This window comes from Myripristis murdjan, chromosome 16 (genome assembly GCF_902150065.1).
Source record: "Myripristis murdjan chromosome 16, fMyrMur1.1, whole genome shotgun sequence".
Classification (NCBI taxonomy): domain Eukaryota; kingdom Metazoa; phylum Chordata; class Actinopteri; order Holocentriformes; family Holocentridae; genus Myripristis; species Myripristis murdjan.
The window spans coordinates 22,760,941-22,885,000 of record NC_043995.1 but is presented as its reverse complement, the minus strand read 5'-3'; the positions used below and the strand labels follow the sequence as shown (position 1 = coordinate 22,885,000).

Sequence of the window (124,060 nt, the reverse complement as noted above, 5' to 3'; positions counted from 1 at the left end):
GAATGCGGACAAGTGATCTCATGATGATGTTTTGTGTTTTCACCACAGAATCAACATTTCAAACATTAAACTCTCTGTCCCTCTCTGCTCCCTTGCTGCAACCGCCTGGCTCTCCAGGCCCAGGAGCATTCAGTGGTCCAGGATCAATGACACTTTACCTGAGAGGGCGGAGACTTCCGGCCCCACCCTCCAGATATCCCGTCTCAGCCAATCGCACAACGGGACGTACCTGTGCCAGGCGCAGAACAACTACGGCCGTGCCGCCGACCACTACACCCTATTGGTCTACGGTGAGTAACCATGGCCACGGCTGTGTCTTTAAACTTTTATTGAAATAATTTGTTCACGAAGTATTCCCAGTGTGGGGCAAATATGAACTTTGGGCTTTGTCTTGTTTTGTTTGTACCACTTAACAATAAGACTGCCCTTATAAAGGGTTTATGAGTTGCTTATAATTAGCTCAATAATTAGGTTCAATATGAGAGCAGGCTCAGTGTGAGAGAAGTTTTATTGTAAAATGGTACCAGGAAGCTAAGCCACTAGGAACAACTGAGCTTTAATAGAACAGCTGCAGTACAGCAGTAACTTCTTGCCAAATAGTGAGCCGTCATCAATGTGTGTTGTTTGTTTGTGATGCATAAAGTGTTCACAACCTAATTAATAACCTAATTATAAGCCATTCATAAGCCCTTTTATAAGTCTTGTTGTAAAGTGTTACTTGTTGTAAAGTGGCACTTTTTTTGTTGTTGTTTTACATTTCCTTTTTCTAGTCCTAGCATCGGGTGCAATTAGTGCGTTTTTTTCCTGAGCATTTTCATGTTCAATTGTTCTTTTGTTTAAACAACTTCTGTTCCTCTGTGTTTGAGTTGATGATTGTTTTTTGAGAAAACTTTTTTATATTTTCATTGATCCATTTTCCTCACGTCTCTCTCTAGTCGCAGCATCCTGGTCGGCAGCGGGCAATAGACCCAGTAAATCCAAATGCTTGTTTCATCCTGTCTTTCAGCCTTATTTGTTTTCTTGATTTGGTACACAGCAGGAACCCTCTGCTAAACCTCCTGTGTTATTGATTCAACAGAGCTATTGATTCCACAGGAAGAAATGCCGTGCCCGTGTGCTAGTCACCAACATCATTATTCTGACTAACTGTTGCGAAGAGCCAATTCATCATGTCCTCTGATGACCTATAATCCTCTCCCCTCGCTCCTCTCGCTCATTCAGGGAAACTTAAATGTCCGCGTAAAATAAATAAATGTACAGGGTTTTTTTTTTCTCATGGCATTTATGATGAGACACATTGATATGTTACCGGGTATGTTCACACAGGTCCAAGGACAAACGGACTTCACATATTTCCCACCGTGCGGAGACTGCAGTACATAATATCAGGGAGTAGATTAATTGAACTCAGGCTTCATATGGGCTGCTCTCGCTCAAAGAGAATTGCTGATGATGATTCTGTTGGTTCTCTGCGCTGGAATGATGTTTTCCTCTGAATTTCACATTGTTAAATCTGGCAAAAAAACAAAACAAAACAAAACAAAGCAAAGCAAAAAAACAAAACAAAAAAAAAAACAGTGGAGCAGATGCCACATTTAAAATTAAGCAGAATCCACCAGTTGCATGAGCACAGAGGTAGCAGAAGGCAGAGGAAGATGTAGGTTAGGTTAGGTTTTTTGTTATTAGGATGTTACAAGTGTTCCAAGATGGTGCACCCAGATGCACTGCCTCTCGCTGGCTAAATTCTTAATGAAGGTTGACCCAGATATGTACACTGTTGCTGACGATGGTGATGTTTGCAGCTCGCTGCCATCCGCTGAAAATCTTGTAAACTCACCTTTCTGAAAGAGAGAACACCGGGCCAGCATACTCATTGATGGCAATGTACATTAAAAAATAAGCTTAACCCCTATAAAGCCATTTGTATCATATATAATACACATTTTCATTTCCGTTTTTCGTTTTCAGTTTAATCAATACTTGACCAAAATACTGTTGTATACCATTGAACACTTCCCCTGTTCACCCTGGACCATACCATTGGCATTTCAAGTACACATCATATATCATACACGAGAAAGGCCGTGTAATAACATATTTTTTGATTTTTTTTTTAATATATTTTGTTATAGGACTAAATAAAGGGTTCAGTTTCAAAAAATTTGAATTTTCTGCCAATTCTTTCATAGTTCAAGCTCTATAGGGTTAAGATGGTTTCCAAAGGGAGTTTATGCGTCTTCATTAATCACACATCATTAATTATTAATCTGTAGACCATAGGACCACCTGTAATCCACACTTAATCTGCACATAAATGAATGATTAAAAGTTTATCTTCAGTCAAAATAGAAGTTTTGAGGTTTTAATATTACAGCATCAAAGCTTAATTGCATCAAAGCTTAATTGCAAAGCATCAGAGACTTGACAGTTTTGAATCCTATGCATTTGCGCTTTGGCCCCAATTGTTAGTCAGCCAGTATGCCCTCTGGACTGCTCCACCCCCTGCTGGTTGCTCCTGTCACTGCACCCAAACACACCTGGAGATCAGAGGCAAGAGGAGGTGTAGAGGGATGAGAGGCGAGATAACTTACGTAGCATTCTTGGCCTACCTTTGGTTAGCACCCCCTCATCCATCCATCACACTCACACTCACACGCAGGCACACAGTGTTGTACAAGCACATCTAGCATCAAACGGCACACACATAATGGCAGCTTTCCACAGTGAGAAAGAAAGGAGGCATCAAGGGTGGCAACAGTGTGGCAAGATGAAAGGTGACATCCCCACCCACCTCTCTCTTTCTCTCTCCCTCCCTCCCTCTCCTCCCGCTCTCTCCTAGAAGGTTAGACATGTCTGGCTTTGATGTGCACTGCCACCTCTGTAGAAAAACGTCGTCTTTCTGCCTCCTCCTCATCTCCCCTTTGCTTCCTCCCTCGCTATTTTTTTTTTTTCATCTGTCCTTCTCATTTGTTTTCCTCCATGTCATTTTTTTTTTTTTTGCCTGCGTTTCATCATTTATCTTCTTTATTTCATGCTGTTGCTCTGCACTGGTCATTAATTTGTTTCATCTCGCTCGCTTCTTATCCACTCTGATTGAGAAAAAGGTACAGTACGTTTTTTTTTAAATAGAGGCGCTTGCCTCCACCAAAACCCATAAAAGACTTGAAAATTCACATAACTACTGAAAGCCAAGCTCCAGCTCTTCGGCTCTGCGCCAGGGATTTCCAGCTATCAGCCTCTGAAATCCCTCTGCTGTAGCTCTGTATCACTGATGGTGTGCTGTACTTCAAAACTATGTACTCCTTAATGGGCAGATTGTTTTAAACCTTTTCTCAAAGCGCTTTAATTATACTGTTAGTCCAGTTGATCCAGCAATCTAATTAATCTGTAGACTGTATGGCTAAAGCATGCACTTGATTGTTACTGTAACTCACAACTGAAAATTCTGATATGTTGTAGAAAATTGCCAATTAAACTGCATTCAGGCTATAATCCTTAATGTGTGTGCATTTGTACATGCAGTATAACTATAGCAAGCTTTATTTACTAGGCATTTCTATCAATCACAAATAAATGGGTTATTGCTGAACTGCTCATTTGCGATTGAAGTAATTGAAATAAATCGGCTTGCAGAGCTTATGGGACATAGTGGTGATGACTAAATTTTTTGAATGATATGTATGTATTTGTGAAAGGAGTGCTCGACGTTTCCATGCATGCTCACAAACATGAGTATTTTGTGAGAAAAATGTATTAAGGTGACTCATAACTCTTAACGATAGTCCAAGGCGAGGTTTCTTTTCTTGCCAGTAGTCACATTGTAAGAGTAGGCGGCGTAATTTTTATTTTATTTTTTTCTTTCCTTTTTTTTTTTTTTTTTTTTTCAAATGCTGGATCTCATTTTGGAACAAAGCTCCGCACTTATTCCCAAAGACTTCGGTGATGGAAAAGGATACAGTCTCATCCCGCTCTGGCTTCTCTCTTTATCCGATATTTTTACAGCGGCTCTGTTTCAAGTGTGCATGGATTTTGCCATTTTATTCTCTGTGAGCACTTTTTTTTATTTCCATTTTATCCAGTCAGTCACAGTTATTCTCTGAACTTCTCTGCAGCCCCCCCTCCCCACCCCCCATCTCTCACGACTAATTTTCTGCCTCTTTCTGTCATCCACATTATGTTCTGTTCTCCTTCACCCAGCCCTCCTCACTCTCCCTCTTCTCGCTCCTTTCCCTTAACCTTCTTTTCTGCCGCCTGTCCTCGCCTGTTTTCCTCCTTCTGTCCACTAACCTCCTCTCACACTTCTCCTTCGTTCTGCTCCTCTCACACTCCTCCCTCCCCCCCCCCCCTCCCTTCACTTATTTTCCGTCTATTTTCACCTTGCCACTAGACCCAAGATCAGGGAACAGAGGGCAACTCTGTTCTTGGTTCTGCCGCAGTTCAGCTTCTTACTCAGGGGAGGCTTAGCTGCCCGAGAACAAGGTGTGAAGAGGAAGGAGGGGAGTAGAATGAGAAAAAGGGATGGATGGATGGATGGAAGGAAGAAGAGAGGGATGGAGGGATGAAGAAAGACAGAGACAAGGGGGACGGTGGAGGTCGAAGGCAGGTTAGCATTTACCGCGGCCTGTCAGATAAACGGCACGTCAGATTAGTTGCCTCCCAGGCCTCCCAGAGGGAATCCCAGGATGCAATGAGGGGGTAGGGGGGGGCATGTTGGGGGCAAAGAGGGAGGGCTGGAGGAAGTGGGCTGAAAGGGATGAGTCAGCGAAAAAGAAACCATCTTATGGCAGGTGCAGGAAAAACTACCAGCAAACTCCTCTTCTCCCCCGCTTCCCTGCCTCTCGCTCCCTTGCTCCAGGTCAGCCTTCTCTCTGCGAGAGTTATCTGCCATCAGGGTTCGCACACCGGCCACAAAATTAGGTGAAAGTGGCTGCCAATTTGTCGCAGGTGCTTTAGGCGCTGTCAGTTTATGAAGGGGGGGCTGGCAAAGAGTGAGAGTAAGAGGCAGGAAGCACTCTGGGGAGGCCAGGCCTCGACGAAGACGTGACACATCGGACTCAGGCTTTATTCTGCTGTCCACATGTGTGTGTGCATGTATTCCCCTGTGTGTGTGTGAGAGTGTGTGAGTGTGAGTGCGTATGTGTGTGTCGTTTGTAAGTAGGGGAGTTGCGAATTGAAAGAATGACTGATTGTGTTTTAGTTTGTGTGTGTGTGTGTGTGTGTGTGTGTGTGTGTGTGTGTGTACACGTGCAGGCGTAGGTGCACACATCCGCAATTCAATATAACAGAGTTAATTCTCTTCCAACTTTGAGAATATCACTGATGATATAAATATGAGAAATTGTTTTGTGGTGAGCTGCGGAACAAACACACAAGTGAAAATACACACACACATACACACAATCACACCTGGTATCTGCAGAATGGAGAGAGGACGTGGCCTTGGTTGGTTGCTTCATCTCAGTTGCCACCATTGTTAAAGAGGAATTGGATTTTGTGTGTATATGTGTATGTGTGTGTATCTGTATGTGTGTGTGTGTGTGTGTGTGTGTCGCTGGGAGGAGAATGTTGCTGATTGTCTGGTGAAAGCCCGGAGGGCTCGCTTATGTAATTGAACTGAGCTGCTGCACTCAGATGAATCGCCAAGCCAATAAAACCCATTAGAATTGAATTGCATGAGAGAGTGTGGGAGATGGAGAGAGAGAGGAAAAAACGGAGAGGGAGGGTGAATTAGAGATGTAGAGATAGGGGAAATAAGAAATGTTTAAGTGTTTGCATGCATGTAAATACAGGTATATGCATGTGTGTGTGCAGCACCGCAGAACAGCAACACAGAGGAGGTGCGGTAGTCGAGAGAGAGAGAGAGAGAGAGGCTTATAAATAGTTTTAATGAAAGACGTGTGGATGGCAGAGGGGAGTGGTGGAAGGATGGATGGATGGGTAGACAGTGAGCGCTGTACTAGGTGACCAGAGAGATTAGAGTGTGCCTGCCTGGCTGTTGTAATGAGCCGTTAGGATAATTGGAATGAAAAACATAGACCTTCCCTTAATGAAGTGAGACTTGGGAAAGAAGCATAGATTGAGAATGAAAGTGGAAAGAGGCTGGGGATGGGAGGTGGTGGTGGTGGTGGTGGTGGGAAGGAAGGGGGGGGGGGGTACAGAGACAGATAATGACAAGTCAAACTTGTTAAACTCATCCTCAGCGCCGTTTTTTCCTTTAGCGCCTGACTTCACACCGAGTGAATCCTCCCTGTCTTCACCCCCGTTAGTGTTGACCTTGCGGCTTGGTCAGTGGACCTCAACGTACCGGTCATCCGCCGCTCCTCTGATTGACAGTCGCAGCCACCGGCTCCCCGGGTGAGGCCGCGCAAGCAGGAGCTGAACATGAAAGAATAAACGCGGCTCGTCCGAGACGGTGGCGCGGTATCCTCAGGCGCGCGTCTGCTGGAATGAGATACGAGGGGAGACGTCATTATCGCAAGCCGCACTACATCCGTCCCTGGAAATAACATGGGCTGAGCGGCTGATTGGCAGCCATATAGTGTTAATGAATAACAATATGATGTGGGAAAAAAGGGGGCGATATCAGCCAAGAGAGCGACAGCTGTACGGCATTCTCCTTAATTAAGCTGAAGAGAGGGAGAGAGCTGCCGAGGAACGAAACCGGAGACAGGCGGCCAAATGAAAGAACATGAGCGGAGAGAGTTTAGTTGAAAAGAGAGAGGAGGTTGAGAGCAGGAGATGTTGATGGGGAGATAGAGAAAATAGGAAATGGAAAATAGTGGTTATTTTTAGGTCATTCCTGATGGTCAAGAGAAATAAATCAGTGTCGAGTTAATAAGTGCCCCGGCACCGGCCATTAATCCCCATCCAACAAGTGAGGACCACAGGCGCACCTGTGCATCCCCCACACACAGTTACACACAAACACACACACACATGCACACGCTACAGTAGCAAAGCACACATGCACCTGCACTTGGTTTCTGTTTTCTGTAATTCCCCACACACACACACAGGGTCAAAGAACATCCACACTCGCACACACGCACATGTCAGGATGTCCATCAGAGTGTGTGCGTGTAAGGGCGCTGTCTCTCTCTCTCTCTCTCTCCCTCTCTCCTCCATCACTCTCTCTTGCCCTTTAGCCTCTCTCTCTGTTGAAAACATGCAGTCGACACCTCTCTCGTCGCGCGGAGGCTGTCTGTTGCTCCCTCTCTTTTCCACAAAGTACAGCACCCATCACGTTTATTTCATCGCAGAGAGAAGAAGAGCAAGGTTGGGCATGAGGAAAAAAAAAAGGAGGCGTTGGGGTGAGGGGTAGTGGGAGGGGGGCTGTAAGGGTTGTGCTGACATAAGAGGAGTGCAGAAAGAGATTGATGATCTCAGGGCCAGTGGGAGAAAGGGGAGAAGAGACAGAGGAATACTTACCAATAAATTACTCCTGAGCAGAAAGGGCAGTGAGGGAGAGAGAGCGAGCGAGAACGAGAGAGACAGGGAGAGAGAGAGAGCACATGCACAGAACTGCATGTATATTCCTTGTGGTGCAGATGAGGTGTGTGTGTGTCTCGAAGCATTGAGTACACACACACACTGCCTCGGCATGTTGCGGTTTTACACAGATCGTTTGATGAAGTGCCATGTTAATCACTGTGAAAGTGCTGATGCGCGCATGCACACACACACACACACACACTCCCACTACTCCTCCTGGTCCCTCTTAGCTCTTGTCTCCCATTATTTTTGTCTTTAGCAGCAATATGAACTTGTCCCTTTTTCTACCTCCTCTGCCTACCATTGTGTCTCATCCGTTGATTCAGAGAATGTGTCAAGATCCAAGCTATTGTTCGGCATTGAATGAGACAGTCCCTGCGTGGCACAGCTCCATTGGGAATGCATCTGTCACAGACAATGTCTCTGTCTCCCTTGCCATTGTACCATAGAAAATGTGTCAGTGTTAGAGAATGCGTTCCCATATATTCCTGTTGCCTTGTAGATGAATGTCTGTCTGCCAGGTATAATTCTCTTTAGCCTCTGCTCTAAAGCATGTCTTTCCCTTTGTAAACATCTCTTTTAACCCCCTCGGTTGGTATAGAGCTTTGCCGGAGAACGCCATTTGTCCACGTCCTTATCGCGTGTCGGAGGTCGAGATCGATTCCGTTCTGGCCACAGCCGACCTGGGAAAATAATTAGTAACATTTGTCTCCGGAATTGAAACGGAATCAGCCGCGATTCCTGATCAATGTTGATGTGAATCAGCTCTTTCCTCCAGTCCTTATGTCTTATGGTTCCATCTGAAAACTTATTGGAAGAGACAAATTAAAAGTTTTGCCCCTTTGAAACACTCAACCAGTGATTATTGAGCAAGATGCTAAAGCAGAGAAGTCACATACCATAATTCAGCTTTACAGTCTTTTGTTGTTGTTGTTGTTTTTTTTATTTGTGTCATAAACTTTATTATTAAATTATTAAATAAAGAGATACAAATATTTACAGATGTAAAGATAACCTATATCCAGCAGGATTAACACTGAAGGAAAACCAACAGAGAAGCATCAAACAAAAATAAATAAAGTATAAGTTTAAAAAAAACAAAAACAGTAGAAAGTAGAAAACATTAACATTATGCACTACTAATTTTCCAACCATCTGTTAGATTTAACTGATTTACCAAGATGCTCTTTGGCTTCTGGTCTTTCACTGTAAACACAGAGGGATATCCAATCCAATCCAATCCAATCCACTTTATTTATATAGCACAATTTTAACAAACACATGGTTTTCCAAAGTGCTGCACAACAAGATAAAACACCACAAGATAACACAATAGAAGCAGAATAAAAAGGTAAAATACGCAACAGGATAACATGATCAAATAAAATAAAATAAAATAATAATAATAATAATAATAATAATAATAATAATAATAATAATAATAATAATAAAAAATATATAAAATAAAATAATACAATTATAATTTAAATAGAATAAAATAATTTAAAATGCACTGCCCGCACAGCATAAAAAGAAAAAAATGTACACATAAAATCAAAAATCATAAAATCAAAAATCCTACATGGTATCAAAAGCTAAAGAAAAGAAGTGGGTTTTAAGAAGGGTTTTAAAATGACATAGTGAGGAAAAAGCTTGTTCCCCTCTGAGCTTTAACCTCGCTTTAGGCACTGTCAGGACTCAGGGCTCCTTTTAGGTTTTTCTGTTTGCCACACTGGCAGAACCCTCTGGGGAACCAAGTGGAACCTGTTTCTAATAGGACACTTCTCCGAGGGTAGTTCATCAGGGTTCTTGAGGTACCGTTTGTATCTAGCACAGTCTGCAGCCTCTTGGGGTGCGTCAAGACACCAAGACATTTCTAAACTGTCTGTTCCTCAAGGAGCTTCAGATTATTTGGGAGATGGAGGATTGCTCTTGCTACTGCTACACTGCTTCTGTCACAGAGTCAGAGACAGTTTTGGGACTTTGATAAAGTGTCATCAGCACGAAGACAAGTAGGAGTGAGCTATTGATCATGGTCAGTTTCTACACCGTATAAAACCCTAACCCCTCGGTCTATACGGGCAGGGATGCATTTTATTGCCTGTAAAAGGAGTAAAGTAAAAGGAATCACATCTATAAAATAAGCAAGATAATAGAGGACTGACACATCTACCTCCTCATTGTTTCCCTCGTGGAAAGAATGGACCCAGAGACTAATGTCATGGCGCTTGCTGTTTTCACCTTGCCATTTTTCTACTAATCACAGGGTAAAGCTAAAGATCTGTGTGTTACTCAACCTTCTCTGCATGGAGCATGTATCGCATGTAACATATACCATATAACATGTAACATATAACATCTTGCCAGAAATCCTACAGAAGCTAATGTTTGCTGTAGATAATAGTATTTGTGTTTGCACTGTGTGTGTTATCCCCTTCCTTGTCTGTCTGTAGATAATGTGTCAGTCACTACCACGGCCCCTCCCCCTCTTACCACCACACCAGTCACCTCCCATCCCGCCACCCCAACCCTCCCAATATTCAGCGTGGCCCCGGACGCCAAAGGTAAGGTATTCACACCCCTGTTTAGCTCCCCTCCATCCCACTGCTCACGCTTCCCTCCTCTCCCTCTGTGCCACCCTGCTTACGCTCCCCTGCTCGTCTGATTGGCTCTCAGGTGGCCTTCTCTGACACACACACACACACACACACACACACTTTCACCTTTTTCTGCTATATCCTTCCTTTGCCCTGCATCTATGTGGGTGTACGTGTTTGCACACTTGGGTATGCACCATGCGCTGCGACTCACCCTCTGTATCTATCTTTCTCTCTCTCACTCTCTCTCTGTTTTTCTTATCAATGGTTGTCTGATGCTCCCCGCACACATTGCCCACTCAGCATTTGTCTATGTGTGTGTGTGTGTGTGTTTGTGTGTGTGGAGTCTGTGGTGGCCCCCGGTGCTGGTGGACATGTTTGTACTGTTAATGACTTTAAACCAGGGTGGGAGGTGGGGATAAGGGACAAGCTGACTGACACAGGCCCCTAGAGGGCTGAGAGGAGGCCAATCAGACATATTCACACACACACACACACACACACACACATGCACGCTCGGAGCAGTGGCACAGAGCTGAGCAGCTTTTCAGTTTCCTGCCGTGTGACACTCATCTGGGAGAACATGGTTAGACAACCACCTGGATTTCGTACTGTCTCTCTCTTCCCTTCTCTCTGCAGAAATGTTTTTATATATCTGGGCATGTAAGAGTAGAAACATCCATTCTCTGGCTTCTATGCCTTTTTCTCACACACACACACACACACATTCACACACGGGCTCAGTTGGTACATCTCTCTCTGCATACCCTCAGTTCTGTCTCCTCTCTGGCTCTGCGAGGGGAGAGATGAAACAAAGGGAGCAGGGGCATTGTTCTTCCTCTTCTGATGTCTCTGGCAGTTGGAGCTTGTTCACCTGCTGGGTGTGTGTGTGGAAATGTCAAAAAGAGGCACAGGAAGAAGCATGGCTTGGAAATTCTGGTGAACTATTAGTCAGTGTTGACGCATCGTTGGAAAGGGGCGCTTCGGTGATAAGATGCACTTTTTTTTTTTTTTTTTTGTCTTGAGCTGTCAGTCATTTCTCATGAAGCTTTGGGGTTCGGTGTGTCAACAGCAGCGTGGTGTGAGAGAGACAAAGACAGAAGGTAGAGCGCTTCATTTTTCATTGACCATGAAGCATCGCACCGGCCCGGCTATTCAGTCACAGCGCACTCTTGAATCACAGGTCTCCCGGGTTTTCACAGGCGCACCGAGATTCACAGACATCGTTCTCACTGAGGCGGGCGTACGGACTCAGGAAATAGATGCACACGCACACATCGGCATGGGCAAAGACACGAAAGATGCACTTTGTCAATCCCTGCTCCTCTTTTTCTCCTCCTGCTCCATCATTCTCCATCAGTTTTTGCCGCAGTCAAGACACATTTATTCAGCAAAATCAACTAAACAACAAAAATGCATGTTCAGTCAGGCAGATTGAGGCCCCCTTATAAATGGGAGGAACCAGTGAGCCTGGGACAGCCGCCCCCTCTGCTCCACTACTCGATAATTCAACACAATCAAGCCACACATCAACCCCCACATGACAGCAAACTTGTGTGCACACCAAACTGTGCTGTGAAGCTGGCATCCCACACATGAATGCAATAACAACATACCGATCACGCTTTAATTCAACGGCTGCCACAATTTGAATGCATATCCAGTCCAGAAAAAAATGTGATGGAATCTAAATAGTAGCTACCTACATCCAAAGTAGGGCTGTCACGATATCAGATTTTCACTTCACGATTATCGTGGGCAAAAAATGATATTATCATGATATCAACAAAAATTTAAATAATAGTGGTAAAATCAATGAAATTAATCTTTAACTTTATTTAGGTGTTTTTTCTTTATTTTGGCAGATGAACTGCACTCAAAATGAATCCAAAAACTGTAATTACACTCAATAACTTCTAGTTAAAAGGTAACCAGATGAACTGATAAACAGATCAAGGTGCAACATCTGCTATAACTACAATATTGACGGAAATAAAATCATTTGTGGATAGCAGGGGACACAGAAGTTGTGTACAACTTGGAATAATCCAATGTCTACTGAACAATCCCTGGCATAATTTTCTTTTTCCTGTCTCTGCCTATGGAAGATCTTTATGAAGCAACTCACTCTCTCTGCTGTGGCAGAATCTTCAGGGTGATGAAGAGAACAGGTTCGTTGTATTCCCCCCTTTAGCCGACACTTTAGTTCGGCCTTTTTTTGCAAACCGGCGTGTCGTCAAACTTTTCCCCTTCCACTTTCTGGAACCCAAAAAACTCCCACACCGGCGAGTTCACTCTTTTAGGGTTATTATATAATGTGTCGACATGTTTACATTAAACTCGTCACGGCGCGCTCATTACCTGGGAGCCACGCTGGCTAGGTGCCGGTGTAGGCAGAGGGTCAGTGTTTGTGTGTGAGGAGGAAGGGGGAGGAGTTGGGGTGCTACAGGAGGGAGACGAAGCAGAGCGGCAGATGTAAAACACACACTGTGTTCAAGTGGCACTGGATAATTTACACAATATTATCATATGCACTTTTTCAACACGATATTGATATTTCATTTTTTATTCCTATGATTATCATCAACACCGGTATACCGCCCTAATCCAAAGGCCCAGCGGTCATGATGATTTCACACCACCTCTTGATTTTTTGGAAAGCGATACCAGTAATGCTCCAATCTAGCGCGCTCTACACTTTTTATTGCTACAAAAACCAGACAGAGAAACACAGAAATAAAGGCTTTTTAGCTTGTAAAACTCCTGCGAGCCAAATTGACTCCGAGTGGCGAGACCCTGCTCAGGGGGTGCTGAGGTGAAAGCAACAACATTACAAACAGGCCACAGTGCCCTGCTGGTGCTGGTTGTGCTCTGAGTCTGACCTTTTAGATTTTGCCACATTCAAGACATATAAACAAACTTTATTCAACATAGTCAACTAAACAACAAAAATGCACCTTCAGTCAGGTAGATCGGGCCCCCTTGTGAAGCCGCAGCCGCCCCCTCTGCCCCCCCTGCTCGATAATTCACCTTCAAGTGTCATTTGGTCACTGTCCCTACTTGACATTGTATTGGCTAATGTTAAGTTGTCTTTTATATTCATTAATAATCATGGCAGTTATCATGTCCCTGTTATGTTAGTCTTTGAACACATCTTCCAAGAAAGTGTTGCTATTTCTCATCTTCCTTGTTTTTGCTGTATTTGTAATTTGTCCTGACAGTCATGTTAGTTAAAAGCACGGGTGTAGGTAAAGCTGACATGACCGGATTCTTACTACAATGATTTCATACAACAAAATGCCAGAATTCAACTTGTCATTTTTTTTGTTTTCTTACTTTTTTTTTTTAATCTCTTTTTGCTCATCTTTTGTTAAGGTGTTTGATTTCATTTCTCAAGGCTACATTATTCTGGGTGTAAACACGCGCAAAGTTTTCCTCATTCAAAATGCATTGTGCTCTTGACAGGCGCTTGGCTGGAGTGGCTTTTTAGAAGCTGACATACTTATTTCTCTATGCACTCTCCCCGCTGCCTTTTTCTCACCCGTTCTGTCTGTCTATCTGGGGTGATGATGGGTGATAATGTAAGTTGGATGGAAGACATTGACTTCTCTTTTCTCCCGTCTCTTTGTGCTCGCTCCCATGCTGAAGTTTTAATGCGTCCCCGTCCTCTGTCTTTCATCTCTTTTTCCTCAAAATCTCTCCCACTTCTCACTCTGGTTCACTCGTTTTATTCATTTTCTCCTTTTGTCTCTCTTTTTCTTTTTGCCTTTGTCTCTCTCTCTCTCTCACCCTGCATTCCTCACTATCTGCTCCCTCCTACCCCCCTCCACACACACACACACACACACACTCATACTTGTGCAGAAATGTTAGCACAGACATTGTTCTCACTGAGGCACTCATACAAGCTCAGGAAATACATGCGCGAGCACGCACCGACATGGGCACAAGATGCACTTTCTTTCTTCCTTGGTCGTCAATCCCGGCTCCTCTTTTTTTTTTTTCTCCTCCTTTTCTTCTCCTGCGCCATCACTCTCTCTTTCTCTGCCTGTCTCTCCCGATCTCCAAGTGTTAGCACTATATTAATGATTCATGTTTTAATTCCACTCTGTCAAGGTCCTGGAGCTGGGTCGATAGCTCCGGGTCCTTGCGTCCTATAGATCCCAGTATCAGCTCTCGCCATGGAGTCCACTGCTGTCTGTTATTATTTTAGTGCTCAAGTCCAGACTCTGGACCAGCTTATATAACACAGCCTACCTTAACTCTTACCTTTATAATGCTGGGAATTAATATTTTATCAGTATCATGATATGAGACCAGATATCATATTGGATTTTGGATAATGTAATATTGTGATATGGTAAAAGTGTCATCTTTTCCTGCTTTTAAAGACTACATTACAGTAGAAGGATGCACTGTGTTAGCTGTTCTGTTATTTTCCTCTGCCTGTTTGGACGTATCCACATTGTTTTCGATTTATCATAAATCTCTAGTGTGTGAATTTCTCATGAAAGCACCAGTAGACATCCCTGCAGTATCATCAAAATATAGATATCAAGGTGTTTGGTCAAACATATCATGATATTTGATTTTGTTCATATGACTCAATGCTATGCTTTTCCTTCCATTTCTTTTCTCTTTTTCTGCATCCCTGCAGTCACATTCGCCTGCTTTTCCTGTTGACAGCGCTGATTTTTCTGGCACAGTTACATGCACTCACATATGCATGAGGACGCACACACACACACACACAGAGTCTTTGTGATGTACTTGTCTTGTTAACATTAATGTATATTTATGAATATTGCCATTAAAGGTGCACGAGGCAAAAATGCGAAAGTTCGATTGAAGCCAGGATCATTCAGACTCAGCTGAAAAACACAAACTTGGCCTCGGCAAACCTCTGACGCTACAGAACCATGGTTGGTGCCATGGATTTTTCCAAAAAACCTTCCACAGACCTCAGTCAGATAAAGGATAAATCAGTCGAGCAGACAAGACCTACAGGGCATACTACCAAGGATATGTCAGATAACAGAAAGTGAATAAGTACACAGTTTTACAGTCAGTGGTGATGGGTGCCTGCACAACCATGTACAGCCACACAGTCGTCTAATGTTAACACGATCAAGCCACACATCAACCCCCCACATGACAGCAAACTTGTGTGCACACCATACTGGAGCTGGCGTCCCACACATGAATGCAATAACAACATACCGATCACGCTTTAATTCAATGGCTGGCACAATTTGAATCCATATCCAGTCCAGAAAAAATGTGATGGAATCTAAATAGTAGCTACCTACATCCAAATGAAGTGAGCAAATTAGCCAGCAAACTAAAACTAGACAGGGCAAACGTGTCACTAATTCAGCTGCCGATTGGCCCAGCGGTCATGACGATTTCACGCCACCTCTTGATAATAATAGTATAATAATAAAACTTCATTTGTATAGCACCTTTCATACAAGAATTGCAGCTCAAAGTGCTTCACAATAAAAAGAAGGCCATTTGAAAACATTAGATAAAACATTAAAAACAACACAGGGTGGAATTAAAAAGAAAAGGCTAAAAACAATTTGATTTTGCGGAAACTGTTACCTATAATACTCAAATCTAGCGTGCTTTACACTTTTTATTGCTACAAAAGCCAGACAGAGAAACACAGAAATAAAGGCTTTTTAGCTTGTAAAACTCCTGTGAGCCAAATTGACTCCGAGTGGCGAGACCCTGCTCAGGGGGTGCTGAGGTGAAATCAACAACATTACAAACAGGCCACAGTGCCCTGCTGGTGCTGGTTGTGCTCTGAGTCTGACCTTTTAGATTTTGCCACATTCAAGACATATAAACAAACTTTATTCAACATAGTCAACTAAACCACAAAAATGCACGTTCAGTCAGGTAGATCGGGCCCCCCTGCTCGATAATTCACCTTCAAGTGTCATTTGGTCCCTACTTGACATTGTATTGGCTAATGTTAAATTGTCTTTTATATTCATTAATAATCATGGCAGTTACTATGTTACTGTTATGTTAGTCTTAGGAATACATCTTCCAAGAAAGTGTTGCTATTCTGTCATCTTCCTTGTTTTTGCTGTATTTGTAATTTGTCCTGACAGTCCTGACATGACCGGTTTCTTACCAAGACGATTTCGTACTAAAAGAAAAATGTCAGAATTCAACTTGCCGTTTTTCTATTTTCTCCTCTTTGTATCTCTCTTTGCTCATCTTTTGTTAAGGTGTTTGATTTCATTTCTCAAGGCTACATTATTCGGGGTGTAAACACGCGCAAAGTTTTCCTCATTCAAAATGCATTGTGCTCTTGACAGGCGCTTGGCTGGAGTGGCTTTTTAGAAGCTGACATACTTATTTCTCGATGCACTCTCCCCGCTGCCTTTTTCTCACCCGTTCTGTCTGTCTATCTGGGGTGATGATGGGTGATAATGTAAGTTGGATGGAAGACACTGACTTCTCCTTCTCTCCCGTCTCTTTGTGCTCGCTCCCATGCTGAAGTTTTGATGCGTCCCCTTTCTCCATCTTTCATCTCTCTTTTTCCTCAAAATCTGCCTTTGGTCCTCAAAATTCCCACTTTGGTTCGCTCGTTGTATTCATTTTTCTCCTTTAGTTTTTCTGCTTCTTTTTGCCTTTGTCTCTCTCTCTCTCCCTCTGCATTCCTCACTATCCCCTCCTTCCCACGGCACACACACATACACATGCACACACATTCGCACGCATGTTCACACACTTCCTCTCTGTCTCCGTCTCTTTCTCAGATCCTGGTGCAGTGGTCGAGACCCACAGCGCAGTGCCATACGCAGTGATAGGGGGTGTTCTGGCGCTGCTGGTTTTCACCGTCATCTGCGTCCTCATCATTACCATCTGGTGCTCCGTCCGACAGAAAGGTAACACACACACACACACACACACACACACACAACCGAATTAGACACACAACTTTCCTCAGCAGCAAGGTGCACATCTACGCATTAAAAGTAATGTGCATCTCATCACATTTTTCACACGGGGCTCACTCTCATTTCTCTCCGCTTTATCGCATAACACATGGCAGAGAGATCACTGGAAACAAGTTAGACATCCAGATTCTCAGAAAATAATCTTTTATGCCGAGGTGTAAAATTGTCAGCGCAGAGCAGGCAGGACGGGATGCTCCTCTCCAGCCAGACGCTGCCCGTGATGGACGACCTTGGCCGGGGCGGGAGGAAGAGATAGGGCGGGGTGGGAAATTTAGGCGTGGTCTCCGTGTTTTATGACTCTATACGTTAGTGTATCAAGGCTCATCCATTAAAAAGAAGACAACCCACGTTCCCTATCTTTCTAAGTGCCCCAGTGCTGGCAGCCTTCAACTCGGTGCCACGGCTGCCAAGAGACGAGCCAGGAAGCCCGTAGCAAGCAGGGGGGGTGGCCGCAGCGAACCATTACTCACACACTTGTCTGGCCACGGGGTAACTATGGCTAGACAAGCCGTCAATCAACGTTCAATATGGCTTGACCGCCAATCAGCATGGAGACAGGACCATTACAACCAATCAGCGCAGAGACAGGGCCATTAGGCGCTCTGTGTTCGGCCCGGCTTGGCTGCCAGCGGCACGCCAGTCAGTCTTTTGCGGCGGGAAAAGAATGAGAGTGTCACTCACCCCCGCGGCGGAGGCACACACCAGCGGGAGGACGATTCGAGCGGTTCACGCTCCCCGTAACCCGCACTGCGACGATTCATTAATCATACGGAGCCGTGGGGTGCTGAAATGTGTTTGATAGGTTTTCTGAGTGACACAAACGTGCCATTGTTCTGTTGTACCTAACCTTCCCTCCACCCTTTTCTGTCAATCTCCTCTCTCTCTCTGTCTTTCACTCTCTATTATCTCCTATGACCCGCCTCCTCCTCCTCCTCCTCCTCTGCCTCTTCCTCGTCTCATGCCCTTCATTCCACCGGTAGGCTCATACCGTACCCGAGAGCCTATTCTTGCTTGGTATTGACCTAATACTCAATGAACTAATTAATTAATCAATCACAGGTATGGTACTCAATAATTTAAGTGCTGATTGGTTTGATAATGCTGCATGGCGCTGCAATTATTATGACGCTTTGCCAGCTAACCTGCCCTCCCCGATCTCCGTTCTCGCTCTCTCTTTCTTTTGCTCTCTCTCTTCGCCTCTCTCTTTTTTCTCTCTTTCTCTCTCTCTCTCTCTCCACCCAGGTTCCTATCTTACCCATGAGGCCAGTGGGTTGGACGAGCACGGCGAGGTGCAGGAGGCCTTCCTCAACGGGAACGACGCCAGCCAGGGCAAGAAGGAGTACCTACTGTAGCCCTTTTCCTCTCTTCTCCCCTTCTCTCCTGACCTCCTCCCTTTTACCCCTCCTCTCCTTGATTCTTACACTCACACACACACACACACTCTCTCTCACAGACACACACACACACACATGCACACACACATACACCTACACACGCAACACGCCATAACAGGCGGCCTTCTGAAAACGACTGTATACAGATACTGCACACAGCCAGTCCATCCTGCTCCATTCCACTCCACTCCATATTGTTCACACACACACACACACAAACACACACACTCAGAGACAGACTGAGAGAAAGAGAGCCTATAGACCCACCAGCCATTAACGACTGTGCCATATACTATAGGTCGGAGAAACGAGGGAAAATGGAGAGCAAGAGAGAGAGCGAGGGAGGCAGCAGGAGAGGGTGAGGTGAATGCAGACGGAGACAAAAAAAAGAAATGATACCACAATTATTTTGATCGAGAGGGAAGCGGAGAGCGCAAAGCGAGCCGGCACTCTGCCGTGTGCGGCCACCAAAATGGAGAGGGAATTAGAGGCAGATGACTGCTGTAATTCCATGCCTGAAGAAAACCATCCATTTCGAAAAGATCAATCTCTAACTGGCAAAGAGGGAGCGCTGGGCGAGGAAGAGGGGGAGGCGGGCATCGGAGGGGCAGGCATTTGCTCTTGAGCGCTCAATGCAAGAAAATTGCAATACTTAAATTTGCCAAAGCATCTTGCCCACGGAGCGCAACTCATATATAATTCCTCAACAACACTGCAGCATGCGAGCCCAGAGTCTCTGGAAGTGTTCATACTTCATGAGCGGGCTCACTGTCCTCAGTATTCGGGCTTGTCATGCCCGTTGTTGGCTCGCCAATAGTCAATGACAAAATCGGCTATTAGTCCTTTTTTTTTTTTCTCTGTGCAAAAGTGCAGAAAAGTTGGATCCCGTTTCCTTTAATAGGCTCTCCATCTCTTGTGTGCTCCTCCCTCTCCACTCACCTGTTCTCCGTCCTCTCCCTTTTTTCCCTTCTCTCACTCTTTCCCTCCGTCTGTCCCCCTCTATCGCTCCTCCTTTGTTGGCTCCTCATAATAAAAGGATTAGTGCTGGGCTGCCTTCCCGACAAAGAAGAAAGGAATATGACTTGCTAAGGCATTAAAGAAAAGCTTAATTATTTTAGAATGTCATTAAGAGGATAAAAAGGTTTAAAAGTCTTAAAAAGAAGGGAACGGGGAGTGATAGCAAAAGGAGTGAATGAGAAACTGAAATGGATGGATTTTTTTTTTTTTCCTGAATGCTACCATACATATGCAGATACATACACGCATCCATACGTACAGTAAACACATCGACACAAGTATACATATCTCTGAATTCCTTATTTGTATAAAAAAGAGATCAGCAACATAAATTAAATGAAACTTTTAAGAAATAAGAAAACAGTTTACTATTGAAACGCATTATGAAGCAACTATACTAACACAGAATATTAGCCTAGAGGTGCAAAGCCGAACAAACTACTGTCCAGTGATCTTTAAAGAAAAAAATAGAAAAGAATAAAAAAAAATTCATTTGTCTTTATGAGAACCAGAGGTCTTATTGTTTTTTTATTAATTATTATTATTATTTGAACAATTATTATTGTTGTTACTGTTATTATTATTGCCGTTGTTATTATTATAATTGTAAATGTTAAAGAACTGTACACTTCCCATGGTTTGTTTTTGGTTCTATACTGTAGAGAAATTGCTGTCTTTTTTCACTCTTTTCCTCTTACCTTTCCTCTCTCTCTCTCGCTCTCTCTCTCCCTGTCTTTCTCTCTCTTCGTCTCCTGTGCCTAGTCTCCTGTCTTTCGCTCCTGTTTATTTTAGAGTCCATGTGTCACTGTTGATATACAGTATAGCTAACTATTTCTTTATAGGGGAAAGATACAAAGCACGACAAAATAAAAAAGAATCCAAAAATAACGTTTGCGGGATCAGCCTGGTTTTTCAGTGTGTTTACTGTGTAATTAGCGGGACCTGTTTTTGAAATACCCTGAAAAGGAGAACAGGAGATCATATGATTGGATCAACGGGGAATAGTGCGAGTTATAGGTGGGAAGATGGAAATGAAGGCAGCTGAGCTAGTTAAAACTGGCAGCTCATTGAGAATAAAGAGAATAAACAAAACAGAAGGTTCTGTGGCAGCGCTAATGAATCATAAGAACAGATAGCGGGGAAAGAAAGGGTGACAGCAGGGTTGAGTCAGATGCACACAGAAAAATATGACTCCGCTATTAACTTCTACACAATCAATACCCGATTCTGTCGAGAAGCACTCAACATGTCCATCTGTGTGCAGGGCTGGATTTGAAAGCTGCCGGAGGTCGCTGGGTGATAGATCGATGTGTTTGTCTTCCATCGATGGCAAGGCTCCACGGTCGGCTGTCATAAAGACAGATTGTCAAACGGCAATCAAAGTAATGGACTTGCCAGGCATGAGTTGACGCTCTGGGCAACAAACAATCAACCCGCACGCACACAAGCCGAGGCCAGGCATATCTTCAGTTTATGATGACGCAACGGTAGCTTAGCTAGCTGGTACTATCGAATACTGTCCGTTTATATATAACTCTGTAAGACAGGCCTATATGCCCTTCAAACCAAGGTGGCACCTGTTGTTTTCCTGCGAGACTCACCGCACTGAGGCAGCTTGCATTGGTTGGCTGGTTGTTATGTCCGTTTCACCTCACAGTTGTCAGGAAAACTCCTCAACTGTCAAAGTGTATGAAAAGTTAATGGCCAAAACTTTTTTTTTTTTTTTTTTTTTTTTTTTTTATTTGAAGCGGATGCTGTATGTTGTCCATGGCAAAAGATTTCAGTCACCTTCAATTTCGCAGAGCTCACTGGTGTGTAGATGCTGCACTGTTGCTGCTGGCTGTGGCTCATCCGGAGCAACTTCGTCCATAACAATGATGCAATTCTGGCGCCAGACCTGATGACACTGGGACCTACACTGTGATCATTGAGGGTGATTATCAAATCAATAGACATAACCAAAAATGAGATTGGAACAAGCCAGACAACAGTCCGTTGTGTTTCTCCCCGTCACAGTTAATAACATGCAGCGTTTGTACCGTAATCCCACCAGTAACGACAGCGAGACATCCATGAATAACTCACAGCGCTTCTCCGATGTTAGTTTCACCGATTAACGTTCTGGAACGGGTTCACATTACAGAGTTCTCTGTTTACGACCATTTATGACGGCCATATTTCATTGCTATGACTTGCAGTAAACATCCCATCCCATTCAAACTCTAGCTCTCTCTATCTCTGCTGGCTACGTGGTGGATTTGATACAATGCTATCCATCCTCGAAGCTAACCCCAGTTACCCGTATTGGGTGGAATGATGACCGCAGCTTGCCTTCTATTTTCTCGGTGGTGTGACCTCACCGAGGCACGGAGGCGTGTACGCAGTGGCGGCACCTGCACTGGGCATTGATTGAGGTGGTTGTGTGTGTCAAGGCTAAGCATAATCAGGAAGCACAGAGCTTTCAGGCAGACAGAACGACTGAACGGCAATCAAACCAGAGAAACGACAACCTGTTTTTTTTCTATGTGTGTGTGTGTGTGTGTGTGTGTGTGTGTTTCTTTACCAGATTTCTCCATCAATAATGTGTTCCATTCAGGGAGTTTGTTTTTAGTGATGACAGAGGAAGGCAGAGTCTTGTGCATTTTTGTGTACCGCATAGAGGAGACAGTGAGCAGGAAAAGACGGAGAGAATGAATAAATAAATGAAAAATAGACCACACAAAGTATAAAAGGAGACAGGAAATGATCGATATACACAAAGAGAGAATGGATGAAAAAAAAATCAAATATATATCCCAAGAGGAAGGGAAGAAGTAGAGAAAGAGCAGGCCCGTGATCAAGAGATGCACAGAGAGGAGATGGAAGGCATGTTTGCTGTCATGCCCATGTTGCAGGCAGCAAGGGATGGATTTATATTTTTCTCCACCAGTGATTTCTTACACCACCACAGTTCGAGATGAACAATCTAATTAGTGTGAGCAGCACCCTTTTTATTAGAGAGAGCATCACATTGTATTTACAAGTTTAATCAAAACACCCATGAAGATTGTGTCATAACCAGGTTAATTATGTTTTCCCCACAATGCCTGGTCCTCTCTGGACCAATATGTTATTACTGCATGTTTAATTAAATGGCGTCACTCATAGATCTACATTACTGGATGGCGGGCTTAGCGGAGACTTAAAACAGGCTTAAAATAAGACCCGTAGGAAGAGCAGTCAAAGAAAACAGACATCTGTGATCAGAAAAGTAGTCATCAACTGGAGACTTAATTTTCTCACTGACATTTGGTGTGGGACTTGATAATTAACTGGCCTTTTCATTTTGAGCGATTCATAATGTCTGTGCAAGAGGTTGCTAAAAAAAAAAAAAAAAAAGCCAACAGCAAACTGGAATACACTATATTTATTCTCCGGTGGTGTACAGTCCATTTCTTATTAGTACAAGCCATTAGTTATGTGACCACAAAATAAACACACATGCTGTAGGCCTATTTTGCTCCAGGAAAATTATTTAACTGCTTCTAGAAGGTGGTGAATGTTTGCAATGATGAGATGAGCAGCCCAGATTCCTCACTATGTCATGAAATCAAACTCCTGGGCACACTTTGGCTTTGAAGGAGCGTTTGGCTGAGCACCAGGGAGCCACTTGCACTGCTTCACACAAAGCCTTACGAACAGCTTTGCCTCTGGAGGTGGTTACCGCAGGTGGAAGGTGGGGAAGGGAAACAGGGAAGGATGCCTGTTCCCCTCCCGCTTGTTTCTTAGCAGGGGTGAAAAGGAGTGGGGGCACAAGGCTGTACAGCTGGGAAAGGAACGTGGCAACCGAATACGCCCAGATGGGAGGCCTGGTGCTTGGGGTGAACAGCAGAAGGGCGTGGGTGATGTGGAGCGGCAGACACAGGAGAACTAGCAGGGAGAGCGACAGAGCCAGGGAACGGACCTGGGATGGATCACGTTTAGGGGTTTCTGAGAGACCAAAGGGGGACTGCCGGGGCTTCATACACAACAGGTCCAGGTAGATGGCTAGCAGTCCAAGCAAAGGAAGCAGGAATACTGTCACTCCATGGACGTAGACCAGGAACTGAGGACTAAGAACTGTGTCGGGGGCACACACTCCCCAGTGGCTGCCGTGAATCTCGGCATAGGTGAAGTTGTGCATGTCCTCCACGTAAAACTTGGACAGGAAGCCTCCATAAGGGAGGTACTTCCCAATAACCAAGAGATCCTGGGGGTACTTGGAGTGCGGGGACGTAGGGGGAGAGGAGGTCGTCCAGTTGCCGTCTAGCCCTAGGCCAGCTGTGCTCCCATCTTGGCCGGTGCCATCGCTGCCCCAGTGGTGCAGGACATCTGAGCCGATGAACTGGCCGAAGGAGGACAGGATAGAGCCCACCCAGCACAGCAGGATCACACATAGAGCCCGCTGACGGGTCACCGCTGAGGTGTACCTGGCACCCACAAGTCACATGGATTTGTACATACCTTAGTGAGGCTTGTTTAGAACGACAGTTTCAAAGGAAGAAAGAATCACGTTAGCAGCTTTATTACTACATCCTCAGCCAAATCCACCATACCCCCTGCCACTTCACAGACCAGAGTGCCTATTTGCAAAGATCCCACACCTCTACTATTATTACTCTTAATGGGGAAAAAACACTCGCAAAGATATCCTGTTTGACTCAGTAATGATCTCTTACCCACCACAGATTTACAAATTGGCTCACCTTACCTCTGCCAGGGAAATGGGCTTGCTTTCATGTCAATATTAAGTTGTGACATCCTGTAGTGATCCTAACCCTGCTGCCAGTATCTACATGTAGTAAGTGGGTTCATTAATCGACCATAGGAAAATGGACCTGCAACTGAATGAAAAGTACATAGAAACCCCATCTTGCTTGCACAGGCTGATTAATTTGCTGGTACGAAGCGATTGAAGTCCACTACAATATTCATAAAAGTTAGCGCAGCTTTCCATGATCAATAAAGACATCCGAAAAACATGTAGACCTGAGACCTCAATTACTTCCATTCAGTGAAAGGTTTGATTTGTTACCTACTCTCAATGCACTCCATGCCAGGGCCTATTAATATTTACTCGTTTCCTTGTCTCACCTGGCAGCATAAGCAAACTCCACATGAAAACATCATCATTACTGAGCACACCTGTGTATTATGAAATAGCCTCATAGACCTTGTACTAACAGCCTGTTTTGACATAAATATAATCCATATCGCTGTACCACTGCAGAGAATATTACATCTCTGCTGGGTTTTTTTTTTTTCTTCTGCGTTTACTGTTTTTTTTTTTTGTTTGTTTTGTTTTGTTTTTGTGCTGAAAGCAAGCTTAATAATGTTGCTAGACTCTACTTTTCCCACTGACCTCCAGTGCAGTCTATTGACAAGTGTAATTTGTGTCACTGCTTTTGGAAAGACTTGTTGAATTTCTTGCATGTGACTATTTTATGGAGCTCAACTATGGAAAATAAAACTCATCCAGCCCCATCCTACTGGAGTGCCAGGAGACAGGGAAGATTCCAGCAGACGGGAAACCTCATTAAATTGCACAAACTATCCGAGTGATTGATTGCGCTTTATTTTGTATTTTAATTTGTTCTGTAATATACAATAATTGTAAGTCACAGCATGTAATACTCCATGTATATCTATGTCAAACCCCTAGAAAAATGAATATATGATTTTTACTATTACAGTTTTAATATTTAACTGTTGCTTTTAGGCTTTCACCCTCACAGAGGAGTTGTTTACTCACTGCCCCCTTACTGCTTGTACATATTCAGTACTGTCCTTGACTCACCTGCTTGCCAAGTGATGCTGCAGGTGGGCGTCCAGGGTCAGCAGCAGTAACAGGCACATGGTAAACTGCCTGACCAGCAGGGGGCAACACACCAGCGTGATACATGTGTACAGACACTGGGGGGATCGCAGGTTGAGGAGCACAGACACGGGAACCCCCACTGCACCCCCCAAAGCCCCCGCCCAGCCCAGACAGAGCCGGAGGCAGGACGAGACACTCCCGCCGTAGGGTCTTGCACCCTGAGGCCCCTCCTGGACATCCACCGCTGCGCCGCCGCCGCTGCCAGCCATACACAACCTCACACTCACCACAATTACAGAGACACAGACGATACACTGGCACAGGGAGTAGAGCCACGTGAATTCCATATCTGTGGGTGAGATAGAGGCAGAGAGCAGATTTAAATATGACTCCACGTGTCATTACTGTTAATGGTATGAAAGAGAAGAAAACGACAGAAAGAATAGAGGTGCCCTTGCGAGCGCTGCCACATTCACTTGCACTCTTGCCACCCTGCTCTGCGTTCCCTATTGCTCTTTCAGCATGGATTGCCCCTGCAACTCAACTCGCGTTGTCAAAGGCATGGTCAGACATAGTGAAAGACAGAGAACAGAGGGAATACAAATCAGATCGGAGTGACAAAGGTGGAGGAAATATTTGAGGTTAAACATGGGGGAGTAGGTCAGAATAGTAAAACAGTGGGTGAGAGAGGACAGATATGGTAGGATCGAGAATTTAAAGCAAGATTGTGCTAGAGGCAGGGAGAAGCGCCGGAGAGAGTCAGGGAGAGAGTGTTAGATATTTTGATAGGTATTGGAGAGCTGTAAACGTGCCTGGAGAGTGAAAAGGTCAGGCCAGACCGGACCTGACAGAGCTCCTCTACCGAGGATGTGAGCGCCATGCAAACACACAGAAACAGGCACCAAGCTGGGTGGCAACATACTGTCAACACTCACTTTCTCCCCGCGCTTTCTGCCCTTTGTTTTGCTTCTTGTTTCTCCCTCTGGCCCATCCACCCACATTAAGACACACATACCCCTCGAAAAACAAATCCGCCTACAACGCGTAAAAACACGAACACACACACACAGGCGCGCTCCCACACACGTTGTTTCCAGCAAATGCATTCAACAGTGATTGGCAGGTAATTTTATTGAATTGTCAAACAATAGCCTCACATAAAGCATAGTGAAATAGCAGATTTTCAGCTGCAATATGCCACCTGTCCATTCCGCATAATTAGTTTGACCTTTTCCGAACATTCAGTGTTAGTCGTCAGTTTTCCATAATAATCATGACTGGCTGGAATAACCTCTTTATACCACTTCATAATCACTTTACACAGTTGTCCCCTGTCTCGCCACTTGAAGGGCCTTAGCCAAATTGATTTACTGAGGTAATTAATGGAGTTTAATCCACCTTGCGTGGATTTTCAATTCGAATTGATGGCTGGTCACTCTCAGTGTAATTAATTACCTTAGTTAATCAATTAGGCACTTGGAAACAACATTCAAGATATAGGTGCAAACCTTTCGGCATGGTCAGAGCTTTTCAGAGAGTTGAAGTCTCGGTGGATGTCAAGGATGCTGGCATCACGTCAAAGGAGCAGATTAGGATGAAAAGGTACAGTTACCTGTTGTGAAGCCCAGCGATGACACAGATAGTTTATACAAAGCTGTCTAATCTATCCTCTGTATGTCTTCCCTGTTTTTTTTCTTCCCTCCAGGATCTCTATCTTGCTCTCTCACCTCTGTCTGTGCCCACTGACAAAGCAAACTCTGATTCATAAACCTCTGCTTATCCACCTACCTGCTATCTCCCTCTCCTTTCTCTGCAAACATATCAATTGTGTCAATGTTGGAGCATGGCTGCCCTTTCCATCTGAGATGTGCAAAGGGCAACATCACCCCTGTCCGCCAGGGAAATATGTAAATACAGCATACACACATGGACATATGTGAGTGTGAATGCACATACACACATAAACACACACACACACACATACACAGAGAGAGAGAGAGAGAGAGAGAGAGAGAGAGAGAGAGAGAGAGAGAGTTCATTTTCTTCTTCCTAAGGTTTCTTTCTTATTTGGATTTTTTTCCTCTAATTCCTCCAATTTTCTCATAATTAGAGACAGACAAAGGGAAGTGAGAGGTGACTCAGAACTCTGGAGGCAATGTGCTTTTTGATAATGAGTTGGATGTGAAGAAGATGAACACAGATAATGGAGCAATGGGATACGGTCTTATCTAGAGGCATTGTTCCATGATAAAAAAAAAAAAATATGCGGACTGTATCTGCACACAGGGAATGCAAGCCTTGAAGAGAGAATGTACCTTTAAACATCACGCTATTCCTGTGATCCTAGATGGTCCATTCCATAATAGATAACACCCCTGCAAAGGCAGAGATCATATAAGGTTCTGGTGACACAAGAGACAAAGCCTGGAGCTACTCTGCTGAGTTGGAAACTGAGTTTGTGTGCTCAGAATATTTACTTGAGTTTTTACATGCAAATGAGCTTTATTGTACTGTAGGGATGACAGTTATGGACTGGAAAATCTGCCCATATTTTCAACAAATCACCCTTGGCACTTTTACTCTGTCCACAAAATCAGTCTACCATTGTCTGCCAATGGTGCTGAACATCAGGCAGGGGCACACATACGCTCAAATCTATTGAGGGGACACAAATTCACACACATATGTGCACAATGTAAATCAGGAACAGATTAGGAAAGTTAATCAGTAATTGGACAATAGCTGCATTGTAATTTGGCGGTGCAAACTTAATTGTGTAAAGGACTAAAACCATGAGCGTCGTTGAACACCAATCACACAATTATGAAAATAATGAATCAATCAATATCCTTCCATGTTGTGTTCCCTCAGTTTGAATGGGCTCAACACCACCAGCCCCAGAAATTCTGTCAAGATGTCATTGTTTCTTGTGTAGTATGACTCTAAATGTGGCACTGAGCTGGTGAGAGAAGCATCCAGTAATAAAAAAGTGGGACATTCCTGAGCCAGTTTTTATGAAGTTCCATAGTAATGGATATAAATTGGTGAAAGTTGTGACTCCTCCCATATGACATTCCAATCTGAGAAATGAGATAATCATTTCCATAGTAATACCTAACATTACCTAAGATGTTTTTTTGTTCGTCTGCTTAATTTTGAATGTAAGTATGCAGTGAGCAAAGTGGTGGGACTGGGAAACCTCACTGAACTGGCACTTGCACCCAGCTGAGTAGGGGATGGCATTGAAGGGGGGAAGAGGGGCCTTCCCTGCATTCAGTTCAAGATGATTAGTGTGCTCCGGTGCCGAGTGTACCTTTGATTTGGGACAGCTGAGTGAGAGACTAGGCCCAGGAGTCACATTGCTGAAGCATAACAGCCTGGAGCCATGGAAAGCCTTTTGTCCATCCAGTCGTATCCTTTCACTGAGCTCCCAGTCTTCACAGGTGCATTATTAATCTGTTTTTTTTTTTTTTTTACAATGTAGATTCCTGCCTAGCTCACAAAGAAAGACTGAGGTTTTCCACTGTGATCTAATATGAATAACTGTATTTTATTTAGTGTATCTTGAGGGTGAAACGTGGGGTGCAGACTCCGAAGTGTGCATTGGATTAAGTGTAACAAGAAACATTAATGCTTCCTTCCTTTATTACATCTGGACATTTCTCTGTTTTGTGTTTGTTTGCTACTAATATGCTGTATGTTGTTTTGTAGACTCTCAAACCATGTTGAATGCCAACCACTGTTTTTTCTCCTTAACAAAATACACTGATACTTATGCATCTTTATTTACCCTGATAGTATGCCTTCTGTTTTGTTGTTTATTTATGGGGTTTATGTGGGAGCCTTGGGTGGGTGAGCAGGGGGGGTGTGCATTAATTTGCCTTTATTGTATGTGTAAAATTTCTTGGAGTGGTGCAGCAGTTTTATCTCCATTAGTTATATGGTGGCAAAGCTATTGAAAATAATGTGTAATTGTGTTATGAAAGTCCCATAGACCCAATCTAAAAAACTTAAAAGGTCAAAGTGTTACGGTGGATGTTAAGAAAAATGTCAGAGTAGGTCTGGGATGTCTGATATACAAGGCACTGAAGATACTGGGCATCTGTTAAGTAATGCATATTCTTTATGGGGAACGGGGATAAAAGTACATTTTGAATATTTTATGGGGGATGTAACCAAAAGTTCAATATAAAAGTAACTATTCTGCTCTCTATGTACCTTTACCGATAAGGAAGGCATATTTAAAAGCAGAATGAATGAATGAATGAATGAATGAATGAATGAATAAATAAATAAATAAATAAAGCAGAAAACATCACAACACTGTTGAAGTGAGCCTGTTTTGATAGACATGGTTCACATGGTTATTTTCATTTAAAGTAAAATTTTGGTCTGAATAAGTGGGATGGTAAACGTGTATGTTTGAGCCCTCATCGCTTATATTAAGAGAAAATGTTTTCATGAACCTCTCTGCCAGTCTCTTCTCAGACTTCCTAACAATCTCAAAAGTGTGTGTGCTTCTCGTCCTGCCATGAGCGGCATCGACTTAAAACACAGCTCGGTGATCTCGCGTGAAGTAACGAGATTCGCCCGTTTTAACACGGGTCGGAAACCCCGTTCCACCCTCTTCCCTTCGCTGTCCACAAGCAAGGTAAATGGATAGCTCCCGTTTCTCAATCCCTTTTATACAAAATAGGGCAAAATCGCCATCACTCACTCTCGAAACTTAACCGGGCAGACTATTACACACATATAGACAAGTTCGAGTGCTTTCCTCGAGTGTAAATACACGTACAGTAGCTTTAGAAGTGTTTTTGAATCGGGTGTTGCTCACTCTCTGGATCTATCAGTAATGGCTGCCCCCATGCTGCCGCGTTGAGGCCTGCTAGCGTGCGGGTTAGCCGTCCGTGTTTAACAGCCCATTTGAGATATTAGTCGTGTATTTTTACATCACGTAATGTCATTTATAAGCAGTTGTGCTCCAGTCTAATGTTAATGTCCAGTGTTGTTGACGCGGTAGTCTCTCATACAGGTCTTATAATGCGTTAGCATAGCGCCTAGCTTCCGACTTAGCGTGTTAAAAATGCCGGGCTGAAACCGTGTTACCTACAGCTTCTGCATTTGTAAGCTGTAATAAAAACAATTGGCGAAGTAGTTAGACTGCTATTAAGTCCTTTCATGGTCAGTCACGTTGAATCGGGTGTATGAAGTCGAGCCGTCATCTCCACTAATGGCTGAATAAGAGCTCCAGACTCAAAAGTGCTGCCACAGTCTCCATCCATCCAGCTACGAAAGTATTACGAGATTTCGCCAGAATCGCAATCATTGAGATGTAACTCATGACCGATTTTCCCCCAGATCAATCAAGTATCTCAATAATGTAGCTGACACATTGATACTGACAGTAGCATCATGTTGCCTGCCCGTGTTCTCTGCAGATGCCAGGTGTCACAGTGAAAGACGTCAATCAGCAGGAGTTTGTCCGTGCCCTGGCAGCCTTCCTGAAGAAGTGAGTAGCAATCAGTAGCTTTACCACCTTGGTGTTATGTTTTAGTTTTTTTTTTTTTTAATCTGTATTGTAGTATCCAGTAAAACACAGTACAGCTGGGCTATGTGTGATTGTGTGGCAGACTCAGTTTTCAGTGGATTATCAATATTATTAATTCTTTAAAGAAACAGATTAATGTCTAACTAGGGGTTTGCGAAGGACAACACTTACAAAATTACAAAGTAGATCACACCGATACATCTCTTTCCTTTACCCAGGTCAGGAAAGCTGAAGGTGCCAGATTGGGTGGACCTTGTAAAGCTGGCCAAGCACAAGGAGCTGGCCCCCAGTGATGAGAACTGGTTCTACATCAGAGCTGGTAGGTCAAAACCTCTCCCCGCCCAGGGATTTCACTGGTTATGAAGGTTTGAGAAGTGCATTTAAAGCAGGGAAAGTGAGAGTTAAAGCAGGGACTGTGATAACTCCCCTTTCTGGTGAAGTTAAAAACAAGGGTTGAATTGCAGAGAGATCTGGATTTCATCTTAATTCACTTATTCTGTTTCTTGATTTTCATCTGGTGTCTCCAGTCAGATGTGTAGTAGAAACAATACTGTTTACCCTTTTTAAAGATTTTGAGCAAAAAAACTAAAACTAGGAAAGAACAAGAAATTGTTGGAAGTACACTGACTTGTAGTTTCACTGATTTGTTAGAATGGGCCGAATTTGCTTTTACAGTGGCTCTTGGAATGACTTAGTCATTTTAAGGAACACGTCTTAGCCTGCACAAAGACTTGACATTTTAGGTATTTAGTCAAAACTCCTACTACATAAAGTGAGTAAAGGTTATAAAAGCTTACGTTTTAGATTTCAGAAAATGCAAGCAGCATACAGTAAAGGGTGTATCAGAGCTGGGGCACTAATTTTGGCAGTATTCCTGCAACCACAGAATGATAATTTAAACTATTTATTTGGAAGCAAATTATGTAAGAGCAAAGCAGGAATAAAGGATTTTTGTGTTATTGCAGTAGAACAGCGTTTGATGGAGAGATGGAGACACAAGGTGCTTGATAAAGAATTTAACCTTGGAGGAATATGAGGTGAATTTGTTTTCAGCAGAGGCTAATACCTTGCCAAGCTCAGTTTTAACAATGCAGTTCAGTGTGAACTGTTAACAGGTTTAGCTCATCAGAACTGAGGAAGCTGCTCAGATGAGATCTGATACCCACATCAAGTATGGCTGCATTTGACCAACTACAAGTCAATATATTCAGTGTTAACCGTTGCTTTAACCAAGCAAATTGACAACATGTTGAGTTTGATGGTGTAGTTGTAGTGCTGCTCTTTCCCAGGGCTCTAAAGTGTAAACATTTTGCTCACATGTGAGTTAAAACATTTGTGTGCAAACTGGAAAATTGCTCCATGCAAAGGTGTGGATTAGGAATTGGATATTACTATGCAGAAACATTTACAGTTCTTTGAGAATGCTGCATGCTGAATTAAAATTCAAAGTATGCAGCACGCTGGTCAATGCTCCAGACACAGTTTGCAATAACATGCTCTCTCCCTGAGACGTGTTACAGTTCTGCACTGATGCTAGAACGAAATGGATTCGCTCTCATTTTGAGAAATCTAACATTAACATTAATGCTTGGGTCCACGATCAGTCAACTGATGTCCTAATAGAAGCAGACCGCCGTTTCAGGACCTGCTATTCCCACATAAAGCTCTACAGGACTGACAAGACGCTGTGTAACAAAGTGGAGCTCAGAATTTTGATGACCTGCAAAATGTGCAGGGCGCAGTTACATCTAGCAGGGAATTCATCATTTGTGACGGGTTGTCCCCTACTGAAAAGCAACAATAATAGCAACCGTGGCAAATCCGTGAAACGCTCAATGCAGAGATGTTAAAAAAGTGTCTCCACCGCAGAAAACCTAAGGAGAATCGGAGCAGTGGACAGTGCGCTCAGAGGGCTTGATGACCATTTTACAAAAGCTGCTGCACCAAAGTCATTATTTGCATATATATGCACATATGTACATTCTTTGTGCACTCCTAATTTAATTTTTTAGAGAAATAAAGAGGCAACAGTACAAAATGTCAAGTTGGGAGGTAGAATGGAGGGGGTAACAGTCATAACATAAGGTAAAACAAACAGAACAAACAAAGGTGCAGTAGTATGTCTTAGAGGGGGAGAAAGTTCAAGTGAGAGGGTCAATGAGCCTAAAGATACAGGTGTGATGAGGGGGAGTGGATAGACAGAGATAGAGGGACCCAGCAAAGCTCCAGGGAGCGAAGCCAAGACACCAGAGATGACAGTAGCAAGGGTGGGGTAATACAAAGTGTATTGGTAAAATGGTATGAAGCTTGGTGTGATTTGTGGCTGGGCCTGACTTTGGCAGCCCCCAGACCCTGGGGAGGGAACCTGCCAGCTGCAGGATCCAGCCTAGTTAGGTGTGCTCTGATGTGCACCTTACTTGTAACTTTAAAACACATGTGCTCCATGGGGGAAAAAAAATGTTAGTGTAGAGCCCTGCTGTGTACAGCTTTTGTTTAGCTGCAGTGATGCAACCTGGGAGCTCAGTGCCTTTCCTCATAGAGACTTATGGGAGAGTAAGGGACCTCCCATTCATTTCCTTTGTCAAGATTTTTAAAGTGGTCACAAGCCCATTTATCTCACCAGCAGTGCTCCCTCCATTTGTCATGTTGGGAACAAATTCAGAATGTAACATTACTACAATGGCAGTTAAGTCACCTGAAATTATCTCTTCTGCCCCCTCAGCATCCACAGTCCGCCACCTGTACCTTCGTGGGGGTGCCGGTGTGGGCTCCATGACCAAGATCTATGGAGGTCGTAAGAGGAACGGCGTGTGCCCTGCCCACTTCAGCGTAGGATCCAAGAACGTGGCCCGCAAGGTGCTGCAGGCTCTTGAGCTGCTCAAGATGGTGGAGAAGGATCCCAACGGGTGAGTTCAGTACACACCCCTTGTATTTCTAAGCACCTCTTACTGCTAAGTAACCACTGAAACCTGTTTGAATGGATAAAACGATGGTAATCTGTTTAAAAAAAAAAAAAAGATGATGGATTTTCTTCCTGAAGAAAAAATCGAAGAATGAAGTACAAGCTCTTACTGTTGCTATTCTTGTACAGCTGTGCTTGTTCGCCAACTCAAATCAATAGCAGGGCTGACAGTTTTAACATGTATCCATATGACAAACTGGAAGACCACTTGCTGCATTAATGCTATGCCAGGCACTTCAGAATCTGTCTTGCTGGTCCTTTGTGTGATAGTGGGTAACTGAGACCTTTTTTTAAATTCATGATCAATACTTTACTGAGAGAGCCTTTGTAATAAAGATTTAATGAGTCTGTAGGTCTGCAAGTGGCCTAATTCATTGACAGAGTTTTTGTTCAGTGCAAGTGGGCATAAAAATGGAATTTCTTTTTGAATTGGCCTTTGTTTGAATGTTGATGACGGTGGGTAGTTTTTGCTGATGTGTAGGAATGGAGAATTGATCAGTGGCTTATCCTGATAGTAATATTGTGATCAATGGGGCGTATAAAAGTAGTTATTGAAGATTTGGTCATTTTGTGTATTGATTTTTGACCAGGTTGTGCAGGTTGATGTTATGTTGCCACATTTCCATGTCTTGATCTTTGTCTTTTCTCTTCCTTTCAGTGGTCGCCGACTAACTGCCCAGGGAACCAGAGACTTGGACAGAATTGCTGGCCAGGTGAGAAACTCATTCCGTCTTTGCCAGCTAGTCATTGTTGAAGTAGCTGCAGTCTGTGCTTAGGCTTAGTGGTTATTGACACTCTTGAACCGCACGCAATCCCGCTTGCTGACAATTGAAAGCCACCAGACCCTTCTCTCCCGTGTCTCCGGTTCAGTTGTTCCCAGTCTTCTTACTGTCTCAATAACACAAATACAAAAGATAGTGGACTTACCCCCTGTGCTTGAAACAGTAGCATAGTAGTGTTTCTGCAGAGCCAAAGGATCTGCTGCTGCCTGCTCTGTTCCTGTGCTACAACTCAAATGTTTCATTGTTAGGCTTGCCAGCTGTTGAATGTCTGTCAAATCCCAGCCTCATGCTGGCCAGGCAAAGGTTTTCTTTGCCTGTGTGTGATACACTCTGCCATTTTTTTTTCCTATCTGAAGTGCAGAACCACTCAAGGTGGTGCCCCAAAGCACAATTCATCAGAAATATCATCCTTGTGCTTTGATGCAATACCTTGTCTGTTAGGGGAGTACACAGACCCAGCGTCGCTTTAGCATACAAGCCTTTGAAAACAGTTGTCCTTGGGCAAGTTTTCTTGTAGTAAACTGCCCATGGAGACCAAGTGACTTGTCTGTGTGTGGGACTCTGCTGGAATTGTCTGTTCACCTTCACTAAGAAATAAATGGCAGTTGTGCCTTGTCAAAAATCAGGAGAAAGGCAGCAGCGGTGTGATAATCCAAGGGTAAAGGGGGTAAACACGAGGAGGGAATTTCATGGTTGGCAAGCGCGCCGTATGGCACCAGTTTTCTCCTTGTTTACCCATGCTAATGAGCAGTATGCAGATGAGCAGACCTGGGCCCAGCCCCGCCTGCATGCTGCATAAAGCTGGCAACAAGCACGTTCGCCTGGCGCCCCTACCTTCTCCCAGTCCCCCTTGTGTGTTGTAGTTTCTGATGGCTTTTTAAGAAATTGATGCTTTTTCCCTTGCAAGCAAGGTGCCTGCCATGTGCTGTCAGTAGAGAAAGCGTGTGGTGTTTTTTTGGCAGTGAAAACAATTTCTCCTCCAAGCTGTTAGCATTGTGATTCCATCAGGATGTTAGCTCTCAACTTTGGAGTGTCTCACCCTAACTACACCAGAGACTTTTCAATACTTCTGATTTAATTGTTTCTTTTTCCCCACAGGTTGCAGCTGCAAACAAGAAATCTGTGTAATAAATCTTTTTTGAAGAAAGTCAAATCCGTGTGCTCTTTTTTTGTCTTTGTAACCTCATTTTGTGTGGAGAATCAAGATGAACCTGACAAGATTGCTAATGTTATGCTCACCTTGTCTCACTAAGAAATTGCTTGAGTGGGTTAGGGTTAGGAATCTTTGTTGGGCTCAGATTTCATTTGGCTTTGACCAAGCTGTTTAGCTAAATTGGCAAGAGGGGGAAATGGAAAGTAGAATGAGGTACTTGACCTGAAATTCTTTTCTAATAGAAGTGAAATGTCTGGGAACCAGGCCTGATATAGAAAAAGGAAGCTGGTGGTAGGAGTCATCTTAGGTGATTTGTCTGGTTTCAGTGTTGTTGACCTTAAAGGGCACATAGTGACCATTTGTAGTTATTCTGTTTCATCTTAAGGTCCTCTCAGCCTGCATACACGGCTGGTCCTCATATCTATTCAACACTGGCTCGTCACAGTGTGCAGTTGCATAAAGAAGTACCTTGAAAAAGCTTCCCAGGAGCTGTTCATCAGTGAGCCAGTTTAGCTACTCATTCATCAGCAGGCAGCTCCCCACAGCCCATGATACCTTTTCTCCCTGCTGCACTATTTCTCTTTTGTTCCGCTGGCAGTGCGTGCATATATTGCGCGTAAATAGTCCGTATTAATCTTGATACCTTGACAACACTCTGAAAAAATAGTTCATGTAAAGAGGGCAGATGATTATGCTTCTATGAGCGACTCACAGAGTGGACACTTCCCTCATTGGTTTGGGATGATGTCATGATTTAGCCCTTTGAGCCAGGGCCACAGTGCCACCTAGAGACTTGTATAGCCAACAACAAGATATTAAATCAACTTTACATGTTCATAGCCTGGGTCCAGTACAGTCGATCATATTTTAAAGTGTCAGTGAGCAAGATAGAATCGGCATGATCATCTTTGGGGAGGTAGAGTAACACGATAAGTCCCATGTGGTCATGGAAGAGTTTATGTCAGTGGGTTCATTGTGGTATATTTTAGGAAGGCCCTTAAGCCCACATGAAGTTTGATTTTTCTTTTAACACATTTGGGCAGACTCAAAAGTGAGGCATTATTTGAAGGGTAAATATAAAATTCCAAAATATAACAATACAGTAACTTGCACGATTTAAATGACCTTAGGCCTGCATTGTTTTATGTAATGCCGTCCCTCTGCTCTTAAGTTTCCTTTTTAAGAAAATTTATGTGCATATTTGGCTGCTCAAAGTTGGATCTTCAACAGAGGACGTCATTGATTTAATATTGTGGTTCTTCGCAGCTCCTGCAGAGGGTGCCAAAGCCTATAGAATCTATCATGCCTATATATCATAGGCCCCTGAGAAAATGTCCAGTGCCTCTAAGGAAAAATGACAAAATAATGACAACACTAGCACTTTTCAAGCCGAGAACACCAGGTGATTTATAAGGAATAATGAAAGTGTCAAAATACTAATGCAAACGGGGACTATACAGAGTGAAAAGCGACTTGACACTGGAACTAAGCTCTCCTAAGATGAAATGTTTACAAGCCTAGCTGCTCATTTTTCTGATGGCTGGTGATGTTGGGTTTTCCAGAATAGACTACTGAGAAAATACTTAATATACTACATGCTGTGGGTTAGAGTCCCTTTGTTGCACACATCTGTAAATGCACAATTTTAAAAAAGGGAAAATCTATAGCTATTTATCCATTCCCCATTTTCAGTCTTCTTTTTGGACCAGTAGAGCTTTATACATAGACTTTTTTTTTTTTAATCCTCGGCTAGTCTATAGCCTTAGGGTAGAAAACCATTTACAAGCAAAACCAAATGAGACCAAAAAAATGTTTGCACTGCAGTGCTCATGTATCTGTGTCCCTTTTGAGATAATACAGATTGCTTTGATATTGTTAACTCAATTCATGTCCAGATTTGGAGAGCAACAGCCAGAAGGCTTTGTTTGCTGACAGATACACAGCCTGTTGTGCACACTGTGTGTGTGTGAGGGAGTGTGCAAGCTTGCTTATTTCGTCCTGTATTTGCAAGATATCGCATGTGTGTGTGTGTGTTGTAGATCCCTGGCCGGTGAGCCTGCTGTGTTTGCCAGTCTCATCCACTGTTTCTGCGCCTGTGTACAGTGCACACAAAGCAGTGTGTGTTCCATCCTACTGTGCACAAGGCCATCTCATCTTTTTTATATGTCAGTCATCATCTAAACCCTCTCTCCATCAATTATTCCACACATCTCTCAGGAAATATTAATCTCTAGTCTTTTCATACACCCCCTCATTCTCTCTCACTCATCCACTCCATCTCTCTCTCTCTATCCTACCCCTGCCCACTCCCTCCTTTTTTCATTTGGAGACCAGCTGTTCCTGAACACCTGAACCCATCTTCCCTCCCTTCCCGGCCCATCCCTCTCTCCCTCCCTCCCTCTCTCTCTCTCTCCCTCCTGCTCCTTCTTTTTCTCTACCCTGTAATTTGGAGGAGAGAGAGAAGGATAAACATGTCCTTGAGTGATCTGGAGAAATGTGTGGAATGCACAAGAGGAGGTCTGCCGTGTTTGTTCACTTGCTACCGTTGTGTGTGTGTGTGTGTGTGTGCGCTCATGTATGTGTGCCTTTATTCGCCCATGCTTAGTGATGGTGTGAGTGTGCAGTGTCTTTTTTTTTTTTTCCAGGCAATTTCAGTTTCAGTCAATCAACTTGTTTGTGCACCGGTGTGACATTGTGTACAATGTAATTATCAGCAGGCTCCACTAAAGCAATTGCTCCAGTGGAACAATTACCACATTAACAAATGCACATCCAAGCGGTTTGTCTTTTCTATTGTGTGCGATGTGTGTGTGTGTGAGTGTGGAGGTGGCCGCGCCTACTCCCTCTCCCTCTCTTTGGCAGCTTGGCTTGATCACACCGAGAATGGATGCAGACCTGCCTCTCACCTCCTCAGGGCTGGAAACAGCAGATAACGAAGAAATGTCTCCGCTGCACAAGTCTCTCCAAAATAGAACTGGTATCAGGAGAGCTTCTCCATACACCACACACACACACACACACACACAAACACACAGACAACCCCTCATGGCCTGTGGCACCTTCCTTCAGAAGACTTATCTCAGAAGTTTCCCAGCATTCCCGAGCTCAGGTGTATTGAGTCGAGGGAGGTTTTCCTGGGAAGCTGACACACACACCCGAGCGAATACTCCGTGGCTTAGCCAGGATAAAATCAGCTCTCCTTGTCACACATCACAATACGTTTCTCATAAACCTCACCGCCCGTGCTACACATGAAGGACATAATCTTTAGTTTATTTCTTTCAACCTGCCGTCCCTGCCAGTCAAATGCCTCAATAATCCAGCTCAACGTTTGGGTATGTGTGTTATAATATCAAGTCTTTTGTGCTGTCAGGGACAACTTTCAATTCAAGTCAAGACTTTACTGGTCTGTGAAGGGGAATTTGAATGCAGACAGTCAGAAGAATACAGGTAACGCTGGAAAGTAAAAATACATTCAAAAAGGAGGCACTAAAAACCGAACCAAATAGCTGGATCAGTAAAATAACAGTAAGAATGAAAAAAGACCCATAAGATCGTTACAAATAGTATTAAAATAATGCAGCAGTGACATCATTTGTGCTAATTCAGCATCTCAATAGCTGCGCAAATGAAGGAAGCACCCAGTCTTCTTGGCTTACAGGGGAGGACCTTATATCAACATCCAGAGGATAGCAACTCAAACTCCCTCTAGTTTGAACCGGTTTGGACAGTCCAGGATGGCACATGCCTTCTTTGGCACATTCACCCTTATTGTAAATGTAAGAGCTGGCCACACTGGTAAGGCTGGCAAGGCTTTTCTGATAGGCCAGTCAGATAACAATAGAAAAGGTCAAGTCTGATTTAATAAAAGCTCTATAAAACAGAGTCATCATGTTATTACACACATTTAAGTCCAAGGAGAGCCTCCTGTTACCTTATTTTGATGCATTTGCTGTTAGAACAGGTTGTCGGGGCGGGGCTTAAGACTCAAAATGCCATTTTTAGTTGATCAGACATGAATTCTTTTGAATTTATTGTTTAACAGGTGAATATTCAGGCAAGGAAAATTAGCTAACAAGTTGAAAAAGTGTTTTTTCATTTTATTTGGACCTCAAAAGAATGACCTTTTCCAGAGAAAAAACTGCTGTTGTACCTTTTTACATTTGGCTGGAAGCACAGCTTGTTATCAGTGACTGTCCCCAGGTACCTGCAAGTGACCGCTAGTTCGATTTGTGCTCGCTCCGTGAGAAGTACTGTAAATCCATCAGGGAGGGGGAAAGTGTAATGTAAGTCAGTAGCTAAATCAACAAACGCGGCGGAAAGGCCAGTTGCAGCGTGTTTATGCTGTGTGCTGGGGTCAGCCCAGGCCTGGAAGAGTGTGTTTACAGAAATTAGCGTGGGGCACAAAGGTCAGAGTGTTGTTTTAGTAGACAGATGAGCCTTACAAGTGTTGGGAAGTGAGAAAACTCCTACGCCACAGGACGCTTGGTTTAGACCCTTATCTGTCCCGATGGGTCTGTACCAGCTGATTGATGGATGGGTTTGGTGAGTGTGTGTGCGTGTGTGTTTGTGGAGCAGGAAGAAGTTTGACCTTTGTTTATCAGTTCTATGTTTTAGGATCTTGTGTGTGTGTGTGTGTGTGTGTGCGCTGTCAGTTCTAATCTGTCATCCTGTGTTTGGCCTGAGAGCAGGTGGTGTGAACTCGCAGTGTGCCACTCAGCCAGCCCGGCACCACAAAACCCTGCGGTACTGCAACACAGCAGGTGCGTGAGATTGCATGTGTGCGTAGAGGGAGCACCAATCATGTGTCACTGAGTCTTGGACCTTTGTGAGCTGTGTGTGTGTGTGTGTGTGTGTGTGTATTTCCTTTGCTCGAGAGTCTGAATCCCCCCACCTGTCACTGAGGGTGGGGTGCAGAGGGAGGATGACAGGGCACAGAACAGATGCTGTCCACAAAAGCCAGCAGAACTGACTGACTTGCACAGTGTGTCTGCTTTGTTTGCGTGTGTGTGTGTGTGTGTGTGTGCGTGCACGCGGACTCAGCTCAGAGCTTTCAAGTCATTCATACTTTGATGCCGCGACCCTGTGCTTTCTTCAGCAGAGAACAAGAGGGTGACATAGGGAGACAGATACTGGAGTGACAACAACTGGCTGTGGAGATAGTCGACACAGTGACAGTCAGAGAGATAGGAGGAAGCGTGTGTGTAGTTTGGTGCTTTATCATCTCTCTCTGTCTGTCTCTCACTCTGTCTCCCCATATGTCTGCGTATGAGTGTGTGTGTGTGTGTGTGTTCTTCCCTCTATGTGATTGTGGAAGGGGTAAAAAAAAAACCCCAGAAGAGATGCCAGCCACAGGACTCAGAGCCTGACTGAACCTTGTGTCTGAACTCCCTCGACACGTCTTGCAGCCTCACCTCACCTCCCCGTCCCAAAACCCAAAAAGCCCGCGCAGCCTTCTGAAGTCTGCAGCCCTGACCTGCTTCCTTCCTGCTTTTCACCGAAATAAGTAGGAGGAATTTCAGGGAGTAGCTAGAAAAACACCGGGTGTATGCATGAGAAAGCGTTTGGAAAGATCTTCAGGTTATTACACTGTGATTGGTGCAGCAAAACTTTCACACACACGTGGCCTTTAGTCTGCAACTATTCCCGGCAGGAAAAGTCAAGACATTATACCGTGCAAGACCTCTTGCACAATGTAGTGTGATCCTTCCTGTCAGCTACTGTTTTACTGCTATTAAGCTACGGCATTACTAATATAATTTTTAAGTAGAATCAAATGTGGATGTAAGATATCACAAAATGCAATTCATGGACTGCCATGATATTTAGTAAGTGCATTCATACACCCCAAAGGAAAATTCATCTTGATTATGATGACCTCACGATCTTGTCTTGGCCGCCTCTCTCAGGCCAAATATTTGACGAGTGCACAACAACAACAAATGTAACGGACAGCTTGCCAAGGAATTTTCAGGACGTGAACTTGCTTGCCACGAAATGAACCCTATTGATTTTAGTGTCACCGCTGCTGTTCCTCCACTACCGCCCTAAGAACAAAATACTAAATTTTTGATATTTTAGAGTCCATTGTGTGCATGAAATGTGGTACATTCGTGCTACCCCAGACAGTGAACCCTGTCAACTTTGGTTGGTGCATGACCCTTCATTTAGAGCCACCCGCAGGCCAAAATGTACAAAATCATCCTACTAGCACTAGTGCCCCGCCTTGCATCAAGACAGCAGGGCACCAGCGGAGGGAAGCCCACGCTTTTTTTCACTCTGTCTCACTTTGGTGAGTTTAGTGGAGAGCCTGGGTTGAGCATGATAAATATCTCTCTGTCTTCTCACAGTCGTCCTTCCCTCCCTCCTTTCTCCGCTCTATTCTTGTCTCTTTCTCCACCTACCCCTCCTCCAGTCCAAACAGTCCCTGAGACTCGCACTTCACTTATCACTCTGACACTTGAAGGGGGTGGCCGAGGGGGGAGGATAGGGGAAGGCCCCCTTTCCTCCACTCCAGCTTCTTACTGTACTTTACTGTTCATTCTCTCTTCTCTTTCTATCTGTTTCTCCTCATATTACTCCTCTGTCTTTTCAGTCCTTATCAGGGAAAAATACCCGTACTACTGTACTGTTATGACTTTTGGTCATTTGTTTGTGTTATTCCTGCATTAATATCTCCATCTGTGTGTGTGTGTGTGTGTGTGTGTTTGTGTGTGACGAGATCACTGTTGCTGTTGGCTGATTGGTTACACACCAGCCACACACACACGCACCCCCACACACACACATACACCTATTTCTGTTTCAGTATCTACAGAGAACAAACTAGATAGAGAGAATATAAATGTATTTCCTTAATTTGTACTTTATGTTGTTTTAGTTATTAGAATTTGTGAATGTATAGTTAGATTCCCGATCCACACTCCATTCCAGTCGGTGGCGATAATGCAAACATTTGCAAATCTCCAAAAGTTTTACAAGCCAAAGTTTTCTTATAGCACCAAAAAAAGAGGTTAAAAAAGCTTGTTGCTGGCTATGTAACATTTTTGCTGTATATGTTTTTTTTTCCACTTCCTTTCCAACTGTCTTTTTCTCTGATCACAACCTGATAGTGTCTCTGCGACCAGCAGGTTGTGGTCAGCGAAAACAACTTTTCGCACAGAACTGGAACTAAGATATACAGCAAAGTGTTGCAAAGCTCGCCGCAAAGCCTCTTTTTCAGTGGCGCCATAAGACAACTGATGTTTTTTTAAGCTTTAATTGTAATCATTTTTCTCCTGATTTTCATTTGTGACTTAAGTTAAAGTCTCGTCTTCTCTTTTCATCGGGGACGTTTAGGCTTGGGGTTAGATGACTTTGTTTGTTGTTTTAAGTAATGCTCATCTCCAAAGCTTGAAAAAGTAAAATTGCAACATTTAAATTGTGATTATTGTTTCGGCCGGCCAGTCCAAGCTGCTGTGCCCAGGTTGTCCCTAGACGAGACATAGCAAAAAAAAAAGCCCCTTCCTCCATGATTTCTGCAAGTCCCTTCACTTCTTAAAACCATATCAAACATCGATTTAATGAAAGGATTCCTTTTTTGTAGGAGAAGTTAAATTGATGTTTGCATGGAGACTTGCACGTATAATCAAAGAACACAGAGATGTAACTGGCAAATCCCAAAGTCATTATGATAGTAATGGTTGCACTGATGAGTAAACAGCCAATAAATGGGAAGTGATTGGGTTTTAAGTTTGCCTGTGTTAATAGAGAAACGTGACTTAGAAACGTCGTTTCCGCGGACACCTCCAGTGGGACTGCACACACACACAGACACACACACGTGCATGCACATTGACGAAGCTAATCCTGAATTTGGATTGGGTAATTGGACATTTTACAACAAACAGTTGCTCTTCTTCACTTGAAGCGAGGAAGTGACGTGACAAATATGATCGAGATATGGTTGTTTACATTAGCTCGCAGAGTATATATATTATGTTAATGGTGCACTATGCAAAAGACAGGTTGCAAAATATATATTTATCAGTGACGATGAGGATCATGCACCATCAAATCCCATGCTTCAGTAATTAGCATAATGTGCCATCAGAAAATATGCAAACGTGGTGTTAATAATGCCATGCTACAGTGTGAACATCTGAGAGATTAATAGAGTGATCGTCCTCTGTGTGTGTCTGTGTGTGCACGTGCGTGTGTGCATGTGTGTGTGTGTGTGTGCGTGTGTGTTGCAGAGGTTAGGGAGCTCATTTCAGGCCGCTGTAGGGCTATTGTGCCTTTGTTCCTCCTTCTCCACTCGTCTCTCTCACACAGTGACCTTCTTGACCCCAACTAATGTCTTTTCTCTTCCCCCTCCCCTCCGCACGGATTCCAACATACCCCAACTTCACTCTCGTCCCTCTGTCTTTCCCCCCGGCCCCTCCTCTCTCTCCTTTTTTTTCTCTCTCTCTCTCTCCCCTCACACCTTTCCCTCTGTCGTCCTCGCTCCCTCCTCTCTCTCCGTCCTTCACCTTTCCTTCACCACCTTTTTTCCTTTGGCCTATTTCGCCATTTCTCTCTTTTACCGCTTCTGTATTTCTCTGTTTTTCTTTCCTCGCCCAGCCTCCCACTGTCTTTTATTTCCCCCCGTCTTGACTTGTTTCAATCAGACAATGGTTTACAGAATATTTGTCCTTGGGCCCAGGAAATCTTCGCTCTGCCAGTGTGCTCCCATTTATGTATCTTACTTCCCTAAACATAGATAACCCTGCCTATCTCTCACTCTTGTCAATGGACTGCTGTTCTGGTTTTGGCTTGTGTCTGCGTGCTCGTGTGTGTGTGTGTGTGTGTGAAAGAGAGAGCCTGGGAGAAAGTGTCAGAGAGAAATTCCTATAAATTGGCCGTGTGAATGTGTGCATGCAAACAGAGTGTGACAGGGAGGTGAGGTCATGTTAGCCTAAATCATATTATCCGGTGAGCCGCTTTCAAAGCTTCCTTTCCTCTCCTCTTTACCCTCAGTTCTGCATCAAGACATTCACTGAGAAACTCCTCTCCACGCTTCCTCCACCATGAAGAAATGTTTCCTCCGATGCAAATGTGTTTTTCACCAGCCTTTTATCTGCTGAACATTGATCCTACCACATTTATGTTGTTTTTTTTTTTTATGACACAAATAAACTTGTGATGTTCCAAGTGTCGCATAAAATACCTTCTTGTTTATTGCAGAAGGTGCACGGCGCCTCGAGTCTTGATTAGGCGCCGTTTGGGACCCAGCGAGATCATGACTGCCGGGCATGAAAGAGACCAAACGCAGCATTTGATCGCTGACACCAATCACGGCGCCCGCACCTTTTCCTCCGCAAAAAAACCCAGGCAAACCGCCGGGATCCGTCTTCCAAGAGCGCATTTAATTTGACTGTCCTGTCTTGCTGTGGCAGAGGTTTGGTACAACATTAGGCTAGCATTATGCGCTAGCCTCAGGGCCTGCCGAGCGGAGGCAGGGAGCAAAGCACAGGGCCACGCTTCCATGCCTCCTGATAGAGAAATTGTTCTCCAGCTTGCTCTTTCTTTTTTTTTCTCCTTTTCTCCTCATTTTATTTCACTTTCTCATTTTATGTTCATCTCTCTCTCTCTTTCTCTTCCTCTCTTTCTCTCTGCCTCTCTCTCTCTCCCCCTTTACAGCTAAGGCCAATGCCAGCCACCGCATTTTCACCATCTAGCACCAGGACACAGGAATCTCATGAATAGCAATGTACCGAAATGGCAGCTCCCCAGACAGAAGGAGAGAGAGTGTGTGTGTGTGTGTGTGTGTGTGAGTGTGAGTACATGAACATTCTTGTATTCATAAAGTGTGTGCATGTGTGAGCAAAGGCGTACCCTTGAATGTATGTTTAGATCAGTATTCCCAAATGTCAGCCCTCCAACAAATCAAGCCATTTCCCGTCCCTTGATATATTTTTTATAAAACAGTTGCAAGGTTGTTAATGTTCACTATTGTAACCGATCCAGTCTGAGAAAGTTTTAGCATTCCAGCGATGAAGAAGATGCCCAAGTTGTTTTACTCTGGCTATTAAATCATTTTGTAATATTGGGTGTCACTTTTTTTCAAATGGAAGATATCTCATTTTGAAAAGTGACTCCCACCAGCACCTCTCATCTTCACCTAATGAAACAATATGGCGAGTGTCCTCCTTCTATTTCGCAGAAATCACTCAGACAAAAAGTCAGTCAGAGGGATGTCCTGTCTCACTGTCTGCAGTGTTACACACACTCATTTATCAGCCAGGGTCTGTCTGCCTTTTCAAACCAGCTGCTGAGGTTCGAGGTCTGGCCACAGAGCAGTTTAATTACATCAAATCTGTCCAGCCATTTAAACTATGAGTGTGTGCTTTTTGTGTGTTTGTTTGGGTGTGTGTGTGTGTGCATACTGTTCACCTTTTGTGTTTGTGTCTGAGTTGTTGTGCCTTATTTTGAGAGAAATGTGCTGTTTCTGAGTTGCATTTTTGAGTGCAATCTACATATATTGCAATCTACATACATTTTCGGGTAGATTAATCCACCTGAGCTCCACCATTTGTTTTCTTGTTTTCTCTTCCTCATTTTTTTCTCTGTCTCCTCACTTATGCCCCTTTTCCACTGCATCTTACTGGCTCACTTGGAACCCTGATGGTGGGGAGATGGTGCCAAAAAAAGTACCAGGCACTATCCCCAACTTTTGACCAGAGGATGATCAAAAAGGTCAAGAGTCAAATCAAGACAAGCCGGTGCCATGCAGTGGAAAATGGGTATAACATTCACTCTCCTCTCTATGTGCTTCTGTCTAGCGCTGCTTACTAAATTTTTTCCCTTGGCCACCCTCCTAACCCCAATCCCCCCCACACACCCCATCTCACATCCAACCACCCACCCATTTTCCTTTTTCTCTCTCTCTACTCAGCTGGTGGGCCAGCCAGGAGGCAGAGCGTGTGTTTGAGGAGCGTAATCTGCTCTTTCACTCCTTCCCATTTCCATTTCAATCCCCCGTTCACAGCTGGAACCAAGGCGCTCTGCATGCAGATGAGCAAAGAGTTGACTCTCTAGAAAAAAACAGTGGCAGACAAGAGATGGGCAGGAGATGAGGAGGAGGAGGAAGAGGAGGAGCAGCAAGAGGAGAGGGGCGGCGAAGGTGAGATGAATGAAAGATTTTGTGATGAATCACAGCAACGGTTTTTGACAGAGGGAATTCATTCGGCTTAGCTTCGTTATGATTCAACCTTACACAGGTTCACAGTGAAATATCAAGCTTTTTCTCGGGTCAAGGCACTTCCCAAACAAGTAAAAACAAATCGGCACAGAAGAAACCACAGTCCAATAATTCAACAGCAGGTCATGCTGCCGCCGGCGTAAAACAAGACAATACAAAACAAAACAGAGGAAACATTGTGTGACATTACAGAATTAGATCAGAATTGTATTTTTGCCTTGTGACAACAACAATAATGGTGTATGTGACTATTTTATCAAAATGAAATCACAGAACTCAACATTAATCAACAAGAATTATGATGTGCATGGAAGTACAGAGTGGCTATAAAGTATCTACTAGAATTAAACATATTTTGCAGACCATGGAGGTTATTATTAATGCTGCTCTCTTTGAAATTCAAGCTGTTTTCAGGCTACAAAACTTTCAATGTGACATTTTTTGGTGTTCTTATAGCGCAGATGGCATTAAAGAAACCTCTAAGAGCTCAAAATGTTGTAAGGAAGATGGAGGACATTAGTTGAAAGCATCTCCAAGCACTGCGAGGGTTTGAAACGTTTCACATGACTCCCTCTGAATAATTATGATTCAGCTTGGAGGGCTGATTCACTGCCTCCACAGCCGAATCAATGAAGAGGGATTCAGTTTCATATGCTTCCCGTCCCACACGATACGACACAATATGATCAGAGTCGATCTCTGTGCGCCGATGCTCACGGTCGAGAGCTTTGTCACCCTTTGCGTCCTGCCAGTGATGATTAAAGACCACGAGGTCATCACCAAGCGCATGACTTACAACAGCCCGGCCGGTGCTGATGACATCAGAGTTCTGGCAAGTGAAAGACGGGGAGTCACACTGGAGCGGTGACTGCTGAATAGGGAGGTTTGTGGTGGGCTGACAGAACACAGAGGGCTTTCTGGCTGTCATACAATCTGTCAGCAGCATCCACTAGGCGGGGGGCAGACACGAACACACTCACATACACACTAATTGATGTTATTGTTGTGGGACGGGGCCCCTAATACATTATGCTCGAGTGCCACGCAGCCGGGCACTCTCGAGTTTCAGTCGAACCCCATTTGTAGCAAAAACCCATCTGCTGCCAATTGATTACAATAACAGATATTGATTTGAATGGGCAAGCTCAGAGGCGCAAGTAATTCACTCACAAAGAGGCAACGAGGTGTGACCAAATACGCTGACCACTTAATCTGGCTGTTTAATCATTTATGCCACTGCCCCCTCCTTCGGTGACCATGTGCTCCACAAATGGTTTGTCCATGCGTTCCCTTTCCTGTGTGAAGGAAATAAAATGTGATTAAAAGTTGTGTGCCTCCCTTTCTCGCTCTCTCTCTCTCAACCTCTCCCTTCACACACGGGTGGCACCTCTTGCTCCGCCACACCAGCGTGATAAACGGCGCTGCCACCCATCTCGTTCCCCTTGGCGGCCCGCTACAGAGACGCATTAAATCTCCTCATGCCGCGCGGTCTGCCCGGCCTAACGGGGGCAAGCTAGACAAACTGTGCGGTCGGCCAGAGGGGGCCACCGTCTCACAGTGCTCACTGCTGGTTTTATTGATGGCCGCCTACTCTCTCTCCCTCTCTGCCTCTCCCTTTCCTCTTCTTCCTCTCTCTCGCCATCCACCGCCCTGAGCCGATTTGCTGCAGTCTCCAACACACCAGTCATCTCCCTCGCTTCCCTTCCCATCTATCACTTTCTTTTTGATCCTCGTCCATTTGCAGTGCTCGCCCCCACCCCCATCTCTCGTTCCCTCTGCTGATCATTTACCCATCTAAGCCGCCCACACTCTCTCTTTTCCCTCCGCTCTCCCTCCTTCTTCCGCCCCACCACCAGCAGCCACCCACTGCTCTCTTTTTCTAGCCCATCTCTCTTATTTTTTGGGCAACCCACCCCTCCTCCTCCCTTCCCTCCCTCCCTCCTTCCCTCCCCATGCCTCCCTGTGGATTCACAGAGGACTGTATTGATGCCAGCACTTGGTCATTGTGCGTGAGCGTGTGTCATGGTTCTTCAGCCCCCACTGCATAGTCATTGTGGCTATAATGCCATAATTACCCCCCATTAAGAGCGAGAGAGGGAGAGAGAGAGGTGAGTAAACAGAAAGAGAGCGCGGGAGGATGGTAGACACGTGGTGGGGGTGGTGGTGGGGCCTCAGTTAGATGAGAGATGAGAGATGGAGAAACAGGAGGGAGAGGATGTTGGGGCCTGACAGAGAGAGGGAGGGAAAGAGAGAAGATGTTGGAGGATTAGCCTGCTGCTGGTTAGAAGATCAATAGGAAAGAGAAGTCGGGCGGGTGGTGTGTGTGTGTGCTTCTGAGTATGTGTGTGTGTCTGTGTGTGTGTGTGTGTGTGTGTGTGTGTGTGTGCGTGTTTGTGTGAATGAGAAAGTGAGTGACCGTCTGGCCCCTGCGTCTCGGGGGAGGCCCTGTCCTTGGCCCCTCTTGTAGGGGGCCACCTCAGTAGAGATGTAATGGTTCAAGCTTCACTAAACACACACAGATGGGTCCCCCCACTCAGAATATAATAAACACACATGCACACTGTTTATTTGGTTCTGATCGAAAATCTATGCAAACATAAATGCTGGAAACCAAACCACAACATATCCCACATGGTAGCTGGGAAATGGCTTTTCCTCTGTGTCTGAATAGGATTTTATACATTTTAAAGTAAGTATCTCACATGCATCCTTTTTTGGAGGCAAAATGATATTTGAGTTTCAGCAATCAAACATGAGCAAAAAACTTACTAGGTATAGTTACTAAGTAAAGTTCATTAGTTCACCTCTTCTCAATACAATATACACTGTTGAATTACAGGGAAATGTGTAGAAAACTAGAAAAGTGCAGTTTCTGGGGAAACTGCGTGGGCAAGCTGGAAGAGTAACCGCGGTGTGCGGTTTCCGAGCAGGAAATAAAATGTATCATGGGAAAGGTAAGGCTTTGGGCTTTCAAACTGTGTAAAAATTATGTTTCAACTCCCAAAAATGCCTGCCCTAGAGTGAGTTCAAAAAGTGTGTGTTTCTCCTTCTCTCCGCAGAATTCGGGTTCCAGATATAATGGGAGTCTATGGGGGAGAGAGCTGGCACTCCTGCCTCGTTATTTGTCACCGTTTAAAAAGTTGAAGCTACTTTGCTTTTGTATTCACATTTTTCAAAGCAAAACTAGTTTTCCTACTACTTTACCCGAATTTATGCATGTGGAGTGAAAATTGTGGCCGGGGGAGCGAGTAAAAGACAAAATTTTTAGACGATTTTTCAGGGCTGCTGCACTCTAGCTGTGATGTCACTCACTCTAGCTGACACCATTAGTGTGTATTGCATCCAAAATTCCGACTTCAAACTGGAATTGCGGAAAAACGCAAAGTCGGAGCGCCTTGAAAATCGACGCGCCGCTTCTTCTCCATAAGCTGCACGTTTTTCATATTTGGTGCATGGACGCAGGTCCAAAGCTCTGGGCCCTGGAGCCTTCCGAAGTTTTGGCCATTCATTTCGGTTGGCCCAAATTTTCCGTAAAATTGGAATTTTGAGAATTCCATGAGTTGGATTCCTTATAAAAGTAATAGCACACTTCTCCTAATCGGGCTGCACATTTTCCCAATTCATTGTGTGGGCATAAACCGAAACGTATGGAATAATAAAGAAAGAAAGAAAGAAAGAAAGAAAGAAAGAAAGAACTAGTACAAAGAACATGAGTGTGCAAGCTGCCAGCTTGCTCACTAATGATGCACAAGATACACTATATTACCAAAAGTATTCGCTCACCCATTCAAATGATCAGAATCAGGTGTCCTAATCACTTGGCCTGGCCACAGGTGTATAAAATCAAGCACTCAGGCATGCAGACTGTGAAACAAGACATTTGTGAAAGAATGGGCCGCTCTCAGGAGCTCAGTGAATTCCAGCGTGGAACTGTCATAGGATGCCACCTGTGCAACAAATCCAGTCGTGAAATTTCCTCGCTCCTAAATATTCCACAGTCAACTGTCAGCTCTATTATAACAAAATGGAAGCGTTTGGGAACAACAGCAACTCAGCCACAAAGTGGTAGGCCACGTAAAGTGACGGAGAGGGGTCAGCGGATGCTGAAGCGCATAGTGCAAAGAGGTCGCCGACTTTCTGCACAGTCAATTGCTACAGAGCTACAAACGTCATGTGACCTTCAGATTAGCCCAAGTACAGTACGCAGAGAGCTTCATGGAATGGGTTTCCATGGCCGAGCAGCTGCAGCCAAGCCACACATCACCAAGTGCAATGCAAAGCGTCGGATGCAATGGTGTAAAGCACGCCGCCACTGGCCTCTAGAGCAGTGGAGACGCGTTCTCTGGAGTGATGAATCACGCTTTTCCATCTGGCAATCTGATGGACGAGTCTGGGTTTGGAGGTTGCCAGGAGAACGGTACATTTCAGACTGCATTGTGCCGACTGTGAAATTTGGTGGAGGAGGAATTATGGTGTGGGGTTGTTTTTCAGGAGCTGGGCTTGGCCCCTTAGTTCCAGTGAAAGGAACTTTGAATGCTTCAGGATACCAAAACATTTTGGACAATTCCATGCTCCCAACCTTGTGGGAACAGTTTGGAGCGGGCCCCTTCCTCTTCCAACATGACTGTGCACCAGTGCACAAAGCAAGGTCCATAAAGACATGGATGACAGAGTCTGGTGTGGATGAACTTGACTGGCCTGCACAGAGTCCTGACCTGAACCCGATAGAACACCTTTGGGATGAATTAGAGCGGAGACTGAGAGCCAGGCCTTCTCGACCAACATCAGTGTGTGACCTCACCAATGCGCTTTTGGAAGAATGGTCAAAAATTCCTATAAACACTCTCCTCAACCTTGTGGACAGTCTTCCCAGAAGAGTTGAAGCTGTAATAGCTGCAAAAGGTGGACCGACATCATATTGAACTCTATGGGTTAGGAATGGGATGGCACTTCAGTTCATAGTATGAGTAAAGGAAGGTGAGCGAATACTTTTGGTAATATAGTGTATCTAGATATTTTCTGTCTGATATAATGTTGCAACCATGCAACAATGGCATCTTGGGTTTAAATAGTTCACTCAGTTGGCTATAGGCATGATGTAGCTTCAGTGAAGCTCTGCAACCAGCAGATGTAGAACATGCACATGCCGTTGTCATACAATATGAGGAAAAATGTCTAACTTTGAAGCTACTTAAAGGGAAATTTAAGGGAAAATCAGAGTTCAATGGGTTAATAGTGTCCCAGATTACTGGCAATAGTTTAATCAGGGTCGGTATGATTTCTTTTTCCAATATGAGCTATCTCATTACAGATAAAAACAGGAATAAAATATTACTCTTGTTATGCTCAAAATACACAGGCCGGTGCCTGGTTACACAAGCACTGCTGTGTTTATTTGAGGGTGTAAACAGAAGAATAGCACTTTGATTGCAGGGGACGCATTGCTGTGGGTCATATTAGGAAACCCACCACGACTGTGTAAACATGCAAATAAGGATGTGCTCATACATGTAACCACACCACTTAAGTCTGACAGATGTGTTAACATGTTCGTCTTCATATCATAACCCTGGGGCAGACACCGAGAATGCAAGTGTCTGTTACTGCAATGCATTCAGTGGTGATGGATGATTAATATTCAATAAAATGGTTTATGTATGCAAAGCCCGAGGGGTTGAATACAGAGCCAAAGCAGTGTCGAGTTGGTGTAGGCATGATACAGTTCAAACCACCCAGCGGGCATGTAAGATAGTGTATGTGCATGTGTGTCTATGTGTGTGTGTGTAGGCAGCAGAAAGTACAGTGCAGGGAAGTTAGAGTTTGAAGGCAAAGAGCTGATTCCTAATTAATTTTCCACTGAAAGCTACATTTACATGCATTACAGAGTAAGACATCTGAAGAAGAGGCAACTAGTTCAGCATAGCCTGCATAAGGATATAAAAATCATACAAATTTATAGCTTTGTTAGGAAACTCATGCTTCATGGTCTTGCAGTTGCTTGAAATTCTCATTAAATCCTCACCGTGTTCCTGTTTCCTTTTCCTTTTTAATTTCTTTGAGTAGATACGTCTCTGTCTGTAATTGTATATGATATTACTGCTGGTAAAGTATACTGTATCAAGCGGAAGGGATTATTGTGAGTTTACATAAGGAATTAAGTGATAAGAATCTCAGATATTATTTCTACACCTGAGTGTGAAATTAAAGCTTAACTTGGTGATTAGGCTTTAATTCAAATTAATTACAGCCACTCAAGATAAAAAACCCTCCTTCCTGATGCTTTGTTCTTACTGCTGTTACATTGCACTTCTCTCTTTTGAGTTTCTAGACCTCTCCAAAACCCTAGACAACATTAAAAGGCCATACCAGTACTATTTTGACTCCTTGTCAACAGTCTTGACAGTGTCAGAAATATTGGTTGAATATCTGTAAGCAGAATATGCTTTGGTAGCTCAGAAGTTAGGGATAACTCACCCCAATTCACTTCCATTCATGCTCAAAAAACTCGAAAAACTTCTCTGTGAAAAGTTAAAAGCTGCTCCACATAGGTAATTCCAGGTCATCAATACTTGGCCAACAGGTATATTCCCTAAAATTACTGTTTGACTCTGTTATAATCATTTAAAATTCGAGCATTAATACAAAATGTGTTCCGTGTTCAAAGCTGAAAGAAGCTTTTCAGGTCTGCTTGTTAATTCCCGAGTTCTCTAGTGAAGCCCAAGTGGCCAAGCTGGGGCAAGCTGCTTAGCTTAGGAGTATGCCAGGTTTTATCTAGTGCTCCCTCTGTTTCTAGCTTATCAGTGAGGAAGCTTTGAACACAGAGCACATTTGGTATTCTTGCATGAATTTTAAAGAATTAGAATAGAGTGAAACAGTAATTTTAGCAAATACACATACCGACTAAATTTTAACATGATGCAATTACTTACATGTAGTAACTTTGCCTTGAGTCAGCTTGGACTTCTAAGCTACAACAACATCTTCTGTACACACTTTATATTGCTGCAGGCTTCCAGTTAAGTCACTACATGATGGCCCCGAGGTCAAACTTTGTTATTTGTCTTTGCTAGTTTGCAGATAACCAGTTCTTTGTTATTATCATTACGGCATGTTATTAAGAAATGACTCATTAATGCCCAGCAAAACATTGAATTCCCTTCCTTCTTCCTGCAATCTCCGTGTCCACTGTGATGACATATTTCACTGGCATAGGAAAAAAAAACATGACCCGTGACATATTTGAACACTTTGGTGGAATACAACAGAGCTCAGCTACGTACATATGAGCTATGCCTACAGTAGTTATTGCAGGAGAAAACTGCGTGTAGCACACCTCACATGCCGTGTTATCAATAATAAATGCTGGATTATAAAGCTCCCACACACAATCACTTTCAAATCTGAAAATATCTCTTATTTAAGCTGAAAAAAATATGAGGTGAATGATGCACACACCAGAGTAGTGGGACTCTTGGTGGGACTGTTCCCCTGGGTCACTGCATGTCACAGTGGTGTCTTCAAAACAAGTATACGGCCAGTTTTATGCGACCAGTGCTTTGGATGGACAGACAAAAGTCAATATAGGACCAGCATGCTCCTTTTAAACCATAGAAGCTGAAGTGGATAAATGACCTTTGTCTTGTGTTGTGTATCATCCAGTTCTTGTTACTCATACTGTCAGCGTGACCACAGATAGCCCCTCTGACACGCTGATCTGCTCTATAGGCACAGCATCTGAGTGTATGACTATCCATATTGTTCAGCACCATTTCCTGCAACTCTGCCCTGTGCGTCGGCATGGCAGATCTCACCCCCCCCCCACAGAGTTACAGTCAGCGTGGGAGGCTCATTATGCCCGGCATTCACTTAGGCAGAGTTTGCTGTGACAGATGCAAACACTCACTGACGACACAGCCACAGTGAAACTTTGAAGAGGCCATAAACAAAGACACACTACTCATTTTATCCGGTTGCAGGGCCAGCACTGAAAATACACACTGCCAGGAGAACACGATTCTCGGTGCCAGCTAATGTTTGGCTCCGGCAGCGATATCATAAATCTAAAAAGCAGGTAAGGTAACTAGGATGGAAAAAAAAAATACATGTGATGTTAGGATGAGTCATGAGTTAGTAGTACATTGTAGTGAACCATTTGGCGGTCCCATTGATCATTAGGGCCAACTGGCAGCAAGGGACGCCGGCGATCAAACTCACATAGTGTTGAATTCCCAGAGAATAGCTAGGGCATTCTGTGCAAATCATGAACTGTGACTCATGCTCTATATCACTGCCTGGAAAACAGCTGAGTGATCCTCTGTAGTCCTGCCAAGAAGAGAGAGATGGAGACAGAACCAGACCTAGAGGGAAGAGGAATAGGAGATGCAACAGAGACATAGAGGGAGAGTGATTAGACTGGACAAATTTGGAGAGTGCACAGAAAGCAGGATGGGTGTATAAACAGGAGAATAAGAGAGGGAATGAAACAAAGGGACTGATCAAAGAATGATGGAGGGAGTTGAAGGATGGTCCTTCGGCATGTCTGTCACTCATCCTTTCCTCCAATAGCACTACCAGACATTAGAATTCATTCGAGATTACAGCCCCCTTCTCTCTCTATCTTGCTTCTCTTTATTCCTACAGCCCATACATCGCTATTACTCCCCGGGGCAAAATGTTACCCGTCCCGTGACTTTGGAATTAAAGTCCCCCCCTCCTCCCAACACTTCTAATCTGTTCTCTTCATTATTCTTTCATTACACTTTCCTGTTCCCTTTGTAGTGCTTCCCTGCCTCTGTCTGTCTTTATCCCCTTGCTTTAGGCTGACGAGTCAAATATTCTCTTTGCCAGGTAACTAGATTTCAGCAAGGAGCCGGAACTGTAAATTGCATAAGAACGAGGGGATATACAGTAAGTAGAGGAACGAGAAGGGCTAGGGACCTTAAATCCTACTTTGACACACTGATAACCGTTATACAGACATACTATTTGTAAGGATTTCTCTTTACAACCTTATTTTAAGGATGCTGAATTGGAACAATTTGGTGTTTTGTTTTGTTTTTTGTTTTTTTTCTAAATTTAATTTAATTCAATTTTATTATTTTTTTTAATTCAATATGAATTTTAATATATAGATAACATAGATTGAAAGAATAGATAGAAAGGTGCTGTTAAATTTTTTAGAGGTAACTGAAATAGTCAGTGTTGCTTGGACTTAATAAATAATAATAATAATAATAATAACAACAACAACAACAAAAACAACAATAATCATCATCTTCATCATCATCATCATCATTTAAAAAATACTTTGTTGTAAGGATTCATAAAGAAATACTTTTTGTGAGGAAATTGCCATCTTTTGCTGCTCAAAAAACTGCCATGTCTCTAGACCAAAGCTGTGGTTTGTTGGTGATATTTCCTATAATCCTCACCCTAGTGTCACAACAGTATAGTTATTTGTATTTGTACAAAGAAACATGGTTTTGGACACACATAATCTTTGCTGTCCAGTTGCTTTTGGGGAATAGGGGTCTGAAATGGTGTGGTAGTTAAAAGAAGATTGTCCTTCATTCAGCAGATTATAGAAAACTGCACAAAAAGCCTGTCTCCCTGCGGAAAGCTCAACTCTGTCATTTCAAAACTACCTGTTTTGGGCCTCATGTCACTTTTACAAATTTGTTCTGAGAGCTGCCTCTTCTTTGGAAAGGGTTCAAGTCCACCAAGCTGTGCTCCACCTGCACTAACTAAACACACTGAGCTCTGAGGAGAGGTGCTGCTGTTTATCACTGTGGCTGGCCTTTGTAAACATTACTGACATGCAGTGCACTCAGAGAGGACTGGAGGGACTCGCTGTTCTCATCCCCATCTCCTTTCTGTGGTCCTCCCCTGTTTGCGTCCACCCTTTCTTCTCATTTTGTCTACCCTCTCATCCTTTCACCTCGCCTATTTATCATCTTTGTCTTTTCTCCTGGACTTGTCTAATCTCTTTTCTCCTTTCTCTTTCACCCCCCTCCTGCTTCTCCTCCCTTGTTCTCTTCCATCCTCTCCTCCTTCCATTCTTTCCTCTCCCTCCCCTTCTCTTCCATCCTTGCCTGTTCTCACCTCTTTCCTCATCTTCGGTCCTCTCTTTTTCTCTCCTCTCCCCTCCTCTCCTCTCCTCGCCGGTAGCTCCATTAGGTAATGAGCCATTACAGTAAATCACAGCTCCAGTGATGACTAAGGCCTTACGTAAGAAGAAAACTCGATGCTCGACTACATCAGCAGCTATATGCACCATGCGATGTAAGGCGGTGCTAGAGCCACGCTGTGCTGCGCGAAGTCCTTCACCGCGGAGGCATGACTTGTTAGTGGATCTCATGTCTCTCCAGCATGGCGAGATGATTATGACTCAGTCAATATCTGGGATGAGTGGCTGTATTGATGTTAGATAGTCAGCGGGAAGATGCTTTACCCCCTGCTGTCACAACCAAGGCAGAAAGTGACAGTGTGTGAGAGCAAACTAGCTCCCCCAACCCTCAAGTATATCAAATTTTTCCAGTGTCTTTGGTGCGGAACAGCCATGTGTGTACTTGTGTGTGCTGTATCCACATATGTGTATGTAGAAGCTCATCTATCAGTCGCCCTCCCCTGTGTGTATGCAGTAGCAGAGCCGGTTGGAGGTATCACTTCTCCACCTCCAGTGGGGACAGAAAAAATATTAACCAGCTGTTTTGTTCCAGCTATGTCTGGAATGTGTGTGTTTAAAGGCAACTGGTCTGCAAGGCACTGTTATTACCCTCAGGGCGTACTGATTATTTACTGCTGCCCCACAGTCAACCAGTCTCCAGTCAAGGAATATTACCCAGGGTGCATTCTTATTGTGTACTTTGAATAGCAATGCAATGATTAAGCTATCTTATAGCTGACTGACTTGTGTTTATGTTTCCCAACCTCCTAGCTTATAGGATTTGGCCTGAATCAACATCATGGGTCACAGAATATCCACTCCAAGGTCTCAGACTGGTATTAGAGCGTTTTGAATAAGCACTTAGCCGCCCATGTTAACTGCAGGTCTGTAAATACCCAAACAGCCTATACCATACCCAAATAGAATCTAAAGGGATTACATGTCTAGGAATGAATGGCATGTCGGTGAATGATGACTGCTTGCCCTACTCCCAAGAAACAGTACAGGACCACTGAAAAAATAAATTCATTGCATACACAAGTTGGGGGTGTAGGGGCGCATGTTAAAAATCCATACAGGGCAGGAAATTTGTCTGTTACTGGCTGGTGAAAAGCAAAATTCATCAGCCTCCTTCCTGGGTAGGCATAAACAGTATGATAGTGAGTACAGTAGTGAGAGATTTTTTGGGTCAACCTAAGACTGAATATGGCTACACCAGAAAATAATCAGCTACAGTCTGAAAAATCAGTTTTGGCATTTGCATTCCTGCGCTGCTTAAAGTTAAAGAATAACATGTAGGCTAAGTGAATAAAAAAGTAAGATGTCTAAATGATGCCTCACATCATTGTGGGACATCACATGCCCTTTCATTGACAGACATATGGAAATAGGTTAGTGTTGCTCTGATAATATGATTCGGATGACAAAAAGGCACTGGCCAATAAGGACTTACTGTATGCACTGGTGAATTTATAGTGACCAAATTGTGCTTTACTGCCTGTGGTATTTCTAAAATATACCTTTGCTGTAAAACCTTACAATAAACCTGTATGAAGATATGATTAACTTATACAGTAGATAATAGTGTAATACTAACTTTTGGGGGGGCGGTCATAAAATGAAAACCTGAAAACCTTAAAAAATATATATATATGAAAAAAAAAAAAAGGTCGGGCCCCAGTAGACATACGCGATTAGTCAAGCAGGTCTTTTCCCGGCAAGTGAATTGGGGGCAGAGAGAGAGAGAGAGAGAGAGAGAGAGAGAGAGAGAGAGAGAGAGAGAGAGAGAGAGAGAGAGAGAGAGAGAGAGAAGGGGTGTGTATCTTGGGGAGGAGGAGGGGGTCACCTTTTGTGCAAATATATCAACCAAGACTGCCACCAGCATCAGATTTCTCTGTGTGTGCGTGTGAGTGTGTGAGAGAGGGGGCACCACTGGTTTTGCAGGAGAGAGAAAGAGAGAGAGAGAGAGTGAGAGAGAGAGAGAGAGAGAGTGAGTAGAGGACAGAAAGCAGTGGACCACTGAAAGAAGACTTGAAGCTCCCAGTTTTACACACTCTACTCCTAAAACAGGCTGAAGAAGACTTTTTTGAAGTTGGAAAAGGAGCCATGGACGGGATAACGTTTGGACGCGCGTCGCTCTTGTGCACCTTGCTGCTGTGGGCTTTGCAAGGTACGTCGCTTTGATTCTTTGCGCCCGACTTCTTTCACTTTGTAGCGCACCGGCCGCAAAAGTAACTTTATCACGCTTTACCCATGCTGGGTGGTTTTACTTGGCTTCAGTCTATAAATTGCCCTTTTCACCGCTTGCCGGTCTTAGAAGTCCAGTGCTCGAGGATTAACCTGTCTGCACATGCCGCGGATAACTCATTTAACTGCGCTTTTTAGACGCTTTGCATTAATGTTTACTATTTATTGGCTGATGCTTAACTACCTGTTAGTGGCTACTTACGCAAGTCAGCGAAAATGCTGATCGCAGGTGGAAGGAGACACGCATTTCTTCCAAAACAACGGCACTTATTTGATGAAGAAACACGTTTCGGAAATTTATTGGCAAACACACCGGGTCTGTGCCGTGGCCATAAGGATGGGCAGAGCAGGTGTTATGTTATATAGTATTGGTGGGGTGTTTTTAAGGGTTAATCCTGCTTCTTTGTAGTTGTGCGGGAACCCTGTGCTCCGCACTTGAGTGCACTTCTGAGCACATAGGAGTCCTACTGCGGCACACCGCTACTTTCTCTAGATCTGCCAGACCAGCCAGAATACAAAATAAGATTTAAACCCGCCAGGAGAAGACCCAGATGGACAAACACACGCCTAGATGAATAGAAAGTACGGATTATATTTAGTAAAAGCTTCCAAAATTGCCAGTACACACCCAAATGATTATTTATTACAAATCCCAAGAGGAACAAGTGTAAGCTTTTATTTTGAAGGCAATACTGCCCATATTCCGGTCCTCATTCTGTCTATGTCTGGCTGCCTTGATGCAGCTGCCAGCGCTTTGATCTCTGATCTCTGAGACTTATGTCTCTTAGGCTGGCAGTGCGTCTTATCCTCAACACCCCTGGGTGCCACAGCCAGAGACAGAAACTGTTTTAAATGCAGATTTGACTCTGGAATCAATATACCTTTGACTTCACTTAAGTTTTGCTCCACCCTGACCAGCAACCACCATATGAGTCCTATAAAATTTAGTGTGTCTGTGGTGGTCAGCGGTGAGTTTATTAGTGACCTCATTCTACTTTATGTTCATTCATTCATTAATTCAGTCATTTATTTTATGTTCCCTATAATAGTCATGTACAGTGTATCTCTGGTACTCATTAGTGAGTTTAAAGTGACCCTCTCGAGCTTTATGATATTTCTTTATTCCTGTGGTGTCACTATATTATTCCTTTAGAATAATATCCCTCTAAAATTTATTATACGATTACATTTTTTATGAGAAATCCCTTGCTTATATTTGTTTTTGTGTGTGTGTGTGTGTGTGTGTGTGTGTGTGTGTGTGTGAGTTCTTTCCTGCCCATTTGTCTGTTTTAATCAAATTGGTGAAAATAATTTCATGAATATTTTGTGGGAATCATTTCTGTGCTCTTGCCTGTGTTGGCAGCCTGCAGTGGTTTGAAAATGGTTGTGCTGATGGGTGGGGCTGGTGGTGGGATGTGGGTGGGGTGTGGGCCGGGGGGACTCCCAGCTCGATTTTTCTCTTCCTCTATCTCTCTCTTACCCCGCTTACTGCATCATTCTGTCCTTCTTTCATCACTTTTTCAGCCCTTCATCATGTAACAATCTTTTTTTTTTCTCCTTATAAAAAACATATATTCCTCTATCTCAACCTCCTCCTTGAGTTCACCTGGTTTAGGGTTTCTCCTCTTGCTACATCCCACTCTCCCCATTCTCCTCCCCCTTCCTTACAACCTCCTCGCTCTTCTTACACCACTCAGATCTCCTCTTACACTTTTTTTTTTTTTTTTTACATCAATTCCTCCCTGCTACATGCCTCCCTTCCTCCCTCCCTTCTCCAGACCTCACCTGGTCTTGGAGACAGTTGTTGTGATCTGCTGTCTCTCTGCTGGGCCAGCAAAGCTTTTCATGGGGCCTTTTAACAGGTGCCCACTAGAAAGTACCCTGTAATTGGAGGACACAGTGTACAGCACACATCCCTCCATACAGATGTGGTGCATTGATTTAAAGGCTGGTCCGTCTCGCTCTCATACTCCTCTCTAATGAGTTCTACTAAAGACTGAATAGCACTGAGGGAAAGAGAGTAACCTTTTCATTTTGATGTGGTGCACTTTTGAATACGACTCTCTCTCTTTCTAACCTGGTCCAGTCTAATAATAGCAGTGCTCTGTTGGTCTCAGTGGGCCTCTGTCACACAGACCCACATTCTCACAATGACGGGGTACACACTTTAAGCTGACAGCTATGTCATGGTTCACTAAATAGAACCACGGGACATGCACAAAACCCGGATGTGTGTGCACGCTTGTGTTTTAGTGTATTTGTCTTTTTGCATATATGCATTGCTTTGTGTGTGTCGGCACTTATGCATTTACATAGTTGCATAGGTGGGACACACACAGATATATGGTGCATGGCAACCCGTGGTGCCTCAGGGTGCTCGGGATGCCTGTGTAGGAGGCGCTGCTGACCCTTTGACCGGCTCAACCCTGCAGGTTGGTAAATGGCTCCTCTTCCGCACTCTTAACATGCCAGCGTCTTTTCCACCGCTACACAAGTTTCAACAACGGACACACACTGGAATACAACTTCATTTTAGGTACCTGAAGTGTTTTTGAGCAGAGTCTGTCAGGAATTGGAAACACTATTTCTGAAGCTAATGGATTGCACCCCTTTCGCTTTGGTAGGATAGGTATGCCGAGAGTGTGCTTCTGTTTTGCCGTTTGAAATGGTGTGTTGTGTGTTATTTCCAGTGTGCATCCAACCAGTGTTCCTGGGGGGATTTTAGTGAAGCAGTGAGATCACATTCCAGCTAGTACTATCTGAGTGTTGCCCTGACTGTGGAGGTGTGTGAAGTTTGAGAGGGGCGAGTTAAAAAGTAAAGTTGAAGGGACTCCAGAGTAGTCAGAAGAAGGTGTAAAGAATCGCTGTGACAAGCGTCAGCTGAGTTCAAGGTGCTTCCCTTTAACACGGAGCGTCAGCCTCTTTGTCTATCGCGGCCTTAATTCCCACAGTCATTTCCTCACTTTTAATTTCTGTGCCCCCTGCCAGCGCAGCATCAAAAGTGCACCCCCTGCAGCCATGTGTAATTATTATGGTATTAGGCTGAAAAAGAGCCATTTAGCCAGGAGGAGATAAAATCCAGGGGGTCTTCTTCCTCGAGTGTCCTGGAGAACAAGGTTCTAGACTTGCTTTTACACGTGCACACCCCCATACACACTTAGACACATTTGCATATTCTGAATCCATATTTGTGAACATTTTTCAACAGGTATTTACAGACAAATAAACACACAGCCACACAAACTTCATTCGGAAATACATGCATAAGCACGATTCACATACGCACAAATGTGCTTACACCCACACAAGCAGAGCCCCTAACCACAGGGTTCTGGCGTTGAGCAACAATAGAAATCTCAGCTAACATAACTGTGAGTGACAGATTGATATGGGCTGTTTTAGGAGAGCAAGTCTGTGTTTGCCCCCTTGTCATTTAGCCCTCTGGGGGAGTGGGGCTAGGAGAGGTGTGGCCATAATTATTGAGGTGATCCTTGCCTTTCTGTGTGTGTGTGTGTGTGTGTGTGTGTGTGTGACAGTGACGGAGCACAACACCAAGACGGAATGAGTGGCATTCCTCGTGGACACGTTGGAGCTCGCTCAACAGTGCATGTTTGTGTGTGTGTTTAAGTGCGTCTGTGTTTGTGTCATCACAGTGCTTCGACATTCATTGAAAAGGGCTGCCATTCTCCCTTTTCAAACCCCCTCTGACCACAAGTTGGTAATCTACAAACAAGCTTCCACATTTCACCACTGAGAGGATGAGTTATCTGCGCTCGTCTGCAGTACACACAACCCAGGGTGCATTCATGTGGCTTGGCTGTGTTTCGCTCACCTGAACTTTCAAAGAAAGCAGTTAAACATTGGTTAATTCATATAAAAAGCACGTTCCAACAAATAAGTTCAACCTGACTCATGTTAGGAAGTCCATGTATTAATCATTGAGCTCTGGGAGGGGGATTTCAGCTTGTAAACCTTTTGATGCCCACTGGTGTTCCTTACTTTTATTATGTGCGGTGAATTACACATGAAACTCAATTAGGGGCATTTGACAGCATACCGGTGTGAGGTTGGAAAGTAAGCTGGCACGGTAGGTTGCAGGCGCGTGCTTAATCCCGGTTTGAAGTCAGCTACCCAGAATGATGTGGTTCACGGAGGAGACTGGGAAAATTTACCCACTGCTTTTTTCATCCTCCTATCCCCAAAAGGTCTTCAAAAGAGCAGCTAAAGCTGTGATTACCGGGTACGTGTGCACACACATAAACACGTACACACACATGCACACACTTGCACAGACACACAGGCTCTCACTAACATTCTAACACACACACACACACACACACACACACACTGCAGGTAGTCATACATAAACAAAAGGTGTATTACCCCAGATTAGCTTTGTCTGCGTTCCCATCTCTGATCCTGTTTGTCTCCGTCTCTCTCTTTTGCCCCCCCTCCCCCATCTGTCTCCTCCACCCACCCCTATTCTTTTTGTCTTTCACAATAACAGCCCAGAGTCGGTCACTGACGTCCAATTGTGTGCATGTGTGTGTGTGTTTTCTGTGATTTACCGTGTTGTCTTTTCCTGTGTCAACCACTGTGCCTTTGTGCGTGGCCCACAGTTAATGACCCCACCTTGTGTCAGGAAGAGAGCCCGCTGTGTGTCAAAGCGCGAGGGCTCGGCTGTTTGGTTTAAAGTCCGTCCCCGGAGTCGTTCCACAGCAGATTTATGGCCACTATTGATGATTTTAAAATAAGGATGACCGTTCCTCCACTCCCCCCCGGGGCCTCGCTCACAGTTTCTCTCTTTACAAAGCAAACATTCCAGCACGGCGTCCGTGTCTGTCGCTGTCTATCTCGATCCCCGCCTCTGTGTTCGAATCCCAAGTTTACTGCGTGCCCAAGCAGTTTCAACACATTCTTATATTCCCAAAGCAAGGCTAGCAGCAAAACTCACTACCTTACCGATGTTTTTCACTTTAAATTACAGTTATAGTTCGGTTTAAAAAAAAAAAAAAGACCAAACAAACAAGGAAACATGTCCATTCAAATTGTAAATGGTAATTATGTGAACGTGTAGGAACATAGTAATTAACTCTTTTAACTCCTATCGCTCCCCTTCCTGGAGGATCATGAGAGGGGAGAGAGAGAAGGGGAAAAGAAAGCTTTTTTCCTGTCCCTTTGATTCTGGTAGAAGGCTGTTGCTTTGAGGCCGCCTTGTCTTGTTATTAGCACAGGGAGGGATGGAACGAAGGAAGCACGGATGGAGAAAGAAAGAGAGCGATGGGCGGAGGAAGAGATCAAGGGAGGGGATGAAAGGTGATTGCGGCTGACTATTTTGCTGCCACCATGTAGCCTTGTTTCTCTCGTCTCAAGGGAGGAAGATGATGGTGATGATGAGCGGGGGAGTGGGAGCTTATGGGTAGTTTCAAGTGCGGCCTTGAAAGGAGGGCTCTGTGTCTATGCGCTCGCCTGTGTCCTTGTCTGCGCGTCTGTGTATGAGTCGGGCGGGGGGGGGATTCTCGGTTGGAGGAAAATTGAAAATTCAAAAAGCTCTTTGGGGAGACGAGGTTAAGTGCTGCCAATCCATTTAGCGGGAGAGTGCTGTGGCAAGATGTAGCTTAAGAGCCTCTGTTTCACAGTCTGCATGGAGTGGTAGGAATAGACAATGCAGGTTCGGCCTCAGTTCTTTTAGAGCTCCACTACGCGCCAATCTGTGTCATCAGGAAATAATTGTTGGCGTGTTTCGTCTCTGGTTTATTCCCGAAAATGGCTTTCACAATACCCCTCTTTCTTGTTTCGTGTCCATTTGTTTTGATCAATCAAACGGACAAAGTGAGAGCGGGAGCGATGAAACGAACAAAAACGACGGAGGCAGATGCGGGCAGCAGTGGAGAACAGACAGCCGGAGCGCGTCAGGATCGAGGAATACCAATTAGGAACGGGGAATGTCATGGAAAATCCTGGATCGGTGGCCAAGGGGATCATTTTCTTGGCAGTGAGGGAGAAATCCTAACCCCTGCGCCCCTCCAACCCTAAAACCTCCGTCTGTCTGTCTCTGCGACTGTTGGCTGGTGGAGGGTCCTCTGGGAGCCCCGCAAGCTGTTGCTTCTCAGACGTCAACAGTTGCCTCAACAGCAGTTGTTGAACGCAGCTCTCCAAGAAGCCCAATCTCCTCCCTTGCACTCACACGCACACACACACACACAGACACACACACACACACTCGGGCTCAATTACAACCTCATGTCCTTCCACACCACTGATTTGGCCTGGTGTGGGGGAAGCAGAGGGCAAAATGGTATGTTGGGCGCACTCAACGCACCCCCGAATTAGGTTGTTTGTCCCTGCACTGATTTACTAGTTGTTAAGCATTCCAGAAAACTTGAGGTATGAAGAATGTCACAGTGCTATGTAATGTACTGAACTCTCCATGTGCTCCCTTCTTACAGTTTACTTTCACTTTAAGCTGGGTAAATATGAAAACAGCATTTTAGTGTTCCATGCACATTATAGCAAACTAGCACTTTTCAAAGCCGGCTGTCCGCACCGAAACACACAGAAATGCTTAAAGTTCCTTGTCAAGCCCATGCACATGGCATATGCATGCTCGATACCAAACTGTGGCCTAAGTCATCTGGCAATGAGCACAATGCCAGACTGGTGTTTTCACATTTGCACACCTTGGAGAGCTTTTTCTAAAATCCGTTTTTGTGAGTGGAAAAATTGCTTTAGTGCGGACACTTAAGGCCCGTTTCCACCGCCGGAACTTCGGGGTAATTTTACGGGGCCGGGGCCGTTGTCGTGTGTCTCCACCGCCGGAACCACCCTGATGGAGAGAGTTCAGGAACCTTTACAGGGGCTAAAAACAGGCCCTGCCTCGGGGTAGGGACTCTGAGTGGCCCCGAAAAACTCCTGGGTGGGGCTTGGGGTTTACTTGGTGCTGATTGGATTTACTCACGGCGCAATGTGGCGTCAACAGAAAGCAACAAAATAGCCGGACGGTAGCTTTAGCTTTAGCTAACGTTAGGCGTCCCTAGCAACACGGCCAACACTACCAAGCTAACGCTAACGTGCTAGTTAACGCTAGATAACGCTAACAACACAATTTTTAGTTGGCATTTTAGGCACGCTTAGCTAGACGCTTTTTTAACAACACGCATTTTGATGCCCCGGTCATGGTCGCGCAACCGCCGGGTAACTTTACAGGAACCTTCCTCCTGCTCGGCCCTCTCAGTGGAGACACGGCAGGTGAGAGGGCCGAGCGAGAGGACGTTCCTGTAGTAGCTCCTGCCCCCCAAATACTACCAGGAACATTTTGGTGGAAACAGGCCTTTAGTGTGTTCAATAATATCCAGTTTAGCGTAAACATGGCCTCAGATTTATGTTTGGTATACTGAACACATCCCCAATTTAGGTTGTTTGTCCCTTCAGTTAGTTAATCGTTGTTTGGGATTGGTGCTGTGCAACATACTGAGCTCTCCCCTGATGCGACAGTTACAGTAAGTTACAGTTTAAAAGTTTTAATGACTGTGAACAGCCTTTCGAACGCACCCCTGACCCGGCAAGCCTCGCCTACCACGGTTTTTGGTCTCGCAAATGCGGCGGCGGAGCCTCAAGAAATTCTTGACCTCCCTTATCGCCAGCGCATGACGATAATAAGGAGGAGATGGGGGTGACTTGCAGTTCACTAGGCCACAAAACACTTGCGCATGTTTATTTGTGTATGCATGTGTGTGTGTGTGTGTGAGCAGATTTACCCACACCGCTCCCACAAAGGAGTGACCGAAGCCACGGTGATTACTTTTCTCTCTCGTAAGCCACTTTTTCATGTCCAATCTCTCTTTTCCATCTGTCACAGAGCATTCCTGCGCCGCCTGTCTGTCCCTGTGTTTTAATCTAGTTAATGGTTAAGCAGCAGCAGTTAACCTCTTCAGTGAGGCTGGTCGCTGTTTGACAAAGAGAACTTATTGCTTTTTTTTTTTTTTTTTTTTTGTGAGAGCGGAGAGCACTCTGTGTGTGTGAACATTAATTCTCCACACTGGCGAGGAAGAGGAGGGGAAGGGTGGTTGTTGGTGTGTTTGTGTGGCATATTGGATGGGGGTGGGTTCACGCAGTGTGTTTGTACACCTTTCAGCTTGTGAGGGCGCGTTTAGTTTCAGTGTGTGTGTGTGTGTCTGCATGTCTTGGTGCTCATGTGTGTTTATGTGTTTTCATGTGTGTCAGCCATGACTTCATGTCTGAATGTGTGAGAAAAAGGGGCTCCCCGAGTTACCTGAGAGTTTTGCTTGTGTAGCATCACCAAGCGGATCAAATGTCGATATACAGGGCTTGCCGGTCAGGTGCCTGGCCTTAGGATACAGCTCGTCTTTGTTTTACCGAGGTGTCGCTTACCCGTGCCCCTCTGAAACAAGGACCACAGCGCCGAAGTTCCCTTTTCTCTCGCCCAGCTCTGCCTGTGTGAACTTGACTTTGTAAGAGAAGAGCGGCGGGGTAAAGTTACCGTGCCAAGACTGTTAATATTCTCCTCGAAGTCACGTCGTGTTCCTTACCTCAGCGTGTCTCTCCTTATCCCCATCACTTCCCTCTTGTTATTTTTTACTTCTGCCTGAATTCCTGTATTGGTCTCTTTATCACGTCCGAGTTTCCTCCTTACTGTTGTAAATCATCGCTTTTATCTCTGATTTCTCCCTGTCTCTTTATCCCTCTCTCTCTCTCACTCATCACCGACGTTCTCTTCCTCTAACCTTGTCTCATCCTCCATCCGTCATCTGTCTCTCCTGCTCGAGACAGAGAGAAGATGCGTGCATCCTCCGGACCATGTGTTGTCTAATAATCATCACAATGGCTGCAACAGAAGGAGGCAGAGTAAAGAGGGGGGGGTCTCAGATCTCAGGGGGGGGGCATAGCCGACTTAATTATTATTATTATTTTTTGACACTCCAGCTAATGACAGTAATCAAGCCAGAGGGGGTGTGACACATAGCAAATCCCCACTGATAAAAATATGAAAATATTGTTATGTGGAGAAAAGCCTCGAGCGTCTTGTTACAGATGCATTTTGACTGTTAGCAGATGTGTATTCAATTTTTAGGCCGATTTCCCGTCGTTATTAAGCAGGTACAAGTCCATCAGCCCACTTCATGTCTGTATTCCAGTAATAATACGGAGACTCAAGTTTCATGGCTTTGTTTGATTCGATCCAGCAGGAAAAAGTACAAGCTTGCCCCCGGTCTGTATGAATATTTAATCCCAAATCAATAGTGCCCAATTGGGTTATGACTCCATCAGGCTAAATGATTCCTAATTACGCGTCCTAGTGATCTGCAGCACAACAAATATGATGGATGGTAATTGTGAGGATAATGTTTGACTTATAGAGGACCTAACTGATTTAGACTCTTGTTATTAAGAGCTAAAGCCATTACAACTCCTGCTTTTTTTGTTTTGTTTTGTTTTTTTTTGCCACAAGAGCATCTTGCATTCTCCCTGAGACAGAAACTCAAAGGCTCAGTTCAGTTTGTACTAAAAGTCAGCCGTTAATTCCTGCTGCAAGGTCACCAGGAAGAAATGCATTTAACATTTGTTGCGGAAGGAGTGACTGTGAGTTAAAGTGGTCATTTGGTCGTGTCAGGCTACCTAATGGGGTGTTGTGAGAGGCACAGGGGTCCAGGACAGGCAAGGTTAGGCTGAAACAGCTTGGATGGCCCCCTTTGATCCCATATACCCCACACACGTCATGCACACACACACACACACACACACACACACACACACACACACACACACACACACACACACGAACACATGTTAGTGGGGTCTCCCTGTGGAGAATGATGAAAGACAGGCAGACTCTCCGTATCAATTAACAGTTAGCGAGTGTGTGTTGTCTGTCTCTGTGTGCGTGTGTGTGCGTGTGCGCGCGCCTGACTGTGCATAAAAAGCAGTGTGTTAGGGTGGAGCTGGTTAATGATGGGAGCAGAGAGGACACATGTTCAGTAATAAGGCCTGACAAAGGAGGACAGGCGGAGGGAGGGAAGGGAAGGGAAGGGGGGGAGGATGATGGGTCACTGAGGATGCTGCTGCTTTTCATTGTCCTGCTTCTCTACTGATTAAGCAACACAGCAATCTGTCCTGTGTGACTCTCTGTGTGTGTGAGAGAGACAAATGGTGAAAGGTAATTTAACGAAGCAATATTCTGGACAGTGTGTGTCATCATACTGAGAGCGTGATTTGTAGAGATTTCCCTTGAGTGCGGGAGACAGTCGGAGAAATGACTGTACTCCATTCAAAGCGCCTCAATCCATACGCTCTCCAGCCGTGGTGCTCCTCACTGCAGCACTTTTTTAATGTATTTTTTAGTGAGCGCTGCCACACACACACACACTCTCTCTCTCTCTCTTTCTCTCTGTGTCTACCTGAACAGGGCTACATTGTTAAGACATTCCTGTAGGCTGTTGGAATGCAGGTATTAATGCAGGGCTGATTACACACACAACAGAGAGAGGGGTGTGTGGGTCTGTGTGTGTGGGGGGGGGCACAGAGAGAGGGAGAGAGAGAGAGGAATGGAGAGGAGGGGAGGTGTAGAGTGAAAGGAGTGGAGGAGGGAGCCACACTGAGGCACAGAGAAGGGAGAGCCTGACAAACCGAGAGACTTGTTGTTGTTTAAACTCGATGTGTGTTTGAGTGTGTGTGGGTGTTTTTAATAGTGTGTGTGGCGTGACTGTGTGTCTGGAATGCATTGCCCATTATCTAAGTTAATGTTGCACTGTGTGTGTGTGTATGTGTGTGTGTGTTTGTGTGTGTGTGTGTGTGGTCATTGGGAGAGGGTTAGCACTAGGTGTGGGACCGGGCTCTGCTGTGTGTGTGGGCTTTCGTCAGTTGTAGCAGTCGGGGCCGTAAGGAGCATGTGAACATGACTGCAAGCCCAACCTGAACTGGAATCCGGATTTCACCAGGGTTATAAATAGGCGTGTGTGTGTGTCCTGGAGTCCTCGCCCAGATCAATGGCAGTACTAGCCCGTGATGGGGCGGCAGTGGACAAAACAGGGTGAGGGCCCTCTGATCTGTTAAAGCAGCTTCACTGTTTCCACTCATCTAGTATTTTCTTTCTTTTTTCTCTTTCATTATTGCTCTCAGCTGATGTGTTTGACCCAAAACAGGAAAGTCAGTTTTGATTTCCCCTTATGTTCATTTATAAATACCTTTACCTCTCTTAAATTTTCTCTGGCTGCTGTCGTTTCTCTCTTTGTGCTCCTCATTCGGATGTTTTAGCTCTTGCTGCATTGTGTCATATTGTGCTGCCGTGGTTTCAACTCCTGGTTGCCTCCGGCCCAGCTGGTGGTGTATGATCCAGCCTGTCGGAGTCAAAGCCTGCTCTCCTTGGCAAGCACAGCATCATCTAGGAAGGTGGAGCTGGCCAAAAATCTACCATCTATAGCCCCTCACCCACATGCAAACCCCATCTTGCACCCCCCAGCTCACCCCATCTGTTTGTATGTGTGTGTGTGTGTGTGTGTGTGTGTGTGTGTGTATGTATGCATGGCGCTGGTTTAGGGGCAGTTGGTGTAACGGTTCAAGGGAAAATCAAAGCCATGCATACCATCGGCATGACAGGGCAAACTGAGCCCAGGCCAAGCTCTGTGTGCAACACTAACCCCTATCTAATGCTAAGTCCATTCATAAGTCAGTGAGAGGACGCTCTGGCTATGTGGGCCTTATGGCCACGTTGGTAGCAGCCAAACAATGGCTCACTTTTCTTCCTGCGGCTGCCCACCTGTTCACTGCTGCCTCGCTTTCTGTTGAACTCTGCGAGAACAAGACCTCCTGTCCTTCATCGCAACACCTCCTCCTCGCTCTCTGCATTGCCTCATCATTTTGCCAAGTGGTGCCATTATTTTCCCTCTGCATTTGCCTCTTCTGTTTTTTTTTTCTTTCTTTCTATCTTTCTTTCCTTCTTTGACATTGGAAAGGCTTTCTCTCTCACTTGTGTGAGAGTGCCACATGCCTCTCGCCTGGTGGGGATGAGGATGTTGAGGAGAGGGCCAGTTCTTTGGTCCAGACATTTCCCCGAGAGGCTCTTGGCAGTCCCTTGACAAGCCACCAATTGAAAAGAGGGTGATGGAGCTCCAGTGCAGGACTGTGCATAGGACTCTAGCTACACACAGGTATCTGGCTCACCTTGATCTAGCGGGGTGGGCTGGTTCAGACGGTGTATCACTTGTTTGTGGAGTGCTCTAGGCTGGTCGGGATGTTCAGACTAGTTTTAGGGGGCTAGTTCAGGGCCTGGGGGTGACCTCGTCTTCCAGTTTGTGTCTCTGGTTAGGGCTGTCACGCTGAAGGAATTTCCCCTGTGGTGAGCGAGGGTGGCTCAACAATGTGCTATACGGTCCTATGCAGTATTAGCGCCATTATTTATTAGTGTTTATTTTGCAAATTACTTAATATATCATGATGTTAGTGCTATTAAGTAAGCTTAATCATTAGGATAGGTGGCGGAGAGAGAGAGAGACAGCAGTGGTGGAGGCAGAGCGAGCTAGAGAGTGAAAGAAGATGGGGATCAGCGGCCTCGAGAACAAAACACTGAATCAGAGAAATAAAATGTTATTATCTGATTGTACAAAGAAGGCATGTTGGTAGATGCCAACACCGTCTGCACCTCTCTCTCTCTCTCTCTCTCTCTCCCTCCCTCCTCATACTTTGTTTCTTTGCCCTTGCATGTCTTCTCTGCAGCCTGCACTGAGAGTCAGTTTCTTGCTTCCAGGGTTTTTTTTTTTTTTCCTCTTTTGCTCCACTCTTGCTTCAGCCGCAGCTACTCTCTGCTTGTTTTGTACCACCACTTGTGCTCTCGCTGTTTGCTCTCTTGTTATCGCTTTCACTGTTTCTCTCCATTTTCTGCTATTTCTCCTTCCATTTTCTTATACCTTATCTCGACTCTGTGTGTGTGTGTGTCCCTCTCTCTCTTTGCCTGTTTCTCTTTGTTTTTCTCCCTTCTGTTCCCACTCTACTACTGTGGTCAGGCCCCACCACTGGATTATCAGTCAGTTGACTTGCAGAGGGCAGCCAAAGCCTCCAGTACAAACATGAGACAATATCCAAGTGACTGGCTTGCTGGCCGGCTCTGGAGCGTGGAAACAAGCCTCCATATCAGCCTGAGCCAGCCTCGGCCCCCAGCTCTGCCCATAAACCATGTGAGCCAGTGACACTGACAGGCTGAAGAGTGGCTTCAACGGTAGCTCCGATTTTGTTTGCAGCAGCTGGCTGATGTGGTGCGGCGAGATCCAAAATGCAGTGAATTATCAGATAAATACAGGAGCTGCTATCAGCAATTTCACATGTGAGTGGGTAGAGAGTTAACTTGTTGAATTCTGAAGTCTTTCAGAAATCATTTAAGGTGACGCCAGTAAACTGTGCCCCTCTCAGATCTAATTTCTTCTTATTTTGGCTGGAGAGAGTGGAGGTGATGAAAGAAGTCTTTTAGGAGCAGGTTTAGTCATCACTGAGTTCAGCTCTCTTTCTTGTGGGACTGCTCGCTCTGCGCTGCCTAGGAGAAAGTTTTGTTTTTCATTTTTTAACAATACCCAACATAATAATTGTAACAATAATAATTTGGGCAAATAGTGAAAACATAGGTAGCTATCAATAAAAGAAGATTGGCTCTTCCTCTCTAGGGCCGCAACAAATTATAATTTTCATTTCAATTAATCTGTTGAATAATTTCACAAGTTAGCAATAGCTAAATGAAATTGAGAAAACCGACAACATCCTAGCATTGGGGAAGCTGTAACCTGCAAATGTTTGGTATTTACTTGATAAGTGACTAAAATAATTAATCAAATATATATAAGAAAAAAAAAAAACTAACCCTAATTGATTAATTGAGTAATTGTTTTAGCACCATCCCTTTCTGTTGCAGCCCCACTTTTTGATGGAGGTGACTTATAAATCTTGCCTAATGCAGCTTTAATGTCACAGCTCCCATATGTGGCGACTTTGCGTCTCTCCTGATGGCCATCTGGCATCTTTAAACAATTGATATGCAAAATGTTTGTACTGAAAGCTGCCAGTTGGTGTGTTTTATGACAGTAGAGGGTGATGAGTATCTGAGCCCGGGTGCTCCAAATGTATATAAAATCTTTAATCTGGAACACATTGTCACAAATCTACCGGGTCTTTCGAACCCATCTGCCACACTTTATGCACGGTTGTAAACTAAGCCGGAGAGTTACCTCGAAGAAGCACATGTGTCTCCCTTCCTCGCCTGCCACCTCCGCCTGTGGCTCACATCTCATTAGGGCGATGCATTTTGCAAGGCTGATTTCTTTGCCCCGCAGCTACCTTTCTGCTCCTCTTGAATGTAAGGCTGCAGTCATGGAAAATTCTGGAGAGAGACGACAGATGATTGGCATGTTCCACGTCTCCTGTCCATCAACGTGGATTACTTCACTTCCCCATTCTTCAGCACTCAGCTCTTCGCTCTTTCTCACCTCTTCCCCGAATCTGACAGCTGCCCCCCTCCTCTCCTCCTACAGCCCCTACTCCCCTCATTCTCTATTGTCCCGTACCTGTATGGACAAGCATTTGCCTGCCCCTGTAACTCGTCTCCAACACACACTCATCCTTCCCGCAGTAAATGTCGAAAATTCACCCCAGGGCCCCCAGCCCAGACAGAGAATGTGTGCCTAACTCTCTGAGCATGCTATCACAAACGCACACTGTTCTGCAGTGACATTTACTGGCATAAAGACTCAGAGTCCGTTCTTTGTGCAGCTCTCATATCGATGACTCATGTCCCAGTAATGGAAAAATGTATGGAAATGTAAATCGATCAGCATACTTGCCGTGTAAATCTTATTTTTTTTCCTCATAGAGGTATCTTTTATGAATTTGGACACATTTTGTTTTAAATAATAGATGAATGATGCTGATGGGAGGCCTGGCTATGCAAGGTGTCCGCCCTTGAGGTCGTCTAATTGAAACAAGTTGAAAAGTACCATGTCTGGTTTCATCTGACTCATTCTCTGCCTCCTCCCCTCCTCCCGCGTCTCACTCTGTCCCCTTCACTTCCATATGGAAAGAAGCCACAGGCTGACAGCAATAAATAAGCTCAGAGATGTTCAGGGATATCTGGCAAACATCTCATTTTACAGCTCTTTTTCATTTCCAACCTTTCATTTTCATTAACCTTATTTGCAGCCACTCTGGCTAATTTCTGGTGAAGTGCTTTACATTTTGTTTTTCGCTTTATTTCATGTCTTAAAAAAGGAAAAAAAAAAAAAAAAACTGGCTGAGAATGTGAAGACCGCTGCAAGGCATTTTTCTCTTTCATCTTTATCTTGCTCACACTGGTCGTCAGCACACTACTCTCCATCTCTCCCTCCCCTCCCCTTTCCTTACCTCCCTGCCTTTCCCAATTCTCCTCCTCCTCCCCCTCCCCTCTCCCTGTCCATCTATCCATCCTTCCTCCCCTTCGTTTCCTCCCTCAAGTGCTCAAACTTTGCTGTATCTTTGCCAAATGTTTGGAGGGTGAGGATTAGTAGGAGGAGGAGATGGTGCCAGGGTAGTGATGCTGATAGTTGAGCTTCAGCGCCCTGCACCTTCTAGAAACTCCCTCACACACACTCTCACACATACTCACACACACATGCATGCAATGTAGCACCGCTCCATATAAAGTTATGCTTAGACCGACCGGTACGTGCAACACCTGGGTGTTGACACTTAATAAACACCTGAGGACAAGATTCATCGCCGTGAACAATGTTTTCCTATAATACCCTCCAACATGTGAATGCATGCACAGAATCAGTCTAGTGTGGCATGTTGCACAGGTTTCATTTACACCGTAAGGCTCAGGGCAGAGTATTAAGAGCCTCACATACAACATGCATCATGATGGTACATGGGTCACAACACAATTTGTAGTAAATACACTTCAGTACGATACTGAATTAACTGAAAATGTAGACAAAGTAAAAATGTAAGCACCAGCTAACTACCCCACAAACTTAATTTAGAATCTTGGAGTTTCTTACACACTAACCGCATGCAAATAAATAAATAAATCTGTAAAAAGGTTCAAAACTTAAAAAACTTGTTGATAATTGAATTGTAATGAAATTAAAGTATTCCTCCTCATTCTGTTGAGGACCCTGTGGAGGTCCCTCAAGGACCCCTAGGGGTCCCTGGACCCCACTTTGGAAACCACTGCTTTAGGATGTTATCACTTATGGAACGTAATATATATTACCCACATAGACACCCACAGATTTAATCTGGTACCCATATATCATGCTGCCCTTTAGCCCTTTCTCCTTGTTCATCATTGTGCTTTCTGAAGCTCTCTCTCTTTCTCTCTCTCCCTCACACACACACACATGCACGCACACACACACACACACACACACTCCCCTCTCTCCGTCCACTGCGAGCTTGCCATGATCCTGTTAATTGAAAGAGAGGAACAAACACATTAAAGTCAAACCACTCTCCCTCTGCCTCTGATTCCTCTCCCTGCCTCCCCGTCTCCTGTCTCCTTTTTGTTTCTGTCTCTCTCTTCATACTGTCTGCCTCTGTGGTATGCAGTAGCTGTGATTAAAGTGATACCAGGGCACTTTGACACACTTCTTTTTCATGCTTCTTTTTTCCCCCCTTTGATCTTGCTATGCTGGCGATTAGCATTGCATCCTTGTGCCAGTTCTGCTTGTTCACTTTATGCACTTTTTTTTACCCCTCTCTCTTTCTTCTTCTCGATGTCCGTCACACTTGTAATCTGTGCCTGTCAATCAGCGCCTGACTTCTTTCTTTCTTTCTTTCTTCCTTCCTTCTCATCTTTATCTGTCTTGTTCTGCCTCTATGAACAATTTATTGTTCTTCCTCAGACAGTATCATGACTCGGCATGTGTTTGTCTGTTTGCATAAGAATGGGGGGCATATCAGCGCTGCTTTTAATCAAAGAGTCTGAGCTGTGTGGACATATTTTATGGGGAAATGGAGGCAGGAGGGAGTCTGTCTGTTTGTGTTTTTGTCTGAGTGGTAGTTTAACCCAATATATATTTAACTGGACAGCACAAATTTCAAAACAAATGGTCCACTTCTGCTGTCAGCTTGAACTCTGTGAACCAGTTTCTTTGACTCCCCGTCTGAAGGACAGGTCTTCTTTTGTTAACGCTCCACTCCGGCCTTGTTAACTAGACGTGCCCTTGGCTCTCACTGGCCTGTACCTTACATAGGAGGCAGTTGCACATAATGAAGATGCAGCACTATTGATGAAATGCCAGTGGGACAAACTGACCTCACAGAAGTGTGTTTTATTCAAATTAGAATGAGGTTGTATGTGTGTGTGTAGGTGGTTTAGGGCATGCATAAGGAAGCAGGCTGTAACCCGGACTGATCTGATGTGAGATCACATGGGAAGACAGCACATTTTGTCAGTAGTGTGTGAGTTTGTGTGCATACATCTTGACGGAGAACAGTTGAAACAATTGATGGTGTTTTTTCTCTTTTGTGTGTTTCCTGAAAAACGGGAAATAGCCATTGTGTTTTGTTTTTGTTTTTTTCAAGTCACAGGAAGCTTTGGCACTAACCTAGCTTTGATGCCCACTGACTGGAAGAGAGAGAGAGAGCGAGAGAGAGACTGGCAGAGAGAAAGAGAGTTCAGGGTTTTTGCAAATACTCATAAAACATTAAAACTGAACAGGCTCGCCAACATATTGTTTTTTCCATGCTTTGGGCTGGCAGCTGTTGGCACTGTAGGTTTTTTTAAGCATCTCATTTTATAAGGACTCAAAACTGAGACTAAACACCAACGTTAGAAATGGAAGTTATCAGTAATTCACCTAAAGACTGTGCTGAACCCTTTCTGTGACTGCAATCTACTTTCCATAATTACACGAGGAAGTTGTTCTGCAAAGGATAAATGAAGCGTTTAGGTCAATAGGTGCTTACGTCTGCTTTGTTTTCCCTCCGTATCAGTGGCAAAGGAATTTGGGCTGCAGTCCGGCTGAAGTGGGTTTGTTTGAACGTGTCCACACGTCACAGACAAATTGGACACAATTAACAAATAAAGAAATGGTCTTTTTTCTCAGTAGGATGAATAAAACACAAACAGTTGTTGATATGGGTCAAAATATCCTTGGGAAGGTCACCTATAGTTTAGGCTATGTGCGGGAAACACTGGCTGCTGTGCACGGCCTTCATTCATATTTGTACGACTGACCTTTTCCCCTTTCCTTCCTCCACCCTCTTCCCCTCTTTGCCCATTCCTCTTTCACCCTTTCTGTGTCCATGACAGCCCCCGACTGTTTTTGTTTTTCGCGACTGCTGAACTTTTCCGTCTCCACTGAGCACACCTGATTTATCCTGCACCCCCCCCCACCCATGCAGGCGTCCCCTCCTCCGTCACTGTGTCTATCTTCTATCTCCTGGAGGCGCAGGGCTGTGCAGGTTGAGACGTGTGTTGTATTGTCTCTCTCAGGTTTCACGCATTCCAGGTATTATCAGCAGCTCCGCTTAGCTTCACTGATAGCCATCTAGACGGTCAATCACCGGCAGACAATGACAGATGATGCCCTCTGTGCCCAGCCCGATGTCCACGGGTGAGCGGCCTGTGCCAGGCAGGCCGGTCACTCAAGTTTAATTGGACCAAATTTAGTCTTGCACGGCAGTCCGATGGTTATCATAGCAATCGACTTTGTTCTCTTGTATAATTATATTGTCTCCTTTGCATTGCAGAGACATCAGACAGGCGGCGCTGGAATCAGTCAGAAGTGGGGCTGAATGTTTTAATCATTGTTTCATTTCCCTTGTTACTTGGTCTGTTATCTCCTATTTCTTTACTAATCACATCTTCAACCAAGCTATGAATAATTTCAGGACGGCTTAATGAATGTGAAATTTTTACCGGGTAGAAAATTACAATTTTATGAAGGTTGGAATAATGCACCTTCTCAAAGTCTCTGGTGAGCCTTGATCTGAAAATGAATATGGCATTCTTGGTGTCAGTGTCTGAAAAATGACAAATTTGTGAGGTGTGGTTCATGAAAAAGAGGAGCTTAAAATTGAGATTATTCACGGCAGACGTTTCTCCCCATTTTTCCTGTCTTTCTCATTTTCAAGCTCTCTCTTCTCGCTCATTTCGCCAGGTGTCTCGTGGACATTATTCTCTTTGTATGAATCCAAAAGTGGCCCTCTCTCAGTTCTCTGTTGATTTCTGTATGCGTGTGTGGGTCCGTGTGTTTCTGTTTATGCTGATGTGTGTCTATGCACCTATAATCCAGCCTGTCCCCTGTAGGCTCAATGTCAGCACTCTGACTTTGATGTCATGCCACAATTTATTCCTCGGTCTCTGTGGACTCCCCTGCTGTCCACATAATGCCAGGCAATCAATAATAATGTGACCCGCCTCCCCCTGCCTGCCTACTGTTTTAGTTATCCGCCCCCTGGCCCACACCGGTCCAATCTGCGACCTCTGCCGACCCCCAGGAGCACCCCTACCTCTGTCTTGTCTTGTGCCCCCCTTTACACTTTTCCCAATATTTTTTCTATCCAGCGATGATAATAACCTCTCTGTCTGTTGCTGTGGTAACATACACCCCCCGCCTAAAACAAATACACACAAACCACCACTCCTATTGTTAAAAAAATGACCTCTGACTGTTCCCTATGGAAACAGAAGGAAACAGGGAGGGAAGAGGAGAAAGAGGGGGTTAGAAGGACAGGAGGAGGAGAGAGAGAGAATGGGAGTGTCAGGTCAGCTTTTTTTGTTAATGAATATGTTTAGTGGACCCAACCCCCCAAACCTCTAAACCCACAAACCCCCTCCCAAAAAAAACCCTTTTGCTGCCTACTCACCCTCCCCTGCCTGCCAGCGGTATAGAGGTATAGAAAATGGGAGAGGACAGGTGTGCCATTATGTAGCAGATTAGCATGGAATGCTGTGAGGTTAACTCAGTGGGGAGTTGGCCAACTGTGTGTGTGTGTGTGTGTGTGTGTGTGTGTGTGGTTGCAGGCATGAGTGTGAGCTCATATTCCTGTGAGGTTTACTTTATAATGTGTGTATGCATATTACGTGGCCTGCATACCAGCGTTGCTATGTGTGCATACTCTGTCCATATGTTGAATGATATTTGAAATATGCCTACTGTGTGTGTGCAAAAGTGTACGTTTGTGAGTGTGTGCATGTGTACAGTTTGTGTGTGCATGCTTGTGTGTGTGTGTGTGTGTGTGTGTGTGTCTGTGTGTGAGTGTGTGTGTGCATGCCACAGCTTTCTTCCATCTCCTTGCCCTTCCCATGTATGGGCGTGAGTGGCCCCCTCGCTATCTATTCGTCTTCGGCTTATCTGCCCGTCTTGAAACATCGTTGCAGAAATAGAAACTAGTTTGTGGGAATCCTTTTTCATGCATGCGTAAGAAGTACGACTTGTACGCAACAAAATACCACGAGACACAAACAATAACACAGGGTGACACAAGCAATCATTCAGGCTCCTTTAAACCAGCGGTGTGAGGACCTCCAAGGTCCTTAAGAGGTTTCCATAGATCCTCAGCAGAATGAGGAATAGTTTATTATCACTGTAATTTAATTAACTACAAGGTGTTCTAGTACAAAGAAATGCATGAGTGATTATGTTAACCTTGTAAAGCCTGAACTATGAAAGAATTGGCAGAAAATTCCAGTTTTTTTAAATTGAACCCTTTATTTAGTCCTATAACAAAATATATGAAAAAAAAAATCAAAAAATATTTTATTACACAACCTTTCTGTTGTATGATATATGATATGTACTTGAAGTGCCAATGGTATGGTCCAGGGTGAACAAGGGAAGTGTTCAAAGGTATACAACAGTATTTTGATCAAGTATTGATTAAACTGAAAACGAAAAATGGACTTGAAAATGTGTATCATATATGATACAAATGGCTTTATAGGGTTAAGGGTTCAGTTACACCAGTTTAAATCTATTTGTCAGTGTTTAAGCATGACATCTTTAATATTTAATGCAAACCAAAATCTGTGGTGATTATGTCAGTGGATTGCATATCAGGGTTCCTGGTGGAAAATCGCTTCAGATACGGGTCTGCAGTTTAATGAAAGTCAACCGGGTCCAGAGCATCAAGATGCTTGAAAATCCCTGCTTTGAAGTGGATATCATAATTTTTTTTCTTTACTTCTTTTTTTTCTATTTTTAATGAGTTATACATATGGGGTTGGCATGTGTTTCTGTGAGGGAGACGCAGAGGAAGGAAGATACATAAGACAGTCGTCTGCATACAAATGAGCGCGCAGCCTCGTGCAACTGTAAATATAGCTGAATTTCGGTGTGTGTGTGTGCATATTTGTGTGTGAATATGGTGTTTTCCCACCACAGCTTTGCGGTGTAGCAGATAGTTGTTAGTGGGTATTTCCAACCCGCAGCCTCTCAGCCAGTCTAACCCCAGCCAGTCAGTCAGACAGCCATGAGGTCCCACTCCACTCTAATTAAACTCACTGTGGTTCCATCGCCAACCAGAAAGACACAGCCTCAATGCCAGACTCCATGTCAACTCTGCCAAGACCTGCATACGTGTGTGTGAGAGTGGGAGAGAGAGAGGGAGAGTGAGGAAGAGCTCTTACCCAAATATATTTACCTCTCATTTTATTCTGTCAAGGCATCGTATGGGAGAATCTGACACGGCAGGGAAAATATAAAAAAAAAAAAAAAAAAGAGGGAGTGAAGACAAAGAGGGATTGGAGGGGGATATGCAGCAGAGAGTGGTAGACGGTGGATTCAAAATGGGTGCATAAGCGAGGGAGTGAGGGGTTTTTCAGGATTTACACAGCGAGAGGAAGAAAGGGAAGATTGTAGGAGAATAATAATTAACATTGAATTATTATATCTCCAAGGGATCAGGGGGGATTAATGGGGGCTTTGGCTTGGAATCTGCACTTTTCACTCTATTTAAGCATGGCAGTCTGGCTCCTGCATGCAAACCCGTGTGTGTGTGTGCATATACATACAGTATGTGTGTGTGTGTGTGTGTGTGTGTGTGTGTGTGTGTGTGCGGGCGTCTGCATGTGCCTTGCTGTACTCCAGAAGGCCCATGTGCCAGTGCCAGTTTGTGTGCGTGTGTCACTGTGTATTTCCATGCATGTGTGTGTGTGTGCGACCACGTCTGCCAGCCAGCGATTGTGTGTGTATCGATGTGTGACTTTGTACCCCCCACTTACTGAAGTTCATCCAAGCATTATAAGTTAATCCGCCATAATAGGCAAAAAGACAGAAAGTGAGGGAGAGTGGGAGGTAGGTAGGGGAGGAGAAGCCGGGGAGGCATCAAAAGGTAGTGACAGAGAATGTGTGTGTGTGTGTGTGTGTGTGTGCGTGCACTGTGTGTGTGAGTCATGCCAGGCAGGGGAGTATGGATTTAGGGCTAGACGGCTTATGTCCTGTTTTGGGACGGCGAGTGTTGATAGCCCAGCCAGGCCGACAGCTAGCTCACATTGTTTAGATATAATCACGCTTTTAGTCGACTGCTATCATGGCTATAAATCTACCCAAATAAGATAAAAAAAATAAGCTGATTTAAGAGCCAGGTGTTCAAACATGTTTTGTTTTTTTTTTGGAGGATGATTCATTGACGATGTATGCAGAGGTGAGAGAGATAAGCTGAAATATAGTCGATAGTTAATTAACACAGAACGAGCAAAAACACAGCGTTGAAGGTGTGATTTTTGTCGAGGCCGTGCTTTGCGGCGTAAAAAGTCGCACATTCCTGGTGAGCTCGGAATGAGGCCTTCTTTTAGTGTTTCCCGTATCTCGACTGTTTCCACTGTCAACACTATATAAGACTGTTTGTCTAAGGGGGTGGAAGGAGTGAGAGAGGGAGGGAAAGAGTTATGTAGGCGGAGGGAGGAGGGGCAGGGGGACAGAGGGCAGGTGCAGGGGTAATTCTGTGATGGCGGATGAGTGGAGGTGGGCTTCACCGGGTCCGTCTGGAAGCAGTGACCCGTGCTCCCCCCCACCCCATCTCTTGAAGTGTGGTCCCGTTTATGTTATGTCTTTGCCAAGGCCTTGCCTTGAATTCAGCTGAGATTTGCTTGCTCCTCTCAACATGTACTCACATACACTTTTCCAGCATCCATTTCCCCCCTTTCCTTCTTTTTTTTTCTGCTTTTGTTTTTTCTTTTTTTTTTTCCTACTCTATCTCTCTGCCACTTTGTTTAACCCTTCCTCTCTATCCTGCTATCTGCCTCTCACACGCGGGCTTTACCGCCTTGCTGAGCATGAAGGCTGGTTAGGAAAAAAGAAAAAACAAAAAAAAAAAAAAAAGAGGGATTGATGGATAAGAAAACAGCACGGGGATAAAGAGGAAAGAAAGGAGGAATGAATCAAGGCGTACTCCAGTGGCCTGTTATCTCATTACAGCGGTACCGGCTTGTCACGCTCGGCTGACCGGCCCCCTAAGGAGCGCCCTCGCCCTCTTCTAAGACCCCCTTTATTCAGCCGGTGCTCTCGTATTTCAGTTCGGGCACAAAGCAGGGCGATCCCCCTTTGGTTCCCGAGCTGTCCGCACCAGATTTGTATTTCGCAGCCCGGCCAGAGACAAGCACGCAGACACACACACTGAAGCCTTGTTAGCCGCTAGTTATAAAATGATGTCGGCGGATAATGGGGGCTAATAGGGAGAGGGCATTTCCATTTTTTTTCCACCATTTTCTCTCAATTCCGCCCCTCTCGTAAAGCCCCATGTGGGTATTAGAAGAGGGCTTGAAGAGAGAAATGCTGTCAGCTGAAGCGGTAGAAATAGAGATCCTCCGTCTGCCTGTGCCCATCTCTTCCACTCTCTCTCTCTTTCTCTGCTGCCAAAATGAAGGTTCATTAGAAGTGAAGGCAAAGCTGTTTCAAAATGAGATGAGCAGGGTGTGACTCAGTGCTGCTGGAGAGAGAGAGACGTAGAGAGAGAGAGAGAGAGAGAGGTTTGGAGAACAGAACAGAGAGAAAGGAGAGAGAGAGGGATCTGAGTGCGCGGGCAGACAAAGAGAGAGTTTGCTCATGCGGAGCGAAGGAAACAGACGTGGAAAAAAAGGACACACTAATGCATCACTTAAAAAAACAAGGATGATACAGTCAAGCTAGATTATATGTCTGTCTCAAATGCAAGAATGAGTTATATTTCGGTGGCATTTCCAGGGAGGGAGTAGAAACTTTCATCCGGGGGAAGTTTCCTTTTATGGTAGATTCATTTTGCACGAGGCATTGCAGTGGATGCTTAGTATAGTGGAAACAGAAAATAACACAATGCCTGGCGACATCAGCTAAGACGTAAAAAGGAGTGAAATTGCATTTTTATGTTTTCACCGTTAAATTTAGTCCATCGTTTCTAGGAAAATGCTGAAATTGCTTTTAGTAATTGGACGTGCTGGGAAGGCAGCTTGAGTGCCTCTTACAGTTGCAGCTGGATAAATGGAAGGCATCACGTCACGTCACGTCACGTCCATGGTAGCCAGGCCTGCACTGCATTACCTCCATTAGGTTACACAAGGCCTGACTACCATTGAGACCTCAGTCATGTGACCTTCCCTGGTTAGGTTGTCTAAATTCATTCTTTTTTTTTCCTTTTGTAGCCTAAACAAAACAGGCTCCCAATATCAAACATTCTTAACTATGATCAAGGTTTCTTTTCAAAAAAATTCGAGACAGCGCCCGAAATGTTATCTCCTCAGGAAGCGGGAGTTAGGTAACAGCCAGGTGTTATTTACCAACAGGCTCTCTGTTCCCTCCATCATTGTTTACCCCGGGCTTACTGAGTGTGCGTAACCCGTCCACTCGGGGAAAAGGCCCTTTGTCGGACCAACAAAACGCCTCGGTGTCACAATCCAGGATGAGCGGATTGGTGGCGGAGAACAAAGGAGAGTGAAAACATGAAGGGTGATGTTGGCGGGAGAGCGGTGTGCGAAAAAAAGGAATCGGGTCAGAGCTGTTGAGATACGGGGGGCAAGCAGGTGTGTTTGTTCATGCTTGTGTGGTGTGTGTGCTGTGAGTGTTTGGAGGCTGCAGCTATGTCGCTTGAATGTTAATGTAAAAGCAATCATACTGTAAATAGCCGACTGTAAATAGAACATGAGAAGTTCATCCTTTGACTCATCAGTTTTAAAATAAGTGGGGCTTGGCAGGACAGTGTGTATCGTTTTCTGTGTGTGTGTGTGTGTGTGTGTTTAAGAGTCAGGGGAGCCTTGTTGGCTTGCTTTCACCTTTTCCTCACCTCACGTCTTATCATACATCTCACTTCTTATTTCTCTTCCGGAACAAAATAGTGTCTGGGTATTTTTTTTTTCCCTTCTTTATCTTAATCAAACACACAATAAGCTATTTTATCCTTAAAGACACACACACACACACACATATACACATGCCTGCACAAACACTGGACGCAGTGGACACACTCCAATGGGTGTTATTACAGTTAATGAGCGTAAATGGAGCTACCTTATGCTGTGTGTACAGTGAGCAAGGCAATGACAAGCAGAACGAGTGGATCCAAGGATGGAGGGGGAGAGAGAGAGAGGGAGAGAGAGAGAGAGGAAGCGGGAGCGAGGGCAGCACTTTGTCCTAACCCTTTTAGTGAGATTAGCTGCAGTCTTAATGTCTCTCCCCTTATTTATCCTCTGAGTCAGCCTTTCTCCTCTCCCGCTCTCTCTCTCTCTCTCTCTCTCTCTCTGACAGCCTGTCTTGACTGTAAATGATATCCAGCGGCGTCCCTGTGTTATTCTGTATTGTTGCCAGTCATCTGAGGCTGTGTGTTGGGAGCCATGCGAGTTTTGCCTTTGATTGAGACACACTGGAAGGACAGTCAATATCCCGAGGATGTTCTCCCTGAAAGACATCCTCCCCTCTTTCTTCTTCTCCTCCTCTGAGCGCACCGCCGGCGTCCCGATGTGCACTTGAAAGTGACTGACCAAAGAAACCGCTTAAATATTGAAGTTGTGTAACCCACCCCAATGTTTGGAATGAGCACTTTTGAGATAGCAAAGTGTCAAAATGATATCAGCTGAGAGAGGTGCACGGGAGCTGAATCACCTCCAGGTTTGTTAATGCCTACAGCTTTTATGATGCACCGAGGTGTAGATCATAAAGACATGTTATGGCATTGCAAGGCATTAGGGCGTCGTGCGAAGGTAGTCAATTATATCAAAACTGAAACAAGTCACCCGGGAAAATGTCAGCGAATGATGCCGCAGCCTACAGCCTTTCACTTCGGTGCCTTTTCAAAATTGATCCATGAAGTTACCCACTGTTGTTTTGAAGTGTTTGAAGCGCTGTGAATTTTTATTACCGTGCATCAGCTACAGTTTTCAAGCGCCGCTCCCATCCACAAACACAGCCAGGCTCATTTACATAGTGACTATTGAGTCGGCTTGGCTTGTTTCCACCTGTTTCCATCAGGACTCGGTGCTACTAGTTGTCGCTCTCGTTAATAATCAAGTGGCCAAATTCAGCTCTAAAATTAGGACAATTGTATTTAGCTGCAAAGTGAAGAGCGTGGAAATCTGAGGATAAACCATCGCAGCAGTGAGATGCGTCGTTCCCCGTTTTGTCCAAATCCAGCCTGTGGTGTAAAGCCTCGTAGCTGAAAACATTCTTCACCATTACCCCATCTTTCATCACTTGACAATTCCCTCCGATCCATCCATCCATCCATCATTGATGTCTCCCCTCTCTCTCTCTCTCTCCTGCCTCCCTCGTTTTTTTAAAAATGCACCTCATTAGCTCGCCCCATTATGGACGCCAGCGACATTAGCAGCAACATATGCAGGGAGATTGCCTCCGCCACACAATGCATCTCATTCTGGCCCATTAAAGCAAGTCATTTACCAAGGTAAATAGAGAGCGAGGCAGGGGGGAATTGAATAGGCACACAGGGGACCGCTCCTTCCCTCGCTCCACCCCTCTCCTTCCATTTTCCTTCTTCCATCTATGAGGGTTTTGTTTTATTTTTTTGGACGTTCTCTCTCTCGGTGCTCATGTCTGCCTTTGCATCAGTCTTTTCCACTCCCAAGGTTTCATCCCCGCCGCCCTCTCATCCCCTTCTTGACCCAACTTTGCACCAAATCACCCGACGCTATACAAGCCCTGCCTCTTCTTTGCTTTCTCTGCCTGCACTTCCTCTCCTCCTTTCTCTGCTCTCTCCTTCCTTTTCCAAATTTCTTTCTTTCTTTTTTTTTTTTTTTTGGCCCAGGGCTTCTTTTCAAGGAAGGAGGGAATAGAGAGAGAGAAAGATTGGGGAAGATGGAGGAATAAAAGGACAGGGTGTGTTAATTGGAGTGCCTGAGGCCAGGGAGAGAGAGATAGAGAGGGAGGGATGGAGGGAAGAAGGAGGAGAGGAAAAGAGGCCCAGATTCGAGGCCCCCTGAAACATTAAATATTAACCGTTTTTCTCATCTCTGCCCTGTTAGTGACATCGACTGATTTGGTTCTCTCTTGGTTGGAGAGGATACACACACACACGCATACGTGCACACACACCAAATTGAGTTTCTCCTGCAAATGAAAGGCGTCCAGGAGGAGACACATAGTGCAGTAATTGGCAGGCCCTCTCTGTTTTGTGCCCCTTTGATTTGGAAAGTAATGAAATTCTACTTGATATTTTCATCCGGCCTCACACGTCATTCACCGGCCGGGCCCGGACGGCGCTTTGCTCCTTTGTCGCCGCCGCCGCCGCCGCCGTGTGAGACCTGAGCATGAGCCCTAATGGGAGCCAGACGCCGGCTATTGTTGTGCTAACTCACTTTTAATGGAGCCCCGTATAATGGCGCACGATTGTGTCAGCTAAAAAGATATTAGCTTTATGAATGGCCTGGATATTCAGTTTGAGAGATGAGTTTAATTTTACACCACTAAGTCTAATGGGGAGGAGCACTCAGATGATCCTTTGGTTTGTCACCGAGACTATATATCAAAGCCACTTTTTCAGAAGCACTTACACAGCACTAAAACTCAAAAAGACTCACATATTCATAGCTCTATTTATAATCTCTTTACCCCCCGTTTGTCTTTGCTTTGTTTTATTTATTTATTTTTTATTTTTTTTCTCTCCCTTTCAGCCGTCGCTTCCTCCGCCGCGGCAGCAGCAGACTGCAATGTCAGCTGTTCAAATTCATATTCTGCTCAAACGCTCCGTCTCCATTTAGTTATTTATTTATTTCTCCTCCTCTTCGCTCCCAACATCTATCCTTGTCCTCGTATCCTTCCCCCCCCGACTCGCTGGCTCGTGTTCGGAGAGGACAAACACACCCACCCGCCGACACACACACATACACATACACACACACATAACAATCTACCAGACAGCTCTAACTCTCCTGTTTGAATGGCGGATGACTTCTCACCCCGTTGCCACGACAACAGGACTGGTGAGGGGGAATCTCCCGGTAGACAAAAGAGTGTGTGAGGGGCCCGACCTTGTAGCCCACTTCACACTGTTTGCCTTGAGCCCCTAAACTACTCCGGGATGGCATACACACCCTCGCAAACACACACACACACACACACACACACACAAACACCAGGGAAGCTGTGATTTATCTACCTCAGTTGCGCACACTGTGATGTTACCTCTCTGCCCTCCAATCTCTCTGTCTCGCTCTCTCACACACACACACACACACACACACATATATATATGCATACACAGCTTGACGGGCAGACCCCATTTGCCGAGTCATTGAACTTTGCGATGACTTGGGGTTCTGCGTTTTACGGCGCCCGAGGACGACGTGCACATGCTAATATTGTTAGCGCAGCCGCTGGGTTTATGGCTGTGGAGAAGACGGATGTGTGCTCGGGCTAATTGCTAATAGCCTTCTGTTTGATGCAGCTGCATTACGTCAACGTCGAGCGCCTGGAAACATCAAACCTCCTCCGACTTGTCGTCCTCGTTCCCCCTCGCTGACTCCGTCCTTTGTCTTAATTTCACATGAGGATAACTTTAGGAAAACACGATAAACATGCCTCACACCCAAGTCATCTCCAGTAGTGCTGGAAAAAACTCCTCGGATCCTTTACTTAGGAAAGCAGTGATATGATATTCACTGCAAAAACGCAAAATCTTACCAAGATTATTTGTCTCATTTCAAGTCAAAAATGTCTTATTTCTAGTCAAAATATCTTATTACACTTAAAATAAGACATGATCACCTCACAAGTAAATTGTTTTTAGACAATTTTCACTTGTTTCAAGTAAAAATTCACTTGAAACAAGTGAAAATTTGCTTGTTTCATTGGCAAAATTTGCCAGTGGGAAAAGTGAAAATTCACTTGAAATAAGTGAAAATTAGCTAGAAACAAGAAACAAATTTTGCCAATGAAACAAGCAAATTTTCACTTGTTTCAAGCACATTTTCACTTGAAACAAGAGACTAAAGAGTCTAAAAACAAGTTACTTCTGAGGTGATCATGTCTTATTTTAAGTGTAATGAGATATTTTGACTAGAAATAAGACATTTTTGACTTGAAATAAGACAAATAATCTTGGTAAGATTTTGAGTTTTTGCAGTGTTGATATTGGAAAACTTAAAGTCCTGCTTTTAAAATAGACTTTAAGTGAAGTTCTAGAGGTAAAGATGCAGAATGAGGAGTAGCTGTAGTCATAGTGAATCATGCCTGTTAAATTATATTTGTGTTAAATGTGTATTCTGCCTCTGACATCAGAGTTATTCAAGGTGTATTTTACACAAACAGACACGGAGGAAAATATAAGAAAAAGGCAAGCGGGGAGGAGAGAAAACAGGATGACCGCTAACAGAATTCTGGCCTCAAATGATCAAATTTATTTCCTCCGTCCTTCTCTGTCTCTCCTCTTTGCTCCCTCTCTCCTTGTGCATCAGACAAAACAGTAGCTGAAGGTTTTATTGTCCACAGACAGAGCTCAGTACAATAAATAACCTGAGTGCTCAAATAAAACACGGCCGCCTCTCGCCTCAAGTAGACTCAGATGACCCCTGCCACCACCTGCGACCTGCATCTGAGTGTGTGTGTGTGTGTGTGTGTGTGTGTGTGTGTGTAGCTGCAGGGTCCCAGGTGCGAGCTGCTTGGCATTTTGCCATTAATCAGATGGTACATCGGAACAAGCCCAGACAGACAGAAAGAAAGACAGACGGACCCCCCGTATCCTGTAATTGCAGGGCGAGGGCTTGGCATGTGACATTTCTACATCCGGGACGGGACTATCTCATCCTCAATCATACCCCCAACCCACACACCCACCCTCCTACACACACACACACACAACCCTCATAAACCACAGCCGATCCATTAACAAAAAAAACAAAAAAAACAACAGCCCACACTGGCGCCCAGTTGCACCGCGCAATGAAATACGAACACCAGAGATAAGATGTTATTGTGTTCGACTTCAATCGGAGTCCCAGATTTCATCTCTGCGGCACAAAAGACCTCCACTATCGGCCGCGAGTTTTGACTGAAGAAGCTTTTGACCGGCCTGTGAACAATCAGAGCAGATTTTCGAGTCTATTGTCTGCTTCTCAGATTGCTCTAATTGGTTGTTGGGGAGTTGCCGGTCCCTGCGTGTCATTAGGCAGAAATAAACTCGTGAGTTCGTGGTTTCACGGTGTTTGCTCATTAGAAAGAGTTTTCCCAGACTCAGCGAGAGTCTCTCTCATCTTCTAAACCGAAGCCGTCTCTTGGTGAAGATGCAGAAAACGGCTCGGCCGCTCCTGCTTTTAGAATCAGCATTACGGTACCGGCCAAGTGCAGCAAATACACAGCAATTTGTCTCTTGGCAAAAAACACACAATGAGTGCTAGAATAGTTGCGCTTTGCAAATCTCCACTCTAAGTAAATGTGAACTCCATTATGAATCCATTATGATCTCATCACACCGGGAACAAATGACCGTTTGAGCCTCTCTTTGGATGTTTTGTGAAGACTCATCTGTACGTAACTGTTGCCAAAAAGTGAGCCAAAAAGCGAGCTACCTTTCCGAGTTCATGTCAGTATTCCACGTAATGATTCCCTTAGGCTGCTGTTTCTTTCTCACACATTTGTGTGTGTTGACCAGTTCTCTAGTCGCTGTATTTAAATCTGCCACATTTTATTATTTTTTTATTTGCACATATACAAACAAAGCAGCAGAAACACAGCAACAACAACAAAAGAAGGAAGGTGCGCAGGTGAGACTGAAAAAACCCCTAGAGACTTATAGAAGGAATCACAACTCAATAAGCATCATAGGAAATAACCAAAGTCACGTATAATCCGCAGAAGTAAACAAACAAGCAAACATAGAAATACAAAAGGAAACCAAGTCAGCAGCATAAATCAAATACGCGACATGAATCGAAGGAACATAAAGCAAAAGTTTTTCTTTGCGGATGCCACTGATTTGCAGCTCTTTGCTTGTCCTGTGTATCGTCATGTCGTTCTCAGACTAGGACTAAGGAATATACCAACCGACCACACACACCTGCACTGAGGACTGCCCTGGATTATACTATCCCACAGTCTCTGTACTATCACTTTACCTGTATATCTACATTTTTATCTCTCGCTCTCCCCATGCTACCCATCTCTCTTTCTCTCTCTCTGCCTCTGTTATCCTAGCCTATGGGTAAATGTCAGTGTGCTCCTAATTGGCATCAGATACATATCATTGCTCTCCTCTCAAAGGTCAGCACTTAGCAGGACACCAAAACTAATCACCGCACTTAAGGAGCTAATATGGCTCCAGTATGGAGGCACTGGCCGTTGAAAGTTCCCCCCACAATGAGCGTTTATCTGTGTCGGTCTGGTTTTCTCTGTCTCTGTGTGTTTTCTCTGTTTGCCTTTCCTGTCTCACTGGTTGCTAAATAGTTTCGCTTCCTCTCCAAACTCTTCTGCTCTGCATATTTTGTTTTATTCTTGGGATACACAGACTGAAGCTCTAATTGCCAACTTCCAGACTTCACTCTCTCTCTCTCTCTCTCTCTCTCTCTCCCTCTCTCTCTCTCTCCCTCTGCCTGTTCTTTCCTTATTTATTACACTCACTCTGCCTGTTTCTCTCTCTAATTATATCACTCTCTCCTATTCTGTTTTGTTGTAAGTGTCTTCCTCACTCTTCCTCTTATCCTCTTTCAGTGGCATTCATTGTTGGAGAGCATTTGTGTGTGTGTGCGTGTGCGTGTGCGTGTGTGTGTGTGTGTGTGTGTGTGTCTGTGTGGGTCTAAGCAGCTGCTGCTCTGTGTGTTGCACCTGTTCTTCTCTCATCATGCGGGTGTTGACGGACTCCAGGCCTTACATGGACCCACCCTGACACTGGCAGTCTGACCCAGCTCGCCACACACACACACACACAAACACACACACACACACACACACACATTCAGCCCACCATGCATTTCAAACATTCAGCTATTCAAGCTATGAGAGGAATAGTGGAAAAAAAATTAAAAAACAACTGAAATTTCACACTTCTTGCAGCTTTTGCCAGACAGACATTAACCCAACCAAGGCCAAGCTCCCTTTGCGTTACATCTTTCTTATTTTTCTGCCCTCGACCGCACAACGCCTGCATTTTAGATAGCTGGTGCAACACGGAGCCTGAATTCATTTGAAGCAGTTTTAATCTCTTGAGAGAGACACCCTATCAAAGACTTTCTCTGCTTGCTTCAAGCGAATCCTCGCTCGTTTCTTTTTTGGATCCTGGATGTTCCACAGACATAATATATTGATTTTAACTCTTCCAGCAGTGGAGAAACCCAATATTTTTTTTCCTTCCTCAGCCAGCCATGAAATCTCTGCTCGGAAGAGTTTGAAAAGATGATTTTTTTGTTCCTGTGTAAAGACATTTGCATTGCTGTGTTACACCTTCAAATGGCGCTACACAAAATACTGAAAATATGCAATGTGCAATAATGATGTAGGACTTAAACACCACAATAACAAATACTTCAGCAGGGTTGGGGTGGGGAAAGCTGACAGTACAGGTGCCATATGGTCTGATATCTACGCTAACCAAGTTAATTCCAAAAAAAAAACAAACAAAAAAAAAACAGCCAAAATAACTGCTTATAGTAGTCCGAGTCACTATGACTTGCAATGCAATGCAACTTATTTGCAATATAACTGTCTTTCCTCACAGCTGGTTCACTCTTTGGCAGAGGCATAGCTTGCCAAGCCGCCCATTGGTTTGACTCCACAGGCTAGGGAGAGATGAAACAGATATAATGTGGTTATAATGTTGAAAAGCTTTTCATTGTATTTTATCCCTCTGCAGCCTAGTGTCCGCAGTAGAAGCTAACACCCGGGATAAAATACTCTGAGCCAGCTATTCTTATCCTATAAATACTTATGAACCCACCAGGATAAGGATACACTCATCCTTATCCTATACGATTTATCCTTCAGTGTTTGGACTTAGCCTACACCCGGGCTGCTACCATGGATGCAAGGCTGCAGTCTGGCTCAAGGCATCACAAATGTGTTTATGCCGTCTTTTGTGAAGGCACATTGCAAAAATTCATGTCACCAAGACAATAAAAAAAAATACATATATCACACAGCCCTACACTGCAAAAACTCAAAATCTTACCAAGATTATTTGTCTTATTTCAAGTCAAAAATGTCTTATTTCTAGTCAAAATATCTCATTACACTTTCCAATTTTCACTTTTTCCACTGGCAAATTTTGCCAATGAAACAAGCAAATTTTCACTTGTTTCAAGTGAATTGTCTTGGTGAAGTGAATTTTCACTTGAAACAAGAGACTAAAGAGTCTAAAAACAAGTTACTTCTGAGTGTAATGAGATATTTTGACTAGAAATAAGACATTTTTGACTTGAAATAAGACAAATAATCTTGGTAAGATTTTGTGTTTTTGCAGTGTACCTTCAAGACATAATGGTGCACCATGTTGGAGTTTGGAGTGTTCATTACAACTAATAAGACCTTTATTGTTTTTTTCTCTGTAGGAAGAGTTGCCTCAGCTCCCCTTTAGTTTATTCCGTCCTTATAGTTCATTCATTTTAAACACATTTGTCTCCAGCTTAAGGGCAACACACGTTTGTGTCGCTTTTCATTTGCACACATTTTAGCAGCACCATATGCCGTGTGAGTGCATGTTGCATGTTAACGCAGCGTTGAGGGCAGATGTGTGTTGCCTCCGACTAGACGCCCAGATGTGCTGAAGATCACACTTCACTTTTAATGCGTCCCAAGCAAACACCACCTGCTTTGCCGTGAGCACCCGCCGTCTCTCTCCTTTGTGTGCCTGCCTTACATTTGGATCCTCTTGGATAATTTTCCGAGATGGACCGAGTTTGTCTGGCAAATTGAGGCTGACTGAACTAATTGAATTGTCTCTGCGGTGCAAACCCTGCCCATATAGGCGGGCAGGCAGACTAAAACGAGCGCTGAGCGAATGTGAAAGGCTCGTAAAACAAGAGTTTGAGCCAAGTCCAATCTGAAGTCTTAGCGGGCCATTACAAATGTCAGAGAGGCTACACAGCACCCTGCCACGCCCTGCTGTCACACTCACTCACTCACTCACTCACTCATTCTCTCTCACACACAAACACACACACACACACACACACACACACGGGTGTAAATAACTATATTACTGCAGTTGATCAGCTTTTTGTGCTTGCTTTTTTTCAAGTGTTTTTTTTTTTTTAAGTCAGTAATTTTTACTTTTTCTTAAAGGGACCCTTGTGTAGGATTTAGTGGTATCAATGGTTACAAGGCAAAATGCAGCAAAACGGCAGCAACCCCCACCCCTCCACTCCCCTCTCAAAATGCATCCCCTGAGCTACTTTTTACTTGTCTTCAAATAGATTTTTGCATTGCTTCTTCTGCTAAAATAGCAGCAAAGTAACTTGACTAGCAATTTCTAATGCTCAGTACATGTCTGCATACACACAGTCACATGTGCACAGACAGACCCTCTGCCTTGTGATGACTCCCATGAGTCACGTACAGTGTGTGTCCATCATAACACACGGGGCAGACTGCAGCATCAGCATTGTTGATTAAAATAGAAAGTAGCTCCAAGGTTATTGAGAAATAATGGTTGACTTTTTTGGAAAAGGTGCTGATTAGTGGAAAGTGATGAACTTTTCATGAAGAAGTGGAGATTTTTTTTTTTTTTTTTTAGGTTTTATGTCAAGTTTGTTATGGACAGTGGTGTGTATGTGTGTGTGTGTGTGTGTTTGTCCCCTTGTGCTGTTTGTGACTCAGTGCTAGTGACATTGAGGCTGTGTCTTCTGCAGCAGGACGCTGTTTGGTTTGACAACAGTCAAACACACTAATCCTGTTACAGGACAAAGATGTTTCGGACCATACACACACACACACACACACACACACACACACACACACACATACAGACATTGACCTTCCCTCGTCTATCAAACAGCCCTCATCTCCCCTGTCCTTACATCATAATACTCACTTCATATATCAAGCCGTCCGTACATGCCCCGTCACAGTGCTGCCGCTGGTGCACATCTTTATGGTCCATCTCTGTGACACACAAGCAAAGCCAGCATGAGAACTATGCTGTGCCATTCGGGGGAGTCTTTTTTATTATTGGAGAAGGCCTATAAATTCAAATAATAACGTTAATAATACTCTTATAAAGTGCAGCCCTCCAGCAGTTATCCTAAGCCTGTGCAGCGTGCCACCGTACGTTGTAACATGAAATGTGAATCAGACGTACGAGCTGATGCTTTGCTTATTATCCTACAATATTCTGCGACATTGTGTTTTATCACCATCTTCATTCTCTCCAACTCTCTTGAAAAAAAAAAAAAAAACAGTTTAAACAGCTTTTGTTGAGGCTTGGAAAACCTGACGGGGTGTAAGTTGGGACCTCGATCATATCTAAGAAGAAGAAATTAGGATTCGGACCTCTAACCACTCGCTTATTTTTTCACCACAATGCGCAGTCACTCTATCTGAGTTTACCAGGTTAGTAAACACAAACGCAGAGCTCTTCTTTTGTGGTAGCGCCTTTCCAGGTGCATTATGCCGATAACAGTATAGCGCCGCAGTGGAGTGTGCTGGTAATGCAGTCATATTAGAAAACTCTACCGTTCATTACGCTGGTTATTCCCATGAGTGCAAAAAAAAAAAAAAAAAAAAAAAATGTGTTTAACTGTGCCGGGGTGTGAAATTGGAGAAAGAGGGCTTTCTGTGAGTTCTCTAGGAAAAACCCCGCATGTTGTCGCTTCATATTTTAGAGACTGTATTTCTCAAATCATGTTTTCAGGGGAGCTCATGTCTCATTTGGGGAAGCTGAGCTCCCTCTGGCTCGTACTATAAGTGAAGCGCACTCTCTCGCACCTCTACCACCATCATTATGTTGTATACAGTCGACCTCACTAAAGCTATGTTACCCGGACCATCCATCATGCTGCTGCTGAATGCTGTTTGCTTTAGCAGCCTGCGAGACCGGCCAAACACCATCAGGGAAAGGGGGCTCATGCTGGATTCATAAAGAGGCCCTGGTTGCTGAATAGGGGTGGCACACATGTAGGCTAGGCTTACATGTGCATTTGGGCATGGACACACACACACTCACTTAAACACACACATATGCACCATCTCTTGTTCTCCTTCGTTCTCCCAACTTTCTCTTTCTTGCCCTTTTTTACTGATTCATGATTTCTCTGTCTTTCTTTCTCTTATTCTTGTCTTCTCTTATTATATCCCCTCTCCCTCTCTCTCTCTCTCTCTCTCTCTGCCTTTCACACACATGCAAGCAAGTTTGTGCCCAGGGTATTAAAGAATGCTCTTTGAGAATGAGGGATGAAAAAAAAGGAGAGTTGGAGAGAAAGAGGCGCCGAGTTTGATGTCCAGAATACGACAGTAGGTGAGGGGAGAACAAGAGAGAAAAGGATGACAGGGGAGAGAGGATCCAGCTGGTTCTTTTCATAATGAGGGGCGCCCGCTTGTGTCGTGTTGCATGTGTATGTGTGTGTGTGTGTGCATGTGTTTGTGTGTGTGAGAGAGAGAGAGAGAGATACAGGCTGATTCAGAGAGAAAGAAAAAAGAGAGCGGGGAAAAACAGACACAGAGAGGGTATTAAAGGTTATTTCACATTAACTTTTCAGCAGATGTGGGACTGAGCTGACTGCAGGTCTGCTGCACTCTGCCACGCCGCGGCAACCACAAGCCAGGATCACTTTTCCCACACACACCGTACTTAACTCTTGTTTTTCAGCACCAGTGGTTTTTGTTGCTCATAAATATCACATGCATTATAGAGAAAATGTGCATGTGTGTGTGTGTGTGTGTGTGTGGATGTGGGTGTGTACTGTCCACAGTCTGACCGTCTCGTTCCCATCTGTCTCCCTGCCCGGTCACGCACCCCATCACACACCACCTCCCTCACTCTCTCCCTCTCTGTGGCTAAATCCGATTATCTGGTCTGCATCAGCTAACGAGACCCCCATGTACTTCGTCCCCATCAGCGACCCCTGCCCCTCCCCTCTCTCCCTCTCACACACTCTCACACACTTGGACAGGCAACCGGCAGCCTCGCTCTCCAAACGTACAACTACACACACACACACTGCTTCAGGCTCAAGATGAGCTAGAGGACTCCCTAATTATGCTTTGGTCTCCCATCTCTTCACAACCTCGCAGCAGCAGCAGCCCCACTGATAAGACCAGACACAACTATGTGGGAATAACACTGACAGATGTATGCAGAAGAGAGAAAGGGGAGGAAAAAAGTTAGATAGGGAGAAAGAGAGGCAGAGGCTGCTAAACACTGGTGTTTGCTGAGGTCCCGTTCCAACCTGTAATATTACTTTCACTAGTTTTTTGGAGATGGTGAGTGATAGAAGACCTAAAGTTATCTCTAAAGTGAGAAAATGAGCATTTTTATCAGTTCATGATCATTTTAAATGATATTCAGTCAGGTGTGGCACTTGCGTGTCAGAGATCATGAAGCAATGATACCACTTTTACACCGAGCAAAAGGGTTTTACACATTTTTTTTATAGCCAGGACTACCCACTAAAAAAAAAAAGTGGGCTTCCAGACAGCATATATTGCCTCCAGTTTCACAGAAGTCACAATCTCCCAGCTAAAACGCAGTGCTTTCTCTGACACTACACTCCAGCAGTCTCTCATTGCAAGTACACTCCAAACATAAGCCAGAGTTCAGTCCAAAATGATGATGATTTATGGGTCATTTATCATATTACATGGTTAAAGTCACACTGAGCGGTCCCGTGTCACTGCACCTATGCGGGTCACAAATTATCAGGTGACCCGTTTACACCTCGGCCAGTTGGAGCCGAAGCCGATGGTGACAAGGATTCATAACACGGGGCTAAAATGCTGAGTTAACCCATTTACACTGAGCTCAAGTCCTGGATGGTAGTGGGATTTTAAGTCAGCGTAAAAGGGGTATAAAGCTACTCATAGATCAAACTGTCCACCAGCAAAAAAAAATTAAAAAAAAAATCTATATTGTTCTTTCAGCAAAGGCAGGCTACTGAATTTTTGATACTCCATATAGTAGCCTGTTGTTGACCTCTGATTCGGTGGAAGTCTGCGTTTGCACACACGGTGGAAGACAAAAGCGGATGGAGTCGGATGTTTACAAGCCATAGTAGCTTATCTGATACTGGAGTAAACCACACACCTTAACCAGATTGTGTTATCCTAACCAAGTTAAGGCGTTCACACAAAATGAGGTTACTGGAGTTACCGGGTTAAGAATGGCTTTCTCTGTGCATGTTAACACAGCCAGTGAGTCACTTGAGTTAATGTGTGTATGTGTGTGTGTGTATTTTTCCCATACACCACTCAACTGGACACTTCAGTCCTAAGTGCTGCTTTAAAGCGTCGCACTTGGTTTACTCACACATTCTTGTACACTTGCTTGTCTGGCTAGCTGTTTGTGTTGGCCCAAAAACAGAGGGGGGATTTTCTTTTGGGCTGCATCCCTCGTACAACTCTCAGAACATGAGACGAGGCTCGCGAAAATACTGGCGGTTTAGTTTGAGAGCTACTCAGGCAGCAAGACCTACTACTCAGAAAGAGAGAGAGAGAGAGAGAGGGGTGTAAGGCAGCAAGGAAGAGAACGAGAGGCTGAGTCGAGACAAATGAAGACTGAAAAATTGGTATGGGATGAAGAGAGCGTTGAAGGAAATGAGAGAGCAAACTGAGAGGAAGTGAAAGAATAAAACAGGATATTGTGGAGCGAGGAGAAGTGGCGTTAGGGGGCTGACAGAAATGACAATGGAGAGAGTGAAATATATTGACCTTTGACCTGTTTGGTTTGTTCTGATTTTGAGCCTGATGAAATGTCTCTTTCACACACACACACACACTATGCTGACACAAGCATGCGCCCACAAATACTGGTGTGGATCAGTGTGCATTAACGCGCGGTGCATTACAGTAACGTCATTCCTTTATTTTAGTAACAAGTAGTGTGACAAATTTACTTCTGCCTCTTCCGCCAAACGCATTCAGTAGATGTACAGCTGGCGTTTGTTACTGCCAATATGAGCAGAAGCTTTATTTTGTTCTCCTTGGTCACTGAAAGGGGTTAAACTAAAGTGTCATTTCATACAGCTCTTATAGATACTGTTTTTTCGTTTTTTTTTTTTTTTTTCATTTTTTTTTTTTTTTTTTTTAATTAAACTTTGTTACGACCCTGGCTCGTGGGCCACAACATAAAGTGGAGACTGACGTCAGATTACACATAATTTTATTTCAATAAATAATATAAATTAAAATCTGGGGAGCAGTTCAAATACACAACAGTTTGTGGTGAGTGTGCAGCTCCCCTCAGGAGGCAGTTTCCCTTCCTTTTATCCACTCCTCCTTCTCAGGTGTGGACAATTAAGCCAATTTAGCCCAGGCACCACCCAAGACTCTTGCACTGCACTGCAGAGCCAATGGTTGTGCAGAGGGGCATAACAACTTTATTTAACCAGGGTGAAGCCACACTGAGATCTACTTTACAAGTGGGCTCTGATCAAGAAAGGCGGCAGCATGCACGCTCTAAAAATGTATGCATTAAAAACATCAAGCAAACGTTAAAATATCAACATGAGCGTTCACAAACACAACAACTTTGGAGCAATGTTTACACTGCAATGATAACTGAGGACTGTCAGGTTACATAAAACCAGGCTTATATCATTGCTGATGGAAAGTAATGTAACTGTTACTTTCCCTAACCAGTAAAATACTTTTTAAAGTGACTAATAAGTATTGAACAATGTATTGCATTTTCAAAGTAACTTGTCGTAACATAATTGTGTGTATTATGGACAGGTCTTGTTGTATCTCCGGTATTTACTGTCTTCATCCCTCCCTCCCTGCCTCCCAGTGTGCGGCGGCCTCCCCTCAGCATTCGCTCGCCTCTCCTAAGACGCGAGCAAACGCTCTTTCATCTTCCCCATCTTCATGTCTCCGCCCTGTTATTAAAACGAGCCTGACAGACAACTACAATTCCCAGAAGTCCATCCTACCCGGCCTCTCCACCGCCTTTTCTCACAACAAATAAATTATTGAAGTGAGGATTTTGTAGTCGCACCATCGATGATATGATTAATTCATGCTATCCTATAGGAGTCTGGGTTGTTCATTAGCAACATGTATATGATAATGAATATGAATCATAATTTGAACGTTGCTGATCTCTTGCTTTTAGTGAACCTTTTAATATTGGTGCTTGAGTGTATGCGGTGCCGAAGGCTTTTGGTAGTGTTGCAAGGTTTGTGTGCTGTGGCTTCCCTTATGCATCCATTATTTACTCTGTACACACACATATACACTTCCAGCTGTAGCTTTTTCCATGGCTGTACTCTAGTTTACAGTAAATATATCTCCATTCCCATAACGTAGTGCTCTTTTACTGGCATATCGGCTAATTTTGCCTAAGTGTGTCTGGCAAGCACAATCCTTCTTGTGAGCTTGCCAAAGTGCGTAGGAGGGTTAGATACCACTTATGCAAATCACGTCGTGTACAGTATGAATTATGCCGTGCATATGCTCCTGGCTTATAGTTGATTTATTTGATAGCCAATACTTGTAAAATTGTTCTGCTAGCTTTACCCCAGGCAGTTTGATAAAGCCGTCCAGTTGTTTGTGGTGGCCCTGTGTTTCTGTGCGTTAGATAGAAACAGGGTTACATAAGGCTGTGAATGCCGGCGCCCCTCGTGCATTACTGTAGCAGGGGGATTTATGGCACTGTACATTCTGCAGTGACTTCATTAGCAGAAATGGAGTTCCCTCCCTTCCTCCCGTTCTCCCTGCTTCCCCTCCCTCGTCCTCCACCTCCTTCCTCCATCTCTCCCCTGTAATCCAATCTTCCTGTCACACTGTCCCACCATAGCCAGATGCACAGATACGCACACACACACACATAGTTAGAGTATTAGTGTTCTCTATCCCCACAGGAGCCATTCTGTGTCCGTCCCATGCCCCAGTTGCTTGTTCTCCCATTGATATCCAGAACACTGTGTGCATCCTAATGTCTCTATTGAATGGAGAGCACCCACACTCCTAGCCATGAGGGTCACTGAGGGCTTTCTGGCTTTCCACAGTGCCGCTTTACCACTTTAACTGCTGCTCAATTACCTTCGATATGTTAAGTTTTCTTGAATCTTTGAATAAAACTCTTCTTTGCGGCAGAGGATTTGTGGCATTGTGTGTCGAGAGAGATGTGTGAGGTCTGTGTGGTCCGTGCAATGATCCCCTGGCATTGCCTCGACTATTTATGTGTCATCTCTCAAGGCTTAAGACCGTGTATCTGTTTTCTATTTCATGTTTGTGTGTGTCTATGTAGCCTATGTTTTCCCATCACGGGGGAGGCTCAGTGCTTAAAATTTTTGTGTGGGCTAATCACAGACCACATCTTCTTGTTGCTGTCTGTCTGACATTACAGTTGTGTATGTCTGTGTGATCAGTGTGTGTGTGTGTGTCTGTGTATGTGTGTGCGGTGAGTGACGAGTGTTGTCAGCCCAAGGCATCGCAGGAAAAGGCGTGCTCCGGCCCTGATAAAGTCCCACATGGACGCCACTCAGCTGTCGCGGCTCTCCTAACGCTGTGTTTAAACAGTCAGAAGGCCTCAGGGCATCAAGCAAACACACAGGCTTTCAATCTAATAACTAGGAGACAGGCTGCAGTCACTACCTTTTATTATTATTTGTCGACCTCTCCCATCCTTTTTCCTCTCTCATTGCTCCCGCACGCCCTGCTTTGACAGACATTGTGTGGGTTATTGTGCAACACAACCTTCACATGTCCAGTGGAGGTTTAACAGGCTGTATTACTCATGCCGTTTATTGTGTTTGGATTATGCATGGATATTACTGTTATAGTACTTCACTATTCTAATGCTGTATTATCATTTTAATGCCATATTACCAATGGGATTGAATGTGAACTAATTAAGTTAAGTTAAAAAGATTTAAAGTCGGAAGGTATCGTACTGTCAAAAGATTTGCTAGTAGATGTATCTAATAGTAAAAATTCATCTTAGCTCTCTATTCTCTGCAGTCAGGTAGTGGTTGTTTTCTGTATTTTATTTGCTTTTTTGCTTTTTTCCCCCCCACCATAATACTTCTTGTCATTATGATTCCTGGTGTTGATGTTGTTTGGTCCAAGTTAAACCCACTGCTTTGTGTTAATCCTCAAAGCTCTCATTGTTGCACATTGCCGTCAATCCCTCTGGTTTCAGTGAAGAAAAAAATACCTCCCTACTCATATCTTCCTCCCGTCTGTCTGTGTGTGTGTTCACCTGCAGTGTGTAGCGGGTCTGTGACCGTGAAGGTAACTCCTACGGTGGAGGTGATAAAAGGAGAATCGGCCAGTCTGCCCTGCACCGTCACCGGCTTGCCCCCGTCGAGCAAGGACATCATCAGCTGGTACATTGTAAGTCAAACATGGATGCTGGTTTTATTCAAAATTCAAATGCTGACAAAAAATCACGGAAAAAAAAAAAAAAAACAGCAACTCTGGGGATTAGACGTTCACCATATTCAACCTATAAGGAAGTTATTAAGATCAAATGCTCTGCCAAGTGTTATTAAAATGTTTGGTTTTTAGGTGTTGTTTCAGTTGATTAGACTAAAATTTACTAAAAACTAGTCCCTGTTTCCCCTCACTCATTTCTCTCTCTTTGGAGAATTTTGTTTGGAAAAGAATTGGTATAACTGAAGTCTCACAGAGTATTAAAATTATCATTTTATTTAGCTCCCTATGTAGGTGTAATGTGCACATAATGACCAGGTTCTAGGTTGGGAAGAACTTGGAAGGAAACTTCTTGTGAATTTCTTTCCTCCAGTGCTTTCCCATGCCCCATTGCTGTCTCTCAAACCTTCAAATATCACTTATATGTGTCTTGTGTCCCCCTTCATTCCCTTCTTCTTTCCTTTCCTCCTTCCTTCCCTACTCTCTCCTCATTTATTTGTTCTTGAATGCATGAATGAATGTTTTATTTCGGTCATTTTCAAGCGGCAGAAATCAAATACACCTATGAATAGACAATTACTTATGCACAAATATTTAAACAATAAATAATATTTCATTTCCTTTCAGCGGAAAACCAAAATAAATATATAATATATACAAATAAACACTGACCGAAAAGGTATAGGCAGAAGCCTTAGCTTATTTTGCCTATCCTTCTTACATTACCAATATTTCGTCCACTCACTTGAATAATAAAATAAAGTAAATGAAAGACACAAAAACAAAATATGTGTATCTATACAAAGGATCCCAAGGCAGTCCATAAGTACACTAGTGTTCATAATTTTGTTTTATATTTACTAATAATATTATTTTTAAATAGCTTTTTAAATCTATTAAGTGTATTACATACTTTCATTTCTATTTCTACATTATTCCATAAATTTACACCTTTTACTGTTATACATCTTTGTTTTACATTTGTTCTTGCCTTTGTTTTTTGAACATGCAAATCCCTCTCAGTTGATATTTATTCACTCTGATCTGGAACATCTTCTGGATACTTTCTGGAAGCATGTTATTATTCACTTTATACATGTTGTGCAGATTTGTGCAGTTTTAAAGTCAACCAAGTCAATGAATTTTAGGGCCTGTGAATTTATGAATAGTATGTTTGTATGTTCCCAATAAGCAGCTCTGTTTATTATTCTTATTGCTCTTTTTTGTAATATAAAATTGGATTTGTGACTGTTTTGCAAGTGTGTCCCCAGACCTCCACGCAGTAAGTAATATATGTTCTCACATTTTTCTGTCTTCCTCCCTCTGCAACTTATTCAGGAGGATGACACCAGGATTCGCGTGGCATTCCGCTCCCAGGGTGGCGATGGGAATACCGACAATGACAGCCCTCTGTCTGGCCGGGTCACCATTGGCGAGGACTTCACCCTGACCATTTCCGCTGTCCAGCCCTCCGACGAGCTCTCCTTCATCTGCCAGGTCGCTGGCCCCACTGCGTCTGTAGAGGCCACCACGACGCTCAAAGTCTTCTGTGAGTCAGCCCGTGCCCCTCAGCCTTTAACGCGACCCCACCGTGACCTTTTAAAAGCGACCTTTCTGCCCCCCTCACCTTCACTTTCCAATCAGTCGCCGATGCCTGGAATTTATGACTTGGTTTGTTACTGTCTGCCTCTAAAGGTTTACGATCTTAATCAGATCTGTGTGTGTGTGTTCAGGCATACTCTAATTTAGAGATGGCTTAATTGTGTCTAATCCATGTAATGCATTTTGGTGATTGCATTTTGAGCGTGCTTTATTAAGTACCACCATGCAAAACTTATTCAGGGAAATGAAATGTCATGAGCAATCATTTGTCACACTTATCCGCATGTGTCAGGAATGCAGCAGATTTCACTTTTTGATGTCATGTGCAGGAAGACTTTTAGCCTTTTCCAGAGCCTGAGGTTATAATTTCCCTTTGATATGCTCCCTACAGATCAATTAATCACAATCTAATCACTCCTGACACAATTGATAAATAGTTCAATCACACCTGTCATGTCTCATAGATCTCACCTTAATGAATGCCCCGATTCATCACCATGGCGCCGAGAGCTGACCCTGTCACAGGTTGCTATGTCCTTTCCCCTCCCACAGCAACCCTCAGAAGGCATCAATCATACTGTTAGCATTTAGCTACAGTGCCAAAATGAATAGCACCCATTTGCATTTTGGATTGCACTGATCAATCACTCTAAAGACTGAGAGAATAGAGCTGGATGAAAGTGAAACGACCCTTCCCTTAGTTAAGTTGCTATTTGAAAAAGGGCCTTGTAAAGCCATTCATTAACATTTATGCTCTCAAAAGGCAGTGAAGTTTAAAGGAATCTCATAAAAAAGCTATTAATTGTGAACGAGCCGGTGCATTGTGAAAAGTGCCATCTCTGACAATACCTTAATGAAGTGCCGTTTCACAAAGGCCTTTTTGGACAGAGTTAATGGCCGGAGTCCTGAGAATACCGCCTGTCTCGCAAAGTAACATTTATTCTTTGTCTGCATTTGGCCGCTCAACTCACTGGGAATGAATTACAGTGTGTCTGTCCTGTCCTGACTTAATGGGACTGAGTTATGATGTCTCCTGAGGATTGAGTTGTAGCAGTCATAGCCAGGTCTCTCCCTAGGGAGGTCCACGGTAGAACATAAACAGAGATATGTGCTGAGCAGAGGCACACTGGGGAATGAAAATAGTGGCGTCTTGCCTTCAAAATAGGAAGGGAGAGGTTCGGGGGGGTCTTGTCTGCCCTATTTTCTCTCCCTCAATTCAATTTTTCACTTTAATGGCCTTTATCAGGATGAAATAAGTGTATTTCTCTGGAAGGAGAGAGGGAGAGTGACGGGTGAGACGTGCAATGATCTCACCTGCCTCAGAACGTTAACTAGTCCTCATCGTGCAGCAAAACAAGTGTGTTTACACTTTGCATATGGCTTCCAGGAGAAAATGCCTATAGCAAGGGAACAGCTGTAAAAGAGGTCTACAAGAGCCTTGGGAGTAATGTAACATGAGACAGTAAAAAACTAAATCAGTGAGAGAAACAGAAAGAGAAAGAGAAGCAGAGAGAGAGAGAGGGAGGGAGAGAGAGAGAGAGAGAGAGTATGTGTGTGAGAGAGAGAGAGAGAGAGGGAGAGAGAGACCCATCCAGTGATATTAAATGGCTGCTGTTTATTTTTATGTGTAGTCGACAGCTGCAGGTAGTGATAGCATGACCTTGCATGTGAACAAGTGAGCAAGGGAATGAAGGAGAAAAGCAGGGAGGGAACAGTATGTGTGTGCATGTGTGTGTGTGTGTGTGTGTGTGTGAAAGAGGGAGAGACAGGGAGAGACAGAGGGAGGGGGAGAGAGAGGAGGAGTGTTTTCCTTGGGATTTGACCCTTATCGGCACATGTGAGCCAGGTCACAGTGGAATAATATGAACCGGGAAATTTAGTGCTCACCTTCATTAACAAGGTCAGCAGGCATGCGGGTCAGAATACATATAGGGTAGTGGAGCGTGTGTGTTTGTTCCTGCCAGTTTCTCATGGTTACTGTTAAATGCTTTCCTTGTAGTGAATCATAATGATATAATGAGACCCCCCCCCCCCACCTCTCTCTCTCTCTCTCTCTCAGATGCTCCCGAGAAGCCAGAGCTCACCAGGCCGTCCAGCCAGGCCATTTCTGCCGGAGAGTCTACCAGCTCTGAGGTGTGTGTGTGTGTGTGTGTGCATGTGTTGTTGTTGTTTCCTGTTTCTTGGACATTTGGATAGTTGATTCTAACATGTTCTGACACTGATCTCTGTCCTTCCTGTGTATGCTTCTGTGTGTGTGTGTGTGTGTGTGTGTGTGTGTATCAGATCGGTACCTGTGTGACGCATAACGGACACCCCCAGCCCAGAATCATCTGGTTCAAAGATGACCAGCCCTTACCTGAGGTTAAGGACAGGAAAGAGAGTATGTATCCTCTGCTCATTGGATGGAGTCACACTGACCTGCCAAATCCTGCTGAATTTTGGTTTATTGGTTTTATTTGGTTTCGTTTGAAGGTTGAATGTTACCAACCATGATTTAGAAGAAAGGCAAGTGAAGCTGTCACCATGAAGTATAAGACAGATGACAGACAAAATAAATGTTTCCCACCCTGGGTAGCATCCTTTGTGAATGTACTCAAAAATACTCATTCACTATGTCCATTCACAAAATAAAAGGTCTAATTATCTGAAGTGAAAGATGGACAATAGTTTTTGGCTACCAGCAGTGCTCGTGAGTACACTTTGCTTCCACAAACAACAACAAAAATACTTACTATATGGTTTTCCAAAAAGTGCACAAGGACATATGAACTTGCACAGTACACAGTATTGTGAGGAGAGGGAAGAATTAGGGGCCGTGCACCGCTCCAGGCTGGTTTTTGCCTCTGCTCAGTCAATAGCCATATCAGCAGAAGAAGGAGACACAGCGGAGGTAAAACTCACAGAAAAAAGGAGACATTGTATTAATAACTGAAGTGTAAATTAGCTTTCTGGTTAGTCTACTGTATCACTCGTGTTGCAGTCCTATATAGGATATTGATCTGGATATTCAAATGTGGTTGGGTGAAGTAGCTGTTATGGTTCCCTGAACTGCCTGCAATTTAGGGTGGCAATTAAATGAAGTGGCTTTATTGCCAAGCCGCTGCGCAGAAATAAAAATGAGAACACAGTGGGCCTCATAAACATGAAATGTTAAGACTGTCTGAATGTGTTTGAAGATTACTAATTTCTTCAGGATGGTCACTGGGATCTAACAACAACATGCTCTGTGTCTGAAATGATATGTGTAAACAAATCCACATTGTTTAAACTGAAAACTCTGATGTTCATCTTTAATAGATCACTAAATTCTATAGGACTTGATATCAAATACCATTATGTGTTTTAAATTTTTGTCCTGTCACTTTTTTTTTTCTAATGGTGGTTATCTTGTTTCAGCGGCAAACGCTTCATGTGCTTTACAGAGCAGAGCGTGATCTGTGCCCTAGCCGCAGTCAATCACTCATTTAATCAATTGATCTTTCACTCACTGCGTAAATGAATTGAACCCACTTAAGCTTAAGGCATTTTTCCGTCTCTCCCTTCTTGTCCTACTCCCCCCGCCCTTCCTCCTCCTCCTCCTCCTCCTCAGAGACCTACATGGTTCCCTCGGTGGTGAGGGAGGCCTCCAATCTTTTCACCATCAAAAGCACCCTGTACATGCAGCCCACCAAGGCGGATAAGGACTCTGTGTTCCAGTGCACCGTGGAGTACAGCATGCCAGGGGACCAGATCAAAAAGAAGAAGTCTGACACCATCACCATCAACCTCAACTGTGAGTGCAAAGGAGGGTTCAGAGTGGATTAAATCTGATGAATCTATGAAAAAGTCTACTCGCAACCTGTGTTTCTATCTGCCGGCCGCTCCATCCGTCCATCTTCATCCTCTGATTAATTCTATTTTATGTAAAATCCCACCCTAAAATACTTGAACTGCCCCCGTTATGTTGGTTTGTGGTGTATTTTTCCTATTCCAGCTAATAAACGGCAAAATCTAGATGTCATAATGCCTTATTAAGATGCATTAAGCTGCAGTGGAATATAACTGGAAAAAATGTTTACGCTGATCCAAAAATAATATTAAGAACTGTTAGGCTTTAGTGTCGGTGCCTCAGAATAAAAGAGCAAGGGCTTATCTGTAGATATTCAACATTTTGCATCAACAAATATGCAGCGAGAAGTCCATTGTAGATGAAGTGACCAGTTTTTCCAAGTTTAGACAAGAAAAGCAATGCAGCGGCAAGATGTTTTGCAGGTTGAGGAAGGGGTGCAAGTCTCTCAACTTGCAAAAACTTGCTACTGCTGCTTACATGTGCTGAACACAGCAGGTTCAGGCACGCACTCTGGGGTTAAAAAAATGTAGAAAATCTCTAACTGAGCGAGAGGTGGGTAAGGCAGGTTCAGGAAAGGAGTTTATGCTAAAAACATGAATACTCTTCAATGTAAAATAACTGCTGGAATGTATTAAACAGTACTGATTGAGACTTAATAACCGCAGGAGAGTATCCAAGGGTTGAAGTTTTCTCTAAACCCTCAACAAGGTCGTTCCCCTTGTTTTCCCTCTGTTTCATTTCTGACCTCGGGCTATACCTGTCCAACTAGATCCCTCAGAGACGGTGACCTTCGCCCTGCTCAACACTGATCCGGTCAAAGAAGGCGACAACATCACGATGAAGTGTGAGACGGATGGAAACCCTCAACCAGAGTTTGTCTTCTCTAAAGAAGTACGTGGGCGTTTTTATGTGTGTGTGAGATTCATAGCCTGTTTTTTTTTTTTTTTTCTGTGTATGGCTGCATTTTAAGGCCTGCCTCTCATTTTTTCAAAGTTTGTTTTCTTTGTTACTTTGTTAATCTCTCTCTCTCTTTTTGTCTCTCTCTCTCTCTCTCTTTCTCTCTCTCTGTCTCTCTCTCTATCTTTATTCCGCTCTCTCTTTCTCCCCCTCCATTGCTTCTGTCCTGCTCATCCAGGGGGAATCTCGCACTGGAAAAGGTGGTAAGCTGATGCTGACGTCTGTCAAGCGGTCAGATGCCGGCGTGTATAAGTGCGAAGCCCTCGACTTTGATAATTTTGAGGCCGACCTGACCAAAGAGCTCACACTCAGTGTCAACTGTGAGTGGAACAAACACCAATGCTCACACACACGCACACACACACACACACACACATGCACACACACAGATGCAAGCTGGCATGCATACACACACCCCTTTACCGTCTTGCACACTTGAGCCTGTGACATAGGCTTGTGCTTTTCATCTGTAAATCATAGAAATAAATGGATTAGAATTGAATGGAAGGGGCTCTAATGGAATCCTTTCAGCTCAGCGATATCCAATCCAGCTATTCACAGTTCATCTGTTTCTTTAGCGTTATCCCTGCCACATTCCCTAATTTGATTTTATCACACACATTTAGGGGATATAGCTTTGAAATAGCATGAAATGGCATCAGAATGGGTTCAACTTCAGATAAGTGCATTAGCTTTAAACTATACACACACGCGCACAAAAAAATCAAAGGTTCTTCAGTGGTTCTACTCAGCATGTTTCCTCTTAAGCATCTTAATTCACACGGTTCTCCAGGGGACCAGAAGCTTTTTGAGTTTATCTCACAGTTTTTCCTCAAAAAAAAAAAAAATCCCTTTGTCAGGTTTCATCTGTCAGTTTATCTTTCTTCTCTCTCGTTCTGTTTCTCATATCAGACATTGATCCAATGAGTGTGACTCCGACCGGCCCTCATTTTGCCAAGCTTGGAGACGCGGTGGAGATGCAGTGCAAGACCAAGGCGTCCAGCCCGCACACCGTTCAGTGGAGGAAGGTGCGCTCCGTCCCCAACTCTCACTGCCCCCTCTCCTTCTTTCTTCTTTCACTTTAATATTTTTTTTTCTAACGCACACATGCCCCCTCCATTGTTATTAACACTCATCCGCCCACCTTGAAATCTTTCTCCTAGATCATATTTAGCTTTTACCTGACAGCACAGCACTGGATGGATTTTGACCATTTTCCAAGAATTTGAGTCATCCCTGGGATTTGTTATTTACATTTGTTTGATCATGACTTTTGCCTATACCTTTCTCTTAAAAACAGAGTGCATCTCATCTTAGTAAATTATTTTCTGTATAATCAGTATATAGCCTACAAGTAAATCCCAAGAAATGTTTAAATTCAAAAAGATTTTTTGTCTTTACTTGGTGCATCTTAAATGTTTACCTATGTGACAGCCAGGGGCAGTATACCTCTGATATTTTCATTTGTACAGTAACTAACCAGATAAACGTCACTTAAACTGATGATTGACACAGAATGCTTTAAAAATATATATATATTATGCATAAAGGGTCTAATTTAATACAGATTATGGATGTGCTGTGGAGCCACCTGCTCTGTGTGAAACATGTGGAACATCACAGCAATGCAACACTGATGGCAACAAAACACACTTCCTCTAGTGCATGTCATCTGCTATTCTAAATTAAGTTACCTCTAAATTAGACAACAACAAAAACAAGAGGAAGGTGTCATTGATTCATGTAAGATTCTAAATAATGCTCATATTGTGAAAATCAAAACGAAAATTTCTCCTAGAGGCCATTCTTCTTCTTCTTCTTCTTCTTCTTGTTATTGTTATTATTCTTATTCTTCTTCTTATTCTTCTTCTTATTATTATTTCCCGAAGCCACTCTCCACTTGTTAAATTCAGTGTTTTGAGCCGGTATCAGTCCTGTGTGTTTGCTGCTGTGTCTCCTGGCTGTGATGGAAACACACTATTTACCGGCTTTCTGGGTAAAGTGAATGTGTTTGTGCCCACAGAGGCGAATTCCTATGAGAAGAAGTTGCGAAGTGTTGCATTTAGCAGAAAGAGGCTGGTGCATTACGGGGGACTGACTGATCCGTTATCACCGTGCTCTGAACGCTGCGTGCGAATGTTTTCCTTTTGCTTTCCCTGTGAAACAACAGACCGTGGAGCTAGAAATGTTGTTTCACTCTTTTCACTTTCACACTGGTGCTTGTATCGCAGAAAGCGCGAGTCTAATCGGTTTTGTTTTTCTTCTGTGTGTGTGTGTGTGTGTGTGTGTCATCCAGGGCTCTGAGGTACTTTCTCAGACCGGCGGGCTGTCACTAAAGGAAGTTACCTATGAAAATGCTGGAGATTATGTGTGTGTTGGAGCTGTGCCATCTGTGCCAGGATTGACCGCTGAGACTCACTTTAAGCTGACCGTCACAGGTAACACACACACACACACACACACACACACATACTAACAAACATGAGCACAGATGCACCTTACAGATAGTAATCAAATGGACACGCCTTCACGGAAGAATTTAAACCCCTTCATCCCCTCTGGTCCCATCAGTGAGTTTGTCATTACAAATGCAAACTGCGCGGTCAAGATTTGCTCAAACCCACAGAACTTTATTTTAAATTCTGGCGGAGATCCCGAGGTTTCCAGAGATACCAAACATGTCCTGCTGAGTTACAGGGAAATGTGTGTAAAATTATGCACAATACATCTAGATGCGTTCTGTTTGATGTAATGGTGGAAAATTTAACCGAACATGAGAGTTCAAGGGCTTGCTCTCTCCTTGCACACACATACACACACACACACACACACACAGCCACATTCATTTTCCCAAATAAATTTATATTGCCTTTTCCCTTGACATCCACTTTCAGATATATATGAACGTGGCAGGCCTACTGATGAGGAGGTGTGCAGTAAACAGGGCTTTGTACTGTATTTTAAGCAAAGTAACACAAGTTTTCGAAGCACACACGCACACACACACACACACACACACAAACACACACAAGTCTATAACAATGGGCAGCATTGTGATTTGTCGGGCATTGTTTTAGTCTGAGGAAGGAGAGTGTTGAATTTTGAGATAGTTGGAGGAAGCACCAGAGAGATCGTGTCGCTTCCTACTCTGTTGATTAGCTGGTCTGAGCATCGGATGGAATGTTGATTAGTGTGTGTGTGTGTGTGTGTGTGTGTGTGTGTGTGTGTGTGTGTGTGTGTGTGTATGTGCGCCTGTGTGCATAATGTTTTGCTGAATTGTTTCTTGGTTTTGTTTACAATAAAATTTCTCTCTCTCTCTCTCTCTCTCTCTCTCTCTCTCTCTCTCTCTCTCTCTCTCTCTCTCTCTCTCTCTCTCTCTCTCTCTCTCCGCTCCCTGCAGGAAAGCCGATGATTGAGGCTCCAGCCAAAGGCGAGGTGGAGAAGGAAGGAGACATGGTGACTCTGAAGTGCTCTGCCTTCGGCCACCCCGCCCCACAGTTCACCTGGAAGCCCCAAGGAAAAGAGGTACGAGTGGAAAAAACCAGCCATCCAGGTTGTGTTTTAAGCAGCTTCTTCAAAGGCTTCAGTTGACAGGAACCACATAAAAAAACAGATGTCATCACCATCTTCTTAGTAGGCTGTCTGCGGCTAAAATTTACCGAGTATGAGGGTTGTGAATCTTGGGCTTAGCAGAGACTCAAGCCAGCTCATGATTCACTAGCTGGCGATTCGGTTTGAAAATGATTTTTCTTTATTTTGGACTGATTCAGTTCAAGTTGAGTTTGTAAACTGTGACTTAAGACAATGATGGAAAGGGTTAACTCATAGTATTTGTTGTATTTGTTTGGCCCTTTTTTTATTTATTTATTTATTTTTTTTGATTTCATGTCAATTCCATTTGAAAACAATGCAATTCAGTTACATGAGCAGTCAGTGCAGTTGGATCAGCCGAATTTATAATTGATGAAATGATGCAATGAATGAATTGTTGCAGGTAACAATAACACACACACACAAAAAAAAAAAAAAAAAAAAAAAAAACAGTTAACTTGTATTCCAATTCAGACTAACACAGCTAATGCAGTGGTTTTATTTGGGTTAACACGGGACATTTGGAATACGATTTTTCATAAAATCAATCAGATCTTTCTTGGCAGACTTCTATGTTAAACTTCAAAAGCAATATGAGTAGGAACAGGAGCAGCTTGCAAGATCGATGAAGAGTAATTTTCCATTCCAAGATTTCATATTGCCGTAATGTAGTTATAAAAAAAAAAAAAAAAAAAAAAAAAAATCCCACTTGCGGCAGCTTTAAAGAAACTGGTTAAAGCTTCTCTGAACAAAATAAGAAAAGATAAGTTAAAATAAGACCGGATGAAACATAGATGATGCTTGTGTGGAACTGGGTCACCGGAGAAGCAAAAAAGCAATAGGATATAAAGCATTTGGCGTATATAAACATACACAGTTGACAGTTTCAACAGCAGTTCTGCACAGGGCGTGAATGACAAGTGTGGAAAAATGCATGAGTGACACCATTATGGGGTTGTGCATAATATTGGCAGGGGGATTTACTGAAGCAAAGAAGGAATGAGCGCACAATTTGTACAATATGAAAATGGGTTTGGAATATAAAATAGGATCATGTGCCTGATTCAAGTCTTCCTCCACTTCTTCTTCTGTCTTCCTCCCTCCCGCCTCCTCTCAGTCGGTGTCACTGGAAGGCAGCAAGGTGGTGAGCAGCTTGACCCTGCCGGCCACCGCCGACGTCCTGAAGGACGGCGTGACCTGCGAGGCCTCTAACGAGCACGGGACCGACAGCAAGGCCTTCGCCGTGTCTATCGTAAGAGGTTGGTGTTGGGAGACGATGGCGCTCCTGTTTACCTCCCCCGCCTCCCCTCCCCTTTCCTCTGCGGAGGGCTTTGATGCTCAGTTTGATTACTTCTTGACGTCGCACACGCCACGTTCAAGCCTGAAACGAGCACTTTTGTTCTCTCGCTTGTGTGCTTTCTCTGTCTCTCTCTGTCTCTTTTTTTTTTCTTTTTACCACAATCTGCAACCTAAATCCTGTCTTCCCTCTTTTGCAGCGAGCCCCTCCAATGAGGCCGACAGAGGTAGAGCCCTCTCCCTCCTCCTCCTCCTCTCCTCCCTCCTTCTCTCAGGACTCTTTATTGTACAGACCCTGTAATTTAGACCCCCCCCACCCCCACTTCATCCACCTCCGCCGGCCCCCCGACTACTCCCCCCCCCCGTACACACACCTCCCACTGTACTGTAATCTTGTATATTTACCCTCTTGCTACCGAACACTGTGGATATTGTATATTGTTATTCTTCTTCTTCTTGTTTGTCACCTTTGTATGATGTCTGTCCTATATTTTGTGGATGCTACTTTAACTTTTTTCTGGCCCCTTGGGGACAATAAAGATTCTATTCTATTCTATTCCTTCCTCCTCTGCCTTCGTTTCTGTGCTCGGTGTCTCCTTTGTCGTCACTTCTTTCTTCCTTCCGACTGTATTCCCTCCTCTCGCCGTTTCCTCTGCTCGTTTTGAATTGCCCGGGCGCTGTACGTAGGTTTCTGTAAATCTAGCGTTTGTGTGTATGCCCCTAGTCGTGTGTGTGTGTATGTTGTGGGTCGGTGGTGATGTTTATGTGTGCTGTGGTGTGTGTGTGTTGTTGCTTTGCTTTGCCATGGGACTGAGAAACTGTCTTTCTTTCAAAGTGCTGCTCTCTGGGAACCCTGTGCTTAAGTCAGGTCTGTATTGCCAGCCCTGTTGACATGTATATGGTGTTTGTCTAACACTGTAAGTCCCTGCGTGTGGATGTGTAGAAGTATGTGTGTGTGTGTGTGGATGAAAGCCAGTGTGTTTGTGTGTGTGTGCGTGCATGCATGCGTTTGTGTGTGTGTACTTGTTTTACTACAATTGTGAGGACCGGTTAACTCCTAGAAATAGATGACTGGTTTTAGAGAAAGCGAGGTAAGTTTTGCCTTTTTGGACCTTAACATTTTCCATCTCAGGAATTTAGGTGATGCTCTTATTCGGAGTAGTGTAAGAATTATGGCACATAATTATTAAATACCAAATATCAGTCGTCAGTCGTTTCATCGACTGCTTATGTGAGGAACCACACTGACAACGACTACAGCAGAACCTCGAATATCCAAACTCCTCGGGAATGAAGGTATTTTGGAAAATTTGGATTATTGAATCATAAATAGCCTTTAAACCACGTAGCAAATCTATAGGCCTGGCAGTAAAATTACAGGTTTCCCTCAAACGCTTAAAGCCAACAGCAGCATCCAAAAAATCAGTTACTGTGTGTGCGACACACACATGCAGGAACAAACTAACCAATGAATATCAGACTAATTTACTGGACGACAAATAGCCTTTAAACCAGTGCAACCATTAGGCCCTACATCACAAATATGAAGGTGTGCCAGTGAAACAGCAGCAAACTTTATGTGACAGTATAAAATCACTTCAAATGGCGGCAGTGCACAAACACACACACAGGGACAAGCTAAACCATAAAAACCATATAATCGAGATGCTGATACTGTAATAAGTCCAGAATTGGGTCAGTAGGCTGCTGTATTATAGGCTAATGGAGAGCAGTGTGAAGTCGGAAGTGGCTGTGCAATTGATCGGTCATTTCATATAATTAGGGGTGGTCAAATGATGTGGTCAGTGATGGTCAAAATGTTGTTTCCACCCTGATAAGAATAGAATCAAGAGGGAAACACTGCCTGCTTTTAGTTTTTGGCCTGAAAAAGAGTTAAAAATATTACATGTTACCCAAAAAATAGTCTAAAAATACTGTTATTGTACCAGGCTTTTGTAAGGTTATAGTTTGGTTGAATGTTCGTGTTGTTAAGTATAAAGTCTACACAAGTGTAGTAATACAAGTTACAGTGTGTGAATGTGTGTCCAGTGTTGTGTGGTAGTATGTGTGTGTGTGTGTGTGTTTATAGGCCCCGTTCTTGGGTCCCATCGCATTTCAACCATTGCAACCAAAAGTTAAACTAAACCCGCATCCCACTCCCTACCCCTGCCTCTTTTGTCCGTCCGTCCACCCGTTGTCCCACCCATCCCGTCCCTCCCCACTCCCTCACACATCCTCTCCTTTGATTCCCACCTCACTTAAAATCCTCCTCCCCAATCCTAACACCTGATCTCCCCCTCCCCGTTTGAAATCACGCCCTCACCCACCTTGTCCTCTGCCTCTCAAATCAAACACGTCCTCCCCCGTGCACCTCCCATGTGATCTTCACCCTCCCTGTTCCTCTTGCGAATCAACAATTTACCATCCCTTCCTCCTGCCCTCCTCCACTGCCACCAATCTCCCACCCCTCCTGCGTACCTCCCCCAATCGATCATCAATCATCCCCTCCTCCTCCTCCTCCACCTCCCTCTGTCCTCCCTTCATGTCTCCCTCTATCATCCCACCAACCCTCCATCCCACCATCCCTCCCTCCATGTGTCCCTCCGCTGCGGCGGTGTAGCTGACAAGCAGCAGGGAGGCTCCAGCGGGGTGGTGATAGCCGTGGTGGTGTGTGTCCTGCTGCTCCTGCTGCTGGTGGCTCTTCTCTACTTCCTCAACAAGAGCGGCAAGCTGCCCTGCAGCAAGAAGGACAAGAAGGAAGTGTGAGTACAGGAGCGAGGGAGGGAGGGAATTAAATGTTTCATCCCGGGTTTGCATGTTAAGTGGATATTTTACACGACAAATAGCAAATGGAAATGTCCGCCAGGAATGGATCCCTCCGAAACATGTCGCCATGATAATGTTTTTTGTCACAGCCATGTTTTCTTATTTTTGGCATCTTAGTCAGGGCAGCGGTTAATTTAAAGCAAGCTTTGACCGTCACATTTTTTAAAACAGCAAAAAATGAGTAGCCATAATGCTAAAAAAAATCAAATTCATACCTAAATTGCAAAATGATTAGTGGAAATGTGAACTAGAGCTAGACAGAAGTAAATGGGATGTAACTGTAAATGACACCTGCCTGTAGTGTAGAATTTAAAATATAAGTGTTCAGCCACCTAGAGCTTCATCTCTTAGTGTTCAGATCATCAGTAATACATCCACATCTTTCACTGCATCATCATCATCAACTTCCTCTCTCTCTTTCCCTCCATTCAGGGCCAGCGGAGAGGTGAATAACGACATTGTGGTGGAGATGAAGACAGAGAAGGCCAACGAAGAGGCCGGTCTCCTCAACAAAAGACCGGCCACGGAACAGGTAAGGCCAACAGACAGGCAGACAGACAGACAGACAGACAGATAGGTATCAGTAGGGAAGGATTAAAGAGTCAAGGGTCATGGACACTGGTTTTGGTCGGTACGTCCTGCTGACCGGGAGGCAGATTTTCCACGGACAGCTAGGTCTAAATTAAACTGTCATGCCAGACTAGTCTGTAATGGAGGATGATAAAATAAAGAGTGTAGAGTTAAGGCCACATGAGCACACTGTCATGGCCAACAACAGCTCAAACCGAGGAGGAGGGCTAATACAGCATGTGACCAGTGACTTCATTTCTAAATAAAAAAAAAAAAAAAGAAATTAAACTCATAAAAAAAATAACCTGCAATATAAAACATGCTCAGTGGACGTTTGTCAGAATTTCTATGGCTCTTACATCACCTTCATACGACTCACTATGATGTGTGCTCCAAATATACAGTATGTGAGAAATACTGATGTCAGCCTTCATTCTACAAATAAGAATGTACATCAGCTGTGTTTAGGAAAGTCTACCCTCCTCTGCACCCTTGCGTGCAAAGCATCAGGGCAGAAAATCACAGGAATGCCAGCAAAAAAAAAAAAAAAAAAAGCTTTGCATGCAGACGTTTTGGAAGGGTACAGGCACATAACAGTAGCTTAGTGAGAGGGTAAAATAATTACAGCAGTGTCTTTCAAACACACTGCAACACCACAGAACTGAGGATGGTCATATAGTTGTTTACTTTGCCTGGAGAGAGTCTGTAATTGGGAAGAAAAAAAAAAAACACTCACTGTCAACTCCAGGCAAAAAATAATACTTAGGAAATCAGTTTTGACATGTATGAACATAGTGATTCAGCCAGTAGAAATATCTCTAGACATATCTATCATGCTGATTGAGTCTCTGGAATAGTTTTTAAAACAAAAACAAACTAACAAAAAAAAACCTGACTGTGATGATGGAGTGATTGCCACAGAGTGTGACATTACTACAGAGTTGATCCAAAAACACCATCACAAGCATAAAGAATTTCACAACGAAATAAATATCTGCTGGGATGTTTATGAGCCAAAAAATGTGAAATCCAGTTTAAGCGAGCCATGTGATTAGTTAAACTACTGACAGTAAACTTTATGACAGCTTTCGAGAAACGCGAAAAGATTGCCGAGACATTTGGCTTTATTGAAATGGATGATGTGATGAGGAGCCGGAGAAGTCTGCCTCTCCATATGCCATCGCACCAAGTGATGTTTCAGCAGACAGCATTTTAGGATGTCTGAAAGGAGGCAACAAAGCCGGAGAGGGATTTAACTTTATGCTAAAGAGAAAATCTCGACTTTGTTTTCTCAAATTTGACAGCAGCCTTAGGAGCGTCTCGTGCTATACCACGCACACACTCGTAAACAGCATAGCAGATGCAGATTTAATGCTATAATGCAGATCGCATAACGGTCTCATAAAACTGTCAGATGTGATACTCTGATTCTGTATGTATAATGTGGATTGCCATAGGTTAAATGTAAGATGTTAGGACTGAAAATCAGCATCGGAACACAATAAATACCATGTATACCCTTGTCACAAAGTCTGCCAAGATGTGTTTCAGCGCTGGATTGGATGAGTGCTGGAAAATTGGATTTTGCATAGACCCCAAACAAATAGATTGTTACCCCTAATGTCCATCCAGCCGTGAATACCTGCATCTATTTGTAGCATCCTAAAGAAGGCATAGTCACACAAGCAGCAGCAACCAAGTCACACTGACCGTTTCATTTGGCGTTATCAGTGAATATTGTTGGTATTAATGCAAATGTAATATTTCATTTGTCACTGTAATCTGAAAGCGAAAGTGTTCCTAGAGTGTATCAGCACTCTCTCATAGGATATTATGATAAATAGAGGCTGTAGGTGAAGTCTAGTGGGGATATTTATGACCCAGTCAACACAAATGCTGTTTATCCATCCTGGAAATAAATATATTCTTGACATTTTCCTTGTTTAATTTAGTAATATATGTAGATGTTTTAGTCTTAAATGCTATCATTCTGTCAGCTGAGGATTTGAGTCATGGCTTGCCGTGGCTTTACAAGAGGAGATGTCACATTTTTGAATGGTGCATGCCTCCCTTTTGGGATGAAATGGTGGTGATTAACATTATAGGCAGGAGCCATTATAAATTTGATGTCACACTGACATTCCTCTGATCTCTCTCTCTTTCTCCCTCTCTCTCTCTTGCTCTCCGGCAGTGATGAACCACGACAATGAAAGTAAACAACAGAGGGATGAAGGGAAGGAGGACAGCATTCACAACAACAACAGGGCTAGTTTTTATTTACAGCTGAGGAGCGAATCAAGACAGCAAAAGGTGGAGAGGATTGTATGGGCCTATACTGTATAGAAGGGTGGAGGTGGGGGTTGATCATGGAAATCATTTGATTTAGGGAGAGTGAAATGCACAGCACAGTATGTATGTCAATGGGCGAGCTTGTTTTGTAACCTGGAGTGGACCTATTAGGTGGAGCTACTTCATTTTTGGAGCTATAGCTTTGCCGTAAAAGATTTAGATCCTCGCTTCCAAGTCTTCCCAGGTTTCAAATCATGCAGATGCAAAAATCACTGGACATGATTCTCCTGCTTATTCACCAGTCACATCTTTGGTTGACTCCATTGCTGAGTACAGCTGTACAGTGCGATGTGGACAGCACTTTCCAGGCACAGCGGTCGTATTCTTCTTCTTATCTACCCCAAATCAACACAAAATGCCATTAAGCCACTGTGCTGTTCTGGAGAGTGTGTGTCCATGCCACGTTGCACTACATGTGTGTGAATTTGCTTGCTTCTTAATGCTCCACATGGAAGTGTAACACTGAGGTAACTGTTCAGTCTTGGAGTCTGCACTTATCCTATTCTCTGCCTGCCATGCATACACACTGGGAGAAAATATATATATATATAAATCACAAGTTGTCAGGCTATTGCATTCACTTCAATAATAAATCAGGATTTATTGGTTGCACACAATATTTAATCCTCAAACAAGTAGTTTGGCACACATGGCTGCAACGTTTCAGCTAAAAGATGCTCCATGTATGCTTTAGTGCTGTTTGCGTAATTAGTTTTTGCCATCTGTGAATGTTTATATTTTTCCATATCCCTAATTAGCCCTTTGCTTAGCAACAGCCCATACATTTAATAATGCCAATCCTCTCTCTAATTTCATTCCTTTTTAGTTCCAGCTAAAAAAAAAAAAAAGAAAAAAAGAGAAAAAAACAAGCTATTGGATTGTACAAATTTGTTTTCTTAATTTCCAGTGTACTTATATATTATGTTTTATCACATCATTTGTTCGCCTTTTCTCTGTAAATTTGAGTACTGTATACCCTGTCTATCCAGGATAAGGTGTGCTGTACATGATGTGGAGTTGAATGTGTCTGCAATTACTATGCTGCTGGCCTGAGCCCATTACCGCTACCATTTCTTAACAAGATTTTCACAGCCCTCAGTCTTTTTTTTTTTTTTTTTTTTTTTTTTTTTGCCTTTTTTTCCAGGAGGAAACCGTTGTCGCAAATTCAGTACATGGCGGTTACACTCAGAAGGCCAAATTACCATCAGCTCTCACTGGAAAATTGGAGCACTCTGGTGAAATGGGGGAACATTTCTCTCCCCTGTTTACAATCTCAAACCATGGCCAGCTGCACTGTCGTTTCCCAAATGGGAGTCTCAGGGCTGTGGCACAGTAGTTACAGATTCACCTGTTAAGAGAAATCACTGGCTTAGGTTCACTCCAATTTGATATGAGCAGGGGAAGGGAAGGGAAGAAATGGGAAGGACTGGGCTTGGTGCCGGAGTATGTAACGTATCTCTTATTTTTACCAAAACTGTCAAAGCGTTCTGGCGTGTCTTTAGCGGGAAGTGTTTCAGTGTTTAGGTACGCGATACTGGCATCTCTCTTCCTCCCTCACAAGTTCTTTTTATGACACTGTCGGCAGGCCGGAGAGGTGCGATAGCGGCTTGACGTGCCCTTTAACTTTGTTGTACACTGGAACCAATGGCCTTGATCTGAAGGTCATCTCAAACCACTATCTCTTCCCATGAGGCTCATTTTGTTTTTGTTTTTGTTTTTTTGTTTTTTCAATGTATGTCTACTGATCTTGTCATAAACTTGTCGACTGTTTGCCAGCCTGTGATGGAGGGTGAAGACAGATAAGTGAACCTTGAACTTGGGGCATCTTTTGTGATTTTATCTGTTTTATAAGAAAAAAAATGTTGTGGTATAAAAAATGTTTGTTTGTTTTTTTTTTAAAGGGGGGGAGGGGGTCTTCCTTTTGGAACTACTGAGTTGTGTCATTTCCTTGCTTTTTCACAGAGAGACTTTTTTTTTTTAAATTTAGGATTATTGGTTTATGAGATATTCTGAGTGCTTTACTTTTCTCTCTCTCTCTGTATACTGTATATTTTGTGGTACGCTATTGTGAGCTCTGTGGCGTGTTGATGTATCTTTTTTTTTTGTTTGTTTGTTCGGCTGTGTAGAATTTATAATGACAAAACTCAAGAAAAACCAACCACACCCCTACATTCTCTGTGTTTTTATTCACAGCTCTGTATCCGGTGATTTGAGCTAATGTTGTTTTGTCAATATATAGCCCACTGTAAGGAAGAATTTATCCATATCAGCATCATCATTGCCATCATCGTTATTATCACTTTCTGGCATTCTATTCATAATACCAGCGTTCACTGTCAGGAAGAACAAAATGCATCTAAAAAGACAAATGGGCCTAAATATGTTATGAAATCCAGCGCGCACACTCATTAAGATGCATAAAGAGCTGTGCAAGTGAAGGATGGAAGCAAGGAAACCTGTCTGGCAATGTGATAAGGCAGCCTGAAATGTTACTCGCCATTGAACATCATCTCGGAAAGCTTCACACATCAGCGCAGAAGCGAAGGCCTATCAGAAATCAAATTTCTTTTGATGTGATTTATCCATGCCTGGTTTTGTCTTAACCAAGAGGGCCTGAGGAGACAAACACCGTTCCTAGAAAATGACATCTAAATTGAATCCCAGCTTGCGCCATAGTTTAATCTCTTTGATTCAATCAACATTATGTAAATTTTCCCCAGCATTGATTGATCCCATTATTTGTTGTGACAGACGAGGAAAAATGAGGAAGCACATGTTTTGCATTGATAACTGTTCAAAGCATGAGATCTATGGCGACTCCATGTTGCAGTGTTTCGCCTACCGGCATGAATGCTCTGAAATATAGCTCCAGCTCTGCCATCACTCACCATTAAAGTGTGCTTTTCAGCTCTTTGCCTGCATCAATTATAGTTATGAGAATGATCTCAATAGCAGTCAACAGCAGCCATGATGATGGCAATTTTAATATTCACACCTCCACTCCAACCCTCAATCATGACAGGTGACAATTGAGTCGAGGACACCGGCAAAATTCGCCTGAAAATCTAAAACAGACTCATGATAACTTGATTCTCTACCCCTGCCATTAGGCTTACGTAACACTTCTCTCCAACCTTGCACTGCGCTATATCAATTTGGCCCATAACCAGACATCTTCACAGCCCCTCTGTTTGTGGGCCTATCAGCATCAATGTCCTGGTGCACGCCCACTGCTCTGCCAGCTCCCCATTAGGAAATTAAAAGTGTCAGTTCGATGTGACCTGGAGAAATGGATCTGTGTTCAGAATACAAAGAGGCGAAGGGGGAATAGAGGAGGAAAGAAATGGGGATGGATGAGGGGATAGAATATATGCAGAAAATCCAAATATCTAAACAATAAAATCTATACTTGGGGTTAGACCAATGCATTAGGTATCGAATACTCACTAATTAAATCGTCCTCCACTAGAATGACGTTTGTGTGGATATGATTTTACACAGATTCAGGGATTTCACATAGCAAAACCTGTAAAGAAACCTGTATTACCATGCCTTTAAAGCAACAGTTCACCCAAAAATAGAATGCATTTTCCCTACTAACCCCTTGTGGAACGTATCCATGCTGATAGTTTCTGTGTAATTTGGTGAGGCCTCCAGCTGCACTGTATTACCACGGCAAGACAAAAATTTACATCCACAAAACAGCAACATCTATCTCCAAACACGATGCAGCTGGCATAAACCACAGACCTCAGGTGAATGATTTCATTGGGAACTATTTCCTGCCACAGAACACCCACACGCTGTATCTATCCACCCCCCGTGAGTATGAATTAGAGGCAGATAGACACAGTTTGCCAGTTTTGCCTTTTCTGTCTTCCTTTTTGTATTTTTGGTGAACTGTTGCTTTAAGGGGCCACTAACCCTTCTATGAACAAATCCAATAAATTAGCATTTAGTATCGCAAAGACACTAAAATGCTGTTTTAAAAGCTTTTCCACAAAATCAAAATTCCATTCACAAGAAGCACGGGCGTGTCCAAAATGGAATCACTGAGTAGCTGTAAGTGGAATTTTTTACCATGAAAATAAGCAAATTTAAAAGCGCATTATGTGAAATTGCATTGAAGTGAGGAGTGTTTAGACCTAAATGACCAAAAAAGTTATTATTATTCTCATCATTCACCTTAGTCACTGTTAAATCACATGTCTGCCTCACATTTTGTGCCAGATGAGCCTAAGCGATTCTTGAGTCAATCAACCTTCAGTTTTACATAATGCACCTTTAAAAACACTTAGAATCTGCACACTATAGCAGCTATTAGTTGCCTCAGTCGGTTTTCTGTGTATATGTTCACTTTGGATTATGGCACTACCATTAAATACTGTTTTAACAGTAGTGTAAAATAAAGATATAAGGAGTAGTGATTTGGATTTGAGGTGATGAATATACATGCGTTAATTATAATCACAAATGCGATAAAACCTGATTATAACATGAAATAAAGTGTGGAAGAGACAGTCAAGGAGTGTTTGGAATGCAGTTCCATGGGTTGGCTTGTATGGGTATTTTGTGTGTGTGTGTGTGTGTGTGTGTGTGTGTGTGTCAGAGAGAGACCTTCTTACCTCTTGTTTTATGCTCACCCCTTTCAGTTTTCAGTATTGCAAACCATGAGGGGATTATTGTAAATCCTCCTGGTGTCCTTCCTTTCCTCTCCCCTCGCCCAGTGTTATTCC

The 124,060-nt window shown here is 43.9% G+C and overlaps 4 protein-coding genes across 8 annotated transcripts in view; 3 read left to right on the top strand and 1 right to left on the bottom strand.

Annotated features, from left to right (window-relative positions):
• cadm4 (cell adhesion molecule 4) overlaps positions 1-20,364 on the top strand; it is a 167,372-nt gene extending 147,008 nt beyond the window's left edge. For 2 of the 4 annotated variants that reach the window (XM_030071756.1, XM_030071754.1), the window contains exons 6-9: positions 118-290; positions 9,945-10,055; positions 16,865-16,993; positions 18,308-20,364. In XM_030071756.1, the coding sequence (XP_029927616.1) occupies positions 118-290; positions 9,945-10,055; positions 16,865-16,993; positions 18,308-18,417 (523 nt within the window). In that variant the 3' untranslated portion in view covers positions 18,418-20,364. Of the gene's footprint in view, positions 1-117; positions 291-9,944; positions 10,056-16,864; positions 16,994-18,045; positions 18,125-18,307 lie in introns of all 4 variants that reach the window. The other 2 variants (XM_030071757.1, XM_030071758.1) reach the window with 2 other exon arrangements.
• Positions 20,365-23,065: 2,701 nt separating this feature from the next.
• Positions 23,066-25,659, bottom strand: LOC115373658 (adenosine receptor A1). The gene is made up of 2 exons (XM_030072150.1): positions 25,292-25,659; positions 23,066-23,924 (listed from the first exon to the last, which is right to left on the bottom strand). Exons 1-2 carry the CDS (start codon positions 25,657-25,659, stop codon positions 23,066-23,068), a joined length of 1,227 nt encoding a protein of 408 aa, XP_029928010.1.
• Positions 25,660-29,874: 4,215 nt separating this feature from the next.
• rps19 (ribosomal protein S19) lies at positions 29,875-35,757 on the top strand. The gene is made up of 6 exons (XM_030073155.1): positions 29,875-29,963; positions 30,751-30,821; positions 31,079-31,179; positions 33,583-33,766; positions 34,481-34,535; positions 35,703-35,757. The coding sequence occupies exons 2-6, from the start codon at positions 30,751-30,753 to the stop codon at positions 35,730-35,732; spliced, it is 441 nt and encodes a 146-aa protein (XP_029929015.1). The 5' UTR covers positions 29,875-29,963; the 3' UTR covers positions 35,733-35,757.
• A 23,221-nt stretch (positions 35,758-58,978) lies between these two features.
• Positions 58,979-121,487, top strand: bcam (basal cell adhesion molecule (Lutheran blood group)). 2 transcript variants are annotated; one of them, XM_030072762.1, is made up of 16 exons: positions 58,979-59,313; positions 102,138-102,265; positions 103,643-103,853; positions 105,966-106,039; positions 106,190-106,286; positions 107,496-107,678; positions 108,505-108,626; positions 108,871-109,012; positions 109,605-109,720; positions 110,989-111,130; positions 112,093-112,217; positions 113,401-113,542; positions 113,780-113,806; positions 116,200-116,341; positions 116,838-116,937; positions 119,167-121,487. In XM_030072762.1, the coding sequence occupies exons 1-16, from the start codon at positions 59,250-59,252 to the stop codon at positions 119,167-119,169; spliced, it is 1,818 nt and encodes a 605-aa protein (XP_029928622.1). In that variant the 5' UTR covers positions 58,979-59,249; the 3' UTR covers positions 119,170-121,487. The 2 variants fall into 2 exon arrangements, with proteins under 2 accessions (XP_029928622.1, XP_029928623.1); XM_030072763.1 differs by lacking the exon at positions 113,780-113,806.
• Positions 121,488-124,060: the final 2,573 nt, after the last annotated feature.

Excerpts from the sequence above, each read along its gene's own strand:
- LOC115373658 (XM_030072150.1), bottom strand. The coding sequence starts at position 25,659 with ATGGAATTCACGTGGCTCTACTCCCTGTGCCAGTGTATCGTCTGTGTC. Across the intron at positions 23,925-25,291 it reads CAGCATCACTTGGCAAGCAG|GTACACCTCAGCGGTGACCC; the intron begins GTGAGTCAAGGA and ends TGTGGGTGCCAG.
- rps19 (XM_030073155.1), top strand. The coding sequence starts at position 30,751 with ATGCCAGGTGTCACAGTGAAAGACGTCAATCAGCAGGAGTTTGTCCGT. Across the intron at positions 30,822-31,078 it reads CTGGCAGCCTTCCTGAAGAA|GTCAGGAAAGCTGAAGGTGC; the intron begins GTGAGTAGCAAT and ends TCCTTTACCCAG. Across the intron at positions 31,180-33,582 it reads CTGGTTCTACATCAGAGCTG|CATCCACAGTCCGCCACCTG; the intron begins GTAGGTCAAAAC and ends CTGCCCCCTCAG.
- bcam (XM_030072762.1), top strand. The coding sequence starts at position 59,250 with ATGGACGGGATAACGTTTGGACGCGCGTCGCTCTTGTGCACCTTGCTG. Across the intron at positions 112,218-113,400 it reads GGAAGCCCCAAGGAAAAGAG|TCGGTGTCACTGGAAGGCAG; the intron begins GTACGAGTGGAA and ends GCCTCCTCTCAG. Across the intron at positions 116,342-116,837 it reads AAGAAGGACAAGAAGGAAGT|GGCCAGCGGAGAGGTGAATA; the intron begins GTGAGTACAGGA and ends CCCTCCATTCAG.